Raw genomic sequence first — 138,326 nt, 5'->3', positions numbered from 1 at the left:
TTTCTTTCTTTCTTTCTTTTTTTTTTTTTAAAGACTTTATTCATGAGAGGCAGAGGGAGAAGTAGGCTCCACACAGGGAGCCCGATGTGGGACTCGATTCTGGGACCTCCAGGATCATATCCTGGGCCAAAGGCAGGTGCTCCATCACTGAGCCACCCAGGGATCCCTAGCCTGACCTTTCTTTTTTTTTTTAATTTTTTATTTATTTATGATAGTCACAGAGAGAGAGAGAGAGGCAGAGACACAGGCTGAGGGAGAAGCAGGCTCCATGCACCGGGAGCCCGATGTGGGATTCGATCCCGGGTCTCCAGGATCGCGCCCTGGGCCAAAGGCAGGCGCCAAACCGCTGCGCCACCCAGGGATCCCTAGCCTGACCTTTCTTAATAAGAAACCCCCTGCAGGTGATTGAACCTAGGTTACATTTGCAAAATCTGCAGTTGCCGGCAGGTCGCAAAGTCTTCTGTATATGGAACTGATCTCTGAGGAGCTCAGACTGCTCCAAAGGCATTCATTTATCAAGTACCCTGGCAAACCAGGTACTACTATCACAATTTCACAAAAAGAGGACACTCTGGGGGATCCCTGGGTGGCTCGGTGGTTGGGCGCCTGCCTTTGGCCCAGGGCACAATCCTGGAGTCCCAGGATCAAGTTCCGCATCAGGCTCCCGGCATGGAGCCTGCTTCTCCCTCTGCCTGTGTCTCTGACTCTCTCTCTCTGTCTATCATGAATAAATAAATAAATCTTAAAAAAAAAAAAAAAAGAGGACACTCTGGACTCTAATCAAACCACTTGCCCAGACCCATCCAACCAGTTATAACTACCCTGGAATTGATTCACAGATATTAATGAGGAGAATGGAATAATTTGACCTATGCTGAGTTTAATAGTCTCGGCTTACAGTTATATTTTGAAATAGAGGGACAGACCTGTTTTTGAGGGAGAGTGGAGATGGTGAGTGAGGGAATGGGATGATATCTGTAGACAGTAGAGCTGAGACTAGCCTTTGATCTTTCCCATTAGTGAGAATGACATTAGGAGCAGTGTTAAGGGATCCCTGGGTGGCCCAGTGGTTTAGCGCCGGTCTTTGGCCCAGGGCGCGATCCTGGAGACTCGGGATCGAATCCCACGTCAGGCTCCCGGTGCATGGAGCCTGCTTCTCCCTCTGCCTGTGTCTCTGCCTCTCTCTCTCTCTGTGACTGTCATAAATAAATAAAAAAAAAAAAAAATTTAAAAAAAAAAGAGCAGTGTTAAGATTCTTTCCTTTTTTTTTTTTTTAATTCTTTCCATTCTAATCTGTTGTTCACCTTCACAGTTCTTAATGACCTACGTTGTGAACTTTATCAATTGAATGGACCAGTGTTTGTGGTTTAGCTCTATTTTCGTCTAGCGCCTTGTCACTCCATAGTTTGCCAGAATCATAAAGGCCTCTGCTGGCCGGGTGCCTCAAGTGTCTCTCCCCTTCCCCTCCATCCACTCTGCGTTCTCCCAGAAGAGCACTTCTGCACACCTACTGCCGCCTCTTTGTGGCTCCTTGGTAGTCTTGCTTTGCTCAGTCAGCTGTTCTTGTCCCACCAGCACACACTGCTCTCCCTCCCTGGAAGCCCTGTTCCCCTTTGCTCAACTAAATGCTTTAAAACCCATCTCAGGGATCCCTGGGTGGCGCAGCGGTTTGGCGCCTGCCTTTGGCCCAGGGCGCGATCCTGGAGACCCGGGATCGAATCCCACGTCGGGCTCCCGGTGCATGGAGCCTGCTTCTCCCTCTGTCTGTGTCTCTGCCCCCCCCCTCTCTGTGACTATCATAAATAAATAAAAATTAAAAAAAAAGAATTATTAAAACCCATCTCAGGTTCTCCTTGCCCATGGACTCTTGATTCAGCCTTCCCTGAAGTCCTATCATTGTCTCAATCAGTCTATAACAAATACCTGCTATATGAGGTATTATGAAAATTAAGTTCAAGCTGTCTTTGCCTTCAGTTTGATAAAGGTGATGCTGGAGTGGATAAAGCATTCTTTTTTTTTTTTTTAAAGATTTTATTAATTTATTCATGAGAGACAGAGAGAGAGGCAGAGACACAGGCAAGGGAGAAGTAGACTCCCCACAGGGAGCCTGATATGGGACTGGATCCTGGGACCAGGCTCACTCCCTGAGCCAAAGGCATACGCTCAACTGCTGAGCCACCCAGGCATCCCTGGATAAAGCATTCTTAAAAAGATACAGGTACAGGGCAAGAGCTGTAAATGCTAAAATGCAGACAGTTTCTTTAGGAAATTGGGGATAAGTGGAATGGAAAGATGATTCTCTCAGTGAGGAAGTGGCATTCGAGCCAGGCCTTGAAGACTGAGGAAAATTGGCTAAGAAAACACTAGACAGCGATGTAAATAGAGCAAACCATGTTTGGGGCATATAGAACAGGTGTTTGGCTTGTTTAGGCTGGGAGTTCCTGTAGGAGTGTGATGGGAGAGAAAGCTGGGAAGTTAGATCCAAATTCTGGAAAAGCTTGAATTCCAGCCCAAGAAGTTTAAATTTCAACAGTTATCAGATCCCCATTCTTTTTTTTTTTTTCTTCTTCTTTGAGGTTTATTTATTCATGAGAGAAAGAAGCAGGCTCCTGGGTTCACACCCTGAGCCAAAGACAGACGCTCAACCTCTGAGCCACCTAGGCTTCCCATCAGGTCCCCCTACTTACCTTATCTGGTGAAATCAGTGTTTTAGGAGGATCAGTTTAGGGGTTTTATATAGGATAGCAAGTAACAGAAGTTTTGGAAGCAGGTGAAGAAATGAGGAGGTGGGGTGGGGGCAGGGGTAAGAAAGGGAGGGATTTATTTATTTTTTTGTACACCCAACATCACCAAATAATTTATTTGGAACCAAAATTAAAAGAACATTTGACAGTTCTCTGAACATTTGACAGTTGTGAAACATGTTTATTCTGATCCAGTTGTACAACTAATCTAGGACAAATTGCCAAATAAATTTTACATTATTTCTTCAGGACTGGGGTTTGTCCAAGACTTCAAATTTGGGATCTTCAAATTTGAAGTCAGGGAACGTATTCATGTCTGCTTTACCATACATTTGCTTAAGCTTAAAAATCTTCTTCTCCAGGTCTTGCTGGTACTCTGGGCCAGTATTAACAGGTCCTCCAGATGCCTGGCGCTTAGTTCTATATTCTCTAATCTTGTCCACAAAGAGTTTCTGTACAGGATCAAGTTCCTCGTTAAATGCTACTGCTGTAACACCAATGTTTCTCCTCAAATGGACTGAGACTGTAGATCGAATGAGAGAGGAGAACCTGAGAGCCTCTGAAGAATCATGGTGATTTCTGTTATTTGCACTCAGTCCCAAGCTGCCAGAGAGAAAGGGAGGGATTTAAAAGGATGTTGAGAAGAAAGGGACCCTGGGTTGCTGAAAGTGGGTGAAAGGGAAGGAGTCCACAATGGGGGTTCAAAGCTGGATGCCTGGGTGTAGAGGCAAAAGGAGCCTTGAATGATGGCATCATTTATAGAAATGAGGAAGTCAGGAAGGAGAAGTAATGAGTTTGTTTTTAAACTCATTTTTGTACCAAATTATATAATTATACTCTGCTTTGGTTATTTCGCACGTGTGGCACCCAAAGAGCATAACCTCCCCAAGAGTGGTCTCCTAAGTGCGGACTTTTTCTGTAGTCTCTCCCTGGCCTCTCTGGTACTTCGTTTTCTTTGTTACATTATTGATTGATTGAATAGTGTCTTACAGTGTAGTTGATCCCTGTACTTAATTTTCTATGAGTGCTTAACAAAGACTGGTGACTATGTTTCTCTTGATTCAAGACCCCAGCACCGAAGGCTGACTCTTGATTTCTCTTCCATCCTGTGTCTTGCCTCTGCTAATCTCTAAGTCATGTGTTACATAGAATCTGTCGGCTGTGAAATGTCTGAGCCATGCTGGGATTGGGTAGCTAGTGCTGCCCCTTACTGGAACCATCTTTCCTTGACCTTTTGAGGCCCTGCCACCGTCAAGGCTAGGGCTAGAACTAAGCTGAAAATGAGAGCAGGAGATCTAGAGGCACAGACATGCAAGAGAATAAGGCTTGCAAGGGAGACCTGAAAATAGAAACCTTAAGTCAGAATAGAGCCCAGGGCCAATTCTAGAAGGTGGGGTTTACAGGGGAGACTGTGGTCACCTCTGTGCCAGGAGCATGTTGAGTGGGTGGAAAGTCGTGTACATCTGCGGGAGGGAGACTGGTCAAATGCAGAGATTGAGTTACCCAGAATTACCCCAACTTCCTCCAGTTCCTAAGGGTGCTTGTGGTCTGCTTTCCAAGGGAGAGTTGGAGGAGATCCTCAGACCCAGGCCTCGCCATTGCTGAAACCAAGGTTTTGCGAGCCCATAGGTAGGCAGAGAGCTCCCTGCAGATTTGCAATAGGAAGGTCTATCAAGGTGAAAGAAAGTGGGACTCTAGAGAAGTTGAGCACAAATGAGAAGGAAGTGGGCATATTCCTGGAACAGAGGTGCTATGGGAGTTACAAGAGGCCTGGGAAGAACATGCTCGATGAGGCCCCACTGCTCACGTGTGTGTGGGCAGGAGCATCCATGATGTACTCTAGAGCCATGCTTTTCCAGTGTGAACAGCGCAAAAGTTATACCATGTTATACCATGAGGGATGTGACTCTTCTCAAAATAATAATAGCAGCAATGGGAGGGGTATGGCCCCGCAGTTGGTCTTATTTTTTGTCTCCTTCAGGCTCTTATTGTCAAGTGAGAACTTTAAGCATCTCAAACGATAGATTAGTAACAAAGCCATGCCAACACCTGAGAAGGTATCAGACAACTGATGGGAGAAACATGGGGCTTCTGGAAGGCGACAACTTGTAGATCACTGTGGCAACAAATAGCCACTCTTGAATTAGTCTTGCTTCTCTTCTAGCTTGACATTTTAGATGGTCTGCTAATGGTCTTTTCAAGATTGAGGACATTTTCCTTTTCCTCCAAATATGAACCTAAACCATCAGAGTCTTCCTACAGTTGGAGCAGAGGCCTTCTTCCCTCTGCCTCAGGGTGGTGTCTGCTGACTTCTTGGGCCTCAGAGCCCTGGGAGGGTGGGGGATGTGGGAGCCCTTGTTAGGATTTGTTCATGGAGCTAGTGAATTTTAATGTTAGGAAAAAGGAAGTTAAAACAGTCACGAGAAGTCAGAATTCAGGAACTTCTGACGACACCCCTTGGTTCTGTTGCTCTGCTTTTGGCGTGGGGGTGTGGAGGGGGGATTTGCAAGAGCATGGGTATTTAAATAGGATATACGCCTTCAGCCTTCCATTTGTCTTCCGAACCTGAAGCCCTAAATTTAGCAAACAGCTTGAGAGTGCTTTCTGGAAGAAGCAGACTCCCAAGGTCTGAATCAGAGATGGGAATACATTTAACCACCCTCAGTGGGGGCTAGCCTCTTTAGCACAGGTCTGGGGATAACCGGGGAAATAACACAGTAACACCAAATAATAGGAGACTTGACATTTAGCACCTGGGTTTTAAGCCCTCGATAATCCTCTGAGAACGCTCCAACACTTGCCCTTGTCCTTAATCATAGGAGACTATTTAAACTTGAGGGTACTGGGACACCTGTATGTGTCTGTGTCTCTCATGGATAAATAAACTCTTAAATAAATAAACTTGAGGGTACTGAGTGCTCAAGGGCAGATTCTGTTTCTGCAATCCCATAGACAGTACAATGATTGGTGCTTAGTAGGGACTCAGTAAATATGAGCTTAAAATATACAATAGAAAAAACATTGAAAGCAGGGGGTGCCTGGGTGGCTCAGTTGGTTAAGCGACTACTCTTGATTATGGCTTGTGGTCTTGGGATTGTGGGATCGAGCCCTGTCTCGGGCTCTGCAGTGGCCATGGAACCTGCTTGGGATTCTCTTGCTCCCTCTCCTCCTCCTCACTCCCTCCTCTAAAAATTAAGTAACATTTAAAGCATTAAGAAAATTAGGTCTTGGGCAGGCCCGGTTTAGCGCTGCCTGCAGCCCGGGGTGTGATCCTGGAGACCCAGGATCGAGTCCCATGTCGGGCTTCCTGCAGGGAGCCTGCTTCTCCCTCTGCCTGTGTCTCTGCCTCTCTCTCGCTCTCTCTGAATAAACAAATAAATAAAATCTTTTAAAAAAAAAAAGAAAAAGAAAAAGAAAATTAGGTCTTGTAAAAGGTTTTGAAGCGTATGTAGGAAATACTTTTTTTTATGATTTTATTTATTCATAGAGACACGCAGAGAGAGAGAGGCAGAGACACAGGCAGAGGGAGAAGCAGGCTCCATGCAGGGAGCCTGATGTGGGACTCGATCCCAGGTCTCCAGGATCAGGCCCTGGGCTGAAGGCGGCACTAAACTGCTGAGCCACCCGGGCTGCCCGGAAATAATTTTTCTAAGTATGTATATTCCTTATCAAATATTACCTGGCTTCAGTTTTTCCGGGAAATGCTTCTTGATCATCCCTACTTGCTTAATTGCTTATTTTGGTATAACTAGAGTTATTTATATTTATTGATTATATTAAAAATTTTATGGTTATCTTGGAAGGTTTTTATCATTTGTGTTTATAATTGTCTTATTGATCATGGTCTACTCTAAGCTTCACAAGGCTGAGAATTTGTTTTCCCTTCATTTGTGACTTTCAAAATACTGAACTGACCTGTTGAAGGTTCTCTATCAGAAAAGAAATTTGGAAACAGACTTAGCTTCACAGTAGTGTCTAAAAATTGTTGGGAAACCTTCCATTATGTCCTCCTTGCTCTTTATAACAATGGTCTTCCACTTTGCTCTGTCCCAAGATAAGGCCACCAATCCTTCCAACCGCCAGGAGGACTGGGAATACATAATTGGCTTCTGTGATCAGATCAACAAAGAGCTTGAAGGGTGAGTCTCAAAGCCATTGGCGGGGGCAAGTGGGAGAGAGCTGACTGCAGAAGTCAAAACTGGCCAAGGAGGGCCAGCCAGGTAGCCCCAGGGTTAGTGCCTGAAAGCGTGGTCTCTTGTCTCCCAGGCCACAGATCGCTGTCCGACTGCTAGCCCATAAGATCCAGTCTCCGCAGGAATGGGAGGCGGTTCAGGCCCTGACGGTAGGTTGTTTCATTCTGACGGTGGATTTTAATGAGCACAGGCCTTTTGCCCACTGGGTTTTCTGAGGTTTTCAGGGCTCACATCCTAAGGTAACTGAAATCCTCGATACAAGATCCATCTGGAACACATTCCATAAACTGCCCCGTGATTACGTGTGCCCTTGTGCCAGGCGCCGAGGCTGCAGAGAGGCCTGAAGTGCAGTCTCTGCCAGTGAGGCCACAGGTCGAGTGGGAGAAGCCAAGTGACAAAGGGTGGGAGCCAGAGGCAGGGGCCCCGAGCACAGGGTGGAGTTCAGAGGCAGGTTCTTGGAGAGATGCTGATCTTGCCAGTCACCGGAGTTGGCCAACTAAAGGAAAGTGCGGCGAGTATAATTTGCTCTGTAGCTAAAAGTAACACTACTTCCTACTAAAGGCAGCTTACTTGCAAGTTCTTTCTCTGGGTGCAGAGTCGCTGTGCTCTGTGGACAGGGTCCTGGCTGAGCGCCAGCTCCCACCCAGAAACTACCCCCCACCCCCGGCACTGAGTGCCTCCCCCTCATGTGGCTGCAGGTGCTGGAGGCGTGCATGAAGAACTGTGGGAGGAGATTTCATAATGAAGTGGGAAAGTTCCGGTTTTTGAATGAGTTAATCAAAGTCGTCTCTCCAAAGGTCAGTCAGCAGCAGTCTCCTCATTTCTAGGAACTCCGTTTGTGGTTCCCCCCCCCCCATCTTAACTGGCTTCACGGTACAAACATCTCTACAGAACTGTCTTTAGAGAGCTGTCCATGTCCTGTCCTTAGAGAGCTAGGCCCTGAGGGGAACCCTCTAACGGACTCCTGGGCTGAATGTGAGGTGATGTGGCAGCAGGTGGGCGGGGGGGGGGGGAGGCGCTAGGGACAGCGGTCACTTTGGTCTGTCTTGCGTGGATCCAAGAGGTTAGTCTTCTCATCACTCAGCCACTCAGCTCCTGGGGCATGCTGGTGTTGCTCTTAAGCTCCGGGCGCCACTTAAAGCATAGAGAGCTGTTTCTCATACTTAAGCCATTCTCATTCATTCCCTTGAGGTAAAATGTCACTTTCTGGGAGATGATGCATGGAAACCAGGTGGCGGGTTCCCCGCTTCCTGCCTGACCACAGACCGTACCCTGAGAGAGCGAGCGTTGCCACCGGCAGTTTCCTTGGCTCCCCGTGCCATGTCACAGATACCTTCTGGCTTTGGGGTGGGCCTGGAGGCTGGAACCAACTCGCAGCCTTTCATTGCTGAAGAGCTTTCCCACGGTCTCTGCCTCCAGGTGGCAGTTATGAGCTTTTCCCATTTCCTTTTGCCTCTTAGTACCTGGGGGACAGGGTGTCTGAGAAAGTGAAGACCAAGGTTATCGAGCTGCTTTATAGCTGGACGTTGGCCCTGCCAGAAGAAACCAAGATCAAGGATGCTTACCACATGTTGAAGAGGCAGGGTATGTGCTTACCTTCCCTCAGCCTCCAAGCAGCCCCAGAGGCTGGCTAAGGCCAGGGAGGGGGGTGCTGTCTGCCGTCCCTTCCTTCCTCCTCAGGACAACGGGAAGGGCTCAGCTGCACTTTGAGGGGCAGAGGTGTGTACTGCCCTCTCACCCTCTGCAGGCCCTCGTCACAGGGATGTACCCCTCTTTGCCGTGTGAGGAAGGGGTCAGGGGGACCCCGGCCTGAGCCAACGCTCTGCCCCCTTGTGTTCCTGTCAGGCATAGTGCAGTCTGACCCGCTGATCCCTATGGACAGGACACTGATTCCCTCTCCACCACCTCGTCCCAAAAATCCTGTTTTTGACGATGAGGAGAAATCCAAGGTAAAGTGCGCCCCCGCAGATGGCGTCCTCAGATGAGGCGTGGGCTCAGTGCTGCGGGAGCTCCAGCCCGTCTGCGGTCTCCCCAGGTAGGTTGCTGCCTTTCCCTTTACCTTTGGTACCTCCTCTTCCAGCTTTTAGCCAAGTTGCTGAAAAGCAAAAACCCGGATGACCTACAAGAGGCCAACAAGCTCATCAAGTCCATGGTGAAGGAAGTGAGTGGGCCTCGGGCTTGGGGTGGAGGAACAGATGACCACAGACCAAGAGTCCCTTCCTCCGCTGTGAGGCCTGTTGCTCATCCCTGCCCCCCCGCCATCACGAGAGGCCATTGGGGCTTCTGGGGAAGAATGGATTAGAGGAGCAAGCATACACGGGGCCGGTTTAGGGGTGGGGACGGGCCGTTATATAAAAGAAAAACTAAATACGGACTGAGGCTTGTGGTTCCCAAGAACTGTGCATTAAAAGGAGTTTCCACCGGGACTAGCCTCTGCTTACGTTCTCTGGTGCGATCCTTGGCTATCCCTTGGCGGGGGGGGGGGGGGGCTGGGGAGCCAGGGAGAGGAGTCTGGTTGAGATTTTTCTCCTTGTCTTTGATGTAGGATGAGGCGCGGATCCAGAAGGTGACCAAGCGTCTGCACACTTTAGAGGAGGTTAACAACAACGTAAAGCTGCTCAATGAGATGCTGCTTCATTACAGTAAAGAGGATTCTTCAGAGGCAGATAAAGAGCTCATGAAGGTAGGCGATCCCGAGAGCCAGGCTCCAGGGAAGGGAGCCAGCCTGCTCAGCCCTGCTGTTCCTTATTAATCAGCACGGTGGCCGCCCTCGTTTTACACAGACTATGGCTAACGCACATGGCAGGGGAGCTGTGTGTACCCCCGAGTCCGTGTGATTCCGCAGACCCACCTCAGGGCTCACTGCTCTCTGCCTGGCATCCTTGCCTCAGGAGCAATAGGGCAGAGCCACCCACCGTGTGCCCCTGGTGCTGCACCTTAGTCCTTCGTCACGTAGATATTCTGAATTCTGAGGCACGTGCTGGCCTTGGGGACAGGAAGGGAAACGTTTCCCCTGGTCCTAAGCAGACATCTTAGGTGACACAGCGCGGTGGAAGCCGGCAGCAGGCATAGGGGGCCCAGTTCTGCCAGGTACCGACTGGGGCAGTAGAGAAGCCTTCTGTCTTTCTGGACGTGGACACTGAATTAGATCACTTCCAAGGGACTTTGTAGCTCTCACCTTTAGGTTTGGGACTCTTTCAGGAGCTGTTTGATCGGTGTGAGAATAAGAGGCGAACATTATTCAAACTAGCCAGTGAGACAGAGGACAATGACAATAGTTTGGGTGAGTCAAAGAGTAGTTGACAAGGATGACCCAGGAATTTGGATTTGGCCAGGGAGGGTGAGGGTGGGAGTAGTGTCATGGCTGGGAGTGAGAAGTACCTTTTTCTGCTCTAGGGGACATCCTTCAGGCCAGTGACAACCTCTCCCGGGTCATCAACTCTTACAAAACAGTCGTTGAAGGGCAGGTTATCAATGGTGAGGTAGCCACCTCAGCCATGCCAGACTCGGAAGGTAAAATGTTCTTCTCCCTTTGGATCCATCCAGACCAGCCCCAGCCCTACCACCAAGCGGGGAGTGCTTGACCTGCATGTCACCCCACAGGGCCCAAGGGGATTCTAAGCCCTTCCAAATGCTCCTCCAGCTTCTGAGAGGCCAGAGGCTATGGATAGGGTTTTCTTTGTTTGCTTGCCTTTGTCCAGTGTTAGGCTAGAGGCTGTACTTAGGGTTCTGCTTCCTCTGTGCAGCCACTAGCATGGCCCCTACTCACCCCTGTTCCCTTCCATTCGCCCATCTAGGAAACCACTCCAGGAACCAAGGCACTCTCATCGACCTTGCTGAGTTGGACACACCAGGCAGCTCATCCTCAGTGTTGGCACCAGCCCCACCATCCTCCGGCATCCCTATCCTCCCTCCACCCCCTCAGACCTCAGGACCTGGGCGCAACCACTCTTCCAGCCAGGCTGAGGCCACTCCAACACCCAACAGCACAAGCAACGCCCTCTGCCTGCTGGACGAGGAGCTGCTCTGCTTGGGTGTGTCCCGGGGGGAGGCTGTGAAGAGCTTCTGGTGGGGCCAACAGGGCAGAAAGGCCTGTGAATTGGGAAAAGGACCCAGGGCTGCCCCTGTACTTAGCAGGAATGGGGAAAGGAGGCTTCAGGTATAGGGAAAGTCAAGTTCAATGCCTTCAGGCTCCCAGGGTGGTCTGCATACAAGCTCCAGAATGGACATGGTGGACTGAGTGTCTTGCTCAGTCCAGAGGCTAACCCCCCTCAATGTAAGGACTAAAGAGGATTTATTTCCCTCTGGAGGCTGCCTGGAAAAATACCTAGTCCCCACTTGTCAGCGACTTTTGTCATGTGACCCTTCTAGGGTAAATGGGGCTGCCCAAGGCCAGAGCCCCTTCTCATCACCATCATCTTCTCTAACAGGCCTTACTGATCCAGCACCCACTGCTCCTTCCAAAGACTCCGCTGGAAACAGCCAGTGGCCCCTGTTCCAGGTAGAAGCATCACTAAAAAGCTCAACCAGTTCCACAGACTTCCTCTTTCATGACTCCTCAGCCACAGTTGGCTGCAGCCCTGGCTGTCCATACTCCCTGCCCTGGGTGGGCTTGGGAACACTGATCACAGCCACGGGGCTGCCTGTTGGGCCCCCAGGGTGGGGCCCAGAGCTGGAGACCCAAAAGCCACCAACTGCAACAGCTCCTCCATGCTTATGGTTCACCCACACTTTCCACTCCTGACAGAATGAGCAGTCGGACCTGGAATTCTGCGGCCCCAAGCCTGGGAGTGCTGCCTGTAGCCCGTCAGATGGCCCTCTTGTCCCACCCTCAGCACCCTCTGCAGGCAGCTCCCAGGCTCCACTGCCTTCTCCCTTCTCTGCTCCTGTGGTCCCAGCCACTGGGCCTACCCCCAAAGCAGGCTCCTTCTTGTTTCCGACTGGACTGGCCCCAGCCTCGGCCCCAAAGGCTGAGTCCACAGCCCTCGGGTACCATGGCTCAGCTTTGGGCGATAGCACCCTGCACCAACTGGATGCCCTTGATCATCTTCTCGAAGATACCAGAGCGTAATGAGTGGGAAAGGTGGGGGTGGGGAGAGTTGGACTTGGGCTCGGTAGAACAGGAGGCAGTTCTGGAGGGCCTGGGGATGTTTGTTTTCGGTCTGCTGAAGCTGGCCTCTGGAAACACGGGGGAGAGGAGGAAGGGGTGGTAAGAACCAGCTGTTCCCTGGAAGACATGTGAGGGGTTGGCCCAGCGGCTTCCCCTGGTCTCTGACTTGCCTTGTGCTCCTTCCTGCTTCTCAGGACCTCCGGCCTGGTGAAACCTGTCTCTTCCATCTTCTTCCCTGGGGCCACCACCTCCCCTCTGATCCCCACCAGCACCACTGCTCGGCCTCTCCTCCCCTTTTCCCCAGGGCCTGGCAGCCCTCTTTTCCAGCCACCTGCCTTCCAGTCCCAAGGCAGCCCCATGAAGGGGCCAGAGCTTTCCCTGGCCAGTGTCCACGTCCCCCTGGAATCTATCAAGCCTAGTAGGTGTTGAAAGCATGGTGGGGGGGGGGGAGCCCACAGCTTGCGTGTTCTGGGGAGTGAGAGGGGTGGGCACTGGCTCTCTGCCCAAGTCCCTTAAAGCCAAACGTGACCTGCTGTCTTGGCCTTTTGTTGCCACTGCGTAATCTTGGGTAGTTCTGACAGCTTCTTTCCCAGATGCTTTTGGGGTGCCTGCTGGCCACAGGGTTGCCTCACCCTCCCTAAAGGGGTGTGGCAGACACCCTCAGGGCTCTGTGGGGTTTCTCCTTCCACACCCATGTGACCTCTTCTTACAGGCAGCGCTCTTCCTGTGACAGCCTATGATAAAAATGGCTTCCGCATCCTCTTCCACTTTGCCAAGGAGTGTCCGCCTGGACGGCCGGACGTGCTGGTCGTGGTGGTGTCCATGCTGAATACAGCTCCCCTGCCTATCAAAAGCATTGTGTTGCAGGCCGCAGTGCCAAAGGTACCCCTGGTTCCCTGGGGCCTCAAGAGGTACAGGTTACCTTCCCTTGAACCCCACTGTGTTGAGGGACCCTGAGGCCAACAGGCAGCAGCGTGTGTCCATCGTGACTAGTGGGCTCCTGCCATTTCTCCTTAAAGGAGCTTCTCTTTCTCTTCAGTCAATGAAGGTGAAGTTACAGCCACCCTCTGGGACAGAGTTATCTCCATTTAGCCCCATCCAGCCACCTGCAGCCATCACCCAGGTCATGCTGTTGGCCAACCCACTGAAGGTGAGCTAGAACTGGGGTCCAGCCTGTAGCTCTCACTGCCCCATATCAGAACCTCCACCTCCATGCCTGAAGTACCATGATACTGCAGTGTTCACTGTGTCCCTGGCCTGTTTTGGTGGCTGAGTGAGGATGGGGTGGTGGGAATGGCATGGTAAGGGGCCCTAGGCCACATGTTACATGCTGTCCCTCTGTCACAGGAGAAGGCGAGGCTTCGGTATAGGCTGACCTTTGCCCTGGGAGAGCAACTGAGCACAGAGGTGGGCGAGGTGGATGAGTTCCCTCCTGTGGAACAGTGGGGTAACCTATGACCCCAGAGGACTCCGTGTCACCTCCACATTGAAGCCCAGGCAAGCTGCCTTGAGACAGGAGGGCTCTCTGGTCCAGTCATCCTCCACGTCCTGCCTGCAGTGCCTGGAGCTGGGATATGGAGCAGAGGCCCTGGGCATCGCTGCTAGGAGCCGAGCTGCTGCTGTGATGCTCTCTCCCTTGGCCCCCTAAAAGGACCTGATTTTTATCTACCTGTGTGACTTGAAGTGGCCCTGTACTGTCAGGGGTGGGGAGTGGCTTGACTCTTTATTGCCCTGGGAACATGGACCCAAGGCAGGGAGGAGGCTTTTTCCCTCGTGTTGGTATCCTGACGCCGCAGAGGAGTCGTCTCTAAAGAGACTTAAGAGAATCCCAAGGACCACATCCTCACACCCTAGAGGCCTCAGCCCCCATCACTACTCTGTGCTTCCCCTGCTGGCAGGCTCCTGCTCCCACCTCCGGAGAGGTAGGCAAAGCCGAGTGGTTCTGAGCCACCCTGGGCAGAGTGAGGTGATGTACTGCTGAATCTCCAACTCTGCCTTCCGTGGGCAGCATCATCCTGGAACAGCCACCGGGTTACCAGTTGTATGCTTGTCTCTGGCGGTGGCAGGCTGTGTCCTATGGACATCTCGGCAGGCTGTGGAACTCAGCCTGTTAGGAACAGAACTCGGCCTTGTGGCAGCCAAAACTAGGGGTATGAAAGAATGAAGAGAACCAGTATTCCCCTTCTCTGGAAGCAGGTACTCAAAGCTTTCTGGGGAAAGTGTGCCTCCTGCCTTGAGAACAGGCCATCCTATTCACTACCTCTTGCTTGGCATGAAATAAACTGCTCTTCTGCCCTTCAAGCCTCTGAAGGGAAGAACAACTCCCATCACCCTCTGCGTCCTCCTGCTTGGGCCTCCCCCTCTTCCCATCAGATGGCCTGTGGTGTGGCATGTGATTGGGAATAGGAGGCCTCAGGGTCAGGCACATTGCACTAGACTTCTATCCTTACCTGTTGCCCAGGGACCTTGACTATCCCCAGCTGCTGAGGGGCACAGTCACCGTGATATGGGGTCTGGAGGTGGTGAGATCAGGAACCATGCTTGAATCGAGTCACCAGACCCTGTTGCTTTGACAGTGCTCAGCTCCAGAAAGCTTGTGCCAGTTGCTCCATCTACCAGATGCAACTGGGCCAGGGAGTCTAGGCCTCATGGGGCAACAGGAAAATTGCTTCCACCAGCTGAGGAAAGAGCACACAGCTCACCTGAGCTCAGCTGGATGGCGCAGAGCCATCTTTGGGGAAAGGTGGCACAAACCACACTCCCTGATTCCTCCCTGCACTTTGCCAGGTTTCCTTACTATATTCCTTCCCTTCCATCTTGAGCAAGCAGGTTTCACTGCTTCATTAGGACAAGTCAAAAGTGAATCAGTTTCACTACTTATAAATTTAAGAGCTTTCCAGAGACTGGCTGCTTGCAGCCCTGGGAAGATTTGTGGGATTACTATATGGAAAATACACCTTTATAATAAGCTTTAGACATTAAAACTATCTGAGTGTTACTACTGAGGTCACTGCTTTGTGACAAATGGCTGTGTACAATATACTGACTCTGCTGCCCTTGTTTTGCTGCATGTCAAATAAAATCATTTTTGCCCTACGTGGAATCCTAATACAGATGACCATTCAATCACTCTCCTGTGGACAAAGCACCACTTAGGAATTCCAGACATATACAGGCAGATATGCTGGCATCACCTGAGATTTTTGTTGGTCAAAGTACAGGTTCCTGGACCTTTTCCTTTTCTAAAGTAAAAACCAGGTAAAGGTTCCAAGTGATTGTAAAGGCTAAATTTCAGAAGCGTAAGTAAACCACTGACCACTCTTGTTTAAGCTAATAGGGAAGGAGGGAACTGCACTCACCGTCATGACTTGTAGGAGTGGCTTTTTTTTCTCTTGGGAGACAGGGAGACCAGTTCCATCCAAGGAAAACATAACAAGCACTTTCTTAATTACCACCAACTTCAGGTTCACAGTAGAGGGGAAACTCCCTAGGCTGGACTCCAAGAATTTGCCTTCTATTTGGGGGAAGAAAAATTTATTCTTTCAGAAATCTATATACATTGCCATATGAAAATGCCACATTGAAGCAGCTCTTGGCTGACCTCAGGATCCTTCCAGTGAGCCTTCTTTTATAATGGCCCGGCCAAGATTTCGTGCAAGAGCAAGTCTCAGCATTTCCAACTTTGTGTTCTCCACGTCCTCCTAAAAGCAAAGAGAGCCAGCGTGAGGTACAGCAGAAGTGTTCCTTCTTTAAAGCTCTGCAAGGCTCTATCTGACCCAAAGGCAGACCAAGGGCATTTAGCATTTAGTACTAGCTACCAGCAAGTTGACAAAACCACATGCAAAGGCCACTGTGACCGCCAGAAGAAAAGAACAGAACACTAGAACCACCCTACTTTCTACTAAAGAGTTGGGTGTGTCAATAACAGGTTAAAAGGTAACTCAAGAAGCACAAGTTTGTAAGGAGCCAGTGTTTCTGGAGGAAAGTAGGGAAGTCTAAGATGGAAGGAGCCTTTTCTCATCACCATTATGGAATCAACAATCCAAAAGCTAAAATAACCTGGAGTCGCTGAACACCAGGCTCTCTCCACACTGGCCTTCTTGAGGCGAAGTCCTCTAGACATCTCATCAGCTCATATGTTTGCTCTGCTGAAAAAACCACCTAGGAGAGAGAGGAGTGGCTGCTTTACTTAGTTGCTCCCCAGGCAAGGGCTGCACTGGTCTGGGCATGCACCTGGGTTCAGAGATGGCCTTCTGTGCAAACCCTTGGGAGGAGTGAGCTCTGTATATGCAGCTCTGGGAGGACACAGCCCTTATGCTCACTCCCAGCCCTTCCTGTCAGGGCCCTGGGCGGAGTACTGTCAGTAGACTGCTGCTTCATTTCAAATTAAGTAGCTTTTCTTAGGTAGATACCAGATTTTCAGAGTGGGCATTACAGGGGAATGCACACATACATGCAGGGCCCTACTTGGGAGATGATGTGTGGATGTGCACCCACAACAGCTACAGAATGAAGCACGATCAAGGACTACAAAACACAGAGAAGAAAATCATTCTGAATTCAAACTGTACCTCTTTCTCTTCCAAAAGGGGCAAGGCATCTATTAATAGTATTACCCAGAAAGACCGTGGGGCTATCTGGGAAGTCATCAATGACAGGAGAAGAGAAGCTGCATCAGCAAGACGCTTCTCCCCATAAAATCGGTGGAACTCGCGGTACTTTCCTATTGAGAAAACAGAGCACTGAGTCACCTCTGGCCCTAAACAAGATGAGAGAGCCCAGACCAGCCGCTCCAAAGCAGGGAGACTCTTCCAGAACTGTCTCCAAACTCATGTACCAACAGAATTGAAAACACACACACATATTTTGAAGGAGCTCCAAAGAGCCAACCTCCCAGAATGTAACCACCAAACCAAACCAGAGATGTGGATTGCAACAGATTGAAGAACCCGTAGGTCTCAATCTGATCATGAGGAAACCTGACATAAATCCAAAATAAGGGCATAAGAAAGCAAAACAGACTCTTCAAAAATGTCAAGGTGGGATCCCTGGATGGCTCAGCGGTTTAGCGCCTGCCTTTGGCCCAGGGCGTGACCCTGGAGTCCCGGGATCGAGTCCCACACATCAGGCTCCCTGCATTGAGCCTGCTTCTCCCTCTGCCTCTCTCTCTTGCATGAATAAATAAATAAAAATCTTAAAAAAAAAAAAAAAAGTCAAGGTGAAGAAGTGCAGAAGCACTAAGAAATGCAGAACCACTACAGAGACAGGAAAACTGAATTTGTGAATGTGGACGTGACAAAAGCCATCGCTGGGAGAGCTGATATAACCAGAACATGGACTAGAGATTTTATGAGAGCAGTACATTCGGATAGCTAGTTCTAGAGGAGGATGTGCTTCTCTTAGGAAACACGTGCTCAAGTATTTATGAAGAAAGGGGAACTCTCCAACTTTCAGATTACTCCCCAAAACCTGAGAGAATAATAAATGAGGCAAAATAAAAATGGTGAATTTCGAGAAAGCGTACATGGGAGCTCCTTACTTCTTATACTACTCTTGTACCTTTTTCTCAAGTTTGACACTACTAGGAAATGTTTCCAGAAAATATGCTTTGTACAGTCTGGCATACATAGTTCAAGGAATTTGGGCTCAACAGGAAGGAAACACTGGAAAAGCCTAAATAAGTCCCTCCCATCTTCACAACCCATCACTGTGCTGAAGGTCCGAGGGACAGAGCCCAGAGACTCACCCAAGAAGGTCAGTCGATCACTGAGCATCATGGCTGGCCCCAGGTTGTCAATGAGATCCAGATCAGAAAAGCAGCCTCGCTCACAGTAATCCTTGAGGAACCTGCCAGGCCCGGCCCAGAGGTCTGAGTGGCGGTCCCAGGCCACCTTCCTCAGCCTCCCGACTTCCCAGACAGTCCCCAGAAAGCCAAGGTGAGGTTGAGCCCACCTGTCTGACACCAGCGTGGCAAAGGCAGCATCTTTGGCTCGGATGCTCCAAGATAGGGCAGAGCCCAGGCGATTGTTGCGGACAGCTTTCATGGCTAAGATCTTACAAATGCTGCGGACTTTGTAAGGAAAAAGAAAGAAGGTGAACTTTTCACCCTGCAGATCAGGCCGTTCTTGAACCTTGCCAGATAGGAGTAGGCTTCTCTCTCCTCTGAGCTTTCTGCAGCCTCTTCACAGGTTCCAAATACAACTTGTTGCCAACACTGGGGACTCTGGGGCTTATAAATTGCCTCCTGGCTCTATTAACACTATGACCCATCCTGGCAGGAATGGCCTTGTGAGTGGGTTTGATTTTAGGGGTACAAAAAGATTTTTATTGCTCCCCACAGGTCAGCTAGTAGGGCATCTGTCCAGGTGCCACAAACATCCTTTGGGTTTTGAATGCCATCCATACGTTTTCAGAGATGGTCATAAACAAACAGATGCCTCTAGAAAGAACTTGGGTTTTTATCCCTCAACAGTGAAAGGAGAGGGCGAAATAGAACAGCTTTCTTTTTGTGCTCTTCCTGAGCTGCGACTGATCCTGCTTCCCCACTGAGACAGTCTTAGCTAGCAACAGCAACCCATCTGGGAGAAGTAAATTCCAAGCTGATCTCAGTCCTGACCTTCTTAGAGTAAGCAGGAGAGAGGAAGTGGGTCAGGATCTTTTTAAAAGGCCGTGTGCTCCACTGCTTCTAAGTCCTGACACCTCCCTAGCCATTTGTCCTTCCTCAATAATTTTCCTGTTTTGGCTTATCTCTTGGCACCCACTGCCCAGCCTTTCTCCAGTCTGGCCAGAGCAGCATAAGCAGCAAGCATGCAGGAGGAGGGTGGGCTCACCTTGCTCAGTCATCTGCCGCTGCTCACAAATCCGCAGTACTTTGAGAGCTTTCTGCTCAGTGCTCAGGGGGATCCGCTCAATGTGCAGCTCCAAGGAAACTCGGCCCAACTCAGGGCAGTAGTCAAAGTAGTCCACTCCCAGCTGCCACAGGCTGCAAACATCCAAAGACAGACAGGAGCGACTGATGAGCCCATGTGCTGCCCTGGAGCTTGGGGACTGGCACCAAGATGGCTCCTCCCCTGGACCCGTTGCCTTCAGGGAACCAGACAGGGGAGAACACAATCCAAGACCCAGTGGTACATCCATGCTGAAAAGCACCTCATATCCTTGGGGCTTTCCTACCTGTGATGAGCAAACAGTCCTGAGGCGTATTCCAGCAGGAGGAACTCTCTCATGTTAGATCCAAAGCTGAAAGAAAACATAACAGGAGACCCAAATCCCTGGCCTGCTCCATTCAGGGCCCTCCCACAGCCCAACCCAAGGGCAGGCATGGCTGCCACACACTTACTACAGGTTGTGCGACTGGAGGAGCTTGCAGTGATCCAGCAGGTCTGTCAGATGGGCCACAAACCACCAGTTGCTCAGAGCAATGCTACAGATTCAAACACCAGGGCAAGAAGGAGAGTCAGGGTGACTATATGGCCCATGTGAGCCTGCATATCCTTTGCATAAAAGGATGGGAGGGACAATGACAAGTGAAAATATGTCTGGAAGCACACAGCGAAAAGTTTCTCTGTGCTATGTGGGGATGGACAGTGGATACTCAGAAGGATGGTAAGCCCTCAAAGTGGTAGCCAACAATCTAGATCTCTGGAAAATGTCACAGTGAAAATAAAATTCAGGGATCCAATCACATGCAGAGAATGTGGCTACAAAATAATGTGTAAAAAAAAAAAAAAAAAGAAAAGAAACAGACTTAATAAACACAGAGAACAAACTGGTGGTTATCAGACAGAGGGAGGTAGGGGACCGGAGAACTACGTGAAAAGGTACAAACTTCCAGTTATGAGTGATTTATGCAAATGAAAAGTATAGCTATGCTAACTTTATGTGGTAACGCATGGTAACTGCACTTCTGGTGGTGAACATTTTGTGATGTACAGAATTGTCAAATGTTGTAAACCTGAAACTAACACATCAAAAATACAGAAAACAAAAGACTAAGAGACTGGTAGTTTTTGATGCTTGAGGAAACATGGACTTCAAAGGAATATATTTGCAGCTGGCTTCACTATTAATGCTTCTCATGGGATCCCTGGGTGGCGCAGCGGTTTGGCGCCTGCCTTTGGCCCAGGGCGCGATCCTGGAGACCTGGGATCGAGTCCCACGTCGGGCTCCCGGTGCCCGAAAAATTTAAAAAAATTTTTTTTAAAATAAAAATAAAAGTATTGTGTATATATATATATAGTCATATTCATAAAGTATATTAATCAAAAGCTGTACAATGAGAAGCATTATTTTTTTAAAATTTTTATTTATTTATGATAGTCACAGAGAGAGAGAGAGAGGCAGAGACATAGGCAGAGGGAGAAGCAGGCTCCATGCACCGGGAGCCTGACGTGGGACTCGATCCCGGGTCTCCAGGATTGCGCCCTGGGCCAAAGGCAGGCGCCAAACCGCTGCACCACCCAGGGATCCCTATACATGATACTTTTAAAAACCATCTTTTGTTTAGGTTTCTATTAGTACTTTGTATAAAGAAATTTTGTTCAATTACAAGATTTATAATTTTATCGTATATGTACTCTGGCCACAATGAAGGTGAAGTCCGCCCCCAAACCACACTTTTAATCAAAACCTAGAAGTTCCTGGGGCCCTTGTTAAAAGTGAAGGTTTCTAGGGCCCTCTAAAGGTCTGATTAAGTAAATGCCTTGGAAATCACTGTTTTACATCATCAGTTGTTTGAAAACACCCTGCATCATGCTGTCTAGAGTATTCCAATGCACTTACTGTATGTACATACATCATTTCTGGTTATATTACTCATTTGTTACTTGGCATAGGCCTTTCTCTTTGTATATAATGCTTGACTGTTTTTTTTTTTTTTAAGTTTTTATTTGAGAGAGAGAGAGTAGTAGAGAGCATGAGTGAGGAGGAGAGGGAGAAGCAGCAGGCTCCTCACCAAGCAGAAGATCTTATTTATTGGGACTCCTATCTAAAAAGAACAAGGTCAGAAAGGAACACAGAATTACAAAATTAGGAAAGCCATAGCTAAAGGAGAACTTGGATCAAGGAAGTACTCTTTGAAAACTTGAGCATGACAGGACTTTGTGTAGCACATAATTTATAGAACTCTTAGTATTGAAGGATGATTATGGAAATATAAAAAAATACAAGAAAAGGTGTTTTTGAAAATTGCCAAAAACGGGATCCCTGAGTGGCTCTGCGGTTTAGCGTCTGCCTTTGGCCCAGGGTGTAATCTTGAAGACCCAGGATTGAGTCCCATTCGGGCTCCCTGCATGGAGCCTGCTTCTCCCTTTGCCTGTGTCTGCCTCTCTCGTTCTCTCTGTCTCTCTCATGAATAAATAAAGTCTTTAAAAAAAAAAAAGAATATTGGAAAATATACTTTTTTTTTAAAGATTTTATTTTAGGGTGCAAGTGCACGTGAAGGTGGAGAGGGACAGAATCTCAAGCAGACTCCTCACTCAGCACAGAGCCCAATGCAGGGCTTGATCCCATGACCCTGAAATCATGACCTGAGTTGAAACCAAGAAACAAGAGCATTCCCTAATGGTGGAATCCTGGAACAGATGGAATATTTGAGGATCCATAGCCCTAAGAACAAGGCGTAAGTTTTGAACATTTGTCCAGTAATTCAGTGTAAACCAATTTCTATTCTTTTTAGATCATGAAAGCAGAAGTTTTTACCTTAATGCATGATTATACCTTGAAACTATCTACCTTGATAGTCTGCTTCCACTTTACTTACATTTGATTTTGTTATAGAAAGCAATCATTAAAACTCCACTTTCCTAAGAGTAAAAGACAAACACTGGGGCACCTGGGTGCCCCAGTTAAGCATCCCAGTCATGATTTTAGCTCATCATGATCTCATGGACTGAGCCCTGCATCAGGCTCCATGCTCTGTGGGGAGTCTGCTTTAGATTCTTTCCCTCTCCCCCCTTGTGCACCCCCTCAAAATGCACACACAGTCCTCTCTTGTTCTCTAAAATAAATCTTTAAAAAAGTAACCAAGGGGCACCTGGGTGGCTCAGTCGGTTAAGCATCTTCCTTTGGCTCAGGTCATGATCCCGGGGTCCTGGGATCCAGCCCCACATGTAGTTCCGTACTCAGTGAGGTGTCTGCTTCCCCTTCTCCTCTTTACTCATGCTCTCTGCTGCTGGCTCTCTCTCAAATAAATAAAATTCCCCCAACTTGTGCTCCCCTTCACATGTTCTCTCAGATAAATTCTTAAAAAAAAAAAAAAAAAAAAAAGATTCCATGGGGATCTTGGGTGGCTCAGCAGTTTAGCGCGCCTGCCTTCGGCCCAGGGCGTGATCCTGGAGTCCTGGGATCAAGTCCCGCATCGGGCTCCCTGCATGGAGCTGCTTCTCCCTTTGCCTGTGTCTCTGCCTCTCTCTCTCTCAATCTCTGTGTCTCTCATGAATAAATAAATAAAATCTTAAAAAAGATTCCTTTGACTAGTGCTCTATAAATATAAAAATCAGCAAATCTGAAATTGAGGTTAACACATAACTAATCCCTACTAAACTGCTTCCTGACCACCATGGATATGCTTTATCCACACTGCAAATTGGTTCAAATCCAGTCCTGCTACTAAGTGACTGGCTAGTTATTCTTTTAACTTTAGCTTGAATGCCAAAGTGGAGGAATTATGATGGTCAGTACAGTGCTTTGAGACACTGAAGCTGGGGATCCCTAGGCGGCGCAGCGGTTTGGCGCCTGCCTTTGGCCCGGGGCGCGATCCTGGAGACCCGGGATCGAATCCCACATCGGGCTCCCGGTGCATGGAGCCTGCTTCTCCCTCTGCCTATGTCTCTGCCTCTCTCTCTTTCTCTCTCTGTGACTATCATAAATAAATAAAAATTAAAAAAAAAAAAAGAAAAAAAAAAGAGACACTGAAGCTATCTTTAGAAACTGAAGTTATGAAAAATTCAAAAGTAACAGCTGAAATCAAGAGTAGCTGGTCCCATGGAATACCTGGGTGGCTCAGTTAAGCATCCCACTCCTGATTTGGGCTCAAGTCATATCTCAGGGTTGTGGGATCAAGCCCCTATCAGGCTCCAAGCTCAGCAAGGAGTCTGCTTGAGATTCTTCTTCTTCCTCCCTTACTTCTGCTCTAACGCACTCGCATTCTTTCTCTAAATTAATAAAAACTAAAAAAAAAAAAAAAAAAAAGAAGGCTGGTCCTAAGGTAGAATATTAAATAAGGTGAATAAACCTACAAAATATAAATACAAGATATCTCCCCACATACACAACTACATGCACAGTCCACCCCTCTAGAATAAGCTACATATAGAAAATGAATCGAGAAGAATAGTTATTTAAACAGAGGGCTGGAGGAGGCAGGGAGCCTGCCACAGGAAAACAAGGAAAAGGAGCCTTCCTGAAATAGGGGCAATAGTCAGTGTAAAGGCTCTGGAGTAGAAAGTCTTGTTTTTACTTCAAAATGAAGCCCATGTGATTCAAACTTCGAGGTAAGCAGAGGCCAGCTCACTTAGGACCTTGTGATGGGAAGCCACTGGGTCAGAAAGCAGGAAAACCTGGTTTAACACTGAGAAGACTGGCAAATCAAAACCACAATGAAGTATCAGCTCACACCTGTCACAATGGCTAAAATCAACACAAGAAACAATAGATCAGTTGGCAAGGATGTAGAGAAAGGGGAGCCCTGTGCGCAGTTGGTGGAAATACAAACTGGTGGAAAACAGTATGGATGTTTCTCAAAAACTTAAAAGTATGGATGCCTGAGTGGCTCAGCAGTTAAGCGTCTGCTTTCAGCTCAGGGCGTAATCCTGGGATCAAGTCCCACATCTGGCTCCTTGCATGGAGCCTGCTTCTCCCTCTGTCTCGCTCTCTGTCTCTCATGAATAAATAAAATCTTAAAAAAAAACCTTAAAGGTAGAGGGGGTGTCTGGCTCCGTCAGTAGACTGTGTGACTCTTGATCTTGGGGTCACAAGTTCAAGCCACACATGGGTATAGAGCTTACTTTTTTTTTTTTTTATTTATGATAGTCACAGAGAGAGAGAGAGAGAGAGAGGCAGAGACATAGGCAGAGGGAGAAGCAGGCTCCATGCACCGGGAGCCCGACGTGGGATTCGATCCCGGGTCTCCAGGATCGCGCCCTGGGCCAAAGGCAGGCGCCAAATCGCTGCGCCACCCAGGGATCCCTAGAGCTTACTTTTTAAAAAAGTTAAAAATACAACTATTCCATGACCCAGCAATTGCACTACTAGGTATTTACCCAAAAGATACAAAAATACTAATTCAAAGGGGTACGTGTACTCCAATGTTTATTGCAGAATTATCTACAATAGCCAAAAGATGGCAAGTGCCCAAATGTCCATCGACTGATGAATGGATAAAGATGTGGTACATATATACAATGGAATAAGAGCCACAAAAAAGAATGAAATCTTTCCATTTGTAACAAGGATGGAGCTAAACAGTACTGTGCTAAGTGAAATAAATCAACCAGAGAAAGTGAAATACCATTTGATTTCACTCATGTGTAATTTATTTATTTATTTATTTATTTATTTATTTATTTATTTATTTATTTTTAAATATTTTATTTATTTATTCATAGACACAGACAGAGACAGAGAGGCAGAGACACAGGCAGAGGGAGAAGCAGGCTCCACCCAGGGAGCCCGAAGCAGGACTCGATCCCAGGTCTCCAGGATCACACCCCAGGCTGCAGGCAGCGCCAAACCGCTGTGCCACCAAGGCTTCCCCCCCCCACCCCGCTTAAAGATTTTATTTATTACTCGTGTGTAATTTAAAAAAAACGGGTGCCTGGGTGGCTCAGCGGTTGAGCATCTGCCTTTGGCTCAGGTTGTAATCCCAGGGGTCCTGGGAACAGGTCCTGCATCAGGGTCCTTGCGGGGAGCCTGCTTCTTCCTCTGCCTGTGTCTCTGCCTCCCTCTTTTCTGTGTCTCTAATGAATAAATTAAAAATCTTTAAAAAAATAATAAAAGATAAAAAAATAAAAAACAAACCAAGGCACCTGGCTGGCTCAATTGGTAGAGCTTGAGACTCTTGATCTCAGTTTTGAGTGAGGGGCCCCACAATGGGTATAGAGATTACTTCAAAATAAAATCTTAAATAAAACAAATGAGCAAAGGGGGTGAAAAAAGGAGTGAAAGAGACAAACCAAGAAAGAGACTCTTAATGATAGTGAATAAGCTGCTAGTTACCAGAGAGGAGGTGGATGGGGAGGTGGGAGAAGTAAGTGATGAAGATTTCTTTTTTAAGACTTTATTTATTCTTGAGAGACAGAGGGAGGTAGAGAACCGGCAGAGAGAAGCAGGCTCGATCCCAGGACTCTGGGATCATGACCTGAGCCAAAGGCAAACGCTCAAACACTGAGCCACCGAGCTGTCCTTAAGTGATGAGGATTAAGGAGGGCATTGTTGGGCAGCCCAGGTGGCTCAGTGGTTTAGCGCTGCCTTCAGCCCAAGGACCTGATCCTGAAGACCAGAGATCGAGTCCCATATCAGATTCCCTTGCATGGAGCCTGCTTCTCCCTCTGCCTGTGTCTCTGCCTCTCTTGCGCTCTCTCTCCGTGTCTCTCATGAATAAATAAATAAAATCCCTAAAAAAAAAAAAAAAAAAAAAAAAAGGCACTTGTGATGAGCAATGGGTGATGTATGGAAGTGTTTAATCACTATACTGCACACCTGAAACTAATATTACATTGTATGTTAACTAACTGGAATTTATTTTATTTTTTTAAAGATTTTATTTATTCATAGAGACAGAGAGAAAGAGGGGCAGAGACACAGGCAGAGGGAGAAGCGGACTCCATACAGGAAGCCTGACATGGGACCCGATCCAGGGTCTCCAGGATCACACCCCAAGGCTGCAGACAGCGCTAAACTGCTGCGCCACTGGGGCTACCCAACTAACTGGAATTTAAATAAAAACTTAAACCAAAAACGTGGGATGCCTGGTGGCTCAGTATAAGTGTCTGCCTTTGGCTCGGGTCATGATTCCAGGATCCCGGGATTGAGTCCCACATCGGGTTCCCCACAGGGAGACTGCTTCTCCCTCTGCCTATGTCTCTGCCTCTCTCTGGGATTCTCTTATGAATAAAGAAAATCTAAAGAAAACAAGGAGTGCCTAGGTGTCTCATTCAGTGGAGCATCTGACTCTAGATTTTAGCTGAGATCCTGATTTCAGGGTCATGGGATTAAACACATGATTGGGCTCCATGCTCAGCGCAGTCTGCTTGTCCCTCTCCCCCTGCTCCCCAACTTATCTCTCTTAAACAAAACCTTGAGGGCAGCCCCATGGTGCAGCAGTTTAGCACCGCCTGCAGCCCAGAGCGTGATCCTGGAGACCCGGGATTGAGTCCCACATCAGGCTCCCTTCATGGAGTCTGCTTCTCCCCTCTGCCTGTGTCTCTGCCTCTCTCTCTCTCTCTCTCCCCTCCTCTGTGTCTTCATGAATAAATAAATGAAATCTTAAGAAAAAAAACAAAAAACGAAAACCTTGGAAAAAAAAAAGACTAAAAAGAATGCTCAAACAGTTCTGTGCAAACAATGTAGAGATATGGTTAGTGACAAAGCCAATCATGGGTTACTTGCAATAATAGTCTGGGCTATTAATAATGGTGGCTGGGCTAGGGTGGCAGCTGAGGAGGGAATGAGAAGAAGCTGGCTGGGAGATAATTTTGAAGTTGAGCTAATATAGGACTTCTTGATAGCCTATTAATGCTTAAGAGCTCAGCAAACAGTATGGACTTTAGCAAATAACTTTGGATCCAAATAACCACAGTGCCTTTGAGAACTAACAATGTGACTTTACCAGCAATCACTGCTCTCATTTGTAAAATAGGCATGAAAAAACAGCACCTACCTCAAAAGTCTGTTCCAAGATACACTGAGATAATCCGTAAAAGTTCTTAGTCTAATAAATGTTAACTAGTATCACCATTACTGTAATTATTATTTTTAAATTTTATTTATTTATTTATTTATTTATTTATTTATTTATTCATTCATTCATTCATTTATTCATTCATTCATTCATGAGAGAGAGACACAGAGACACAGGGAGAGGCAGGCTCCATGCAGGGAGCCTGACATGGGACTTGATCCGGGGTCTCCAGAATCATGCCCTGGTCTGAAGGCAGGCGCTAAACCGCTGAGCCACCCGGGCTGCCCACCATTACTGTAATTATTAACCATTTTCTACATGGGTGATTTTTATTAGTCTTAGGACTAGTCTCCCAGCTACCGCCCTGCTGCTCTCCATACTCTTCAGATTGCTCCTTCTCAAATACAAATTTCACAGCATTAACCTACTCAAAATCCTCAGGGGTTCCCCATTTGGATTTAATCAAAACTACTGAGTACAGTGTATCTATTTGGTTCTTGATAATCTGACTCCTTTCTGATTTTTGTCACTTCAACCCCTTACTTAGTCTTTGGTTCTAAGAGATGTGTGCAGATGTGTGCAGTTCCTTCAGCAGTTTACAGGCTTTCTTTCCTGCCTGGGTCTTTTCCCATGCTTTTCCTTCTGCCTAAAATGACCTTTTCTGTTCTTTGCTGAGCTTTCTAGGACTCAACTTAAGTGAAGCCTCCTTCAAGAATTCTTTCCTCACCTTCCAATCTGATATAAAGTCCTCTCTTAAGGGGTTCCACACATCTAGCCTAGGTTATAAATTCAAGAATACAAGGAAAACTGCTATAATCTCAAAGCTTGGCATGGTGTGGGGTATAAAGAATGGGTATGGGGAAATGACAGCTCAGCCCTTGTGAACAGCTGCTGTTACCCAGACTGATGCTCATGGTTCTGGTGAGACAGCCAGCCAGTGGGCCACAGCATGCCTCAGTCTGGCAGCCCTCCAGCATCTTTCCAAGGGGATACAGCAGCTTCCAAGGCTGCAAGACAGTGACCACTGAAGGCAGAGCGCTAATGACACAGTTTGAGTGACCAAGACTGGACAGAGTGCTTAACAAGGTTGCCACATCCTCCCTGTAGAGCTAAATAAGTCTCAACAACAGATCTGGGAGCTTTATACACGTTTAACAGAGAATCCCAAAAAGCAATCTCCTGGCCTTATCTCCTCCGTACAGGCCAGGAAAACAGCCTCCTCATTCAAAGATGTTTGAGGAAGGCTTAATTAACAGCTCTGGGGTGGCCTCTGCTAAAAAAGAACTCTGGAGCTGGGGGGAGACAGCCAGGATAAGGTCCTACCCAAAGGATACTAGTTTTCCCGTGGACTGTCTGCCCTGTACTGGAGCCACTGCTGTCCCCTTGCCTCAACGCCTCTCGTTTTGGTGGCTCTGCAGCAACCACTGCCTACCTGAGCTCAGGCAGTTGTGGACCTTCTTCTGCAAATGGTGCGTGAGGGTCTGTCTACACGCAGCCAATATTATGAGCCTGGCCAAAGGTCCAGCAAGAAGATTCTAGATTAGACAAACATTAAACTGGACTTCTTAGTTTTTGAAGAAGACTGGTTTCCTTCTCGTTCAATATTTGGGAGAACTTTAAGGGCACCAGAAAGCTGACATCTTGCCCAGCTCCTGGTGAATTCTATGCCAGCTCCCTATTTCCTGTTGCCAGATAGCAAAGAACTGGCTTTTAGAGGACACTATAAAGCAGGGGGAGAAATGAACACTCAGATTCCAGACTTCTCCTTTCAGCTGTGGGGATAATAGGCAAACATGTGGCCCTACAGAAGAGGCTAATGAAGTAGGCCTATGCTCTACTTCAGAACCCTTCATTCCCCTTCCTGCCCCAGAGGTCTGGCAGAGTTAACATGGGGATCATCAGGTACCCATTTAGAAATCTCCCTTCTGGCCTCTTTAAAAGGATTCCCCTGGGGACACCTGGGTGGCTCAGTGGTTAAGCATCTGCCTTCAACTCAGGACCCAGAATCCTGGGATCAAATCCCGAATCCAGCTCCCCATGGGGAGCCTGCTTCTCCCTCTGCCTATGTCTCTGCCTCTCTTTGTGTGTCTTTCATGAATAAGTCAAATCTTAAAAAAAAAAAAAAAAAAAAAAAAAAAAAAAGATTCCCCTCATTCCCCTTTACAGGCTAGTCATGAACACAGTTGACATCACACCCAAATAAATCAGTAAGACTTCCCTACATCACCAGCCCACTGGCCCAACCCCAGACTTTCCCTGTTTTTCCAGGAACTTTGGGTCTATTATAACTCAAGAAAACTCAAGTGCTCACAGGACCCCAAACCCAATCCTTCCCCATCCAGGACAGCACATTTCTAAAATTCTGGTAATCTGAAGATACTTCAGCCTGTCCTCTAATTCTTGAGATAAGATCCTAGGACTTACAGTATGATACCTCTTTCAGAATAGAGTAGGAAGTACCTTACTGATCAGAAAAACCCAAGCTCCAAAATTTACTGGAAACAGAAATACTTTAGACCCCTTCCTGCTCACCAGGCTAGACACAGGCCCAGACTAAGGGGCCGAGAGACTGATCCTTCCTTATGTGTGACTGGCAGGAGGGTGATGCCATTTTCTGTGGCATTCATCAAAGCCCCGCCTCTTCACTGGCACCCTCTCTTTCTTCTACTGTCACTGCAGAGAACAGGGTGCTTTCTCTTTTCATTGTCCTTCCTTCCGGTTCTGCTCAAATCTGATTTGTTCCCAAAAATTCAAATGTGGCTTAGGAAGGAAGTCCTGGTAGAAATAACCCACTGCTGTAACAGACTAAGTATATTTAGGAATTCCCATTACTTTGAATAATAGGCAGAGACAATGACAAAGCCAAATAATGACATGTGTGTGCACCTTTGTAAGTTATTCTCCCTAACTGCTCTGTGCAGATGCACCCCCCTCCCCACCCTGCAATCAGCCGGATTCTGGAAGTCATCTTTCAGCTCCAGCTACATGTCTGTGAAAAGAATATGAATACAAAACCCAGTTTTCTTTCTCCAAATCTAGCTCTATTTTCTGGAAATCTTGGCTTTTTTCTGGCTCAAACAAGAGGAGCATCGCAGGAAGGGACCCCTTCCCCACTGCCCAGATCTGCTGAGTAAGATCCAGTTGAGGTCAATGAATTCAATACTGAGCAAGGTCGTCTGCTGTAGTTCCCAAAGGTCTCCCTTCTGGGAGTCTTCAAGGCAGTAGCCACTTGACCAGGCTGCATAAGAAGGGATGCCAAACTGTCTCACTTACTATACATGGAAATTTCTGACACCTTGTACCTTCGATTCATTCTGTCTGACACTCCCATTCCCACCTTGCTAAAGGTCCAATGCACTGATAAGATACCTACCTGCTTGAGGAGAGGGGTGGTGTGGAACCCCTGCGCTAAACAGACTCAGCTAGAGTGTGACAGCCCACAGGTCACCAGAAAGGGAGACCTGAAAGGGAGACTATTGAGAAGCGCTCTCTCTTAAGATGGTTTGAATACCCATCAGGTTCCAAGAAATAGGCTTGCTGGGTTTTTCTTGGTTTTAAATATCAAAGTAACCTACTGCAATGTTGTTCAAGTAAACAACCCTGAAACGAAAACTATTATAAACCCCAGGAAGGTCCCCAAGCTTGTCCAGAGAGCAGCCATTATCTACCTGCATGTGGCTCAGGAGTGAAGCAGGTCAGTGGAAAGAAAGTTAAGACACCAGTAAGAAGGAATGAGACATTCTAAGAAAGGATGACGGTGATGTTGCAGAACGCCGAGTATACTTAGTGTCCCAAACTGTACCCCTAAAGACAGCCAAGGGTGGTGGCATAGCAGGTCCTACCTGCACTCCTTGATCACTTGGTGGATGTCAAACTCAAAGGCGGCCAATAAGATGTTGTCCAGGGGTTCTGGGCTGCTCTCACCTCCCAGAAACAGGTCAAGGCTGGACTGTGGAAAGGTGGTGACAGAACTGGAACTCAATTCCCAGATGGAAAGAGAGACTCAAGGGGGCAGGCAGGGCTGCTGTGTAGGGAACCCTGGAGAAGGGCAATGGGGTCCTTCAAAAATGGGGCACCTGGCTGGCTCAGTTGGAAGAATGTGCAACTCTTGATCTCTAGGGTCATGAGTCTGAGCCCCATGTTGGGGGTAGAGGTTACTATAAAAATAAAAGATGGGGGGAGCAAAGGAAAGACCGTTCCTGTTCTTCAGGGAGGTTCAACTCAAAAGAGGTCGCACGCTGAAAATGACCTAGCCCCCAGGATTCCTATTACCCACCACCATCCCTTGGAGTTCAGGCTCACCTGGGCATAAAGGTGCAGGTCAATGGGTTTTACTGTGGGATGAGAATACAGGAGCCGGGTCACTAGGAAATGATACCAGTTATTCAGAAGCTCCTTCTGCTCCAACAAGGCAGCTTCATCTCCTAGCAAGATCTAAGGAAAGAGACATCTTCTCTCAGTTCCAGAGCCAACTTCTCTGTTAACTCTCTTGACCTTGGACACTAGGTGGCTCAGTTGGTTAAGTGCCTGTCTTTGGCTCAGGTCATGATCCTGGGGTCCTGGGATTGACCCCTACATTGGGCTCTCTGCTCAGCAAGGAGCCTGCTTCTCCCTCTCTCTGGCTCATTATCTCTCTCTCTCTCAACTAAATAAAATTAAAAGAAACCAGAAACACCCCCCCTGATCTCAATAAGAACACCTGGGCTGAAAGCTCTCTCCTTCCTGGCAGAGCTGATGGACAGCCTGTCCAAAGAGGACTGTGTTCCTGCTGTTGTTGTGTTGGATGTCACAGTTCCAACCTGGACCCCAACGTGGACTTCCTTCCCACTGACCTTGCAGAGAGACTCCAGGTGAGGGCTGGCCGCAAATGTGCTGTCCTGGAGGTGACGCTCACATTCCTCATGCCAATGCTGCCACTTCAGCTCCAGCTCCGTCAGTGTCTGGGTGTTACCAGGCTAAGGGGAGAGACACAGTGAGATGCTGTCACTACAGTAACCCCCTGTGCTTAATCCCTCTCATGTGACCCAGCAAAGCAGGGCTGCTCCCACATACACTGAGAACGGGCATTGTCCTCATCAGGTCCCCCAGGATTCGGCACATGCCTGCAGAGGAGGGGTTGGCATCAGCTTCCTTGGAGAGCATCTGCCGAGCCTCATCCAGCCGGCCCTGTAGCACCAAGATGGTCACCTGGGAGGACACACAAAAACATGAATATTGCATGGAGGCCAGAAGCCAGTCTCCTCAATCCACACTTTGGTTTCCCAGGCTTGTGGACATATGATAGTTTCTTCTCTCCAGCAGTAGTCTAGCTCATCCAGTCTAATGGTTTTAAACTAGACCATGCTTTTCAAACTGCATGTTATAACCCAATCTGATTGGGTTGCAACAGATTGCAACCAAATTTTTAAAAATAAATGAAATGCGGACACCTGGCTAGATCAGTCGAGTAGAGCATGCAACTCTTAATCTTGGGATCATGAGTTCAAGCCCCACACTGGATGCAGAATTTACTTAATAAATGAATGAATGAAACAGAAAACGGCATAGTACATGAAATAAAGATTGGTTCATAAAAGTTTTAGTTCAAATAAAAAATATGTACACACGCATACAATATAGTCAATCAATATAGTCAATCCTCTTTATTCAGAGATTTCATATTTGTGAATTTGCCTATTTGTTAACATTTATTTGTAACCCCAAAAATCAGTATATGTGAGGTACTTTCACCATTACTTTTGGAGATGCACAGAGTGGCAAAAAATTTGAGTCACTGCACATTCCCAGCTGAAGTTGAACCAGGTGGCACTCTACCTTCCTGTATCAACTCTCAAACTAAACAAGTGTCTTTTTCAGGATCTATCTAGGGGATCCCTGGGTGGCTCAGCGATTTAGTGCCTGCCTTCGACCCAGGGTGTGATCCTGGGGTCCCAAGATCGAGACCCACATCAGGCTCCCTGCATGGGTCCTGCTTCTCCCTCTGCCTGTGTCTCTGCCTCTCTCTCTTTCATGAATAAATAAAATCTTAAAAAAAAAAAAAAAGGATCTATCTAGTATCTTTTTTTTTTTGTATTTTTGTGCTTTTTGTTGAGCCTCCAAGCATAGTGCTAAGTGCTACACAGTGTTTCTAAGTGCTAAGAATGGATGATGGTCCATAAGTAGAAAATGTATGTTAGATAAGCTTCATTCAGGCATGCAATACACTGTTGTTGGCTAGAAGTTCAATGTTAATGAGTCAATAATGTATATCAAATAAGGTGTCTTTAAATAAAAACATACATAAAACAAGGTTATACACTGATCAGGTGACAAAAACAAGATCAGAGGCTCAAAGAACCTTGCATTGGTTATCATTAATACATGTTCCAGGCAATTTTATAGACCCTGTCATGACTAATGACAACCAACAGTATATACACACAATATGTAAAACATACAAAGTAACATTTTCCTGTACTGTCATGCTCAAAAAGCCAAATATATACATGCTGACAAATACCCAATTTCTCTCTAGTCTGTACTTCCTTTTCTGGATTCCAGACTTGTATACCATACTGCCTGGACAGTGTCTCCACTTGGATCTCACAGGCATCTTAAATGTAGCATGTCTGAAAGTAAACACCTGGCTGCCTCCAATTTACCAACCTGATTTTCCCACATTCTCCTATTTCTTACACATGCACGTCCAATCTATTAGCAAATCCCATCAATAGTACCTGTAAACTGCATCCAGAATTTAATGACTTCTCACCACCTCCTCTGCTCAGCTCCCATCCTTGTCCAGGTCACCACCATCTTTGCCTGGTTTAGTACCATCTAGACTGGTCTCTGCTTCTCCCTTGCTCTATCCTCAGTAGGGCAGCCAGAGAGCCTTGAGAACCTATGTCAGATCATGACATGACTGCTCAACTCTCCAATGCTCCTAACCCCATCTGACTCAGGGGTTGGGTCTATCAACTAGTTTATGCATGTTTATGTCCTTTAACCATAACAATCTTTTTCACGATTTTTTATTATTGGAGGGGCACCTCAGTGGCTCTGTTGGTTAAGCATCTGCCTTCAGCTCAGGTCATGATTCCAGGGTCCTGGGATCGAGTCCCAAATCAGGCTCCCTGCTCAGTGGGGGCCTGCTTTCTCTCTCTCTCTCTCTCTGCCTGCCACTCCCTCTGCCTATGCTCTGTCAAATAAATTTTAAAAATCTTAAAAAAAAAAAAAAAGATTTTACTTATTTGAGAGCACATATGCACAAGTGGGGGAAGGGGCAGAAAGAAAGGAACAAGCAGACTCCCCGCTAAGTGGGGAGCCCCACACAACTTGATCCCTAGACCCTAAGATCATGATCTGAGCTGAAGTCAGATGCTTAAATAAATGAGCCACCCAGGCACCCTAATCATAAATAAAATAATCTTAAATATAATCTTATTATCATCTGCATTATGCAGAAAAAACTAACAGCTGTTAAGTAACTCATTTAAGACCCCACAGCTAGTAAGAGGCAGAGCCAGGATGCTAACACAGGCAGTCTGGCACCACAGACCATGTTCTCACCACCCTGCTCTCCTACCTCTCTCAAAGTTAAAGTCCTTATGACAGTCTAGGGGACTCTACGATCTGACCCTGTGACTCTCTGCCCTTATGTCCCCAACTCATGCTCTCGTTCACACTGCACCACATCTCATTGTGCCTTCAGGTCGGAGTGCCTACAGGTCTGTCTGCAACATTCTCTCCCCTTCTTTGGCCCAGCATCGCTCCTCCCACATCATCTCATGAGGAAGGCCTTTCTGGATTCCCTGGCTCTACCATTGCCAATTCCCCACCTTGGCTTTACGGCTCTCCACACCACAATGCTTCACTGTGAGGCATGCTGCATATTTTGTTTCTGTATTTATTTCCTGTCTCCCCACCAGGATAGGATGTAAACTTCATAAGGGCAGTAATTTTTGCCCAGTTTGGTCATGGTTGTTTCCTCAGTGCCTTGCAAATAGGAACAATCAATAAATACTCTGAATAAATCAGAGACTCGAAATCTGGGCCCAATATATCCTGAGCAAGCTCTCCCTCCACTTACACAGATCTCCCAGCAACAAAAGGCCCAGAAATAGCATCACAGGTAACAATTCTTTACCGGAATTTCAGATTTTAAGTTTAATCAACTTTCCATTATTCAGGTCAACTAGCAACCTTTTCCCCAGTCCCTCCCAACTAGGTCACAGGTCAATAGGCACAGCATACATACATACATACATACACACATAGCCCCAATATATGTACTGATTTCCAAATTGAAAATTCAAAATGACTCCAGGATCATCGAGCTTTTTGTTTTTAATAGCTATATGGACCTATAATTTTCACACTATGAACATTCACCTACATATATAGCAAGTTTACAGAGTTGCGTACCATCACTATAATCTAGTTTTAGAACATTTATATCACCTCAAAACCAGTCCTGCTCATTTACATTAACCTCCCACTCCTCCACCAGCCTCTATCAATCAGTTTTGTCACTTCTTCTCTTTCTTAGATTCACAAAGAAATTAAGTTTCCCTGCTTACTGGAAAGTTTATAAAGCATTACTTCTCTTACACGACAACTTAGTGCTAAACTCTCCTATGGCGCAGAGAAGAAAAGATCTAAGAGCATCTCCATAAATCACAGACCCAAAGAGCCAGTCTGAGTGTAAACAAGGCTCAGAAGGCAATCCTCAGGACCACCAACAAGCACTGGGAAAAACAGAATACAAGGTGGAAGTCAGGAGGGTCAGACTGCAAGAGATGCTTACCAAGTTCCAAAAGCTCTCATGTTTGCTTGGATTCTCACTGCCCAGGACACCTGCCAATAAATTGTCCACTTCACACACATGCAGTCGGACCCAGTCAAGGAGGTGAAGAAGGAGAGGGCCAGCTGGAAGGAAAGACTCTCATTACACATAAAAACCTCAGCTTCATCTGCAGCAAATTCCACCTCCCAAGCACAGACAGAAAATGTACAGCAAATGACTATGTAGGAAGTGGCTGATCTCGCTTAGGTAGGCACCCCTTTGGTCCTGAATAAAGGACTGGGCTACGAAATGGACCTTTACAAATACTTCCTCTGAGCCAGGAAGTTCCACCTTTCATGACTCTTTGAAAAGGCTGAATCTGGGACACCCGGGTGGCTCAGCAGCTGAGCAGACATCTGCCTTCGGCTTAGGGAGTGATCCCGGGGTTTGGGGATCAACTCCTGCATTGGGCTACCTGTGGGGAGCCTGCTTCTCCCTCTGCCTAGGTCTCTGCCCTCTCCCTGTGTCTCTCATGAGCAAATAAATAAAATCTTAAAAAAAAAAAAAAGGGGGGCTGAATTTCACCACCCCCTCCATTCCGAATTCATCACTACTATGCAATACTTAATGGCTATGTAAGAAATGACCAGTTAGGGATTGGATTGGTACTGATTAGGTGCTAAGTATGCAACAACGATAGAAATATAGCTACAGCCCTCAAAATATACTGGACGAGGTAAATACTAAACAACTAATTTTTAGTTTCACATTGCTCAGGGCTTTAGTGGGAGTAAGAGTAAAAAGCTATGATTGCACAGAGATTATTTATAAACACTCATTTGTGGACAACAGCAAACATAAACCATCAAGAGAATGCAAAAAAGCCTGCCGCACCTCAACAGACAGCCCACTCAAGCCATGATACCATACCGACCACAATTTAGTTCAAGAGCATGGAATAATTCGGAGTGAACAGTTCACCTGTAGGACTGCCCCTGCCCCAATCACTGGGGACAGAATTCTCCTCTCACCATTTAATCCCTCCTCACATCCCTAAAACTCTTTTCCTTTTTTAATTTTTTTTTATTTTAAACAACCAATCTTTATTGCTTCACATTTCTGGAGGCCAGAAGTCTGAGATCAAGGAGTGGACAGAGTTCGTTCTTTCCAAGGCTGGAAGGGAGAACCCATTCCACACCTCTCCCCTGATTCTCCTAGAACTTTTTTAAGCTTGACCAGTCCATCATATAAATCCTGACCACCCCTGTCACCACCATTGTTCAGTATGTTTTTGTTTTTGTTTTGTTTTTTGAGGGGTCATCTGTCCAACATTTTAGGTTTTTAGAAGGCATTCTGACTTTTTGTACTAACTGACAAAACAGCAGGCAGGCTCCTTTGGGTGTTATATACAGCTTTCTGCTGGTTACGCTGATGAAGAACGATGAAAAGAGCATTCGTGGCAATAAAACTCATCAGCTATGCAGGAAAAGACAGATAGGAAAGGGCAAGGGAACACTTTTGATGATGTGAAGGGGTGATTCCATGCTCACCTGGGGCTACTTCAATAAAAAGAATCTCACAAAGGTTCCAAATGAGCTCCATTGCTGACAAAATGGAGACCTAAGGAAGAAATGGAGATAAAGTTTTAACTGAAAACATTCCTGAGATTTCTTAGAGCAAAGGAATGAAGCAAGGCTTGAATCATATGACGGTCATTTATTATTAACTCAATAATTACTGAATATTCACTATGGGAAACCCGTGAGAGAACTTAAGAACTTTTTATTTTAATGGTTCTTGTTTTAATTTTATTCTCTTATACTGTACATTAAACTATCTCATCACACCCATGGTCCTCACGAATACTATGATTTAGAAAGAGGCTCTGAGTAAAATGGAAGATGATTTTTAGGAAAATATTCAGTAAATAATATTAAGAATTCTACAGATACAGCAAAAATTGTGAAGTTGGTACTCAAGGGACTAAAGTTTTAAAAAATCTGTTAAAAGGCAAATCCAATAAAAGACCCAAAAATAAATCAGGTCTTGACCATGCCTTCAGGAATATGCAGTCTCCTCTCCCCCACCATCCTTTCATACACAAAGACTACCTTATTCATAAGGGGAAATGCTTTGCTGACTGTGCACTAGAGCACACTAGAAGATAGTGCACTAATCCGTATTTATTGAGTTTGAACATTATCAAGATTCTACCAAAGAAAGAGAATTCTTTCAGTCATCTTCCAGTGCCGACTAAAGTAAACAGCTCAGTAAAAATATGGGTTCATGAACTGAGTACAGTTTATAATAATAAATGGTGGTTCCAAATGCTCAGCTATCTCAGGTGACAAAATGTTAGGACTGACATTTCCCAGAAGAACTGGAAACTCAGGACACCTGGGTGGCTCAGCTGGTTGGGTGTCTGCCTGCAGTTCAGGTCATGATCTCAGGGTCATGGGATCAAGCCCTGCATTGGGATTCCTGCTCAGCAGAGTCTGCTTCTCTCTCTCCCTCTGCCTCCCCCAAGTTGTGTTCTCTCTCTTGCACTCTCTCTCAAATAAAATCTTTAAAAAAAATTTTTTTTTTAAACCTGGAAACTCATTTCCCATAAGAATTGGATCAAGCCCTGCATCCAGCTCCTGCATCCAGCTTGTATGGCTCACCACTCAGTGGAGAGTCTGTTGGAGATTCACTCTCCCCCTTTGCCCTTCCCCCTGCTCACAGACACACACGCTTTCAAATAAATAAATCTTTAAAACACAGACAACAACAAAAAATGATTGCAAAGTCACCCCAGGTGGGTGCTGAAGACACAGGACACAGAAGGACATAATGGTGCCAGCAGAACAACAAAGGTGGTCCTCCCCTTACCTGGCTGCTGAACTGGCGACCACTGGCTGGATCTTTAGCAGCAACTAACAAACACAAAACATTATAAGTGAACAATAAAATTTTATTCTCATAGTTATAGCTTCACATACCAGGTTCTTTGGCTTGTACCTTTGTTTCCTCTAGTGATCACCCATTTTCATTTTTTTTTTAGATTTTATTTATTCATGACAGATACAGAGAGAGAGAGAGAGAGAGGCAGAGACACAGGCAGAGGGAGAAGCAGGCTCCATGCAGGGAGCCCGACGTGGGACTCGATCCCAGGTCCCCAGGATCACACCCTGGGCTGAAGGCGGAGCCACCCGGGCTGCCACCCATTTTCACTACAGATCTTTTTTTTTTTTTTTTGAGAGCGCATAGGGGTGGGGGAGGGAGCAGAGGAACAGAGAATCTTAAGCAGACTCCACATTCAGTGCAAGCTGATATAAAGCTCCATCTCAGGACCCTAAGATCATGACCTGAGAAGAATCCAAGAGTCAAGCACTTAACTGACTGAGACACTGAGGAGCACCTTCACTACAGATTTTTAAAAAATGCTTCCTATCTCTTTGTTGCAGATCAGTGATTCACAAACTCAATGCCCTCAAGTTACAAGCAACACTTTCAACTGCAAACAGCAAACAAGAGACCATCAGGTTATAAAAGACTCTACTGGGGTGGGGGGGGGACGCTTGGGTGGCTCAGTGGTTGAGTGCCTTAGACTCACAGGATCCAGGATCAAGTCCCACATCAGGCTACCTGTAGGAGGACTGCTTCTCCCTCTGCCTATGTCTCTGCCTCTCTCATGAATAAATAAATAAATCTTAAAAAAAAAAAAAAAAAGGGCAGCCCAGATGGCTCAGCAGTTTAGCGCCGCCTTCAGCCCAGGGCATGATCCTGGGGACCCAGGATCAAGTCCCACGGCGGGCTCCCTGCGTGGAGTCTGCTTCTCCCTCTGCCTGTGTCTCTGCCTCTTTCTCTGTGAGTCTCTCATGAATAAATACAATCTTTAAAAAAAAAAAAAAAAAAAAAGACTACTCAGCATCCAGGCGTGGCTCTCATGGTCATGGTGACTTTAAATCACAAAGGGTGGGGCACCAGGGTGGTTCAGTGTCAGTTAAACGAACAACTCTTGGTTTCTGCTCAGTTCCTGATCTCAGCATCTTGAGATCAGGCCCTCAATTAGACTGTATGATCAGCAGAATCTGTTTAAGGGACTCCTGGGTGGCTCAATGGTTGAGCACCTGCCTCTGGCTCAGGGCATGATCCTGGAGTACTGAAATTGAGTCCCACATCAGGCTTCCTGCATGGAGCCTGCTTCTCCCTCTGCCTGTGTCTCTGCCTCTGCCTCTGTCTCTCATGAATAAATAAAATCTTTAAAAAAAAAACAAAAAGCTCTCTCCGTCTGCCCTTCCAACACTCACACTTTCTCTCTCAAAATAAATCTTTTAAAAATAAATAAATAAATCACCAAAGTTAAAGAACCAGGAATGTGATTTTCAAAGACTGTTAATTTGGCTGCTAGTCTCACACCTGTCGACTCAGTATGTTTTGTTTTTAAAGATTTTATTTATTTATTCAAGAGAGACACAGAGAGAGGCAGAGACACAGGCAGAGGGAGAAGCAGGCTCCATGCAGGGAGCCCGACATGGGACTTGATCCCTAGTCTCCAGGGTCAGGCCCTGGGCTGAAGGTGGCGCTAAACTACTGAGTCACCCGGGCTGCATGACTCAGTATGTTCTAACTTGAAAAATGTGCTTATTAAGAGGGCTGCCTGAGTGGCTCAGTGGGTTGAGCATCTGCCCTTGGCTCAGGTCATCTCACGGTCCTGGGATCCAGTCCCACATCGAGCTCCCTGCTTAGCAGGGAGCCTGCTTCTCTCTCTGCCCCTACCCCTCATGTTCTCATGCTCTCTCTATCAAATAAATAAATAAAATATTTTTAAAAATGTACTTAAGATAACTGCCAAAAAATTATGGATTATATAGGAAAGTTAAGAGTTTTAAACTGTAAAGTCAAATACATTTTGCGGTATTTATAACCAAACGTTTCAATTACTCTCACATGTACACACATAAAATCCTTACTTGCAACCTGGTGCATTTCCTCCATACATGCTCTTATGACTGAGCGGTAGTTCTTACTCACTCGAACCAATCTACAAAAAAGGAAATGACACACAAGATGAGCCTGGAGCATCTTGTGGTGACAAAAAGGAAGGAAGTTCTCAATAGAAGATAGGAGCTTGCTCAAAGACAGGAACCAACCTGAAGGAGTTTCTAACAGCCAAAGCTTTAACAACTTGAGCATCAAAATGAGTAACACATGAGATAACCCATACAATAAAATAAATATCCATGAATTCATATTAATTGTTGGGGGAATCCCTGGGTGGCTCAGAGGTTTGGCACCTGCCTTCAGCCCAGAGTGTGGTCTGGAGACTCGGGACCAAGTCCCACATCAGGCTCCCCACAGGGAGCCTGCTTCTCCCTCTGCCTGTGTCTCTGCCTCTCTCTTGGTGTCTCTCATGAATAAATAAAATATTTAAAAAAAAAAAAGATGATATCCACTGATGGACACTAGTGGAACTAGTGGTCCAAAAAAAAATTTTTTTTCTCTGTCTCTCACAGAGAGAGAGAGAGAGAGAGAGAGAGAGAGAGAGGCAGAGACACAGGCAGAGGGAGAAGCAGACTCCATGCAGGGAGACCGACGTGGGACTCGATCCCGGGTCTCCAGGATCACACCCTGAGCTGAAGGTGGCGCTAAACCACAGAGCCACGGGGGCTGCCCAAAGAGAAATACAATTTGCATAATCTCAAAATTTCTTCTCCAAATACTTACTAGTTACAAAGGGAAGGATGGTAACTTCATAGTGGAGAAACCCAGTAGAAACCACTGAAGTAATCAAGGTCCACAAAACCAGTATAAGACATCAACATCATGAACCCCATGATATGATATACTGAAGACACATACCAGTTCTGTGGTATTCTTACTAAAAATGCACCACCTTTGTCCAATCATGAGAAAACACTGGAGAAACCCAAATGGAGGGAAAGTCACCAAAATAACTGGTCGATAGTTTTCAAAAGTGTCAAGGTCATGAAAGAGACTAAGGGATAAAAACCAAATGCAACCTGAGATGCAGAAAAGAAAAAAGGGCATTAGTGAAATAACTGGTGAAATTCAAATGAAGGAGCACCTGGGTGGCTCAGTGGTTGAGTGTCTGCCTTGGCTCAGGTCATGATCCCGGGGTCCTAAGATCAAGTACTGCATCAGGCTCCCCATAGGGAGCCTGCTTCTCCCTCTGCCTATGCGTCTGCCTTTCTATCTCATGAATAAATAAAATCTTAAAAAAAAAAAAGGGAAATTCAAATGAAGTCTTTAATCATAACGCACTGATGTGTAATTTTCCTAGTTCAAGTAACAATAATATGGCTATGTAGATATTAAGGTTAGAAAACTGGGTGAGAGATACACAGGAATCTATTATTTTTGTTACCTTTTCTGTAAGTCCAAAATTAGTTCAAAATAAGGTCTTTAAAAAAGAAAATGAGGGACGCCTGGGTGGCTCAGCAGTTGGGCGCCTGCCTTTGGCTCAGGTCGTGATCCTGGGATCCAGGATCAAGTCCCACATCGGGCTCCCTGCGAGGAGCCTGCTTCTCCCTCTGGCTGTCTCTGCCTCTCTGTCTTTGTCTCTCATGAATAAATAAATAAACCTTTAAAAAAAAAGGAAAAAGACAATGACAAAACTAAAACATTCACAAGAAAGTAACTGGTTTAGTTATCAAGATGTAATCTTTAGGGATGCCTGGGTGGCTCAGCAGTTGGGTATCTGCCTTCAGCTCAGGGTGTGATCCCAGGGTCTGGGATCAAGTCCCACTCCTTGCGGGGAGCCTGCTTCTCCCTCTGCCTGTGTCTCTCATGAATGAATGAATGAATGAATGATTTAATTAATTAATTAATTAAAAAATAAAAAAGCTCCAGGGGCACCTGGGTGGCTCAGCTGGCTAAGCGGCTACCTTCAAGACAGGTCAGGGTCCCAGGGTCTTGAAATCGAGCCCTGCCACATTGCCTTGGGCTCCCTGCTCAAGGGAGAGCGCTTTTCCCTTTCCTTCTGCACCCTCTCCCCACCGTGTACTTGCTCTTTCTCGAAAGAAAGAAAGAAAGAAAGAAAGAAAGAAAGAAAGAAAGAAAGAAAGAAAGAAAGAAAGAAAAGACATTTCATTTGACTTTCACAATTTAGTTTTGGACTTCAACACCCATTAGCAGCCTACTTACTGTGCTTTTCTGGATTTTCCAGTCAATTCTTCTTCAATTCTCTGGAGGCCCACAAAGATTCCATGGGATTCATTGAAAAGTTTTCTCAAGATCTGAGAGTAAACATCTATATCCTTTCGAATGATATAGATAAAGGGGCAGCCTGGTTCGGTCTCTGATTTTTCTGAAACAGGAAAATTTTAGTATCAATCATTATAACCCTCATACAAGAACTCACTTTCAATTTTTAAATGAGTTATCTAATTACAAAAGCTTCAGCTTCTTTGCTGTTGATTTCATTTTTAAAGTATAAATTGGGGTGTCTGGGTAGATCAGTCAGTTAAGCAATTAACTCTTGACTTTGGCTCAGGTCATGATCTGAGGGTTGTGAGACTGAGCCCTACATTGGCCTCTATGCTGAGTATGGAGCCTAAGATTCTCTTCCTTCTCCCTCTGCTCCCCACACTCCACTCACACTCCCGCCTCTATCCCCCCAAAAAGTATGAATTATCATTTATCAATTATTTACATGTAAATTGCTTAAATATAAATGTTTACTCTCAGACTTTTACTCCTCAACTCACTGGCTTATGTATTTTACTGTTTTTTTTTTAATTAATTTACTTTTTCTTTCATTTTTTTTAAATTTTTATTTATTTATGATAGTCAGAGAGAGAGAGAGAGGAGAGAGAGAGAGAGAGGCAGAGACACAGGCAGAGGGAGAAGCAGGCTCCATGCACCGGGAGCCCGACGTGGGATTCGATCCTGGAAAGGCAGGCGCCAAACCGCTGCGCCACCCAGGGATCCCTCTTTCATTTTTTTAAAGCAAGCTCTGGCTGGCTCAGTGGGTAGGAGAGTGTCCAACTCTTTATCTTGGGGTTGTGAGTCTGAGCTGCACACTGGGTATAGAGATTACTTAAAAATAAAATCTTTAAAAAAAATAAAATAAGGGGTGCCTGGTAGGTCAGCCAGTTAAACATCTGCTTTCAGCTCAGGTCAAGATTCCAGAACCCTGGGATTGACCCCTACATCAAGCTCCCTGCTCAGCAGGGGCCTGGTGCTCCCTCTCTCTCTGACGTTCCACCTGCTTGTGCTCACTCTGTACGAATGAATGAATGAATGAATGAACAAATAAATAAATAAATGCAACCTGTAGGCCCAACATGGGAGTTGAACTTATTTTGGAACTTTTTCCCTCCATCAATTGACATATATTGAAAAAAATTAAAGTCACTTAATATTAGCTATGTATAACTCAATAAATAAGATAAACCTACAGCCAAGGGGTGCCTGGGAGGCTCAGTCAGTTAAGCATCTGCCTTCAGCTCAGGTCATGATTCTAGAGTCCTGGGATGGAACACTGGGTTGGGCTCCCTGCTCTGCAGGGAGTCTGCTTCTTCAGCTCCCTAGGCCCCTCCTCCTTGCATGAGCAGGCTTCAGTGCTCTCTCTCTCAAACAAATAGCCTAAAAAAAGATAAACTTAGAGCTGAAATTTTATATAATCTCAAATTCAAATAACTATTATTTCTATATTATTTTGTACTGCCATTACTCCTAAAACAAAGAATCAAGAGTTGACTAAAATATTTTGCAACAGTGATAAAAAGGCTCTATAATGATAAATTATAAACCACCAACTTGTGGAAATTCCTTATATAACAGCTTCTTGAACATGCTGTGATGATATTCAATGGCTTGTCTCTAATGAGATTTCAACAGACATAAACAGAAAACCTCATGTTTCCAACAATCGAGGACAAACTAAAAATGCTGATAAGCTCCCATTAAGTATGAAAAGAGACCAGACATATTCAAAGAAGGTTCTATTCTAAGCAATTGTCCCTTTGGCAGCTTCTACAGTTCTGCCAAGCTTGAGATCTTTAATACCAAAATATCCCATAAACATTGGCAACATCAGGGACAACGGTCAACAATAAAATCAAGGAAAACCACGTCGAAAAAATTTTTTTTAACTACAGCACTTCAAAATTGCATGAACTGCACACCCCATGATTTGCCAAAATTATAAGACTTTCATTAGATCAATCTCCTCCTTATAAAAGAGGAAAATCTCCACATTTGGATAAAGAACATGTCGAAGATTTGCAAAAAAAAATCTCTTCAACATTTCCAGAGACTTCTCTTGAAAAGGAGAAAGCAAAATCAAATGTCAAAATGTAACCTTATCTTGCTACTAGAGGAGTCTGTCACAGAAAGAAAAGATCCATGTCCAAAACCTGAAGGAGAACAAGGAAGAGCCATTTCACTCTCCAGATCTTTTGTGCTTTGTATCAATAGCCATAAGAATTCATCAAATTCACAATAATACAAAGGTAAGGGCTAGGAGAACTAAGGTTTCACCGTATGGGAGCTACTGTGAAGGGAATTTAGTCATTCTGGTCAAGAAGGGGAAAAAACTTGAAATTTTTAAATATAAAGGCACACCACAAAAATTATTAATTTTTTTCCCTTAGAGTCAACATCTGCCACATCTCATAAATGAATCAAAATCTTAAACAACTTGGGCAGCCAGGTAGCTCAGCGGTTTAGCGCCACCTTCAGCCCAAGGGCCTGATACTGTAGTCCTGGGATCAAATCCCGCGTCGGGCTCCCTGCATGGAGTCTGCTTCTCCCTCTGCCTGTGTCTCTGCCTCTCTGTCTCTCTGTGTGTTTCTCATGAATAAATAAATAAAATCTTTAGAAAAAAAAATCTTAACTAAGGTTCCAAAAATGAAAATGGTACAAAGTTTGTTCAACTGCCTCAGTTAGTTAAATCTGAGAGAATAAGGGGAAAAAACCTACCATTTTTGTTGAAGGAGGTTTCACACACCAGCATCTCCCCTGGACCCCAGTCAAAACACATTTGCTTCTTCTTGGAATTCACTCCTGGAATCAACTAGTAAAATAAAGGTACAGACACTGTTATTTTAATTAGAGCCTTTGCTTTCAATTGATTTGCAAGTATAACCCTAGAAATAAATGGTTATGAAAGTTAAGAGCTGATCTATGTATATACAGCTGAGTGTGGTTGAGATCAGCTAGTGTGTTAAACCCTGAATAAGCAAGTGAGCTTTGCCAGGCACCTCAACCCAGCCTGTCACTTTGCAAGTGTTGATATAAAGGAAAGCTGCCCTTAATCAATTACTATATATAATTTAGTAATCTGTAGTTTAGAAAAAGAGGATTTTTAAAAAATAAAAAGGATGGGACACCTGGGTAACTCAGTGGTTGGGCATCTGCCTTTGGCTCAGGGCATGATCCTGGAGTCCCAGGATCGAGTTCCACATTGGGCTCCCTGCATGGAGCCTGCTTCTCCCTCTGCCTCTCTGCCTCTCTGCCTCTCTCTCTCTCTCTCTCTCTGTGACTATCAAAAATAAATAAATTTTTAAAAAAATTTAAAAATAAAAAATAAACTCAACTGTTTACTTACTAAAAGGAGCCCTCCAATACCATGTCTTCTGTGCCATCTCTTTAATGAAGACTTTTTCTCCCCAACTCAGATCAACCCCTTTGGGCCTCAGCCTTATATACTCAACTACCTAATTCACACCTTTATAGATTACCTAACCTCTAGAGCTATATCCGTAACAACAGAACCAAAAAGGATTCTTGGTGCTCATGTCCAAGTCTCTCCCACCAGGACAAAGCCTTTCCCAAACTGTTAGGAGCAATCTTCGATTCTTCTCTTTTCCTTACGACCTTTGTCTAACCAGTAAATCCCGTTCTATTCTTAAATAAGCCTGAATCCAACCACTTACCATGTCTAGCAGTCTAACCCAAGTCACCATCAACTCTCATGGGACTACAACAGCATTTCTTCGGTGCCTGAAATGACTCTCCTACATGGTTATCTGTCCTATAAATAGATAAAAGCTCGCAAGGGGAGGGGATTCCAGGATTCTCGTTCACTGTCTAGAAGAGACCCTGGCACAAAGCTGGCACTCCATAAACAGTTTTGGCAGAGAATAAATTTGGCTGGCAATATTCTGGTCTCAAGACAAGTGCAGTCAGTTCTCAGAAAGGGCTAATGCAGTCATCCAACAACTAAGCAATGTCTAGTAAGCCTTTTTCTGTGCTGTGCTCTAGAAACACAACAATGTTAGAATATAGTTTCTGCCCTCCAAAAGCTAGTAGTCTACTGAGAAGTCCAATAAACAGGCAGTAAGAAAAGTGGAGAAATGCTAAGACAGAGATAAACACAAAAGAGGATTTTTTAGCAGACTCTTAATGGATGAATAGGCCAGGCAAGGGGGAAGTATTACACACAGTGGTGCTGAAGGAAATGAGTATCTGTATGCAAAAAATAAACCTCACACCATAGACAAAACACAAATTAGACACATACAGGAAATCTGTAAAATTGGAAAAGCACAGTAGAAAATCTTTTTGATCTTAAAGAAAAGATAAGACACAAAAAAGCACAAACTACAGAACTTATAAATCGGGACATCAAAATTAAACTTTTGCTGTTAAAAAGATAGAATTAAGAAAATGAAAAGGGAAGCCACAGACTGGGAGAAAACATGTATTTGATATCTAGAATATAAAAAGAACTCTTACAATTCATTATTTTTAAAAATATGGTACGTGTGATGCCTAGGTGGTTCAATGGTTGGGCGTCTGCCTTCAGCCCAGGTCATGATCCTGGAGTCCCGCGATGGAGTCCCGCATCGGGCTCCCCACAGGGAGCCTGCTTCTCCCTCTGCCTGGGTCTCTGCCTCTCTCTCTGTGTCTCTCATGAATAAATAATATCTTTAAAAAATAATAAATAGGGCAGACCGGGTGGCTCAGCAGTTTAGTGCCACCTTCCGCCCAGGCCTGTTTCCTATCTGGTCTCCTTAACACCAGTGTGGATCTGAGCTATCACAAGTCCATCATCACTACTGGTGTTAAAAAATAAATTTAGATTGGGGCACCTGAGTGGCTCAGTCCATTAACTGTCTGCTTTTGGCTCAGGTCATGATTTCAGGATCCTAAGATCAAGCCCTGTGTCAGGTTCCCTGCTCTGTGGGGAGCTTGCTTCTCTCTCTCTGCTCCTTTACCTGCTTGTGCTCTCTGAAATAAAATCTTTTGCTTTTAAATGAATAAAATCTTTTTTTTTAATTTTTATTTTTATTTATGATAGTCAGAGAGAGAGAGAGAGGCAGAGACACAGGCAGAGGGAGAAGGAGGCTCCATGCACCGGCACCAGGAGCCCGACGTGGGATTCGATCCTGGGTCTCCAGGATCGTGCCCTTGGCCAAAGGCAGGCGCCAAACCGCTGCGCCACCCAGGGATCCCTGAATAAAATCTTTAAAAAAAAAAGTTTAGATCATCTTCATTTAATTTGTAAAGCATAGCTAATTACCATGGCTCAATATTAACGTAGTGGCTCCCAGGGTTGTGCAGGTTACTGGGAAAGTGCCCCCATCCAAAGATTCTGACATAAGTGGAGGAGGGAAAGGCAAGATGACAAATAGTCTGAAAACGTTCCAGTGATTTTTTTTTAATTTTTTATTTTTTTATTTATTTATGATAGTCACACACAGAGAGAGAGAGGCAGAGACACAGGCAGAGGGAGAAGCAGGCTCCATGCACCGGGAGCCCGACGTGGGATTCGATCCCAGGTCTCCAGGATCGCGCCCTGGGCCAAAGGCAGGCGCCAAACCGCTGCGCCACCCAGGGATCCCTCCAGTGATTCTGATATTCTGATTTTTCTTCCAACTGACACTGACATAGCCCTTGATATGTAATAAAGTACTTTATATAGGTCTTAAAAATTTAACACTTCGAGCAGTAAGTTTTATAGAGTAACAACAACCCAAGTTAACTGCTATTTATGATCTCGTGTCTCCTTTTGTCCAGTTAGCTTTGAAACGACTCCCACCTTTAATCTTTGGTTTTTGTCAGACACCCCTTTGCCACCTGATGGCTTTAGCTGAAAACTGCAGGCAACTCAACCTTCTAAAAAGCAAAGATACAAGATCAGGCAACCTGCAATTTAGTGAGGCTTATAACTGACCAAGAGTTAAGAGGTGCAGAACAAGTCAATAACGGACAAAAATATTTGACCTAGTCGGGGAGGTAAGGGGAAGGCTTTCTTGAGAAAGAGGGTGCTGGTTCTTGCATCTGAAAAATGAGGAGATAAACCTGAGAGAAAAAGAAAGTGTGTTCCAGGCAGGAAGAATGGTAGGTATCTCCTATCGAAAAAGCCAGTAATCTCTTTTCAAACATTATAAATTAGGGATCCCTGGGTGGCTCAGTGGTTTAGCTCCTGCCTTCAGCCCAGGGTGTAGTCCTGGGGTCCTGGGATCGAATCCCTCATGGGGCTCCCTGCACGGAGCCTGCTTCTCCCTCTGCCTGGGTCTCTGCCTCTCTTTGCCTCTCATGAATAAATAAAATGTTTTTAAAAAAATCACAGATCCTTCACATTTGACACTCTTCTTAAAGTCCAGACAGAACTAAAAGCGAACAGAGCAATAAGAACAAGAAGTCTTCCGAAGTGAATAAAAACTTTTAGCAGGGGATCCCTGGGTGGCGCAGCGGTTTGGCGCCTGCCTTTGGCCCAGGGCGCGATCCTGGAGACCCGGGATCGAATCCCACATCGGGCTCCCAGTGCATGGAGCCTGCTTCTCCCTCTGCCTGTGTCTCTGTCTCTCTCTCTCTCTCTCTCATAAATAAATAAATAAATAAATAAAAAACCTTTTAGCAAAGCTTGGCCAGCACGGCACAAGAGGCAGAAGCCAAGCTCACGGTATTGAGATGCGAAGCTTAGTTCTGCGGGAGAAAAAAAGCCCCAGTTCCTCTGCTCGGTCGAGCTAGAGCTCTAGTCCAATAGGAAAAGCGAGGGAAGTGGGATGGGAAAGTCAGGAAGACACGAAAGGGTGAGGAAGCGAGGCCTCCGAGCCAGGCATTTCTGAGGAAACGAAAAAGTGGGGAAACAGCGACCACTGCGACCCAAACACGAGCGCCTAGCTAATGGGACCTCCGAACTGTGGCAACGAAGCTGAGGGAGGAGGCCGGGAGCCTCGCGGGAGGTGGAAGCAGACACAACCCTCACACCGCGAAGACAAGGCCGGTGCGGGGCGCCCTTACCGTGACGGTAGGCTCGCCGTCGAGTTCCTCCATTGCGCCTCGCCTCAGCCGCCTGGAACGGGCTCGGCCGCCGAAGCTCCCGGCTCAGGCCTCCCGCTCACAGCCGGCTGCGAGAGAGGACCCCCTCCCGGGCGCCTCCCGCACTGCCTGCAGGCCCAAACCCCCGGCGCGGCAGGGGCCCCGCCTCTCGGCCACGATCCTCCCTCCGCGACACTCTACACGTGCCCCTCCTTCATGGCCGGCGACAACACGACAGGGAAAACAGCGCCGGGGTAGCCTGTCCTCACAGTAACCTTCGGCCAGGTCAGGCGCCGCCGCGGGCAGCCCGGCACTGGCCGGGGTAAAGGCCCCCGGAGACGGCGGGAGCCGCGGAGCGACTGCGCCTGCGCGGGCTGAGTCGGCTGCTCTGGGGCGGGAGGCGAGTGCAGGGCCTGGCTCCCGAGTGAGCGAGCCGGTGGCGTCGCCTGACTCTAGCTCTTCTCGTTCCTGTTTGGTCTGCAAGTTCGGCGCAGCTGCTTCTCTGAACAGTATCCTTGCCCAATCCCCGTCGGCCCACTGGGCTTGTGCATCCAGGCGGTCGCCGCCACTCCCGCCCTAGAACGCTCGAAAGCACGCGTACAAAATTGATGCGGCCGAAACAACTGTGAAATCGAGACAGCTGGCCTTAATGAAATACAAATACTGGTTTGTTATCTCACCAAAGCAAAGGAGAAAAGGACACTCAAACCACGGAATCCCAGACCTTGTTATGGGAAACTCAGAAGTGTCCCGGTTGTTTAAAGGAGTAATTGATTTTGTGAATACCGTATTAGCAAATACATACACAGGGAAGAAAATAGGACTGGTTCTAAATTCCCAAATAAGCGACTTTTTGATCGAATTGAAGATAAATCCAAATTTAAAGGTAAGTCTTAGGAAAAACTGCCTGAAGATGTGGCAGCTGCTTTTACTTAGAAATTTGATCTGAAAACAAGACATAATTCTAAAACGCTCCCTTCCCGGAGGTTTTCTAAGCGGCCTATTTGAATTGGAAGAAAAAGATGACGGAGTGGTTGGGAAAACACTGTCACCCCGATAGTTTATTATATTGAGGTACAGATTAAGCAAAGGAAAAAAAAAATCCTCGTCTCTGAAGACAGCTATCCATAGGATGAAATTTAATGTAGTTTTGCACAAAATTCCACAGTTCTACCGACTATGTCTTGATGCATTTTCCAAATGTTTCACGGAGTTACACTGATTTGAGTGTTTCTAACATCAGTGCTGTGGGTATGATGTCTGAGAAAAGCGTTCATGTCCATTTCCCGGGAGTAAAAAAAGGCCTAATATTTTCTGAAAAGTAAAATGAACATTCAAGGGGGTGCCTGGCTGACTCTGTCAGTAAAGCCTGCAGCTCTTTTTTTTTTTTTTTTTAACATGTGACTCTTGATCACACTGGGTGTCGAGATTACTTAAAAATCAAATATTGAGGCCCCTGGACAGCAGAGTGTCAGACTCTTGATTTTGGTCAGGTCATGATTTCAGGATCGTAAGATCAAGCCCTACGTTGGGCTCTGCACTTAGCATGAAGCCTGCTTAAGATTCTCTCTCCCTCTTCCTCTGCCTCCCCTACCATGCTCAGTCTCTCCGTCTCTCTCTCCCCCCAAAAAAATAAAAATTAAAAATAACAATTAAATATTTTTTTAAATGAAAAGTAAACATTCAATAGCAAATCAGTTTTAAAAACTGAGGGCAGGCAGCCCCAGTGGCTCAGCGGTTTGGCGCCGCCTTCAGCCCAGGGTGGGATCCTGGAGACCAGGGATCAAGTCCCACATCGGGCTCCCTGCATGGAGCCTGCTTCTCCCTCTGCCTGTGTCTCTGCCTCTCTCTATGTCTCTCATGAATGAATAAATAAAATCTTAAAAAAAAAAAAAAACCTGGTTACCGTATCTGCTCTGGCTATTCAAAATTCTCCCAGCAGCAGAAGTTAAAAGTCAGACTTAATAAGACATTGATAGAAATCATGCCTAATTTCCTTCAGAAAAAATTATTCTAGGGAGTAGGATGAGGAGAAAGAAAAAATAATAGGATAAAAGACCAAAAAGAAAGACACCTTTCTCAAAGACCTGAGGGGGGGAAAAAACTATTTGACAAAAGACCTTGGAGAATTTAGTACTACAGTTTCTTCATATTTTAAGATTGCCATTTGAAAGGGTGCTTGGCTGGCTCCATCGGTAGAGCATATGACTCTTGATCTTGAGGTTGTGAGTTCACCCTCATGTTGAGTATAGAGATTACTTAAAGATTAAAAAAACAAGTAAAAGTCAACCCTTATTTGAAAATAACAAGCACTGAAATTGTCTGACCTAGAGCTAGATAATACTGGGGGAAAGTATTGGAAACATTTTAGCCTAAGAGCAAAAAGTTATTCTATCTATGGATCTTTTTCTTCCTCCTAGCCCCTCTCAATGTACTTCCAAGAATGAGGTTTAATTACATAGTTTACATATTCTCTTTTTCTTACATATAATCATAAATGAATACTTTTGGAAAAACAATCAATATACAAATCTTTGTCTTCATCCTTCTCAGGCTCCTCCTTTCCTTATATTCCTTGGTTTAACTCCTGAATTCCTGTATCTAGATTGAAGAGTCTCATTTATGCAAGAGAAACTTCAACCTGAGATATATCAGAACCCAAGGAAGACAATAAAATATTTCTGGAATCAAATAAAATCTCCTAAAACAAAACATACTTATTGTACAAAAGTCAAACTAAAAATCATCTTCAGTCACTCCAAAGTCAAACTAAGAATCATTCTCAGGAACGCCTGGGTGGCGCAGCGGTTTGGCGCCTGCCTTTGGCCCAGGGCGCGATCCTGGAGACCCAGGATCAAATCCCACGTCGGGCATCCCAGTGCATGGAGCCTGCTTCTCCCTCTGCCTGTGTCTCTGCCTCTCTCTCTCTCTCTGTGACTATCATAAATAAAAAATAAAAAAGCTTGGGGATCCCTGGGCGGCTCAGCGGTTTAGCACCCGCCTTGGGCCTAGGGCGTGATCCTGGAGTCCCAGGATCCAGTCCTGCATCGGGCTGGGCTCCCTGCATGGAGCCTGCTTCTCCCTCTACCTATGTCTCTGCCTCTCTCTCTGTGTGTCTCTCATGAATAAATAAATAAAATCTTTTTAAAAATAAATAAATAAAAGCTTTTATTTAAGAAATCTCTACACCCAATGTGGGGCTCGAACTCACAACTCCTGAGATCAAGAGTTGCATGCTCTGCTGACTGAGCCAGCCAGGCACCCAGTAAAATCTCAAAAAAAAAAAAAAATCAACCTCCACACTATTGGCATTTTGGACCATAAAATTCTATGTTGTGAGGGCTGTCCTATGCGCTGCAAGAAGTTGAGCAAAATTCCTGGCTTCTACCCATTAGATGCTAATGATACCTCTCAACAATTGTGACAACTGCAAATGTCTCTAGATATTCCCAATGTTCCCTAGCGGACAAAATCACGGCTGCTAAGAATTGCTGGTATAGATCTTCAACCCTAGAGGAACAACTAAGTAAATATAATAGCTATGAGATGTTCAGCTATTTGGAAGAACTGTGAACAACATGGAAAAGTCTAAAGTTGGCAGCCCGGGGCATGATCCTGGAGTCCTGGGATCGAGTCCCACATCGGGCTCCCTGCATGGGGCCTGCTTCTCCCTCTGCCTGTGTCTCTGCCTCTCTCTCTCTCTCTCTCTGTGTCATGAATAAATAAATAAAATCTTTTTTTAAAAAAAGTCTAAAGATATTTTAAAATGTTCACCTTTTTTGTCCCCATAATTGTACTTCTAGGAAATATTCAAGGACATTTTGAATAATGACCAAAAAATAAAAAAAAAAGGAAGTAGTCTAAATGTCTCACAGTTACAAAAGGCTTATGAATTCATTAAAAGGTAATTGTAATTGTAGCAAAATTTTATAAAGATAAAAGTAAAATTGTGTAAAAAATAAAAGGTATCTATCAATATTTATGTAGAACAAAAGACTAGCAGAGAAGGGCGCCTGGTAGGCTCAGTGGGTAGAGCATAGGACTCTTGGTCTCAGGGTCATGAGTATGAGCCCCACATTGTTTGTAGGAATTACTTAAAAATAAAATATTTTTTAAAAGATTGTATTTATTTGAGAGAATAAAAGAGAATGAGCACGGGGGAGGAGGCAGAGGAAAATGGGAGAATCAGGCTCCATCAGGCTGAGCAGGGACCCTGACATGTGTCTCAATCCTGAGGCCCTGGGATCATAACCTGAGCCAAAGGTAGACACTTAACTGACTGACTCACTCAGGCACCCAAAAACAAAATCTTAAAAAAAAAAGCTAGTGGAGTATTATTAACTAATCATCGAAAAAAAAATCATCTCTTATAGGGAACTGTTGAATTACTATATTGTACACCTGAATCTAATATAACACCTTATGTTAACTACCTGGAATTAAAATTTAAAAAAAAGAAAAAGTCATCATTTAGCATGTTTACCAGATGATTTTAAATTCCAAAGTAGACCAAAAATTTTTCTACAATTAATATTTCTACAATCATGAAGATATTTACATGTGGATAAAGACCAAATTAAAATTGAGATAAGGAGCACCTGAGAGGCAAGTCAGTTAAGCACTAGACTCTTGATTTCGGTTCAGGTCATGATCTCTGAGTCCTGAGATAGGCCTTGTGGAGGGCTTGAACCCACAACCCCAAGATCATGAGTTCCATGCTCTACCAACTGAGCCAGCCCCTAAATTTTTGCTCTTTAATTTTTATTTTATTTTTTTTATTTATGATAGTCACACACACACACAGAGAGAGAGAGAGGCAGAGACACAGGCAGAGGGAGAAGCAGGCTCCATGCACCGGGAGCCCGACGTGGGACTCGATCCCGGGTCTCCAGGATCGCGCCCTGGGCCAAAGGCAGGCGCTAAACTGCTGCGCCACCCAGGGATCCCAATTTTTGCTCTTTAAAGATAATTCCCAGGGGCAGCTCGGTGGCTCAGCAGTTTAGCACTGCCTTCAGCCCAGGGCGTGATCCTGACCAGGTATCCAGTCCCACATCGGGCACCCTGCATGGAGCCTGCTTCTCACTCTGCCTGTGTCTCTGCCTTTTTCTTTCTGTTTTTCACGAATAAATAAATCCTTAAAAATAAATAAAAATAGGGATCCCTGGGTGGCTCAGCGGTTTGGCGCCTGCCTTTGGCCCAGAGTGCGATCCTGGAGTCCGGGGATCAAGTCCCGCGTCGGGCTCCCAGCATGGAGCCTGCTTCTCCCTCTGCCTTTGTCTCTGCCTCTCTCTCTCTATGTCTATCATGAATAAATAAATAGAATCTTTATTTAAAAAATTTAATAAATAAGTAAAAATAAAAATAATTCTCTGGGGCACCTGGGTGACTGTCAGTTGAGCATCTGACTCTTGACTTCAGCCCTGGTCTTGAGCTCAAGTTTCTAAATTCAAGCCCCTCATTTGGCTCCACCCTGGGCGTGGACCCTACTTAAAAAAAAAAATTAAGTAAAAAAATAAAAATAAAAATTAGGGATCCCTGGGTGGCTCAGCAGTTTAGCACCTGCCTTCAACCCAGGGCGTGATCCTGGAATCCTGGGATTGAGTCCCACATCAGGCTCCCTGCATGGAGCCTGCTTCTCACTCTGCCTCTCTCTGTGTGTCTCTCATGAATAAATACTTTTTTTTTTTAAGGGAGCTTGAAGAGTATAGGTATCACCTATATCTGGCACGACTACAAAATACAAGCCTTGCTCGATTTGTTTCTGTTCATTTTATGAAACAGTCTCCAGTCACTGGGCCCTACTTGAATTCAGTAATGGACAGAGAAGGACTGGAATGTTAATGGAATTAGAAGAAATTGTCATTCCAGTGTAAAAATTGCATTCAGGAAACCCAATGTAGGCATTTTTGGTATTCTCGTGACAAATACTGTTACCATGACTATGTCAATAACCATGTATCGATCACTGGTTCTCAGGACTTTGTTACTTGCTGAGACTACAAAAGTGAATAGCAATGACAACTACCCTCAAAAAACTTACAGGGCCATCCTCTGAGTTATGTGTGTGCAATATGTATATTACTAGACAGTGATATATGATATTGTGAAGTGGGACAATATTTCCCTACAGTTATACCCCAGCTGACACATTTAAAGTGCAATATAGCAGGTTCTTGGCTTTGACTGTTGGCACTATCTTGAGTCCCATCTTTGCCGTGACGCAAAGATAGAAAGTTGGAAGTTTTCTATAATATCACCATTCTGCCTCCAGATTTCCTGTAGTATTTAGGCATTCAGTATTCAGTGTTCCTGCAGTGTTCACAGAGATAGCTCAAGTACTCAACTAACCTTTGTTAGAATGTGAAGGAAATTTGATGTTATAAACTACACGTTTTAATTGTCAGTGCTATAAATTCAGTTATGTGTTTCTTAGGGTTTTTGGCAAAGACTTAAAGCTCTAAACAAGACTCTGTGATTCTTGTTTTCTTACCCCTTGTAGGAATATTGTTTTATCTTTGGCAGCTGGCCCTGCGGAGTACCTTCTGGCAGGTCCACCCTACCCTTACTTACCCTCTTATACCAATTATTGATATTTAATTAGATTTCTTTTTTTTAAGATTTTATTTATTTATTCATAGAGACACACAGAGAGAGAGAGAGAGGCAGAGACACAGGCAGAGGGAGAAGCAGGCTCCATGCTGAGAGCCCGATGTGGGACTCGCTCCTGGGTGTCCAGGATCACGCCCCGGGCTGCAGGCGGCGCTAAACCCCTGCGCCACCGGGGCTGCCCTTAATTAGATTTCTAGAGGAATGAGGCCTTTCTTGTCCAAGTTCCTACTTAACTTTTTTTTTTTAAGATTTTATTTATTTTTGTGAGAGAGAGAGAATGAGCATGGGGAGAAAAGGAGGGGGCGGGAAAGAAGCAGACTCCCCACTGAGCAGGGGGTCAGACACGGGGCTTCATCCCAGGGCGGGTGGGGGTGGCTCCATCCCAGGACCTGAGCCAAAAGCAGATGCTTAACCAGCTGAGCCACCCAGGCACCCCCTACTCAACTCATAATGGTAAAAATGCTCACCACAGGATTCCCTCCTCACCACTTCTCTCATCCTTCAGGATCCAGGAAGGGTCCAAGGTGTTGTGGATAAAACTGCAAATGAGACAGACAGGTCTCTGCTTTCATGGAACTTTCATTCTGGTGAGAGACAGTCAAGCAAAAATTTAAGTCAAAACAACTGGTGCTCCTGGCACTATTCTACGATTTTTTTTCTGCTTGTTTTCTCTCTTCCTTCCATAGGGATCTATATGCAGTCCTACAGTAACTAAGCATTGGGTTCTGAGTTGCAAAGCCCAAGTTTGGGCTGCCTGGGTGGCTCAGTGGTTGAGCGTCTGCCTTTGACTCAGGGTGTGATTCCAGAGTTCTGGGGTGGAGTCCCACATCAGGATCTCTGCAAGGAGCCTGCCTATGTCTCTACCTTCTCTCTGTGTCTCTCATGAATGAATAAATAAAATCTTAAAAAAAAAAAAAAAAAAAGGAAAGCCTGAATTCAACAGGATTCTGGCTCTTACTTTTTTTTTTTTTTTTAAGATTTTATTTATTTATGAGAGACAGAGAGGTAGAGACACAGGCAGAGGGAGAAGCAGGCTCCATGCAGGGAGCCTGATGTAGGACTCATCCAGGGTCTCCAGGATCACGCCCTGGGCCAAAGGTGGCACTAAACTGCTGAGCCACCCAGGCTGCCCTTGCCCAACTTTTCTATGTATTATTCTTATTTTCTTCATCTGTAAAATAGGGACAATAATAGAGGTTTTGTGAGGGTCAAGGACTTAGCACTGAATCCCCAGGTAATAATCACTCAATGAACATCGACCATTGTTCCTTTCTGTATCTACTACCCCTTTTATTTTCTCAATCTAAAGCACTCTTTTCCAGAGCACAGCCACCCTCTTTCCCACCTCTATAAAAGTGATGGAGGGAGAAACTTTATGTTGGAAAGTTTCTATCTTCTCATATTTCCCCCTGCTGGAAATTGGAAAGAGATTCTCACTATACAACTTTAGTAGATTCCCTAGGTTCAGTTCACAGAATTCCACTCTGCCATTGGAATATATATTGCTCACACATTTGAATATGCTTAACTACTTTTTAATAGGATCTCCTCCTTTGCCTGGAGGTGATTTTGCAATTTAGCATAACTTTGGAGAGAAAGGATATTGTAAGACACACCTGTCACCCAAATACTAATGACTAAACAACCATTTGATTTTTGGAGGCCCTCCTATATTAATAAGGGTAAGTTTAACATGATGTATTCCATTTTGATGGTTTTCCCATCTTATTAGGCTAGGAGGATATGTAATGGCAACAGAAGACATAGGCTCAGGAGAGCAAGGATACCATTTTTTTTTCTCTATGTACCTGGCACAGCTGTTCATTCCCTGGCATACAGAAGTTCAATCAACACTACTTGCCAGCTGTGTGGTATTGGGCAAGTTACTTAACTCCTTTGGCCTTCGGTAGCAAATAAATACTACACTTACTTGGAAGGGTTTGTGTAAGGAGAAAATGAGCTAATATTAATAAATCCCCACTCAGCGACTGCCGCCTGGCAGTTGGTTCTCTTCCCCTTTCACTTCTTGTGTATTTCCTACCCACCCCAACCTGATTATGTTATTTGAGTCCAGGGACTTTGCCCAATGCTTAGCATAGGACCTTACACATAGTGATAACTTCAGTTTACCCATTCATTGAATCTTTGAGTCCTACAGTGGACAAAAGCTTAGAGTTGATGGAGAGCAGGCACATTCAGGAACCCCAAGTAATTGAATATGACTGAAGCAGAGACTTCCAGGAGGAAATGATGAGAAAGTGCTAGAATAGTTATTAGCCTGGATTAGCTCTCAAAGAGCTCTGTAGGTCTATTTAGAATTTTGGACTTTACCCTTTAAGGCAGAGGATTGCCACTGAACCTAGGGGTGGTAGAAACTTTTTCTTTTGTTTTTACTTTAGAATGGTTTGTGGTTCTCAGACCAGGGTGCAGCAGAATCACCAGGGAAGCTTGTTAAAAACGGGGGATTCCAGAGCCACACTGCCCAAGAATATGCATTTATTTTATTTTAATTTTGAGGAATATGCATTTAAACTGGTACCCTAGGGGTGTCCATCTGGCTCAGTTGGTAGAGTATGCAACTCTTCATCTCAAGGAGTTGAATTCAAGCCCCATGTTGGGAGTAGAGGTTGCTTAAAACAAAACAAACAAAAAAATGGTACCCCAGATGATTCTGATCCACTCAAATATACAGGCACAAGAGAGACATACCTTACAAAAACACCAACAAAACAGAAGGCTATTGCAGTAGACTTGGGGTAAGCTGACTTGAATTCAGGCTTCCCCCAATCAATCTGCCTTTGTTGGCTTGTCTTACATCTAGGTTCTTAAGCCTCCTCTTCCCCATGAAGGATCATCTGGAAGCCCAGCAAATGCAGACTAGCCCAGAAACCAGAGGCTGAAGAGAAGTAGCTAGATTTGGTAGGCATTTAGAAGGTGGAAGAGACAAGACTCGGGCAGCCCGGGTGGCTCAGCAGTTTAGCGCCGCCTTCAGCCCAGGGCATGATCCTGGAGACCTGGAATCAAGTCCCGCGAAGGGCTCCGTGCAGGCTCCGAGCCTGCTTTTCCCTCTGCCTGTGTCTCTGCCTCTCTCTCTCTCTCTCTCTGATGAATAAATAACATATTTTAAAAAAGAAGAGACAAGACTCAGAGATCCATTCCATGTGGAGGGGCAAGGATGAAGAATAGGGAGTCAGGATGTCCGCTGACTCTCTGGCTTGGAGGAGCAACAGTTGTAATGGTGTGCCATTGGGTGAACCAAGAACTCAAAGGAGAAGGGCATGTCCCGGAGGGTGAAGTGAGGAATTCTGGTTGGGATATGCTGAGTTTGAGGTGCCTCTGGGACATCCAAGTGGAGGTGTTCACAGGTCAGTTGGATTTGTGGGTTGGAGGCTACCGCAAGATCTAGTTCATAAATACAGATTTGAGAATCATTAGCTAATAGGTGTAGTAGAACGTGGGTAAAATCCTCCCAAGAGAGGATAAGAGAAAAGGATCTAAAGCAAAATGCAAGGAATATTTAAGGGAAAGACAGAGGAGGAAAAGAATTGCAAAGGGATCAAGGACACGCCCAAGTCAACAGCCCAAAGTCACAGGGAGGGAGTTGAGAGAAGACGGGGAAGCACAATGGATTCAGCCCAGAAATCTGTGGTGACCTTGCAGAGAGCAGTTTTAGTGGAGCTCCGGGGACAGCACCAGATTGCAGTGGATTGAGGAGTGAGTGGGAGGTGAGGGAGTGGAGGCAGCTGGCATGGACAGTCTTTCAAGATGTTTGGCCAAGAATGGAGCGAGATATGGTGGTAACTTAAGAAGGAAATAGAATCGAGAGAGAGTCTTTTTCTCTGCTAAGGAGGAATTAAAGAAAGTGTAGGGACGGAGGAAATAATAAAACCTACCTAGAGGAGCGGGAGGAATCCACTGCACCGAAGTCAGGATTGTTCCTAAGACAGGAGGGACCTACTTCTATTTTTTTAACCCGACCGATTGGTTTGGAGCTCGACATTGGGTGGTTCTCTCTGACGGATCCTGTTTCCTCCTGGAGGTTGGGAGCCAGGCCATGAGTAAGGAGTTTGTAGGATGAACATTTTTTCCTCAGCTAGCAAAGTACGGGTTTACTAGCAAGACGCAAGTAGGGACCGCACTGAGGCAAGAGCCCGGTGGGAAGCGGGTTGAGGCTGGAGCTTTAAAATTCCAAGGATGAGAGGCTGAGTGAGTGTGATGTTCCTCCAACCGTGTGGAAAGCTGCATTTGGGCCACCAAACAAGAGGGGTTTTTCCCAGAACCTCATGCAGGGGCCTTGACTGAGGCCCCCCCCTTCCTCCCCTAATCAATCTGCCTTCCCCGGCCGGAGTCTCACGTCTAGGCCTCAAGCCTCCTCGTCCCCACCTAGGACCAGCTGGAAGCCATTTTGATTAAGCTCCACCACAGAAGGAGGACAATACAGCCCCGCCCAGAGCCAGGCGCGCCCCCGCGGCGGGCCGGGTGCGCGTGTCCGCGCCTCTTCCCGCCGGCCTGGCGGGCGCCTGGCCCAGGCCGGGGCGGTGCGAGGCGGGGGGTGGGGGTGGTTATGTAAGCGTTGCGCGCTCCCGCGAGGCGGCAACCAATGGGAAGCCCCGGCGGCTCGTGCTCGCGCACGCAGGGTGGGGGGAGGGAGCGCACGACGTGCGCGCGCCCTCTCCCTCCTCCACCGCTGCCGCCTCCTTCTTCTGCCGCTCCTGGTGCTGCTTGTGTGCTCGTTCGGTGCGGACCTGGTACCTCTTTTGTGAAGCGGCAGCTGAGGAGACTCCGGCACTCGCCATGGCCGACGAAAAGCCCAAGGTGAGCTCGGCGCCGGCCTCCTCGGCTCGCCGCGCGGTCGGGGTCACGGCGCGGGCCGGGGTCCGGCCCGAGCCCGCCGCGGGCTCCCCGCGCCTTCCTGGGCCCCCCACGGGGCCGGCCGCGGCTCAGGCCCGGGCGCTCCGCGCCATTTTCCTCCCTCCCCTCTTCCTCCCTCCCGCGCCGGAGGAGGCCCCGCCGCCCTCCCCCGCCCCCGGCCGCCTCGGAGTGCGCGCCGGGCGCGAGTTGGGCGGGCGGATCGCGGACGCCCGCGGGCCCACCGGCCGCGAGCGGAGCTCCTCGGGCTCGGCCGGCCGGGCGCGCGTGCGGAGGGGCGTTAGGGCGCGCGGTGTCCCCACCCTCCGCGGACCCCGCGCGGGGCCGCGGCGGGTGTTGCCGCCTCCGCGGTGGCGGGGAGTTCCCTCCGCCCTGGGCTTCCCCCTCAGGGGTGGGGGCTGCGGGCATCTGGGGACCCCTGCCCCGGGCCGCGCTGGCCTGGCGAGGGCTCGGAGCGAATCAATGGGCTGCCGATGGGCTTCCCATTGGGCCATCGTGAGGGGCCGGGGGCTCGGGGCTTCCTGGGAGGTATTTCCCACTTTCACAGCCTGGGGGTCCCCAGGGGGCTGGGCAGGGGCTTTCCCCTGGGTGCCAGGTCACCCCTAACCTGAGGAGACCATGCGGTTTCGAGAAGTTGGAGGCAGAGGTGCGAGCCGAAAGACTTCCTAGGGCTGAACTTTTTAACGCGGGTTTTGAGGCACCGGGAGGCTCTTCCCGTGAGGACTAGGGCTCACACTTCTTCCTGGCACACGGGACTTAAGTGGGGTTTGTTCTGTGACACCCCCTCCCCCTTCCTTTCTGAAGTGACTTGCGGGGGCTACAGCATTCCATCCACCCTTGATTTTGGTGAACTGCAGGTTGGGTGGAAATCTACAGAGAAGACTTGGAAGAAAACTGCATTTGACCCATGACAACAAAGGGGAGGGGAGAATAAGAGCTCTTAACTGAAAATAAACAAAAGTGAGGCTGCTGATACAGGCGAACATGAATAGTGGTTCTAAGGTACTACGGCTGCTTCAGAGAGAATCGAAGGTTATTCCTCAATGTGTTCTGTGTGTGTGTGTGTTTTTTTTTTTTTTTAACGTAGTTGAGATTTAAGTTCTTGAGCTGAGTTTGGTAACTTTTTAACGAAATAGTTGTAATGAGTTTTCAATGGCAGGTTCTACGTTTTTTATCTTTGCATTCTGTACTTAAAGCGCTTTATAAAGAGAAAGGATGCTTATTTTTAATCTTTTTAGGGGAAATGACATTTTGAGGGATAAAATATGCCATTTTAGAAAATTGAGATGCAGGAGTGCCTTTAAGTGAATTGAGTGGGACCCATCTTTAAAAATCGATGGTTATTGCTGATGGGGTGGCATGTAGGCTCCTTTTCGGTTTCTGTGACAGCTTTTTAATATTGTTGCTCCAGGATTTTCATCTTTCAGATTGATTTCAGCGGCTGAAAACAGCTGTATACTCTTTTATCATACAGAATGAGAAACCTGTTGATTTCTGAAGCAAGTTGGGCTGCTGCTACTTAAAAAGGTGTTTGTTTTTCACATTTTCCAAATTATACTTTTATTTTTCTTTCAACAGGAAGGAGTGAAGACTGAGAACAACGATCATATTAATTTGAAGGTGGCGGGGCAGGATGGTTCTGTGGTGCAGTTTAAGATTAAGAGGCATACACCACTTAGTAAACTAATGAAAGCCTATTGTGAACGACAGGTGAGGAACTGACATATGCACTTCCAATAAAATTTATGAAAAATAAAACTTTATTTTTTTGAGGATAGAAACTAAGCAGGCATATTATCTTTGGTTGAATGAACACACCTACTTGACATTTCAATTTTAGCATGCACTTGGTATGTTAATGCTTCATGAAAACCTTTAGGGTGGTTTGGTTAATACTCTGTAAGATTCTAGTCCTATGCCAGAATACATCAAATTATAGTCACAACATGCAATTTGTCCCTGAGGGGATGTGATTTTACTTTTATAAGAAAATAAGAATGAACCTGATGAAAATTTCTTGTCAGGCTTTTTTTTTTTTTCTCTCCTCCTTCATCCCTTCTTTAATCCATTTAAAATTTGTGTCATGTCAATGTCAAAAGAACTTATTTTCTGCATTTAAACCAATTTGGAAATAAAATTGTGAGTTTAACAACATTGCAATATTCCTGAAACTTGTAAAATTGCAAAATTTTCTCAACTGATGGTATAGGTCAAGAAATTTAACTTCCTGAGTCTAGCAAAAACACTCCTATGTTATAACATTTACATTATACTCAGAAATTAGTAAATGGACAGCAAGAAGAGGAAGTAGAGGTGAATAGATAGATGCTGGGAGGTGAATGCAGAGTTTAAGACAAAGAGGCTTCCTTTTATGAGATTGAGTCTGTAACAATACGGAGGCAACTTTGAAGATGACTCTTGCAAGTATAACAAAAACTGATACCTATATCACTTAATTCAACAATAACCTAGCAGAAGCTTTTTTTTTTTTTTTTTAATTCAACCCTGAATGTAAACATGAAAGTTGGGAAAGTCATTCTTTTAGACTAACAAGTTGTCTGCATTGCAAATTGTCCTAAAAGTAGGCTCAAAATAGAGACTATCGAAGTTGGGAGATTGAGCTGATAGTTGGAATTTCTCCATGAGCTCTAAGGGTGTTTGGAAGAAACAGAGATAAATTTATTTTTGAGATTAAGGGTTTATTTTATGCCTAATTTACTTAGAATAATGAGTTTAGGATTCTTATTTTCATATGTAAACTAATCTTACAATTCCTTAAAAGATAAAATTTTCAGTGTACTCTTACTTGAAGAATTTTGGTGAAATCCCTTTAAACAACTGGTAAATATATGTACTTCCTAGTTGTGCTAATAGCATCTTCCATATTTGAACACTAGTGCCCCTTCAGGTTACAGGGGAATTTTAAAAGGTAACCCTCTTGTAGAACTTTTGCATAGCACACCTTTTACAAAGTAAAAACTCATGGTTAGATTTAATGGTTTTCAACAAAGTTCTCTGCATATCTTTTCTCATTACTAAATTTTAGATTTTAAATGATTTTATATATATATATATATATATATATATATATATTTTAAGATTTTTTAAAATTTATTTATGAGAGGCAGAGACAGAGGGAAAAGCAGGCTCCCTGTAGGGAGCCTGATGGGGGACTCGATCCTGGACCCTGGATCACTCCTGAACCCCCGATCACGCCGTGGTCTGAAGGCAGCCTCTTAACTGCTGAGCCACCCAGGCACCCTGGTCATGTATTTTTTAAAAGGTCCTATTTTTCAAAACTTAATATGGAAATCAAATGTAGAACAAAATTTTAAAAAATATTACATTGAATACCCATGTGCTTATTACCACCTAGTTTGTTTTTGTTTATTTATTTAACTATCTAGTTTAACCATTAACATTTTATTATACATATCTATCGATAACCTCTACTAATTCTAAGATGTTCATATATAAAACTTCTGTATTTCCTGTAGGGACCCCAAGGGAACTTTTTACTTACCTGATGTTTACCAGATGCCTACCATGTGCATTACACTGTGCCAGAAAAACCAAAGACATACATCTCATATTGCAGATTGTCCTTATAAGAGATTGTTCTATAAGATTGAGTTTAGTGGGTCAATCAAGAATTTGGGGGTTTTCCTAGTATGTTAAAATTTAGTGTATTACGTAAAGTTTCTCTTTAATTTTTTCAGTTAAGTTGACTAAATTTGAGGCCACTCTTGATTTGGAATAGGGGAAAAAGAAGCATTGGTAATCCATAAAAAAAATAATTCTGCTGCATGTCACTTGGAATGCAAATATGATTTGAAGACCAGATTCAGGAAAAATTTGGAAAGATTAATTCCCATTTTCTTTTTAAATTGGGAATAACCTCAGTTCTGATTGAAGCAAGGTCCCTGTTTACTTTTCAAATGTTTGCTTCTCTCTAAGGAAAAGGGAGTTAAAGTGTTACCTAATTGGGCTGATCCTGCTTTTTAAGTGAGGGTATAGCTTTTCAGAAGTCAAAAACATTTATCCAGTCTAACTTGCATAGATAAAAGGGTTTTGTTTTGTTTTGTTTTTTGACATTAAGGATTCTTGACGAAGGATTTCCTATCAAGATTAATTGAATGATCATATTTACTTTCTAATGAACTCACTTGGTATTGGATCTTTGGAGGAGTTCCAGTAGATATATAATAGGCATCTCAAACAACATGCAAAAAAGATTCAATTCTACTAGAAATCTTTTTCTCTGGTGTCCTCACTCCATAAATAGTAGTATGTTACATCTAGTTGGGAGGTCAGAACATTAGGATCATCCTTGATGATGCTTCAGAACTGTATAATCTATCAACAAAATCTGTCCTCTACTTAATCCAATGCTGTTTAAAACAGTAGCCATGGGATGCCTGGTTGGCTCAGCAGTTGAGCGTCTGAGTTGAGGGTCTGACTTTGGCTCAGGCCATGATCCCCAGATCCAGGATTGGGTCCCACATCGGGCTCCCTTTGAGAAGCCTACTTCTCCCTCTACCTGTGTCTCTGCCTCTCTCTCTTCGGTGTCTTGTGAATAAATAAATACAATCTTAAAAAAAATAAAACAGTAGCCATATATGACTTTACCTCCTGAAACATGGCTAGTTCAAAGTAATACGTACTATAAAGAGTACAATATATGCTAGATTTTGAAAATTCATAGTGGGAAAAGGGGCAGCCCAGGTGGTTTAGCAGTTTAGCGCCGCCCTTGGCCCAGGGTGTGATCCTGGATACCTGGGATAGAGTCCCACGTCCAGCTCCCTGCATGGAGCCTGCTTCTCCCTCTGCCTATATCTCTGCCTCTCTCTCCCTGTGTCTCTTATGAATAAATAAAATCTTTAAAAAAAAATTCATAGTGGGAAAAGTAAAATGTCTCAATTTTTCAAACGTCATTTTTTAAAACAATAGGATTTTGATTATATTGATTTAAAACATTAAAATTTTACCTGCTTTAAAAAAATTTTTTTTAAGGATTTTACTTATACATGAGAAACAGAAAAGCAGAGACACAGGCAGAGGGAAAAGCAAGCTCCCCATGGGGAGCCCAATGTGGGTCTTAATCCCAGGACCCCGGGATCACGACCTGACGAGAAGGCAGATGCTCAGCCACTGAGCCACCCAGGCGTACCTTTAACCTGCTTTTAATGTGGCAGTGAGAAAATACATGTGTGGCTCACATATTTCTTTTTTTTTTTTTTTTTACATATTTCTTTTGGATAGTGCTAAGCCATCAATGATTTGATTCCATTCTTGCTCAGTTACTAACTTTAGAGACTTTTCTGATTAATTCAGAGTCCCTCTGCTCCCATCACTCAGTCCTCTCACTTTTTTTTTGTATTGCTCACTATCTCCACGAGCATAGGGCCTATTTTTGTAGAGCGTAGACCAGTATGTGACATACATAGGATGTTTCAGTAAATGCTTATAAAGTGATAGAGAACATTCAAACTGCCTTCAGAGGTTGGTTTGTAAGGTTTCTATTCGTGTGTAGAATTGAGTTTACCCACTTTGTCAGCCATATGAAGGCATATGATTCAGTTTTATTTATTTTTTATTTTTTTTATTTTATTTATGACAGGCACACAGTGAGAGAGAGAGAGGCAGAGACACAGGCAGAGGGAGAAGCAGGCTCCATGCACCGGGAGCCCGATGTGGGATCTGGGATTCGATCCCGGGTCTCCAGTTTCGCGCCCCGGGCCAAAGGCAGGCGCCAAACCGCTGCGCCACCCAGGGATCCCCATATGATTCCATTTTAGTGTACATTTACTATAAGATTATTTCATGGAATGTTAGGTGGCTTCAGAGAGCACAGATTGATTCATTGGTTTAGTCCACTTCATTTTTGTGAAATGAAGAAATGGGAATCCAAAGAGCAAACCTCGCACAGCTCTTTTGTGGCACAGCTCAAGCTAAAGATTTAGAGATTTACTCAGAAGTGGAACCTAATACCGGTTTAATGTAGATTCATTGTTTGAATTTACATGATTTATGGAATCTGAGAGGCAAGTTTCCTAAATTTTAGACTTTTGATCTGTAGCAAAAGAAATGCTTTTATTGCCAAGGAAAAGCCTGTAAACAGATAGTAATAAAAGAATAAGATACTTGTTTTTGGTCCTGTGTTTTTTTCCCCTTTTGAATGACCATGCCATTGACCTTAGGACCTTACTAGGGGGCATAGTAGAGAAAGAGCCCAGCCTATGGCTTAGTATTTTGTTAAAGCAATGAGTCTTAATGGAGTGTTAGTAAATATGTAATTAGTAGCTAATGGCTTGGCATTTAATTCTTGGTTGCTTTGCATAATCACAAATTTGGATGTCATGAGGAATGGATTGAGATTGTGGATGTCCCCTATCTGGTCTGAGAATTGCTTGTATTCCTCAAGACAAGGCTAGTCTGAAAGTGGTATGTGTCACAGACTAGAGTTTTAAAGGGACGTAATATGATCTTCATGTTAGAGATAGTTTTAAAGACAGACTTAATGAATCCTTGTTAAATAATGGAATACAGGTGTCATAGAACTGTTTATTGAGCACATTTTCTATATTCTAGTCCTAGAAACTGAGTTTAATTTTAAGTTTAAGCAGGGATTTGTGTAACAATAATTATAGTTTGTGATTGGTACAGGAGTGACTTTTTTTTTTTGGTAGGATGCTTCTTAAAATGCTGTTTTTCCAGTTAATATATTCACAGCATGTCTCCAAAGATACTTTATTTTCCTATCTTGTCTTCATTTGGCTGTAGTTAACAGCTTTGCTGCATTGCTCCTTTCCCTTTCTCCCCACCCCTGTGTCAGGTAGGTAATGATTAGTAAAACTGGAATCTGGCTTTTTAAAAACGTATTAAAAGATTTTATTTGGGGCAGTAGAGCACAGAGGGAGAGGGAGAAGCAGACTTCACTGAGCAGAGAGCTCAATGTGGGGCTGGACCCCAAGACCCTGAGATCATGATGGATGAGGCAGACACTTGACTGACGGAGCCACCTAGGTGCCCCTGGAATTTGTTTTGCAGAAGGGGCATGATTAGGCTCATTTATCTCCTTAAATGCATATAAAAATTTCTAGAGGCTAAACTCCATAATGTAATTTTAAAATTACCTTTTTTGTAATAAAGCTGCTCCTCAACTTAGTAGCTTTAGATTTATTTTTTTTAAATGAAACATAAGTTACATACTGCTTTTCTTGTATTTTATTCCATTAGTGACATCCATGAGTGCCAACTGTGTGCAAGGATTGCAGTATAACCAAGACAGTCTTAGTTTCTTGTCCCTCCTGGAGCCTACTTTTTTAGTGAGAGGTTGACATATAATCATTGCTGATCAGGGTACATACTAAGAAGAAATATAAATAAAAAAGCAGGTGGTTCTTTTGAGGTATTCCACAGTTTCAAGCTTATGTACTTATGAGTGGGTTTTAGGATGGTTATGGTGGAAATGTTGACTGCCTGGGGGAAAAAAGGAAATGTTGACTGCCCAAGAGTAAGAACTTGTTGAATTCCTGTGGTGTGCCTAGCATTTTGCTGGGTTGAGACATAGGTTATTCTTGCTTGGTGATAGGAATTGTTTGAGTATAAATGAAGGTTAAGTAGCTTTAAGGTAAAATTTATTATTAAGGATTTTATTTACTCATGAGAGACGCAGAGGCAGAGAGAGAAGCAGGCTCCATGCAGGGAGCCCGATGTGGGACTCTGGACTCCAGGATCACGCCCTGGGCTGAATGCAGATACTTAACCACTGAGCCACCCAGGCGTCCCAAGGCAAAATTTTTAAGCATTACGTTTACTTAGGTGACTTCAGTTTGCATTATTAAGGGCGGGGTTTTTTTCCCCCTTTTGGAGAGTTCTTAATATGCATGGAAGAATATTGTGCATATCTGTTACTTTAAATTTCAGTGTCTTTCTAACTCCTTTAAAGGCAGTTTGACTCTAGGTATGGTCTGTTTAAGCTTGAAGTAGCTGTGGTTTCAAAGCAATACAGCTGTTTTAAAAACTTTTTTTTAAAAGATTTGTTTGAGAGAGAGTGCGAGTTAGGGGAAGGGCAAAGGGAGGGGGAGAGAATCCTAAGCAGGCTACATGCCCAGCACAGAACCTGACATAGGGCTTGATCTCAGGACCCTGAAATCATGACTTGAGCCAAAATCAAGAGTTGGCCGCTTAACCAGCTGAGCCACCTGGACAGCCGTAAAAAATACTTTTTTTTTTTTAAATAAAAGATTTTTCCAAAGAAGATCAAACCTAGATTGAAGAAAGTGAAAATCATCCTAAATCTTTTTATCCACATAGCATTGTTAACAAGTTGATGATCGTTTATTTAGATTTCTCTTAACATATTTGTGGCTAAACATATAATTTTTGTTCTTACTGTTTCATTGCATTCTTACTGCTTTTAAACTCTCTTGTAGGGTTTGTCAATGAGGCAGATCAGATTCCGATTTGATGGGCAGCCAATCAATGAAACAGACACACCTGCACAGGTAAAAATCTCTATATGCTAACTAGAAGAGTCAGTGTTTTTTTTAATTTGTTCAACAGCCTTGTTAATTTGTGGACTTTCAGACATTGGAATATAGTTTTTTGTTTTTATCAGAGTTCAGAACTCAAAGAAAATGAGTTGTATTTCTTCAGGAAATGTCCAACAATTTTAAATATCCAGTTATCATTTTGTGAATCTGACAGGTCACTTGGTTAATTTAATCAATTCTTATTACCAGCATTATTTGGGGAAAATAATTGAGAATGCTGTTTTTGTCACCGCAGCTCCTGATCATACTCCAGGTTCCCCCACAGGTGATCGGCTGTTGATCCTCACCAATTTGATTTCCCATGCTGAATTCTCTTACCTGTCTTTGTGAACCAAAGGAATCTTGGGGCTCTGATGGGAAGTCTCTTGATTGTTTAGCTTGATTAGTAGTAGGGTTCTTGATAATAAGTGGCTTTTCATTTTTTTTTTTTTAAGATTTTATTTATTTACTCATGAGAGACACAGGCAGGGGGAAGAGAAGCAGGCTTCATGCAGGAGCCCGACGTGGGACTCGATCCCGGAACTCTGGGATCACGTCCCGAGCCGAAGGCAGACACTCAACCGCTGAGCCACCCAGGCATCCCATAAGTGGCTTCTTAAAGTCTTCTGCCAAAGATGACGCTGATCCCTTAACCTCTTTACACATCACTTTAGTTCTGTCACTTTGTGAGGGATCAGCTAGACAGTCTTCTATGGCAGAAGCTCTTTGTTTCTTTTTACCCTCTCAGGTTGCACTTAAGACTTCTAGTTGGGGGAAAAATATTTTGATAGAAATGTCAATTGTAGTAGCCCTTCTACTTTTGAATTTGTTTTTTTTTTTTTTTTTTCAGTCCGTAAAAACTAGAAAGTGATAAATATGAGTAAAGCAGCCCATCCTGTTTGGGGTTTTGTTGATAATCTCAAAAATTTGAAATATCTGAGTTGTACTTCAGGAAAGAATATTTTGAAGTAATTTGTGGTGAGTTTCTAAGAAGCAGTTATCGTAGGTAGCCACAAGGAGGAGCTGAATTCTCTTGGTGAAAAACTCCTGTCCTTTGAAGGCATTTCAAGTTTCACTATAAAATGTAACATCCCGGGGGTTTTATTTTAGTAGATAGGCTGAAGACATGTTTTGATGGTTTAAAAAAGAATAAAAACGTATTATGCTAAACTTGGATGTTTAGAATGTATTTTCTGTCTTTTGATACTCTCACCCACCACCAAAACCAGGTTCTTGTCTCTACAAAGCTGGCTGCAAATATTAAACTATAGGTTTGTTCAGAACTGCATTATAAAATCTTCATATTGAATGTGGAATTGAACTCCTTTTAGCATTTGAAATTGAATTCACTGTAGAATGAAATTGATTCATTTTAGAATTCTTCTCACAGTATTTATTAAATAGCAGAATAATGATAAATTAGAACATCTTAATGACCACTTTTAATAGTAATATGATTATGTGCCCACCATTCCGTTAAATACTCTCTTCAACTCATTTAATTCTCATAACTGAATGCTATTTCATTTTACAAAAGAGGGAATTGAGACTTAGTCATTAACATTTTATTATTTTTTTTTTTATAAATTAATTTTTATTGGTGTTCAATTTACCAACATACAGAATAACACCCAGTGCTCATCCCGTCAAGTGTCCCCCTCCGTGCCCGTCACCCATTCACCCCCACCCCCCGCCCTCCTCCCCTTCCACCACCCCTAGTTCATTTCCCAGAGTTAGAAGTCTTTATGTTCTGTGTCCCTTTCTGACATCTCCCACACATTTCTTCTCCCTTCCCTTATATTCCCCTTCACTATTATTCATATTCCCCAAATAAGTGAGAACATACACTGTTTGTCCTTCTCCGATTGACTTACTTCACTCAGCATAATACCCTCCAGTTCCATCCACGTTGAAGCAAATGGTGGGTATTTGTTGTTTCTAATGGCTGAGTAATATTCCATTGTATACATAAACCACATCTTCTTTATCCATTCATCTTTCGATGGGCACCGAGGCTCCTTCCACAGTTTGGCTATTGTGGACATGGCTGCTAGAAACATCGGTGTGCAGGTGCCCCGAGTCATTAACATTTTAATGCCACAGTCCTACTTTTAGTGTATTTGAACTTTGTTAGAAATGATTCCCTTTCTTGTCTTTAGGTATCCAGGGTTCTTGTTTCTTCCCCCCCCCCACAAATTACCAGTTTTGGAACATATTTTTTCGAGACTAATTACCAGCATAACAAACCGTTACAAAGGTTATTTATTAAAAAAAAAAAAAGGTTATTTATTTGACATTGCTGCTGTATATACCAAGATCTTTCTACTCTGGTAGAAAGAATAGTTGTTTTTTGTATAATGTGTAGGGAGTGAGCCTTACAAACTTAGTTTGTGAATAGCAGTTTAAAATTGAAAGTAGGGGGCGCCTGGGTGGCTCAGCAGTTGAGCATCTGCCTTCATCCCAGGGCGTGATCCTGGGGTCCCAGGATCAAGTCCCACATCGGGCTCCCTGCATGGAGCCTGCTTCTCCCTCTGCCTGTGTCTCTGCCTCTCTCTCTCCGTGTCTCTCATGAATAAATAAATAAAATCTTTAAAAATAATAATAAATAAAAATAAAATCGAAAGTAGTTTTTAGGAGGTCTTTCCTTGCGCATACCCCTTCCCTTCCTGCACAGAGCTAACTGCTATGCTTTGTGCCCATGCCAGGATGCATTCATGCTATGTGTGTGCATGCACACACTTTTAAAAACACAAACATAGTCCTACTATAACCACTTTTGCTGTCTAAGTGGGGTGTTTTGTTTTTAGGGGTTTTTTTTAGATTTTATTTATTTATTTAGAGAGCATGAGGGAAGGGAAGAGGAGGAGAACGAGGAGAGAGCATCCTAAGCAGATTCTGTGCTGAGCTGGGACCCTGACTCTGGGCTGGAGATTGTGACCTGAGCCAAAATCAAGTCAAATGCCCAACTAACTGAGCCACCCAGGTGCCCCACTACCTAGTTTTGTTTTTAGCCTAATATATCTTAGGGATGGTTCCGTTTCTGCACATATAAATGTGTGTGGTATTTCCTATAAGAGTGTACCACATTTCTTTGAGTTTTTATTATTTAGGTTATTTCCAGTATTTTGGTCATCTAAACAACACTGCAGTCAATCCTTAACACATATCATTCTTATTCCCATTTACTTACTTTTTTACTTACGTTTTTATTTTATATCATTTATTTTTGTCATGGTATATTTTATTTAATATTTTTGTTTTCAATAATTAAAAGTGAGGTGATGTAACTCACGTACATATTCAGGTTTTTCACTTAAAAACTAAGTTTTTTACGGATGCCTGGGTGGCTCTGTGGTTAAACGTCTGCCTTCTGGCTCAGGGTGTGATCCTGGAGTCCCGGGATCAAGTCCCACTTTGGGCTCCCTGCATGGAACCTGCTTGTCCTTCTGTGTCTCTGCCTCTGTGTCTCTCATGAATAAATAAACAAAAATCTTAAAAAGAAAAAAGGAAAAAGAAAAACTAAGTTTTTTATAGTCAAGACCAAGTGAAAAGTTAATTTAAACCTAAGACTGGGGCAGCTTGGGTGGCTTGGCAGTTTAGTGCCGCCTTTGGCCTAGTGCCTGATCCTGGTGACCTGGGATCGGGTCCTGCATCGGGCTCCCTGCATGGAGCCTGCTTCTCTCTCTCTCTCTCTGTCTTTCATGAATGAATAAATAAAACCTTTTAAAAATAAAAATTAAATTAAATAAACCTAAGACTGATGCTACATTAAGCTATAGGATGTCTACAACAACCAACACTGGAATTGGGTGGAACTTGTGCAGTTTCAGGGTACTTAAAGTCGAAGAGTTACAAATCTTCAGAGCTGATAATCAGTGTCCTTCCATTTGTTTTTCTTCTCTTGTATGCTAGTTGGAAATGGAGGATGAAGATACAATTGATGTGTTCCAGCAGCAGACAGGAGGTGTCTACTAAAAAGGGAACCTGCTACTTTACTCCAGAACTCTGTTCCTCCAGACCAAGAAGACATTCTCAAATAGAAAGCCGTAATTTGGTTCCACCACATCCTGACTACTACAGTATAGTTTTCTCTATTCTTTCATTTTCCCCTTCCCCATTCCTTTATTGTACATAAAGTAACTGTGTATGTGCACAAGCATATTGCATTTTTTTTTTTAACTAAATGGCCAATGGTATGTTTTGATCGACATCAAATGGAGATGGGATGGGGGAAAATACTGCTTCTGTGAAAATACCCCCTCTCTCCATTAGTGGCATGCTCAGTCAGCTCTTATCTTTATATTCCAGTAAGTTATTTTGCTCTCACTGTTTAACAAAAAAAAAGAACAACATAAAAATCCTTGCATACCTTGTTCGATTGGAGAATTTTAATGTTTTTCATTTATCATTGTAAAACCAAGGACAATTTTATAACTTTTTTGTACGTAGCTGTTACATGTAGGGCAATCTGTCTTTAAGTAGGGATAAATTACTCTAAAAGAAATGAATCCTAGATAGTTTTCCCTTCAAGTCAAGCGTCTTGTTGTTTAAATAAACTTCTTGTTTAAAATGAGCTGTTTTCTTTATTCTGAAGAATATTGAGGAGAAAGTTGAAGCTTAGGAAAAAACCATGAATTGAGTAGGCCTGTTAGAAGTAACATTTCAAGGAAAAAGTAAAGCTACACTGCATTCCTGACAGACTGATGCAAAACAAAGAATAACAAAGTTTATAAATGACTAGCAACTAATGTTTCAGCCTCTTTGTTTAAAAAGCTTAGGCAGTTCAAGATAATGCAACCTTACTAGCAAAAAAAAAAAAAAATTGGGTCATAATGTTGTGGATTTATTCCCAAATAATTTCTGTAACCAGTACCTGGCTGGTTGGATTACTACATGCAGCTAGGAGAAAGTTCTGAGTTTGCTAACTGCTGATAAATCACTTACATCTATCCATGCTTATCAGCCTTAAATATGCAGGGCATCACAGTTTTTAAATACAGTTGTATGGGGAAGGGTAACAGCCATAGAACGAGTAAACAGAATAATAGAGCTGGAGAGATTTAGATTTCCTAATTCTAACCCCTGTTTTAAAGATAAGGAAGCTGAGTTCCAGAGTGTTGTTACTTGTCACACAGCTAGACAATTATGAAACTGGGACTGAAAAAAAAAAAAAAAACTGGGACTGGAGAATAGGTCTGATGCCTGTTAATTCAGTTTTTCCATATTTACTCAAGAAACAGTTTCCACCCTTCGTATTCACCAGTGTGGCCTTTTGGCATCAGGTCCCCAAGTCCTGTAATGGCTTGTCAATTAATTCACTCTACCACTGTTGCAACATAGGTTTTCTTTACATCCCCCATTTTTATGGTGAGAGTTTCCCCAGGCAGCAGGTGATACGTAGGGTGGGCTTTTTTTTTTTTTTTTTAAATGTGGGGCTTGGACTTATGAGCCCAAGATAGAGTTGCATGCTTTTCTGACAGTCAACCAGGCACCCCTGTTCCATAGTTTTTTCATTCTGTATATATGAGTTAATCTTGAGCCAACAACTTTTATTTTCCTGTGTGTAAAATGTTACCAACCTACTTTTACAATTTATATTGTGCATCTGTGTGGGAACCCTGCCCCCAAGAATTCTTAGGTAAGTGCCTGTCTCTTGATTTGTTGTACTAGGTACTGTTAAGTGGTAGAATTTGGTGGTGCCCTAAAAATTAAAAATTAGGATTATAATTCAAGCCAGAGAACTTTATTATGTAAAGGGTCTTGAAGTGGGCCTTATTTAACTAGGAATTTACTAACATGTCATGTCTGAGTTTTTGCCATGTTGGGAGGAATGTCTAAACAGTAGAAACCTGATACAATTTCTTTTAAGATTTTAGATACTCATTTGAGAGACAGAGTGAGCAAAAGAGTACAGGAGCAGGGGAAGAGGGAAAGGGAGAAGCAGTTTCCCCACTGAGCAGGGAGCCCGATGAGGTGGCTCGATCCCAGGACCCCTGGGATCCCAGGACCTGAGCTGAAGGCAGATGTTTAACCGACTGAGCCACCAGGTGCCCTGAAAGACAAATTTTCTATGCAAAATTTATAGAATTTTTTTTTAAATTTCTAATCTCTATATATACAATATGGGGCTTGAACTCATGACCCCAATATTGAGTTGCCCCCTCTCCCTAGGGAGCCAGCCAGGCATTCCTAAGGAGCACTTTTTTTTTTTTAAATTTTTATTTATTTACGATAGTCACAGAGAGAGAGAGAGGCAGAGAGGCAGAGACATAGGCAGAGGGAGAAGCAGGCTCCATGCACTGGGAGCCCGACGGGTTCGATCCCGGGTCGCCAGGATCGCGCCCTGGGCCAAAGGCAGGCACTAAACCGCTGCGCCACCCAGGGATCCCCTCCTAAGGAGCACTTTTTAAGTAACACTTTGAAAATAATTATTGAAAATAATGTAATCTTTGCATTTTAATTTTTTTGCCTTCAGAGGAGAGGTTCAAATGATGGGACTTAATACTGCCATTTTGATTAATTAGGACAATTTAGCTCCACTCTTTCTGGCTGCGCTTACATTAATACCCCACATGTTAGCTCAGCAGTTAAGCGTCTGCCTTCGGCCCAGGGCATGATCCTGGAGTCCCGGGATCAAGTCCCACATGGAGCCTGCTTCTCCCTCTGCCTGTGTCTCTGCCTCTCTTTCTGTGTGTCTCATGAATAAATTTAAAACAAATAATACCCCATGTTCATATCCTTAAAGTGGCAAACAATATCTAAGTGAACCCAGTTCTGTACAGGGAAATGAGAAAGTTTTTACTCCCAAGCACCCCTCCTGTTCATACACACTGCTTGAGGCCAAGGCAAAAGGTATTAGCAACTTTTCAAAAATAGTATCAAGGGATCCCTGGGTGGCGCAGCGGTTTGGCGCCTGCCTTTGGCCCAGGGCACGATCCTGGAGACCCGGGATCAAATCCCACGTCAGGCTCCTGGTGCATGGAGCCTGCTTCTCCCTCTGCCTGTGTCTCTGCCTCTCTCTCTCTCTCTCTCTCTCTGTATGACTATCAGAAATAAAAATATATATATTAAAAAAATAGTATCAAGCTGTTTGGTTCATTTTTTTGCTTGTTCATGATTTTGTGGAAATTAATCTGATGATCAGATTATATTCTCCCTAAAGGTGAAGATGTGGAATGGAAGATGGGGAGTAGTAACCTAGTTTGAGGAGAAATGGGAGACTCTGGTCAGAGTGTGTAGTTCTATGTAGGAGATTGGGACTGCAGGAGGTCAGTAGAAAGTGGGATCCCTGGATATAAGGGAAGTTTGTTGGAGAATTTTGCCAAGGTCCTTGTGGGAGTTACAGTGTATTGGAGAGATCCAACTGTCCTGAGGTTTATTTTTAAGTTAAGATACTGCCGCTTTTAAATATGACTACACTGATACTGGATTGTGGTTTTGCATTAGAATCTCCTGGTAAGCTTTTAAAAACATACCTGTGCCTGGGTCCTACCTTAGAAATGTATTTTCAAAGCAGTATAGAATTGAGAAGCAATTCTGGGAAGCATCATCACAACTCTTAAGAGTTAATTAAGCACCTTGTGGATGGTGGATTACATGAGATAATAAACGTTTTAGCTGCCTAGCACAATGCCTCCCACGTACTGAACTCTTTAAATAAAAGTTATTATTTTCAGCACGCAGTAAGGGCTCTGCCATAGGATGCTGAGGTTTCAACAGAATTCCATAATCTGTGCTGATGCCTTGCACTTAATGTAGATGAAAAACAGCAAGAATTCTCTAGTCTCTTTTAAAACCATACAATCTTTGTCTCATCAGTTATTTTTTTCATAAATACTTAATGCTAAATTGTGTCCTGATGAGTCTTTAAGGGGATCCCTGGGTGGCTCAGCGGTTTTGCGCCTGCCTTTGGCCCAGGGCGCGATCCTGGAGTCCCGGGATTGAGTCCTGCGTCGGGCTCCTGGCATGGAGCCTGCATCTCCCTCTGCCTGTGTCTCTGCCTCTCTCTCTCTCTCTCTCTCTCTCTGTGTATCATAAATAAATAAAAATAAATCTTTAAAAAAAATAATGAGTCTTTAAGGAGAAACTGACCTCAGAATATTAATGATTCTCCAATATCCTAAGAACCAAAGACCTGTCCACTACATGCTTCAACATTCTGATTGTGTAGGTGGTGATTTGAAGGGTGGTCCTCCATGTAGTAGGATACACATGTACTTTATAGTGAGATTTTAGTCTGTATAGTGGTTAGCTAATGAAAAGAGTTCCTCAGAGTGGAACATAATTAGAATAGAGCATATAAACAGGTTAGGAATTTAATCTATTTGGAATGTGGAGTGTTATTTCCCTGTAAGCAGTAACATGTGACTATGAGATCATTTTAGGATTTCCTATACCCCTGGGGCCCTTATGAAACTGTTTGAAGTCTCAGAATTGTCATGTAATGTTTGTTTTTTTTGCAACTCATGTTTTTAAGGCATATTATATGGCTAACTTTGCCACAAGTTTACAGAATTCAGAATATTAAGGGAAGAATTTTCTCACATTTTTCAGGGCATGCTGTTTTTTAAAAATTATTGGTTGTTTGTAATTTTAGCAATTGTTTTTGCAAAGAAGGCCAGATTCATCTCTAGGAGAGCAGGACAGATGGCTTAGAGGAGTTTTTTGCTTGTTTATTAAATATAGAAATAGTAGCATGGGATTGGGGAAAGCGAACAAAATCCACATCATTTTATTCAGCTCAGTCTAGAGAAGGGGAAAAGAGTGGGGAAATAGGAATCACGCTCTCCCTCCACAATTCAGTGATTAAAAAGGACGTGAGAGTGGCATGTCAGACCAGTAGAGGATATGTGCCATTTTGTTTACCTTTGACAAAGTAGGCGAAATGTGACCGCCATTTTCCATATCTCAGGTGGTTTGTTTATATTATGGCAAATGAGTTTCAAGAGAAAACAAACGCCTTCAGTTGTCCCTGTGCCATTGATATGCCTTTGTGTGTGAGGATATAGCTAAGAAAAGAATGGACAGATGCATACTAAATTTGGCTGTAAGAGTGATGGATACAGAATGTATGTGTAAATATGTGTGGTTAAGTCACACAGAAGTGACATGGGGCACCCTGCAATCCTGGTGTTTCTAACCCTTGTTAGAAATACTTGTCAAAAAAAAAAAAAAAAAGAAATACTTGTCAATGAGTGATTCATTAATTCAGTTATTTAGTGAAATTCAAAAGCACATGAGTAGCATTTTAATAATGGAATAGAAAATATAAGAAAATGTATTGGGGTGCCTGGCTGGCTCAGTCTGTGGAACATGCAACTCTCGATCTCAGGGTTATTGGGCATAGAGTATTTAAGAAAACAAAAAAAAAATATTAATGTTCGATCATAGTTTACTGTTCTTGTAGGTTAGAAATAGTCAACTGCAATTTCATTTGAGTTCAGCTTATAACATGTTCTGGATCACAGTGAGAGAAAATAATCTAAGAAGTTGATTCAAACCCAATTGCATAAACTAGGTGGAGTAAATCCCAATAATAAGGCCCTCTAGATTGCCCATTTCCCCTGGCATTCTGGAATAAATTGGGGCAGGTTGGTATTATGAGGGGTCAGAACAAAGTGGGTAGTATTTGAGGCAAAAAACATGCTTGAGAGCCAAGAGATGCTATTTTAGTGCATATTTTTGTGTTTCATTTAAATTTAGTTATTACCTTAGTAGGCATCAAGTGGCGAAGAACAACTTCTAGATTGTTCTATTTTGAGTAAATTGTACATTGCATTCTTGAATAAAACTCTCCACATACCCAGCAACAAATTTAAAAGCCAACAAGATTTATGTCCATGTTAAAGGAAAATTATTAGAGCTTTAGATATTTCTTGACATCTTTTAAATAGTAATTTCTTGCCACCTGCTTCGGAACAATAGATTTGAGTTCTGAGAAAAGTCTGAGAACACTGGGTTTATAAAAACTTACTGGGAACGCTGATTACTAGGCTTTCTAAATTGAAGTAGAAATGAACATTAGTACTGGGATATAGTAGGGAAGTGGCAACATGAAACTAAGTGAAGTCAGAGGGCACTTGCTGCTTAGTAGATAACTGCTCATTCTCCCCTTCACTGTATTTAAAAAGCAGGTGAAAATGGAACATACATATAGGGCAGTGGTTTTGAAATTGCATGGAACCATGGGGTTCTGCCAAAAAAGGATAGTGGATAGAAAGGCCAGCTAGGGATGGAGAAGCAGAAGGGGCCAGGATTTCGTAACCTCTGCTCAGTTTAAATCACAGCTGCTTTATTCATCTATATATTTGGATTCTGCTTCATAAATGTTTGAAAAACATTGTTATAGTAATGAAATAGCTGTTAGGGAAAAAAAAAAAAAAAAAAAAAGTAGGGCAGCCCGGGTGGCTCAGCAGTTAAGCACTGCCTTCAGTCCAGGGTGTGATCCTAGAGACCCCGGATCGAGTCCCATGTTGGGCTCCCTGCATGGAGCCTGCTTCTCCCTCTGCCTGTGTCTCTGCCTCTCTCTCTCATGAATAAATAAATAAAATCTTAAAAAAAAAAAAAAAAAGAAAAAGAAAGAAATAGCTGTTAGACCATTCCTTGTCATAAGGTTTCATCTGTCTTAAATATTTCATTAGTTTTTTTTTAGGTGAACCGAAGGGTTTAGAGCAAATTTTGTTTGTATTGATATACAGTCTTCCATATGTATTTTAAAATTTAATGATGGACCTTCATGGTTTTATTTTATGTTTTAAAATATTTATTTATTCATGAGACACAGAGAGAGAGAGAGAGGCAGAGACACAGGCAGAGGGAGAAACAGGCCCCATGCAAGGAGCCCAACACGTGATCGATCCCAGGTCTCCAGGATCATGACCTGGGCTGAAGGCAGCGCTAAACCGCTGAGCCACCCGGCCTACCCGACCTTCATGATTTTAAAAGCAACCATCCTTTTGTAACTTTTCATCCTGATCTGATCTGTGTTGATCTTTTTTTTTTTTTTTTTATGATAGTCACAGAGAGAGAGAGAGAGAGGCAGAGACATAGGCAGAGGGAGAAGCAGGCTCCATGCAACGGGAGCCCGACGTGGGACTCAATCCCGGGTCTCCAAGATCGTGCCCTGGGCCAAAGGCAGGCGCTAAACCGGTGCGCCACCCAGGGATCCCTGTGTTGATCTTTTGAATTGACTATAATTTTATTAATGTCCCATTTTCAATTGGGTTGGTCATCTGGAGCAAAGGTCATTATAGCTAGAGCTATGTATCATGTTTTACCACAAATCTCCATCTTGTAGCAGAAAGTGGAGTATAGAGATTTTAGTCAAAACTATTATATGAAAAAAAAAACTATTATATGACATGAGCAAGTAAATAGGAAGGCTTGTCATTCTGGAAATTTCTGACAATTTTACATTATTTAAGGCAGATTCTTTTTTATTATTTTTTAAAATTTTATTTGAGAGAGCATGAGTGGGAGGGGTGTGGGGGGCAAAGGGAGAAGGACAAGCAGACTAGACTCCCACTGAGCATGGAGCTGGATGCAGGGCTTGATCCTAGGATACTGGTATGATGACCTGAACCTAAGGCAGATGCCCAACCAACTAAGCCACCCAGGTGCCCCTATTTTATTTTATTTTAATTTATTATTTTTTAAAATATTTATTTATTTATTTTATTTTATTTTAGACATAGAGAGAGAGAGAGGCAGAGACACAGGAGGAGGGAGAAGCAGGCTCCATGCAGGGAGCCTGACGTAGGACTCGATCCTGGGACTCCAGGATTGCGCCCTGGGCCAAAGGGAGGCGCTAAACCGCTGAGCCACCCAGGGATCCCCCATTTTATTTTTAAGGAAGCTCTGTGTGGAGCTTGAACTCATGACCCTGAAATCCAGAGTCACATGCTTTACAGATTGAGCCAGGCAGACATCCCTGAAATTCTTTTTTAAAACACAATGCACCAAAAAAAATAAAATAAATAAATAAAATACAATACAATGCACCAAACAGGCCTGCCTGAAATAGCCTTAATCAGATGTGTATTTTACATAATTTATTCTTCTTTACAAATTATTAGATTAAAAGATGGATCCCTTGCGTTTGAAGCAAACCCAAGCCAGTGTGAGAGTTATCTGTTTAACTTCTTAAAGATATCTGTGGTCAGACTCTACCTGCCCCTCCCCAACCAAAATTCGAATTCAGTAGATCTCAGATGGGGCTGGCATTCATTTGTATTCGTTAAAAGCTCATAGGTTATTCCGATGTGCAGCCAGGATGGGGCAGCTGCAATAGAAAGCTTTAGTTTACCAACTACATTTTTTTTTAAAGATTTTATTTTTTTAAAGTAATCTCCATACCCATTGTGTGGCTCAAACTCACAGCCCTGAGATCAAGAGTGGCATGCTATACCGACTCAGCCAGCCAGATGCCCCTACCAAGTACAACATTCTTAAAATTACCTCGTTTTGGATCCCTGGTTGGCGCAGTGGTTTGGCGCCTGCCTTTGGCCCAGGGCGCGATCCTGGAGACCAGGGATCGATTCCCACATCGGGCTCCCGGTGCATGGAACCTGCTTCTCCCTCTGCCTATGTCTCTGCCTCTCTCTCTCTCTATCATAAATAAATAAAAATTAAAAAAAAATAAAATTACCTCGTTTCAACCTTCACAACAACTTAAAATAGGTGCCCTTAACCCCATTTTTACAGATGAGGAAACTGGGTTCAAGAGCATAAATGACTCAGAAGTGTCTTTTTAAGGGAGCAGGACCAGAACCTAGGCTTTCCCATTTCCAGTCCAGTGCCATATTGCCACATGAACCTGTCTTTTCTACTACAGGGGAGGGAGGTAATAGGGCAAGTCTAGAGTGAACTCAAAAGTTTAGGCCAAAAGGGACCCACCCAGCCTGGCATGCCTGGCTGGCTCAATCTGTAGGGTATGTGACTCTTGATCTCTAGGTCTTGAGTTCAAGCCCCATGTTGGGCATGGAGCCTAGTTTAAAAAAAAAAAAAAAAGGGACCCACCTGAAGATTCATCCAAACCTTTCATTTAAGACATAAATACAACTTCAGACTATTAAAAAGTTTGTGATTACCTTCCAAGTGTGTCTGGAAATAAGCATAGCTATCACTTTAATGATGGCTTACATGTTGAGCCAAGCACTTTCATCCATTACTTCATTCAGTCCTCACAACTCTGTGGAATTGAAATACTATTTTGTCCTTACTTTACAAGTAGGACAACTAGTGCTCAGAAGAGGTAAGAGTCTGGATTCAAGCTCTGATTTCTCCTGTGGGAGTCTACAATAGCAACCACCCATAATCTGCTTACCTCCTAGTTGATTATATGACTTAAACAAGGAGAGCATGTGTGCTCACTGGCTAGCTTGGTCTGAAGGTGTGTGTGTGTTTTAAAAGTTTTAGGAAACAAATGATTAAAAGTAATAAAAGTTTTGGAAATTTAGGCCCACCGTTTAAGAATGGGAAGATTTTATTTAAAGATTTTATTAGAGACACAGAGAGGGAGGCAAAGACAGGCAGAGGGAGAAGCAGGCTCCCCTCAGGGAGCCCGATGTGGGACTCGATCCCGGGACCCCAGGATCACACCCTGAGAGGAAAGTAAGGCTTAACCACTGAGCCAGGTAGGCATCCCAAGAATGGGAAGATTTTATTTTATTTTATTTATTTATTTATTTATTTATTTATTTATTTATTTATTTATTTTTGAATGGGAAGATTTTAATTCAAACAAACGGTTAGCACATAAATATATAATCCATGCCTCCTAGAAAAGAAATTCTCTCTGGCTGTTCATGAAAACCCAGGAGACTGGTTAAGAATACAAACTTCCAACTTCCAGGAAAGAGGAGGCCACATAAATAGGAATGTTCGATTTTTTTATGGAAATATTGAAAAAGGTCTGCCTTGAGGAAACATGCATAACATGGGAAGGCCTCCACTCTGATTTGCTCAAAACTTTCCTACTAGAATCTTGTAAACAGCCATTCTTGAGCACTCCAAGTGTTGTCTGCATTTGTTGCAGGGATAGATTTACCCAGACAGGTGGAAGAGTCATGACTTAAGGATTATAAACAGCTGCAGAGGCCAGGGCTGCTCCATCGGCTTGGTAGCGAGGGATGTGACTGTTCTCCACCGCCGCGCATTAACTAGCCTTAGAACAGGCCCTCAAATCGGAACGACTGTAATTTTGGTCTAGTACATGCACCACCCATTTACAGCTAAATAGTAACATTAAAATGCGAAGAATTTCCAGTCGTTTTAAAAGGGATCATCTTGGCTTGCTTTCTGCTGCTGACTCATAGTGCTGCTGTTTTGAGACTGTCGTATTTCCAAAGGGGACACACAGTAGGTATTCAATGAATGTCAGTTTGTAGCAGACATTTCCGTCCCTTAAGGAGCATGCCCTTGCTGTCTCTCCATGAGTAAGGCGAGTAAGTGGGTGGTAAAGACAAATCCGTCCTCGGCTTGTGGGTTCCAGCTCGCCAGGCGAGCTTCCCTGCAGGTAACTTTCTTCGCTGACAGCCAGCACCACTTGTGCCCAGCGCGGGGCAGGTTTGTCCTTTGTCCAATCATCACCGAGAATTGGGGGGGTGGGGGAGGGGGAACTTCCAAAGACCTACCCCGACCAGGAAGGGGGCGGGTTTAGGCTGAGCAGGGGCCGCCGCAGCCCGTCGAGGAGAAGCACGATGCTTGGCACTCCAGGGAACCAATAGGAACGAAAAAGGCTGTTTGAATTGGCCAATAGCGGCAGGGTGGGGGCGGGCTTCCCCGAGCCGTATAAAGGCTGCGGCCGGGGAGGCAGGCGGCGGCGGAGGCTCCTGCAGCGGTCGCAGGCGGTGGGGAGGGGAGCTGCTCGGCGGCCCGCGGACCCGACCCTTTCAGCGCTCTGCTCGCGCGCCTGCCTACCTCGCTCCTCGGCACCATGACCACCACCACCACCTTCAAGGGAGTCGATCCCAACAGCAGGAATAGCTCTCGGTGAGGCTGCGGGGCCGCGCCCGCCCCGCGCGGAGCTCGAGGGGGTGGGAGGGCCGGTCCCCGGCGGTGCCTCGGGGGCCGGGCGGCCGGTCGTTGGCAGTAACGTGCCCGGGGCGCAGCGCTCGTGCGGGGCCGGGCGGCGGGGCTCGGCCGTCGGCTGCGTCTTTGTGCGGTCCCGCAAGCCCGGCGCGCCGGCCCCGCCCGATTGCCGCTCATCTCCCATTCATTCCTCCCCCGGAGCGAGGGGTCTGCCGAGCCGAGCCGGGCCGGGCCGGGCCGGGCCGGGCCGGGGCCGCTCGCCCTCTCATCACTGCCGGCTTTCGGTAGTCGGGCCACGCGGAGAGCGTTTGCTTCCTTTCCTTGGCGGCGCGGCCGGCCCGGCCCCAGGGCGGTGGTCTCGGCCCCCAGGTGCCCGGGCAGGTCCCCCCATTGTCCCACCCCTGGGCACTCGCTCGCCGCGTCCCTGGCCCGGGGCAGGTGGCGGCCCCCGCCCGGCGCGACAGCCCCTCCTGCGGCCGCAGCGATCGAATCTTGCGGGCTCCTACCCACCGGGGCCCGCCCGGCAGGTGGCATTTGTGGTCGGGCGGGGCAGGTGATCGCGACCCCCACGCCCGCCCAGGACCCCACCGCCAGCCCCCTGCGAAGTGCTTCCCCTCCGCTAACAAAGGAAAGACCCTGCTCCTTCCCCTCCCGCGCCCACCTCGGAACGCGACAGGGGGGTGAACCAGTCGGAGCGGGTTTTCCGCGCTCACACCTTCGGACCTCGGTCTTTGCATCCCACCTCCCCCTCCCCCCCCCCCCCCCGCCCCTTCCTCCTTTGACGTTTGCCGAATGAGTTCTTCGCTGGCCCGGGTTCCCGAGCTGGAGGAGGCTTCCAGTTCTTGGGCGGGGCCGGAGACATCCATTGTCTCTTCCGTACTGTCGTCTCCACCTGGGGAGCCGGGGCCTTTCTGGCCAGTGTTGGCTACAGCATTTGGGGGAAGACGCCACTGGGCGTTTGGACTGGAACCCTCCCTTCCCAAGCCCTTGCCTGACCTGATGGAAGGGTTTGTGACCGGTGCAAGGTGTCCACATTGTCTGGGCTAATTGGCACCCTGTTCCTTTTGAGGTAGGATACAGGCATTTCTGGGATCCTGCTCAAGGCTTGTGGGAAGCTTAGGTTCCACTTTTTCTGGGCACCTATTCTTCACTGATCACGACCTGCATTCGTGTGCGGCCAGCCTTGGGGTCCTGGGCAAGTGGCACAAAGGGAGCCATTTTGTGGGGCTAAGAAGACGGCTGTGAAATATGCCTCACAGGGGTTGGAGAACTTGGGAACAAAAAGCTGGCCTCAGCACCGAGTCTTGGGTTGGACGTGCCCCTCCTTTTCAACTCATCCCTTTATCTTACACAATGTAGAAAAGAGTAGGGAAGATTTAAAAAAAAATTTTTTTGGTGGGTCCTTGCAGGTTGGGGACCTTGAGTAGGAAGAGACGTTTGAAAATACTGGTCACTCCCTCTTCTGTTGTCATCCTTGCAATGAGATCATTTTTTTTTTTTTTTTCCAGAGGACACTGGAACACACTGCACCTTGGTTTTTCTTTTTGTGCCATGCGGTCAACTTTCTGCTGGTCAGACTGTAGTGGCTGGAATGTGAAAACTGACACATTGTTATAAATCAGGTTTTATCTTTTGGGGTTAAGTGCTGTTTGGTGCTTCATAAAGAATTTCAGTAACCGAGTCAAATGGATCCCCATGCTATTTTTTTGATATGTGTATTGGAGATGTGAGATGGGAATGGTTTTTGGTTCTGCAGAATAAATGTTTTCATTCACCTTTTGTCATCAACTTCCCTCCAATATTGTGATCTCTGGACGGGAGCTTTGTCCTTACATTTACTTCTTATCTTTCCTTCCTCTGTAATCTCATCGGATTCTTCACTTGTTTCTGAAGTAACATTCTTCAGGCTCCATAAGCAACATTATCGGTTTAGTCTGGTAGGGGATGATCTGCAAAGATCACATGTGAACTCTGGGATTTAAAGAAAGAAGAAAGAAAATGAGTAATTTTTTTAAAAAATTGCTATCCATAGCACACGTGCACATTTTTGTTGAGTCTCAAATATGTAATCTTGGTTTAGATCAGAAAGAATGAGGGGATCTTAAAAAAATAAAACTGAAATAATTTCTGTCTTATGATCCAAATCCTTTGTTTGGGGATGTCTCACTGTTAACAAATGGGCTCTACAACACTGACGTCATTGGAGTAGATATTACCTGCTATTGCGGGGGGAACACAGACCTTTAAAAAGTTAAGTGCTCAGAGCTTTGACTTTCTTTTTAAGCTGATGTTTGGGTGCTAGTGTCTTTTTTTTTTTTTAAGCCAAAAAATACTTCCCAAGCCACCAGGGTTTTGGAGATTTTCATCTTGCTAAAATAACTCATGAAGGTTTAATTATGATGAGAAGAAAAAAAAAATCATTCTAATCCCTAGGGAGTGGAGGGGATGACAATGAAGCAAGTTAATTCTGATTTTATTTCAGGTGTCTTTGTTGATTTGGGGAACAAGGGATAAAAACCTGGTTGCTTCAGAACTTTAGCATGAGAGAGAAAGCCTATGAAGAATTTATAACCCACCTTTAATTATGATTTAACAGGTTTAATTAAGCAAACCTACAATTACCATCTTTATAAAACATATTTGTGGACACACTTTTTTTTTTTAACATTTATTTGAGAGAGAGAGCAAGTGAATGGAGGGGAGGGGCAGACAGGGAGAGAGAGAGAATCTCAAACCCACTTCCTGCTGAGCACAGCCAGATGTGGGGCTCAATCCCACCACCCATGAGATTGTGACCTGAGCCAAAATCAAGAGTCAGACGCTACCCAGGCGCCCCTGAACACACTTATCTTAATCCATATAATTAATTTAAACTAAGTGGATATTTAATGTCTGAAACTTTTTAAAAATAGAGTTTTAATTTTAACATGTTACAAAAACCATAATGGGTCTCCTCTCACCCCCTGCCCTAGGGGTTAAATAATGTCATTTTTATTTAGTGTAAATTGCATATTGAATATTACTGTGGTCAAACACAAATATGGGGTTCATGGGAGGACGCTAGAAGACCAGAAGAAGTATAAGACAGTCTAAGGTTGGAAAACACGGAAGCTAATCAGGACCAGCTACATAGGTTTGTATGAAAATGAAAGAGAAAATAGCCTCGTATGCTCCCTGTGTTTCAGCACCCTGAGCTCTTCTTACGTGCCTGCCAGGGACTTGAGGACTTGGATTTTGGTCCTCATCTTTGTCAGTTTAGTAATATTGGACAGTTTCTTCAGAGGTTCTCAAAGGCTTCACTTTGCTCTCAAAAAGTGAGGCTGTTGAACTAGATGGAACAGAGCCCAGCAAACTATTGCCCTTGAAATGCTGTGGACACCTGATTTTTATATTCACAAATGATTGTTAAAAAAATATTGATTTCTTGTGCAAATTACATGATGATCAAATGCAGTGTCTGTAAATAAAGTTTTATTTGAACAGAGCTGCACTTACTCGTTTTCATGTTGACTATAGTTGCCTTTGTGCTAATAGAGCCAAATAGTTGATAAAGACTGCGCGACGCACAGGCCAAAAACATTTACTTTCAGGCACTTTTAACACCAAAAGGAGAGGATCTGCCATCTTTTCCTCCATGTGCTACCTTATACTCTTTGAGCCTTTGGAAGGTTCTACTCATCAGCTTTATGGAGGAGGTGGAGGTTTAAGAGGTTAAGGCTGGGTTTTGAAGAGCCCTTGAGGCAAGGGTGGAGAGCGCTCTAGGCAGGAGTAAAGATGGGAGCAAATACCCAAAGTGGGGATAAGCCCACTGTTCAGGGAAGTGGCTCAGCTGGATTGGTGAAGGAGGTAAGAACTGGATAAAGTGGAGAGGCCCTGTTGATAGTTGGTCACATTTCCTTCATTGCTGTCAGGGCTTCACCAAGGCTTGCGTCTGCTGGCTTGTGGATAGCAGGGACAAGGTAGGAAGGGGACCCCCGGCCTCGGTGTCAGCTACACCTGAGGGAGCAGAGGAACTGGGATTTCTGTTGAAAGATGCAAGTAACGTGCCGTCCTGCGTGGATGTAGGTGTCCACAAATGATCACATGCAGTGGTCAGTGGGAAAACTAGTATTGTCAAAAGAAAGGTTTTCAGGGAATTCTGGAACCCAGAAGCAACCTTCAAAAGAATTTTAGATTGGGGCACCTGGCTGGCTCAGTTGGTGGAGCAGGGGAGTCTTGATCTCAGGGTTGTGAGTTCAAGCCCCACATTGGGTGTGGAGATTGCTTAAAACACACACACACACACACACACACACACACACTTAAAAAAATTTTAGATTATGGCAAGACAGAAAAATATGATGTATAAAAAAAGGACATTGAGATTCACCTGAAATCCCATCTGAGAGCACAAACCCTGGAGAACATTGTGGTGTATGTACTTTCAGGCATTTATGTCTATTTATGATGATAGTAGCTAGGAACACATGATGGCTATGTTCCAGGTTCCGTTCTAAGCACAGTCTATAGGATATCCTTAGAATAGTCTTACGAGGCAGCTACTACAAACCTCTTTTTTATAGAAGAGAAAGCCAAAGCATTAAGGGGTTAAGCAGTTTTCCCAAGGTCAGACAGCTAGATAAGTGTATCCATACATATACACATTTGTTTTATGTAACATGTAATTGGCCTTATGTTTCTTTTCCAACGTTTTTCATTCACTGTGTTTTAGATAACTTCACATCTGCTAACGAAGGTAACTCTGATCCTACTATATACAGCTTTCTGTTGTATGGACATGTCTTGATAACTAAGACCCTACTAATGGCCAGTTAGGGTATTCCCAATTTTATTTACAGATTAACATTTTTACAGGAGTCTCCTTGTACATATATCTGATTATCTAATTAGAACAACATCTGGGGCAGCCTGGGTGGCTCAGCGGTTAGTGCCGCCTTCAGCCCCAGGTATGATCCTGGAGTCCCGGGATCCGGCTCCCACGTCAGGCTCCCTGTAGGGAGCCTGCTTCTCCCTCTGCCTGTGTTTCTGCCTCTTTCTCTCTCTCTCTCTCTTTCTCTCTGGATCTCTCATAAATAAATAAATAAATAAACAAACAAACAAACAAATAAATAAATGTCTTAAAAAAAAAAAACACCAATTTCTGGAAGTAGAAATGCCCGTTCAGATAAAAAGCAAACAGTTGACACGTATTATCAAAATATCCTTTAGAAAGTTAGTATAGGGACGCCTGGGTGGCTCAGTGTTTGAGGGTCTGCCTCTGGCTCAGGGTGTGATCCTGGAGTCCCAGGATCGAGTCCCATGTCAGGGTCCCTGCATGGAGCCTGCTTCTCCCTTGCCTGTGTCTCTGCCTCTCTCCCTCTCTATCTCTCATGAATAGATAAAATCTTTAAAAACAAACAACAAAAAAAAGGGACACCTGGGTGGCTCAGTGGTTGGGCGCCTGCCTTCGGCTCAGGTCAGGATATGGGGATCCGAGATCGGGTCCGCATCGGGCAAGTAATCTCTACACCCAGTAGGGGGCTTGAACTCACGACCCCGAGATTGACAGTTGCAGGATCTGACTGAACCAGCCAGGCACGCCTCTTCTACTTTTTTAAAAAAATATTTATTTATTATTATTTTTTAAGATTTTGTTTATCCATGAGAGATACAGAGAGAGAGGCAGAGATACAGGCAGAGGGAGAAGCAGGCTCCATGCAGGGAGCCTGACGTGGGACTCGATCCCGGGTCTCCAGGATCACGCCCTGGGCTGAAGGCAGCCCTAAACCACTGAGCCACCTGGGCTGCCCCTAAAGATTTATTTTAGAGAGAGAGAAAGAGCATGTGTGCCAGATGGAGGAGGAGGAGAGGGGGAGAATCCTTAAGCGGACTCCCTGCTGAGCAAGGAGCCTGACACCATGGGGGCTCTGGGCTTGTGGGGTTCCAGCCCACGATCCTGAGATCATGGCCTGAGCTGAAATCAAGGGTCCCACACTTAACCATCTGAGCTGCCCAAGTGCCCCAGTGGCAATCTTTTTGAGAGAGAACTGTTATCTTGACAGAATTCTGAGAAGAAACTGACAAACTCTTCATTGTAATAGTAATTGTTAATAGATTCTCTCATTAAGTGTTGAACATACCTAAAAATCAGTAGATTTGGGCAGCCCCGGTGGCGCAGCGGTTTAGCGCCGCCTGCAGCCTGGGGCGTGATCCTGGGGTCCTGGGATCGAGTCCCGTGTCAGGCTCCCTGTATGGAGCCTGCTTCTCCCTCTGCCTGTGTCTCTGCCCCTCTCTGTGTGTGTCTCTATGAATAAATAAAAATCTTAAAAAAAAAAAATCAGTAGATTTGAACAACTCACAGCAGCTTGACCCTAATAGAGCTATAGAACACTGGCAAAACACATTCTTTTCAAGCATATATAGATTTATTAAATTGACCACATATTAGGCCTTAAAGCACATCTCAAATTTCAAAGGATTCATGTCACACAGGCTGTTGTCTGTGTTATAATTAAAAGTTAGAAATTGAGGGCAGCCCGGGTGGCTCAGCGGTTTAGTGCCACCTTCAGCCTATGGCGTGATGCTGGGGACCCGGGATCTCCCTGCATGGGGCCTGCTTCTCCCTCTGCCTGTGTCTCTGCCTGTGTGTGTGTGTGTGATGAATAAATAAATAAATAATCTTAAAAAAAAGTTATAAATTAATAAACCAGAAAGACCCCTATGTTTGGAAACTTAGAGATATATTTTTAAATAAATGATGTTTGGGCCAAAGAAGAAAATAATGGACGTGACAAAACTTTTAGAATGCAACAGTAGTTTTTAAAAATAATCAAGACTTGGGATACCTGGGGGGCTCAGTGCTTCAGTGTCTGTCTGCTTTTGGCTCAGGGCATGATTCCGGGATCCTGGGATTGAGTTCCACATTGGGCTCCTTCCTAATGTCTCTGCCTCTCCCTCTCTCTCTCTCTCTCTTTCTCTGTGTCTCTCGTGAATAAATGAACTCTTTAAACAAAAAATGAAGGCTTGGAACACCCTTAGAGGGACACTTAGAAGGGTTTGCACTGCAAGTGTTTAATTTCTCCATTCTTTTCTAATGTAAGGACCTGCATTTGCAAATGACAACTTATGTATTTGGAAACTTGGATGAAATGTACGTCCTTCTAGAAAAATATTTCTCAAACTGATTTAGGAAGAAGTAGGAGACCAGACTACTCCTGTCTCCAATAATGGAACAGAATCAGTAGTTAGAAAACCTTCCCGTAAGAGCATGTCCATTTTCTCTTTTGCGCAGTGACAGGACAAGTTAAATTGAGTTTTTCCAGGGAGGGAACACATTGATCAAGCCGAGGCACGGAGCTCTGCCAACATGCACGTGCTAGGTTTCCTTGCTGAACCAAACGCTATAGATGGTGTCCGACAGTGCCTGGTTATCGAACATGCCTGGAGCCTCCCACCAGTGTCTCCTAGGGACCTCCTCCTGTGGCTAGTCCCTCGTGTTTGCTAGGAAGAACGCTGTGTTGGTACGAGTGTATAACCAGGGCTCGCCTGGTGATGCCGAGAGAGGAGGAGACTGTCCTAAGCTTTCCTTGGGCTTCTAAATTGGTCAGCTTAACTTTTACATGTATATTTCTGTATATACAAGCGTATATGTATATACATATACGCTTGTATATACATATTCAGAAATGCATTCTGAATACGTAAATAACAAGATGCGCTTCTACACTTCTCTGCAAATATATCCAGCTTAGCTCATTAGGTGAGGTCTGTTAGGTCTTCTGCTGTCTCCTAAAAGGGAACATGAGACAGGCTGTTTTAGCTGCCTTGTGTGTCGGACAACCTTACACAAATATTATAAAACAGCATTTTGTATCTTAACATCCAGTGTTGAATTTTTTTATTTTATTTTATTTATTCATGAGAGACCCAGGGAGGCAGAGACATAGGCAGAGGGAGGAGCAGGCTCCCTGCAGGGAGCTTGATGTGGGACTCATCCCAGGACCCCCGGATCATGACCTGAGCTGGAGGCAGACGCTTAACCACGGAGCCACCCAGGTGTCCCCCTAGTGTTGAATTTTTTAAAACTTTTACGTTTTTTTCTTTTTTTTTATTCATACACACACAGGCAGAGACATAGGCAGAGGGAGAAGCAGGCCCCATGCAGGGAGCCTGATGTGGCATATAGTATGTGACAATTCTATACATTATAAAATGCCCATCACGATAAGTGTAGTCACCATATGGATTTATTACAGTATTATTCAGTATGTTCCCTATGCTGTACTTTTCAGCCATGTGACTTATTTTATAATGGGAAATTGGTACCTCTTAATCCCCTTCACCTGGTTCCCCCCCATCATCCTCCTCCCCAGTAGCAACCACCAGTTCTGTTTGTGAATCTATTTCTAATTTTTTGTTTGTTCTTTTGGTTTGTTTTTTAGATTCCACATAGAAGTGAAATCATGTAGTGTTTTTCTGTCAGACTTACTTCATTTAGCATCATACCCCTACATCTATCCATTTTGTCTCAAATGACAAGGTTTCATTCTTTTTTATGGCTAATATCTCATTGTTTGTATACACTCACACACACACACACACACACACACCCCTCATACCCCACATCCTCTTTATTCATCTATCAGTGGACACTTGGGCTGCTTCCATATCTTGCCTATTGTAAATAATGCTGCAATAACCTTAGAGGTGTATGTATCTTTTCAGATTAGTGGGGTTTTTTTTGTTTTGTTTTTTTTTTTTTTTTGGTATCCAGCTATCCAGAGAGGAATTACTGGATCAGGACCCTCCATACTGTTCTGCACAGTGGCTGCACCAATTTACATTCTAACCAACAAGTGCATGAGGGTTCTTTTCTCTCCACATCCTTGTCAACACTTGTTATTTCTTGTCTGTCTGCTACTTAGCCATTTTGATGGGGTATGATCTTGTGTTGAATTAATACCATGATGAATCAAGTCCTTTTTCCCATTGGTAGCTCTCACTTTGAGAAGGGTAGGGGGAGGAGGGATGAATGAAAGGAGTTTGAAAGTATTTGTGCTGAGAAATGTTTTGGTATGATCTGAAGTGGATGTTTTGCAATTATTCCAAGGGTTTTGCGGCCTCCGGGCGGTGGATCCAATTTTTCATTAGGCTTTGATGAACCAACAGAACAACCTGTGAGGAGGAACAAAATGGCATCCAGCATCTTTGGGACACCTGAGGAAAATCCTCCTTCATGGGCCAAGTCAGCAGGTACTGCTTATATCTGTGATCACCAAAGGGACAGACCCAGCATGAATAACTACCGTTGGTTCTGCGCTAGTGAGCCAAATCTAGTTCAACCATAATAAGATCAACTACAGTTAAAGCTTGTCAGTGGAGAAAAGATGGGGACCAAGAAGTGGGAACCACTGAGTCTCGAGGGGTCAGAATAAGGACTGAGATCAGATTGGGTTATTTGGTCCCTCTGTAGAATTCTCAAGCCCTCAGTTAATGTTCCTAACACTTAGCTCATTTTGTAATAGGAGACTAACATGACCATCACTCACAAAATAAATGTTTTGCTTTAGTTCTTTCTGTCTGTCGTGTTCTTCAAGGAAGTATGTTTTAATTCAGGTGCCAAGTCTAGTGGTGGCATAGAGGATTCTGAGTCATCTGGACCCCAGAGAAGGAACTCTTCTGAAGGGAACTCTGGAGACTTCTTAGATCTGAAGGTCAGTGTGACAAACTGGGGGGTAAGGGTACTTTGTGGTTAATACAGTTTAGAAATTCAGTTCTCTCCTTTTGTACTAAGAGCTTCAGTTCTGCCACTGGAGCCTTACATATGTAGAGATAATTAGGAAAGGGACTGAGGCCACATTGGTAATGGAAGATGGATAAAAAATAGTCAGAAGAGTGAGGTGACATGATCTGGGTGTACAGAGATCTCTTCTACCAGTAGGATTAGTCTCTCCTCCACTCTGGATTTTGGGAACTTCTGGATCACACTTACGTCCCACGTAACTCAGAGTAATATTTGTGAGTTCAAAGACTGTTATCGTTGTTGGCAAACATTGTTCAGTTGTTCTAAGCTGAACTCCAGGAGACTGCAGACTGGGCATTACCCTCAGTTGTCTGCAAAGGAGCATGGTCCCAGTGCCCCCAGGCGCAGGTCTGGAACCCTGGCAGGGTGGCCTCCTAAGCAGGGACCTCTGAGCACAGAGGCATCATGCATGCAAGTGTAGAGAGACCTGTGTGGGGTTTTGGAATTGATAGATGCTCTTCAACAGCTAGATAAGGAGAAAGGAGAGGGAGAAAGGAAAGATAAATTTCCCATTTCCCATTGATAAAAGATCCTCTGAAATGCTAATTGGTGTTAGACCATTGGCGTAAATGTTAATTTTTTTTTTTTTTTTTTTTTTTTTTTTTGGTGTGTTCGGTATTGCTGGCCCTGGGGAAACTTGTCATGCAGCATTTTCCCAAAGTAAAGGTTGTAATGTAATTGTGTTGCTCCCTGCCCCTGAACTTGACTGCATCAAGATGAAATTTCACATCTGTCAGTGGAGGACAGATAGATAGTAGCCTCTTAGAACTGTGACTGCTTTGTTTGTTATAAAATTAAAATCCGAAGTAAATTTTTAGGGGCACCTGGCTAGCTCAATCAGAAGGACATGTGACTCAATCTCAGGGTCATGAGTTTGAGCCCCACGTTGAGTGTAGAAATTACTAAAAAAATTAACTTTAAAAAATAAATAAAACTGAAGTAAATTTTTAATTTCTTTTCTTTTTTTCTTTTTTTTTTCAGGGAGAAGGCAACATTCATGGTGAGTCCTTCAGAAGCCTAAATTTCTGGTTCTGTACATTTTTTTTTGTTTGTTTTTAAGATTTTATTTATTCATGAGAGACAGAGAGAGAGGGAGAGAGAGAGAGGCAGAGACACAGGCAGAGGGAGAAGCAGGCTCCATACAGGGAGCCTGACACGGGACTCGATCCCAGGACCCCAGGATCACGCCCTGGGCTGAAGGCGGCGCTAAACCGCTGAGCCACCCGGGCTGCCCCTGTAAATGGTTTTAGAATAAGTCAGAATTTTTACTGAAATTGTGTCTTGGGGAAAGAGACTGGGGAGTGAAACCTGGCTTTGCCCCAAGTGCCAGCACACACTGGGTGGGGAAGAGAGAAAAATTAAACTGGGAAGTTGCAAACATGGTCACATTTGTATCTGCCGGAGTGAGAGCAGTGTCAGAAATGCAGAAGGAAGGAAAAATGGAGAGTCTTTCACAAATACGTACGGTAGTCAGGCTGCTGTCTGTTATTCTTAATGAGAGCTTTTTAGTAATAAGACTCCTGGCATTTCAAGCTTGGCGCACAACATGTAATTTGCCAAGTTTGTTTGATTTTACACTGAGGCGCCTATTTCAGCAAGACATGTTCCTCTGTGATCTTGTGGATGATGATTTAGGGGGCAGATGTAAATTTTTAGCATCCATGTTACCAATTATATGTGGCAATGAGCTATAATCATTTATTTAATGATTTTCAATCTTTGAAGTATTTATTGGCACTTCCTTAACAAGTGCCAGGGAATTAATTCTGCATGTAATGAAAGGCTTATGTGTGTCAGGCAGTAGGAATCATGTGAAAGTTGACTCAGTGAAATGCAGCCGTCAGAAGGCCAAATGGTCCAGAAGAAGGAAGAGGCTGCTTCCTCAGGGCCTCTTCCTACCATTACATGTGGCAGTCATCCCGTGAAACAGGTGTTTTAAGAACCAGATCCCTTTTCTGCCCTCTCCGTGTTTCTTTTCTTTTCTTTTCTTTTCTTTTCTTTTCTTTCTTTCTTTCTTTCTTTCTTTCTTTCTTTCTTTCTTTCTTTCTTTCTTTCTTTCTTTCTTTCTTTCTTTCTCTTTCCTTCCTTCATTTTTTAAATTTCTTCCTTTCTTCTTTTTAAAGATTTATTTAGGGGATCCCTGGGTGGCGCAGCGGTTTGGCACCTGCCTTTGGCCCAGGGCGCGATCCTGGAGACCCAGGATCGAGTCCCACATCGGGCTCCCGGTGCATGGAGTCTGCTTCTCCCTCTGCGTATGTCTCTGCGCCTCTCTGTCTCTCTATCATAAATAAATAAAAATTTAAAAAAAAAATAAAGATTTATTTATTAGAGAGAGTGTGCATGAGCAAGAGAGAGCACAAGCAGGGGAGAGGGGCAGAGGGAGAAGCAGACTCTATGCTGAGCAGGGAGCTGGATATGGGGCTCGATCCCAGGACCCCAGAATCATGACCTGAGCCAAAGGAGATGCTTCACCAAGTGAGGCACCCAGGGGCCCCTCAGATAGTGTTTATTGAAAAGGGAGAAAAATCCCTTGAACCTGTGAGCGTTACCTGGGTTCTTCCTCAGTGCACAAATCACTTTCTCACCGGACTGAAGGTGTATTGGTTATTGTTTGTGTCCAATGTGTTCTGTTTGCAAAGAGTCTTCTGGAGGTAAAGAAGTCTTCAGGGCTTTTCAGTTTCGCTGCTTTTCATATTCTGAAATACTTCCACACTCAGCCTTACTTATTAGCTAACCCTTAGTCACTACTTTTGTCTAATGGATATAGTTTGAAATTCGGGGAACCTGAAGAAGTATGTGAGAGCCCTGATGGAGCTATGAAAAAAATTTGTCATTATTCCTCCTAATCATAAATTCTCCCCCTGAGACGCCTGGGTGGCTCAGTGGTTGAGCACCTGCCTCCAGCCCAGGGTGTGATCCCAGGGGTCCCTGCATGGAGCCTGCTACTCCCTCTGCCTGTGTCTCTGCCTCTCTCTCTCTCTGTGTCTCTCATGAATAAATAAAATCTTAAAAATATATAAATAAATTCTCCCCCAGTTCAGTTGGTTACAGTTGCTTTAGGTAAACAACATATTGATTTGCATAGCGTGACAAGCCTTTACTTTTAGTTCATTTGTCATGAAATGACAAGGGGCATAATAATTCAAGATTCATCTGGTGGCATAGAGGTCAACCCTAAAGCCCAGCTACTCTACTCAGTTTATGTTTTTGTTTTTCTTCTTTTTTTTTTTTTCCTTCTTCCTACTCAATTTATACAAGACAGATTTTGTTTGGATAGAAGGAAAATTGCCTTCTTCTTTAGGGGAATTAAACATAGGAGTGGCCAAAGGGAATGTGTCGGAAATCTGTAGCGGAGGGAGACAGTCCACAGGGTTTAGGTCGAAGTCTTTCCTGCCTTCAGGCAAGTTAATCTGACGCATTTCTTGGTGTTCCCAGTTCTTCCTTTTTTTTTTTTTTTTTTTTTTAATTTATTTATTCATGAGAGACGCAGAGAAGCAGAGACACAGGCAGAGGGAGAAGCAGGCTCCCTTCAGAGAGCCTGATGTGGGGCTCAATCCCAGGACCCTGGGATCACAACCTGAGCCATCCAGGTACCCCCAGCTCTTTCATCCTTATAATAAACCACTTTATTGTTTATTATGATGGAAGTGTCTGTTCAGTTACCTTGTTGAAATACCAAGAAAGACAAGTCAGGAGTATAAAGATTGGTATTATAGTAGAGTGTGTCTAAAATCCCATTTTTCAGTTATTTGATTGAACAAACAATAGCTTTCTCTTCAGGCCCTGTGTAAGTCTCTAAAGCCTTACTTTCAGTTCCTATACTTGCCTCATTATAGACTAAAGGGATGGCGTAACAGACTAGCCTCCATTCTTTCTGGCTGGAGTATTTCTGACTAGACAAAGAAACATTTAAATTAAGGCCTGCTGTTGTTTATTCTCCATATGTGCTTTTTTTTTCTTTCTTTCTTTCTTTTTTGGCATGTTACCTAGTTGTGAAAGACAATACCACCCCCTTAATAATGAAAGACAAATGTAAGATTGATGGGTATGAGCTTGATTTGTGGAAGGGTGCCTGACTGGCTCAGTCAGTAGAGCATGCAACTCCTGATCTTGAGGTCCTGAGTTCGAGCCCCATATTGGGCATAGAAACTACTCAAATTAAAAAAAAAAAAAGAATCATTTTATGGAAGGGTGCCTGGCTGGCTCAGTCTGTAGAGCATGGAACTCTTGATCTCAGGGCTGTGAGTTCAAGCCCCACGTTGGGTGTAGAGATTACTTAAAAAAAAAAAAAAAACTAAACTAAAAAAAAAAAAATCTGGGGGCACCCCCGGTGGTGCAGCAGTTTAGCACTGCCTGCAGCCTAGGGTGTGATCCTGGAGATCCAGGATCAAGTCCCACGTCGGGTTCCCTACAGGGAGCCTGCTTCTCCCTCTGCCTGTGTCTCTGCCTCTCTCTCTCTCTCTCTCTCTCTCTCTCTCTCTGTGTGTGTGTGTGTGTGTGTGTGTGTCTCATGAATAAATAAATAAAATCTTTTAAAAAAAATGTAGTACAAGTGGTTTTAGGGACATGAACTTTTAATAGTCTTTGAGGGACTTAAAGTACATTTTTTTTTAATCAAAACTTTTCATTGGTATCCAAGTCCATGTGAAGTTCTTACACCTAAAGGTGTCTTTGTGTGTGGTGCGTGTGTGAGAGATTTTATTTTAGAGCAGGTATCAGACTATGCGACTGAATTGAATTTGATGGTGTAACGTGGAAATGAGATGAGACATTTTGCAGTCACTTTTGACATGGAACAAAGACTTTTCCAAGTTTGGAAACTGCCTCATTAAAAATATATGTTTGTTGGGGATTTCACAGATTAGTGGATGGATCATCAAGCAATGTCTAGAATGTTGGGTAATAATAGGCTAATTTTCAAGACTTTGACATGGAAAGTACCCAGTTAATATAAATGGGAATGACCTGATTAATGGAGATATTACAAGTCAGTAGGGGAAAGGTAATCTCTTTAATAAATGATGTCAGTTTAATGAGTTATCTTTGTGGTTGGAAAAAGAAATCTAGGGGATCCCTGGGTGGCTCAGCAGTTTAGTGCCTGCCTTTGGCCCAGGGCGCGATCCTGGAGTCCCAGGATTGAGTCCCACGTCCAGCTCCTGGCATGGAGCCTGCTTCTCCCTCTGCCTGTGTCTCTGTCCCCCTCCCCCATGTCTATCATGAATAAATAAATAAAATCTTAAAAAAGAAAAAGAAATCTAAAGGGGCACCTCAGTGTTAAGTGTCCAAAGCTTTTTTTTTTTTTTAAGGTTTAATTTATTTATTCATGAGAAACAGAGAGAGAGAGAGAGAGAGAGAGAGAGCCAGAGACACAGGCAAGGGAGAAGCAGGCTCTATGCAGGGAGCCCGAAGTGGAATTCAATTCTAGGTCTCCAGGATCACGCCCTGGGCCAAAGGCTGTGCTAAACCGCTGAGCCACCCAGGCTGCCTTGCAAAGCTTTTTTTTTTGAGAGAGCGAGCGAGCACACACGTGCTCATCATAAGCAAATGACTCTTGATCTCAGCCCATACACATTGGGCTCTGCCCTGGGTATGGAGCCTACTTGAAAAGAAAAGGAAATCAAGTTCACCTAGTAATCGTGGAAATGTAACATCAACCAGGAATGAACTAATATTTCACCTATCAGTTTGGCAAATTTTAAAGTGAGGTGGTTATCAAATGGTGGGTACGTAAAGGTATATGGACGGTGGACTCATGCAAGATGTGGGTAGAGCACGGCACAGCCTCTTCAGGATGATGCGTAGTATCTGTTCATTTTGAAGACAGGAGCCCTGGTATCCCTGTGGGTACCTATTCCAGTCTGTCTACATTATAGCTTTGGGTTTGGAATGATTGGGATGGTTCTAAGAGTGTAAAAGAAGGATGTTTGTATCATGTCAAATACAACAAAAAAAACAGTATGTATTATCTGTTAGGAATAAAATATAAATATGCATTAAGGGATTAGACACAACTCCTAGTTGGCCCTTTGGAAATAGGGAGAAGAGACCCACATGGAAGTGGATTGGGGGTCAGGGGCCTATAGCTTGTCTGTAAAGTTCTTTTATTTTAAAGAGAGTGCAGTGGGGAGGGGGAGAGGGAGAGGGAGAGAGAATCTCAAGCAGACTCCCTGTGGAGCCTGGAGCCTCATGACCCTGAGATCATGAGATGAGCTGAAACTGAGTCAGACACTTAACCTACTGAGCCACCCAGGTGTCCCGCTTATCTGTAAATCTTTAAAAATACCTACATCTTCTGGGCTTCTAGATGGCTCAGTTGGTTAAATGGCCAACTGGATTTTGACTCAGGTCATGATCTTGGGGTCTTGAGACTGAGCCCTGAGTCAGGCTCTGTGCCTCAGGAGGGAGCCTGTTTGAGGATTTTCTCTCTCCCTCTGCCTCTCCCCCTGCTCTCTCTGTCTCAAATAAATAAATAAATATTTAAAAATAAATGAGCAAACAAATAGATAAAATACTTAAAATCTTCATATATGTGTAAAATTTAGAAAAGAGCATACTGGGCAGCCCGGGTGGCTCAGCGGTTTAGTGCCACCTTAGGTCCAGGGCGTGATCCCGGGGACCCGGGATCGAGTCCCATGTTAGGCTCCCTGCGTGGGGCCTGCTTCTGTCTCTGCCTCTGTCTCTGCCTCTCTCCCTCTCTCCCTCTCTCTCTCTCTCTCTCTCTCTGTCTCTATGAATAAATAAATAGAATCTTTAGAAAAAAGAAAGAAAGAAAAGAACACACACAGACAAAAGCCTGAGGACAAATATGGCAAAAGACTAACAGTCGTTAGTTTGGGGGACATGGTTGAATGATTGTTGCCTTCTTCTCTAGGTATGATTTGAACCATCCCCCCCTCCAAATCTTAGACTCTTCATCTTACCTGGAAATAGTTTTTAGCTTTAACTTCCTTCTGTTTTCCTAGAAAACGTGGACACAGACTTGCAGGCCAGCCTGGGGCAGAGTGAGGAGAAGCCCGTGCCCGCTGCCCCTGTGCCCAGCCCGGTGGCACCGGCCCCAGTGCCATCCCGAAGAAACCCCCCTGGCGGCAAGTCCAGCCTTGTCCTGGGTTAGCTCTGATTCTCTTGAACTCTGTCGTTTTGTTTGTTTGTTTTCTCCATGCTTGTGAACTGCACAACTTGAGCCTGACTGTACATCTTTTGGATTTGTTTCATTAAAAAAGAAGCACTTTATGTACTGCTGTCTTTTTTTTTTATTATTATTATTTTTAATTTTTTTAAGAACAGGTTTCTCTATCTGTCCTGATTCCTCTGGGTCTGTAGGCCATGGCATGAGTGTTTTCTAGTAGTAGATTGGAGGGAAAGTTTTGTGACACTTAGTACAGTGTTTTTAAGAACAATTTGGTTCCAAATGTGTTAGAGGATCTTTTGTACTGAGGTTTTTAAAACCCTTTCTTTGTCAGCTTTACTTGGGTTTACCAAGCCTTGTTTGGACAGACCAGTAAACAGTCCGCAGGCATCTTCAGGCCCCCAAACACAGGGTTGTCTTTATGCCAAAACCTATTAGTGAGTACCCTTTGCTAAAAGCATCTTCCTGTGCCATACAGAACAATAGAGGCCTGCGCCTCATGCCTTGCTGCCTGCAAAGAAAAAAAAAAAAAAACTGCCTTTTTAATTTTTGAACCTTAAAAAATAAGCCAGATACTAACTCAACTAGCCGCTGAGCTAAGCCTGCCGCTGTCACTCAGAGGAAGGCTTAGACGTACGCTCAAACTGACAAATTCCAAGTGGTAAGCAAGCAAGGGCGGTGACCACACAGAAGTGGGTCTTCGTCGTGAACAGACCCCCAGGGGGCAGTGCTCTTCTTAGATAACTTGAAGCTGTGTGCATGATGCTGGTGCTTGACCATGAACTGAAGTCTCATCTTTAAAATGTGTGTTGTACTTCACAATCCTGGACTGTTGCTTAAAGTAAACAATGTACAAATTTTGAAACATGGTGTCTTGTGTCATCTTTTTGAGACTGTTTCAATGTTCTACCTGTTGAGTTACTGTTTTTCTTTGTTACTATCAATCCTGTTGTGCAAGGATTGATGAGTCATTAGAGTTGAAACAGACTAATGAAGTCCCAGAGAAGTTGGGCTTCTCTCAATAAAGAACATTCTCTAAAGAAAACAGGTTTAAAGGCACAGCAGGAATTCAAAATGATATCCGTGGTAGTAAAAATACACGAGTTATACGTGATAAATGATAAAATTATTATTAGCCAATATCCTTTAGGTTATCCACCTACCCTTTGTGCTGGGTAGTAAGACATAGGATTTTAAGTCCTCTCACCTTGCAAGGGGCCTCTCAGTGGTGAGAGATTACAACAGGACTCCAATGGAAGGAAGATGAGGATCTGAGGAGACAGAAGCTCTTTGGGTTCTAGGCAGAAAGTCCTAGATTAACATGATGTATTAAATGTCCAAATTGGGCATTAAGACTTGGCTTTTAGGGTCTAGCTATGCTACTAAACTGTTCTTTTGGCTTAGTCATTTAGGGACCAATTTCCCCATCTTAAAAAGTGAGACCTTTGAGATGATCATAACCAGTGGCTCATTTGAAATACTGGATATTTCTTTGGGAAGAATAGGGTGTTTATAGGTTCTGGGGATGTAATGTCTTTCTTCCTCATGATGGAAAGCATTTGCAAAATGGAGAGCAACAGCTTTGTTACAGGATCTGTCCAATTTCAGCCAAACAGGTTAGCCCTACAAATACTAGCCTGAGTTACAGTTTCTATTAGGACTCTTAGGGATCCTGGATCCCACTCTTCTAATGGGGATCCTGGAAAAGAGATAGATGTCCTGATTTCTGTCACAACTTGTAAGTAAGGTCAGTGTTTTTTGTTTTTTGTTTTTAATTTTTTGAAGATAAGAGCTTGAATCAAAATTCAAGTGAGGGAAGGGACAGTTCTGGCAGCCAGAACAGATTTTAGGAAATTCTATGTAAACACGTTTGCTAAGAGTGTTATATTTTCCACTTAGCTTAGGGTCTGGTAAGTGGAGCTGCATGATCTTAGGATGATGACGGCAGAACAATCAGTGTATTTCGTTGACCGTTTGGACTCCACACTGGTTGTGTGATGTGGGTGGGAAGTTGGGGAAATAGTGGAGGACTCCGTAGTGCCAATGCTGACTCTACCTATTAAAGGCTTTTTAATCTGATCACTTTATTTTTCAGATTAAAGATTTTATTTATTTATGAGGGAGAGAGAGAGGGGCAGAGGGAGAAGCAGGCCGCAAGCAGGGAGCCCGAGGTGGGACTCGATCCCGGGTCTCCAGGATCAGGCTCTGGGCTGAGGCAGCGCTAACCCGCCGAGCCACCCGGATGCCCTAACTTGATCCCTTTAGAACAAGACACTGTTCTCTTTGTAATGCCTCAGTTAACACGGGTTCGGAGGTGCTGGGTGCTCGGAAGGGGAACTACAGGAAGCCGTCGCTTAAGTCTGAGTGTATAGTTGGTGGGTAAGGGCGTGGGTGTCAGGACCGCGTAAAATCCACAAAGGAGCATCCACAGGCCTCCGCGGCGCGGCGCGTTCTCTGGACGGGGCTGTGACCGCCGACGCCGGAGCCGAGGGCCGTTCCCCATCCTCGACCCCCGCGCTCGGAGGAAATGGGGCTCCTCCGGGGGGACTGGACGTTCAGGGCGGGCGCTCCCGCCAGCCAGGGGGCTTCAGCCTTTGCCTTCGAAGTTACTGAGCGCCCCCGGGATTAGGGCCCGGGTCCCGCGTGTTCCCGCGCCCCGCCCCACGGGCCGGGAGGGCGGGGAGGGCGGGGGGGGCGGGGACCCCGGGCCTCGAGGTCGGCAGCCCGGGGCCGGCTCAGCCCTGGGGGCGGCGCGGGAGGTCCCGTCCCCTCCCGGCCCGTGCGCGGCGAGCGGGCGCGCCCCCGAGGACGGCGCCTGGAGGCCGCGCGCTCCCGCCGGCCCGGGCCCGGGCGCCGCATGCAAATGAGCCCCGGGTCGCCCGCCCGCCCCGCCCCGCCCCGCCCCGCCCGCGCCGGCGGCAGCCGCGGGCCCCGCCCCCCCAGCCTCCCCGGCGCGGGCCCCGGCGATGGCGGCGGCGAGGGCGCGGCGCGCGCGGCCGGTGCGGGTGCTGGTGGACATGGACGGCGTGCTGGCCGACTTCGAGGCGGGCCTCCTGCGGGGCTTCCGCCGCCGCTTCCCCGGGGAGCCGCACGTGGCCCTGGAAGAGCGCCGCGGCTTCCTCGCCCGCGAGCAGTACCGAGCCCTGCGACCCGACCTGGCGGTAGAAGGGAGGGAGACGGCGGGAGCGGGCGGGCATGGCGGGAGCGGGCGGGAGCCCCGACCCCACAGTGTCCCCGGGAGCGGGAGCCCCGACCCCACACCGTCCCTGAGAACCGGGCCAGGGAGAGGCCAGGTGCCCTGACCACACAACGTCTTCAGGAGCGGGAGCCCCGACCCCACCCCACCCCCACAGGGCGCCTAGGAAGGGGCGCCCTCCCCGTGGGCAGCACCGCCTCTGCTCCATTTCCAGAGACACCCCCCTCCTATTTAACAAAACCCTCACTTCAGAGTCCATTTTTCACCCTGGACAAGAAAGTCTGGAAAAATGCTGTCCCATAAACAAAATCCTCTCCTAGAGCTCTGATCTGGGGACCAGAGCCCCTCAGGAATCTTATTTTGAGGGTCCTCCCCGAGGCTAGATCTGCTGGAGGCAGAAGCTGAGATAAGAACATGGTATCTTTCAGGACAAAGTGGCCAGTGTGTATGAAGCCCCAGGCTTTTTCCTAGACTTGGAGCCTATCCCTGGAGCCTTGGAAGCCCTGCAGGAGATGAACAACATGCAGGAGTGAGGAAGGGCAGAGAGGGAGGGGTGGTGGAATGAGGGAGGTGCCACCCTAACCCTAACCTGTGCCCCTTCCACGCAGCACCGAGGTCTTCATCTGCACCAGCCCCCTGATGAAGTATGAGCACTGTGTGGGTGAGAAGGTGCCGTTACCCCAGCACTTCAGAGCCAACAGCTTCCTATGTTCTGATGTTTAAAATAAACCAGAATTGAAACACAGGAAGTTGGGGGGGGGCGGGGAGGGTGAGGAGAGCAGCATCTCTCAAGGGCTGGAGACCCCACTCCCACCTGTTTACCCACTGGCCCCACTGATAGACCTGTATCCTCCCCACAGTACCGCTGGGTGGAGAATCACCTGGGCCCCCAGTTTGTGGAGCGCATTATCCTGACAAGGGACAAGACGATGGTCTTGGGGGACCTGCTCATTGATGACAAGGACACCATTCGAGGTTAGACCTGTTTTCCTGGCAACCTTCCAGGCATCTGGCCTGCTGGGATTAGGGAGAGGGAGTAAAAATAACCAGATTACAGACTGCATCTCACCGCCTCTCTCCCATGTCCTATCCCAGGCCAAGAGGAGACCCCAAGGTGGGAGCACATCTTGTTCACCTGCTGCCACAACCAGCACCTAGCCCTACCCCCAACAAGGAGACGGCTGCTCTCCTGGAGTGACAACTGGAGGGAGATCATAGACAGCAAGCGGGGGGCCGAAATAGTGGATAGTTGCTGAAGGAAGGGAAGGCGGGCCAGAGGGAACCCCAGTACAGCTGGATGACAGGGAAGTGTCCTGGCGGTGGCCCCCAGCACCGCAGAGCAGGGAGACACGGTAACCTCCGTGCTCACAAGCCAGCCACCTGGAACAGAACAGGATGGCTGGCAAGGAAACAGGGTGGAAAAATCACCCAAGAACCTTTTTAATAAAACACTTTGGCTCACCACTCTTCAAAGGCCCTTTATTTGGGGGGAGAGTAAAGGGACAAGAGCCCTGGGGGAGTAGCTGAATACAGGCTGATAGGAGGCTTTCTCCTCCCGTCCTTAGTGGCTCCAGAACCTGCCCATGTCCACAACCACCTGGACGCCATGGTAGAGGTCAACCTTGAGGCAGTGCAGAAGGGAGGCCAGGAAGCTCCCCACTGCTCCTGAACCCCAACTTTCAATGGGGGCCCCACACCATTCCCCTGTGCTGACCAATGTACACTGTGGACTCCAAACCACATGCTTCTGTTGGTATCTGGTCCTCTGTCTCCTTTGAGCACCACTGGCATTCTTGAAGCCCTTCTGAGTCTGAGACTCCTTTCCAGGGGCAGGGACTCCCCCTCACTAACCCAATCCTGATGGCAGAGGAGGGGGACCAGGACTTTCAGGCTGGGGCCATGGGGTGGTGAGGGAAGCATACATACATGACCTCATCCTCATGGTGGTGGTCTTAATGCCTGAGGCCTACCTTCACTATCAATGGGCTGCATCCCTAGAGTAGGGGCGCCAGGGTAGCTCAGTTCGTTGGGCATCTGACTCTTGGTTTTGGCTCAGGTGGTTTTCTCAGGGTCATAGGATAGGGCCCCATGTCAGGCTCTGCCCTGGGTGTGGAGTCTGATTGTCCCTCTCCCTCTGCTCCTCCTCCCACTTTCACTTAAAAACAAAACAAAACAAAAAAGAGTAAGGACCACATCTTCATCTTTGAAACCCATGGTGCCTGACAGGCCTCTGTGGATAAACACTTTGATCCCAGGCCAGAGTTCTCTAGGCTGGTGTCAACCATACCCAGTGCCCAGCCTGCACAGCCCTGGAGTGGCCATGGCACCTTCCCAGAGCCCTGAGCTGGCATCTCATTTCTATTCCTCAAGATTACTTCAGATATTCCTATTATAGGAGAATTCCTGTTTCCTCAAGCACAAGCAATTCTGATCCCAGGCCCAGCTCCTCATGAGAAGGCCTTTCTGCAAGCCTCTGAATCTAGAGTCCCAGATGCTTCTCACATGAAGTTGAGAGCCTGGCAGTGGGGCACCAGGACGGAGCTGAGGGGCGGGAGGCAGGACCTTGACCTCCAGCTGGATGAGAGTGCCAGCCTATGGAAACGGCATTGCCTTTGCTCTCCTGCACATCTCCAAGTCTGGCTTCCTCTTTCATCAGTGCCTCTCACCACAGTGTAAATATCTGCCGTGCTGAGAAAACTCACCTTTAAAATAGCCAAAAGAGGAGCAGCCCCGGTGGCACAGTGGTTTAGCGCTGCCTTTAGCCCAGGGCCTGATCCTGGAGACCTGGGATCGAGTCCCACGTCAGGCTCCCTGAATGGAGCCTGCCCCTCTCTGTCTTTCATGAATAAATAAATAAAATCTTAAAAAAAAAAAAAATAGCCAAAAGGGCACCATTTGGAGAGAACGTGCTCAGTGGGAGCCAGGCTGCTCCTGCTTCCTGAGCCTCCACTAGGATTGTGGTCTCCTCTCTAAGCAGTCAGGGGGTCATGACTATGAGGTCCCCCTGGATCAGGGCTGCTGTGGGGCCTCAGTTCTTGGCAGTGGGATACCCAAGGCAGAGTGAGCCCGCCAGGTGCGGGCTTCTGCCACTTGGCTTGGGGAACAGAAGTCTTCCAGGAAGATCTGGGCCAGGTTCCGGAGCCTTGTGTTGGCCGAGAGAGAGAAGCGCAGCATGCACTGGACGACGGGCATAGCAGTCAGGTCAGGGTGGGAGCCAGAGCCTGGCGAGCTCAGATACATGATCGTGGTGACAGCGGATAACACAGTCTCCTCATTGGGGCTGGACAGGCAGTTGATGATGAGTGGGATGCCCCCTGTCTGCAGGATGTGCTCCTTGTTGGCACTGTCTGGGCACAGGTTGCAAAGGCCTCCTGGGGACAAACAAGGGGAGACTAGATGCCTCAGGCCTGCACAACCCTGCACCTCCCCTCCCAGCTTATCTCTACCCACTTTGTCCCAGGGACAAGGGATCCAAAGTCCATTCTGGGGGTGTCTGGGTAGCTCAGTTGGTTAAGCATCTGCCTTTGGCTCAGGTCATGATCCCAGGGTTCTGGGATCAAGCCCCACATTGGACTCCATGCTTCTCCCTCTGCCTCTGCCTGCTGATCCCCCTGCTTGTGTGTGCACTCTCTGTCAAGTACATAAATAAAATCTTTAAAACAAAAATAAAGTCCATTCCGGTATCCATCCCTTCCTTTCAAGGCTCCTGAAGGCCGGCCTGCCTGCCACAGCCTCACCTTCAGGAAGTGGATACCAATTCCTTTGCCCCTTGGTTCAGCCAGTTCAATGGTGGATAGACTTTTTTTTTTTTTTTTAAGCAAAAAAAAATAAAAAAATAAAAAAAATAAAATCCATAATATTATCACTTTACAGAATTAAAAAACAGGTTACGTGATGATTTCACAGGTGTGTGTGTGTGTGTGTGTGTGTGTGTGTCAAAACTTATCAAATTGTGTCCTTTAGAGATGTACAGCTTATATATCAATTATCGCAATAAAGTTGTTAAAAACAGAAGCTGAATTATAACCCATCTTAATCCTACCATCCAACATTTGCTTTTCATTTCTCAACTTCAAAATATGTGAATACATATAAACATTTAATAAAAATGTGATAGTTTCCTGTTTTGTAAGCCAGCTTTTCTCATTCAACAATGTACTGTGAATATCTTTCCATGCCAATATATCTACAACCATGGCATCATTTAGTGGCTGTGCAGTGTGCCAGGTTATGGATGCAGTATAATTTATTTATTAAGAGGCTAGAACAGGGGAGGACAGGGGAGGGCTAGTGGCTGGCAGGGACACACCTCTTCCAGACACAGGAGTCTGCCCAGGTTTGACATTGCTATCCCCTCCCTCATAGTACCTGGGACAGTTTTGAGTCCTGCTATAGGGAAAGGTCTTTAAAAGTTTTATCCATTCAGCCTCTAGGGAACCCTCCCTGCATTCAGAATAAAATCAAAATCACACTTTGAGGTCTTCACGGCCCTGTGCCATCTGGTCTGGTCCTTCTCTCCCTGTCACACAGAGCTTCAGGTCATCCTTGGGACCTTCTGGCCCCAGATTTTCACATGCTGCCTCCCTTTTGCTGGTACCCAACACTTCTCAGCTCCCTCACCAGGAAGGCTCCCTGGAATACCCCACTCACCACTCTCTACATCCTGGGCACTCCCCTCAGCCCCACATGCCATTTTCTTCATATACTTGGAACCCTGAGAAGCTACCTTGGCAGGTTTGTTTTCTTGCTAACTGCCAAGCCCCACTAGAAGGTATGTCCCTTAAGATCAGGACCATGGCCGTCTTATTCCCACCAGCTCCTTGGTGCCTGATGCAGAAGACATTCCGTGAATACTTCCTGAAAGGGTTGTAGAGCAGCTGGGGAAAGGGGGAGACCTGCAGAGGGCTGGGGTCTGGACAGTTGGCTCACTGAGATATCACCTACCATGAACTTCTGCAGTTCTGGGATCTGAGGTGTGGCTCAAGAGCACCTCTGAGGCAAGGAAGGAGCTGAGAGGCACTCCTGGAGTCATGAGGCGAGGGAGACAAGTAACTCTGATGGAGGTCCCTCCCTGTGGGACACCCAGAGGCCTGCCTGACCCGCTGATGATACCTCAGCACACATTCACCCCAGTGGAGCCCTCAGTATGTCCTGGGATCATCGTGTTGACTACATTCCTTACTTGCTGTCTGTCTCTCACTAGACAACATAAGAGGCTCTGCTCTCCGATTTACCTCTATATTCCAGGGACCTGCAACTGTGAGTGTCCACAGTTGCAGGTGCCTGGAATACGACACTCACTAGACACATGTAGGGAATGCAACTGAACCCCGTGAAGTGTTAACATCACCCCTATTTTGGTGGAAGCTGAGGTTGTTGAGTATACTGCCTAAAGTCCCAGAAGATGGGACGTCCTATGCCACTTTGATGGGACAAGTGGCAATGCTCTGGCAGGCCTCTGGCTTCCCAGACATACCTACACTATCTCTTCTGAACCACCAATGGTGAAACAGTCTTCTACCCAAATTGTAGACTGACTGGGGGTAGGGGGTGGGATTTATCTCTGCTGTAAAGTATGATAAGATGAAATCTGAGTCACCCTTGGCTAGTGAGTCAACATCACACAGAGATATACCTGGGTGGGGCCACTGCCACCCAGGCTAGGGGATAATCAGATGGCATGTGCTGGAGGGTGAAGGTGGAAGGAGGCCTCAGAATGGCTGGCCCCACCTGCTGCCCATGTAAGGGAGAAGTCTCCAAGGATGGATCCTGTGCCTCCCAAAGCTTGCCATTGCCTGGAACCCAACCACAGGGCATTCTTGAAGCCCCTCTGCCTTGCTAGTAGCAATCATCAGAGCAGAAAAGAAGAGTGAGTGCCTGGAAAGTGAGGGGTTCAGAGGACAAGGAGTCTGAATGGAGCCAGGGGCCCCATGAGAAGCCAAGGCCACAGGTGCTTTGAGCTCTCCCTCCTGAGTCCACCTCTGTAAACCTGCCCTGAAGAATGAAGGAGGCCTATAGGAAAAGAGGAACATGAAACCTGGAAGCTTCCTAAGTAATGGCCAGCAAGAGCAACCTGGGTGGATCCAGTTCAGTATGTCAATATGATGGGAAATTCTACAATTCTTAAAAAAAATCATGTTTTATTTTTTCTTTTTAAAGATTCTATTTATCTATTCATGAGAAACACAGAAAGAGAGAGAGGCAGAGTCACAGGCAGAGGGAGAAGCAGGCTCCATGCAGGGAGCCTGACGCGGGACTCGATCCCAGGCCTGGATCACGCCCTGAGCTCAAGGCGGCGCTAAACCACTGAGCCACCCAGGCTGCCCAAAAATCATGTTTTCAAAGAGTATTTAACATAGGAAAATGCTTGTGACATGAGATTAAGGAGAGAAAAACATTATTACATTGTATATATGATAAAACTGCAATGAACAAGTACAGCAAGATGTCACCTCTTCTGGGAGCCCCTGTCCCCAGAGCCCTCCCGTCATTTCCTTTGTGACTCCCCGTCATGCCTAAGTTACTTGTCATGTTTACTGAAGGTTACCCCCACTAAGCTACAACTCCCATGAAAGGGGGAATTTGTCTTGTCTCATTTGGCCACCTCAGCCTGGCATATAGCAGATACTCAATAAATGGACAGTCACATTAACAAAAGACAGGCTGGAGGGGCACTAGGGGGGGCTCAAAGCAGGAAAGCGTCTGCCTTGGGTTCAAGTCATGATCGCAGGGTCCTGGGATGGAGCCCCACATTGGGATCTCTGCTCAGTGGGGAGTCTACTTCTCCCTCTGCCCCTCCCCTGCTCCTTCTCTGTCTCTCAAATAAATAAATAAAATCTAAAAACAAAACAAAAGACAAACTGGAATCCCAGCAAAAAGCCAACAATGCTTATCTCTGTGCAGCAGGATTAGGAGTCATTTTTATTTCCTTTATTTTCTAAGATTTCCTCCATGAAAATGTTCTGTTTGTTTTTTGTTTTCTGTGGGGAGGAAACAAGGTAGAAAATATTATTTTTATAAGCAGGAAAAAGCTTTTTTTATTTTTTATTTATTTTAAAATATTTTATTTATTTATTCATGAGAGACATAGAGAGAGAGAGAGGCAGAGACACAGGCAAAGGGAGAAGCAGGTTCCATGTGGGGAGCCCGATGTGGGACTCGATCCCAGGACTCCAGGATCACGCCCTGGTCTGATGGCGCTAAACCACTGAGCCACCCAGGCTGTCCCCAAATAAGTGAGAGGGGAGTGGAGGGGTGGGGAGGGGAGGGAGGGGAGGGATGGGGAGGGGAGGGGAGGGGAGGGAAATAAATAAGGAAAGTAAAATTCAAAGGGAAGAGAAGAGAAATAAATAAGGAAAGTAAAATTCAACAAATGACACCATCTTAAAAAAGTAAAAAAGGGGGCAGCCTGGGTGGCTCAGTGGTTTAGCGCCACCTTCGGTCAGGGCCTGACCCTGGAGACCCGAGGTAGAGTCCCACATCGGGGTCCCTGCGTGGAGTGTGCTTCTCTCTCTGCCTCTCTCTGTCTCATGAATAAATGAATAAAATCTTTTAAAAAATAAATAAAAAATAAAAATAAAGAAGTAAAAAGGCAAAAGGAGAAAATATTAATAGACTATATCTGAAAGAAGATTCTTCCCAGAATATACAGAGAATACTTATTACTGCCTATCAAGAAAAGATGAACACGGGGCACAGGAGGGGGCTGGTGGTGGCTGGGGGCTTAAGTGTTTGCCTTCGGATCAGGTCATGATCTTAGGGTGTTGGGTCCGAGCCCCACGTCTGGCTCCCTGCTCAGTGTGGAGCCTGCTTCTCCCTCTCCTTTTGCCACTCCCTGCTTGTGCTTTCTCTCTGTCATATAAATAAAATCTTTAAAAAAAAAAGATGGGGATGCCTCAGTGGCTCAGCGGCTGAGCATCTGCCTTCTGCTCAGGACATGATCCTGGGGTCCCAGGATCAAGTCCCACATCGGGCTCCCTGCATGGAGCCTGCTTCTCCGTCTGCCTGTGTCTCTGTCTCTCATGAATAAATAAATAAAATCTTTAATAAAAAATAAATTAAATTTAAAAAAATTTTAAAAAGATGAATACGATGTAAAAAAATGAGCCGAGATGAATAAACTCTGTACAATAGGACCAGTCTAGGAGTGTGCTCGTCACAGTTTCTCAGAGAAATGAAAATTCAAACCAGGATCAGATGCCTCCACATGCTGAATGTAATGGCTAAGACAAAACAGATTGTTAATACTAAGGGCTGGTGGGAGGTGGGGCTGCTGGAATGCTCCTGCTGGTGGCCAGGAGTCTCACACACCATCAGGATTGTAAAAGTATGTGGCAGCTTCTACTCAAGTTAAACATACGCCCACCCTATGACTCAGCAATTCCACTTCTACCTGAATCTGAGAGAAAGGAGTACCTAAGTACACAGATTTTCTTGTGTACAAAGGGCAGCCCTGGTGGCGCAGCGGTTTAGCGCCGCCTGCAGCCTGGGGTGTGATCCTGGAGACCAGGGATTGAGATCCAGAATCCGGTCCTGCATCAGGCTCCCTGCATGGAGCCTGCTTCTCCCTCTGCCTGTGTCTCTGCCTCTCTCTGTGTCTCTATGAATGAATAAATAAAATCTTTTTTTTAAAAAAAGGGATCCCTGGGTGGTGCAGCAGTTTGGCGCCTGCCTTTGGCCCAGGGCGCGATCCTGGAGACCCGGGATCGAGTCCCACGTCAGGCTCCCGGTGCATGGAGCCTGCTTCTCTCTCTGCCTGTGTCTCTGCCTCTCTCTCTCTCTCTCTGTGACTATCATAAATAAATAAAAATCTAAAAAAAAATCTGTGTACAAAAGGCTCTAAACTAGAAACAAATCTCCATCCACAGGTGAGCCGGATGAACAAATTGTGGCATATTCCTTCAAAGGTGAGCTGATGACACTAACAATCTGGACGAATCTCAAATACACTGAGTGAAGGAAACCAGACACAGGAGTACATCCCGTGTGACTCTACTTAGATGAAGCACAAGACCAGGCAAAACAGGAGCACCTGGTTGGCCGAGTTGGTAGAGCAAGCAAATCTTGATCTCAGTGTCATGAGTTCAAGCCCCACATTGGGGTGGAGATTACTTTAAAAAAAATTTTTTTTTGAGAGCAAGCAAGCAAGAGCATGCAGGGGGATGGGGGCAGAGAGGCAGAGAGAATCTTAAGCAGGTTCCATGCTCCATTCACCAAAATAAAATCTTAAAACAACAACAACAACAACACAGGTAAATCCATGGATTAGAACAGTGGTAACCTGGGGGTGGAAAACACTACCTGGGAGATGGTATGAGGGACTTTTCTGGGGGAGATGGAAACATTGTGTAACTTGATTTTAGATGTACAGACACCTTAATGAGTTTAAAAGTCCATCAAACTGCACTAGGTGTTGTATGGAAGTGTTGAATCACTATATCCTACACTTGACACTAATATTACCCTGTATGTTAACTGGAATTTTATTTTTTTTATTAATTTATTTATTCATGAGAGACACAAAGAGAGAGAGAGGCAGAGACACAGGCAGAGGAAGAAGCAGGCTCCATGCAAGGAGCCCAATATGGGACTCGATCACGGGACCCCAGGATCACGCCCTGGGCTAAAGGCAGGCACTAAACTGCTGAGCCACCCAGGGATCCCCTACTAACTGGAATTTAAATGAAAACTTACAAAGAGGAAAAAAAAAGAAAAAGGTCAAGGAAAAAAAACAAACGTCAAACTGACACAAGATATGTGCACTTCATTGTGTGCTGATCATGCAGCATCTTAAACCACAGTTACCAAACAGAAAGGAGAGCAAGTTCTGACTGGCTGATGAACATGTTTTGGGTGGACCAGACAAGACAGAAGGAGAACAAGAGGCAAAAGCAGGGCCCTTCCAGGAACAGGGAACCAGAGAAATCCCCAAGGGAGGCAAAAGAGAAAACCGCAAGTACAACCAAGGAAAAGAAAGCTGGAGACTCAGAGAGGTCAGGTAGGTGACCTCAGGGCACACAGTGAGTAGGGCACTGCTGCTGGGATAGGAGGGTCTAAGGATTGTTCTGGGGATTAAAGAGGTCACGGCCATAAGTACTTAGCTAGCGGCTAGGGGCCAGGCAAGCCCGAGGAGAGCGCAGGAGAGAGCTGCCCAAGACTTTATACTCCATTTGATGACTCAGCCACTCCAGGGTGATGGGCTGGTTGTGGCCCATCCCAGGTAAAAATCTTCATTTGGGACTATCTGTTCTTGGGTTTTACTTTAGCATCTTGAAAATGGTTCTTTCTGAAATTTAAACAGATAGAGGCACCTGGGGGGGCTCAGTGGGTTAAGTGTCTGCCTCTGATCGCATGGTCAGAGGATCCAGCCCTAACCCCATGTGGTCAGGCTTCCTGCTCAGCGGAGAGTCTGCTCCTCTCTCTCCCTCTGCCTGCAGCTCCCCCTGCTTGTGTTCTCTCTGTCAAACAAACTAACTGAATGAATGAATGAATGAATGAATGAATGAATAAATAAATAAATAAATAAATAAATAAATGTTGAGGGATTGAACAGTATATGAAGTTACCACTATGTGTAAAAAGGAGGGGAACAGGGTGAAAGGAAATAGGAATGGAAGTGAGACTTCTCTCAAAACACCTTATATACAGTTCTGATTTAAACTCATGAATGTTGGGCAGCCCAGGTGGCTCAGCGGTTTAGCGCTACCTTCGGTCCCAGGTGTGATCCTGGAGACCTGCGATCAAGTCCCATGTGGGGCTCCCTGCATGGAGCCTGCTTCTCCCTCTGCCTGTGTCTCTGCCTCTCTCTTTCTTTGTGTCTCTCCTGAATAAATAAATAAAAAATAAACTCATGAATGTTTCCCATCATAACAAACATCAAATTAAATCAAAAGAAGAGAAAACATGGCTTTTCATTCTTCTGACCTAGATTTCACTACTAGAAATTCATGCTACCGGTATACCCCTACAGGGGAGAAATGGCCTACAAATAAGGTTATCCACTGCAGTACTGCTTGTGAGAACAGACTGGAAGCAATGTAAATGTCCACCCCTAAGGCAGGGAGCTAAACACTGGTCCCTCGGTCCCTCGGTGCCAGGGAATGGCACACAGCATTTACAAAGAATGAAGCAACTCTGCGCACCAAGGCATGATGCTACGTTAAAAAATAAAAATAAAAAGCAGAATATCTATCTACTACTGCACATGTAGAACCTGCAAAAAGGTATATAGGTGAATATAAACATATTTATTTGTAAATACTGAAAATAACTCTGGGAGGATATAAAAGAAACTAGTAACAATGGTTACTTCCAGAAAAGGCTACAGAGGGAGTTACTGTTTGCTACATACCCTTCTGAATTCTGCAGCTTATGAACCAATAATGTATTCACATAAATTACACACACAACCTTCCTCCTGCCCAGAACTCAGAGGAAGGAGAATTGGTCTCTGCAAGTCTGAGAGGAGTGGCAGAGGCTGCCCTGCTCCAGCTAGCGTGGAAGGGAGCAGTGGGGTAAGAACACTGACATCACCTCCTTTCTATAAGGGGAATCCTGCCACAGATGGATAGCTGAGGAATTCCTCTTCTTTTTCTTTTATTTTTTTTTTAATTTTTATTTATTTATGATAGGCACACAGTGAGAGAGAGAGAGAGGCAGAGACACAGGCAGAGGGAGAAGCAGGCTCCATGCACCGGGAGCCCGACGTGGGACTCGATCCCGGGCCTCCAGGATCGCGTCCTGGGCCAAAGGCAGACGCCAAACCGCTGCGCCACCCAGGGATCCCCTCTTTTCTTTTTTTTTTTTTTTTTTTTTTCTTTTTTTTTTTTAATTTTTTTTTAATTTTTATTTATTTATGATAGTCACAGAGAGAGAGAGAGGCAGAGACACAGGCAGAGGGAGAAGCAGGCTCCATGCACCAGGAGCCCGATGTGGGATTCGATCCCGGGTCTCCAGGATCGCGCCCTGGGCCAAAGGCAGGCGCCAAACCACTGCGCCACCCAGGGATCCCCCCTCTTTTCTTTTAAAGTAAACTCTTAGGACGCCTGGGTGGCTCAGCAGTTGAGCATCTGCCTTTGGCTCAGGGCATGATCCTGGAGTCCTGGGATTGAGTCCTACATCGGGCTCCCTGCATGGAGCCTGCTTCTCCCTCTGCCTATGTCTCTCCCTCTCTGTCTCTCTCATAAATAAATATATAAAATATTAAAAAAAAAGAAAAGAAAAGAAACTCTCTATCCAATTGGGGCTTGAGCTCATTACCTGGAGATCAAGAGTTACATGTTCTACCGACTGAGCCAGTCAGGTGCCCCAAGGAATTCTTTTTTTTTTTTTTTAAGTTTTATTTATTTAAGTGATGTCTACACCCAACATGGAGCTTGAACTCATGACCCCAAGATAAAAAGTCAGATGCTTTATCAACTGAGCCAGGCTTGTGCTTCCTGAGGAATTGTTTTTTAAGCAGAAAGATGTCTAAGCCCAGGAGCCTAACTCATCAGTGAGAGAAGGAGGCATAGGGAAACCCAGAGCATAGAGGATGAAGCAAGGGCTCTGTGGTGGGCAGATCTAGTTAGAATCCTAGTACTGCCACTAAAGACCTAGGGGACTAGAGCAAGCAACTCAGAATCTCCATCAGTAAAATGAGGAGAGATAATTAACGTGATTAAGCACACAGTAAATATGGACTAACCATGCACTTGTTTATAGCCCCAGAGGTTGGCGCAAGGCCCATACCTGCAACCCACAGGTAGAGAAGAGGGCTGACACATACAAGTAGAATGCAAATACCCAGGTGAGCAGTACCAAGATCAAGAAGTAAAATACCATCAACAATCCAAAAGCCTATGTGTGTCCTTTCCTGATCCAATTCTCTTTCCCTTTCAGGGGTGAACACCTTCCTGATTTGTTTAACCTTCTCCCTTTGCTTCTCCCCCCATTCACCTGCTCTCTCTCAAATAAATAAATAAAATCTTAAAAAAAATTTTTTACTACATATACATCCCTACTACACGGTACGTATTATGTTATCTAGCATGATTTGCTTAAGGTTACTGTTAGGAAGATTACTGCATGTAGCTATAGACTGTTCCTTTACCTTGCTAAATAAGTAGTACGAACATCCCACAATGTCAGTATCCATTCTTACTGTTTCAAGTTTGGGACTATCACAGATAATGCTGATACTAACATTTTTGCACTTATGTCTGGATGGCATGTGCCCGAACCCTATGTAACTGTTAGGTCATGGGGCGTGCTTATTTTCAACTGTGTTAAGTTCTGTTTGCCAGAGACCACTGAAGATTGATCTCCCAGCCTTTTTCTGACCAACACCACCATCTGGTGGCAACTACATGTATTGCAGGAAATAAAACACAAAAACAACTTCAGGTGAATTCTGGGAGGCCACCTACTTGGACCCTGTTGAGTAACAAAACTGCCAAGTATTCTGTGACATACTAGGACTCAATCAATTGTCATAGAGGTAGAAAATTTTCTCCTGGTTCCGTTATACTTCCATACTGCCTCTAGGATGGTGCAGGTGTATATAGGCTGCATACAGAATGCCTAAGACTCAACCCATAGTACTTTGGGCAAATACTCCCAAATTAATGCCAAAGGTTGTCAGAGTTCTTATTTGGAGCAAGAACCCCAAATTCTTTCACTCATTTGGGTATTTACTGAGATCCTGGCTCTATATCTGGTTCTCCATAATTCTCACACTCCTGTCCCCCACCCCAAACAAGGGCAGTTCTGACGTAACCAGTGCTGTCTCCCAGTGGTAGTTTCTAAGTGTCACCCGGACTGTAAGCACAACCAGTAGTGGCAAGGATGACTTCCCACCAGAACCACCTCAAGGGCAGTGTGGAAGTGGCAAGGTGTGGTGGAAACAAAGAACAAGGAGAGGCAACATTCTGGAGTCTGAGCCTTGGCTCTGCCAGCTGGACCCCCTGGGCACAGAATTTGGATCCAGGGAGAATCCGTAAGTTCCTCACAGAGGAGTTGTGAATTGTTTCCCCATATGTGAAGACAGCTTAGTACTGCTGGCCTTGTAGCTGGTGACACATTCAGAGACCCTGGAGGCGGTGCTGATACAAGGTGGGCAAGTGCCAGCGAGCAGTGGGCACACAATGGGCATATATGGTAGGCATCCAGAAAGGCAGCTTTTATCATAACAGCTCACAAGCCAGAGCTCTTGACCCTGACGGGAGAAAAAGCAGTCAGGGCTATAACCAAAAGGTAAGTAAAACAGTTCTACAATAGTTCTAAATGGGCAATACACAGAAGAAAAGACCGAGAAAGGGGAAGGTACAGACTCAAAAAGCCCTGTGCTACTCACAAGCACTGTAATCAGATTCTTCTCAAAGGGTGCAGTTATCCCAGAATGTCAACGGTCAAGAACACCAGCCCGCCATGGTGAGGGACTGCTGTGGCTTTCAGCCCCCAGAGCAAGAGAGCCACTCGACAGGGCAGGCCTTACCTCAGAGCTGATACATCAGCCAGCACCACTCAGGATGCCTGCCACCGTGCTTGGCTGCAAGGATGGATGGAAGGAAGCCTGCATCCTAACCTGGCCTGCCACTAACCATCTGGGCCCAGGGGTGGGGGTGGGGGAGCCTCTGCTTCCATTTCTTCCTCATTGGTGAAATGAAGGTTCAGAGTGTCTTTTGAGTTTTCACAGTCCCCAATCCTAGGAACTGGAAACTCCTCTGCTCTCTTCTAGAATCTGACAGCCTTGGGTTTCCGTCCCAGGCAGGCATTCTTTAAACCTCCAGCCAACCCACTGATTCTTCCTAAGCCTCTGACTCCTTATGGAAAATAGAGGTTCTGAGAATACCTACTTTTAGTGTATCTCAGGGTCAAAGGTGACAAAGCACAGAAGCCAGTGCCTGGCACACAGAGGGTGCTCCATATGTGCTATTAGTACAAGTCCTTCTAAGTCTGAGAGCACCAGCTCTGTAACTAGGGGTGCAGCGCCTGTGCATGGATTAGAGCCAGGCTCCCTTCACCTAATGCTGCCCAGAGACTTGCTGGGAGGTTAACAATGGCCTTTCATACCTTTTCCTATCAATGATGTTTTTCCAGAAGGAAAGAATCCCTGAAGCATACACGTGGTTCTCTTGAAGGACAGTATGCCATCCCTCCTCACCTCTTTGGGAGATGAGGGAACTGTTTATTCTCAAGATGGCCCGGACATCAGGCTCTTGAGTGGAGGCCTAGGGGATCCTGCAGCTGCAGACACTTTCTCTTTTAATTCTCTCAACAATGCTATGAGGCAGGTACTCATGCTGTCCCATCTGATAGATGATGGGAGAGGGAAATCACATGCCCAGAGTTAAGTGGGAGAGTGAGGACATGAACCCAGACCTGCTTGACCCTAAAGCCCCGCTCTTACCAAACTCACTGTTGCCAACCAACAGTCACTGGTTTGGGTTCTGTAAGCCATAGGTGATCTAAGCCAGCTCTCCTATCTGCCAGTTATTCCAGGACCAACCCCACTCAGGGTTACAGCACCAAGTCATGGCCAGTACTCTGTGCTTCCTGGGCCCTTCCCTCACCTACCTCAGAGGTAAGCAGAGCTGGGCGCTGCCCTCATGGAAATCACAATCTCAGGCCTGTCACTAGAGGTGAGAGAGTCAAAACTACAAAGCACAGCACAGAGTCTGTTAGCAGAGTAAGCACCTGGCAGTGCTTCTCATTCAGGGCCGGCGATGTGAAAAGAAATAACAGCAGTAACAAAATATGCACCTAAGTATGAGGGGACTCTCCTGGTAAGTCATACACAACAAATACGAGAGAAATCTACTCTGCAAACAATGCCATGGAGGGATTCGATGCTGAGAAAGCTAGTACTCTGGGGACTAGGGACCCTGTGCTGGTGGAAGGAGAGGAAGAGAACATAAGGAAAAGTGGCAGGGAAAGGAAAACTGGTGTAAGGATACTAAGAAAATAACCAGCCAGAAGAAGTACCTTCATGGAGACACACCCACCCACTTCTGTTTCCCACAACAGTCCTGCGACATAGGGCCAGGCCAGTGCAGGTGAGAAATGAGTCTGAGAAGGGACAGATGGATCTCATCCACAAGAATCAGCTAGGAAGTAGAGAAGCTGGACCGTGGACTCCAGGTCCTGGGCTGGTCACCTGCCCTGGAAGCTGCCCAGGAAAACAAGAACCCAGGCCAGGCCCAAGTCTCCCAGCTCGGCAGACCAGGGTCTTAAGAGCACTCCAAAAAAAAAAAAAAAAGCACTCCTGCCCTGGACAAGTTACTTCCTGAACCCACAAAAACTTTCTGTGGTGGACTAGTCCTTTTATACAAGTTTTCTCCAGTCAGAAGCTTGAGTTGGAGGAGCCCTGTCACTCCTGGGTGGAAGCTATGCTTCACAGACGCCACTGTCACCATTCAGATGGCAGAAGCTGTGGGGCAGAGGGAGGGGATGGAGGACTTATACAGAAGAAAATCTCAAAGCCACTGATTTGTTTAGAGTATTTATTTAGCATAATAATCTTCCAGAGGGCCTCACTATGGCCCCCTCCCAAAATTCCGGGGAGCCCACACAGAGCCCATCCTCCTTTCTCCTATACCTGGAGCTCCAGGACCTAAACCTACTCCCACAGCTGCATGGGCCTCTTTCCTGGATCCTGACTCCCAGGGGTGGACTCTGCTGTTGGTGTGTGCAACCCCACTGCTGTGTGTACACTCCTAAGTTCAAGGAGGGGCCACAGGACAGGAACAAACACAGCCAGGATATCCACACACATGGGTATGAGACCTATTGTGGTGAGAAGACAAGGGATCACCCCCATTTGTACTCCAGTTCCAGGTACCCCAAACAGTAGGGGCCGGCCTGGATGGTCTTTCAAATTTTTATATCACACCCATCTGTATTCAGTGTGTGTGGGGGAGTGTTAGTTGATTCTATCAAGGCCTTCAATCTAACTTCTGGGTTCCAGGAAATAAAGGGGAAAGAGGAAAAACTAAATGACACCAGAAAGAGGCAACTAGACAGTTAGGAAGGTGCAAAATTCTGTGGAACTGGCCTGGGTCCTTCAATAATCCTACTGGTGATTAAAAGAGATCATTTATGGAGCACCTTCCTTCCAAAGAACACAATATGGAAAGGGGAGGATGAAAGAATAACTGTACAGTGGAGAAACCAGACCAGTACCACCTCAGCTGGCTAATCAAGGCCATCATCAGCCATGCTGACAGCATGGCTCCATGACATGTTGTGATGAAAACTTAACTTCTGTGGCTGTCCTCCCCCTAAAACCCACAATCCCGTCTAATCAAGAGAAAAACATCAAACAAATCCCAGTTAAGAGACTGTCTACAGGGGTGCCTGGGTGACTCAGTTGGTTAAGCATCTGCCTTCGGCTCAGATCATGATCTTGAGGTCCTGGGATCGAGCTCCGCATTGGGCTCCTTGCTCAGCAGGGAGCCTGCTTCTCCCTCTCCCTCTGAGTCTCCCGGCTACTCATGCTCTTTCAAATAAATAAATAAAATCTCAAGAGAGAGAGAGAGAGAGAGAGAGAGAGACTGACTACAAAATACCTGACCAGCGTTACTTGAATCCATCACTGTCATCCAAAAAAAAAAAAGTAAGTCTAAAAAAAAAAAAAAAAAGTCCAAGAAACTGGCACAGACCAGAGGAGCCTAAGATATGATAACTAAAAGTAACACAGTATCCTGTATGAAATCCTGGAACAGTAAGAGAATACTAAGAAAAACTAAGGAAATAGGGATCCCTGGGTGGCTCAGCGGTTTAGCGCCTGCCTTTGGCCCAGGGCACGATCCTGGAGTCCCGGGATCGAGTCCCACGTCGGGCTCCCTGTGTGGAGCCTGCTTCTCCCTCTGCCTGTGTCTCTGCCTCTCTCTCTATGTCTATCATGAATGAATGAATAAATAAATAAAATCTTTTTTAAAAAAAGAAAAACTAAAGAAATGAATCAAGTATGGACAGTAGTTAATAATAATGTAATCAATATAGGGCTTATTAAGTGTAGCAAATGTACCATATTACCACATTAATGTAAGTGGTTAATAACAGAGAAACTGGGGACACCTGGGTGGCTCAGCCATTAAAAGTCTGCCTTTGGCTCAGGGTGTGATCCTGGGGGGGTTTCGGGATCGAATCCCACGTTGGGCTCCCTGCATGGGAGAGCTGCTCCCTCTGCCTGTGTGTCTGTCTCTCTCTGTGTCTCTCATAAATAAATAAAATCTTTTTTTTTTTTTAGATTTCATTTTTTTATATTTATTTATTTATGAGAGACAGAGAGAGAGGCAGAGACATAGGCAGAAGGAGAAGCAGTCTCCATGCAGTGAGTCCGACATGGGACTCAATCCCGGATCTCCAGGACCATGCTCCAGAGCGTGAAGGCAGAGTTAAACCACTGAGCCACCCGGGCTGCCCAATAAATAAAATCTTAAAAAAAAAAAAAAAAAAAAAAAAAACAATAGAGAGACTGGGTGTGACATATGTAGGAACCTCTGTATTATCTTTACAATTTTTCTAAAACTGTTCTAAAATACAGAAAATATTTTATATAAACTTTGTATAAAATACAAAGTTCACGGGGTGCCTGGCTGGCTCAGTTGGTAGAGCATGCAACTTTTTTTTAAGAGAGAGCATGTGTGCACATGCAAGCAAGCGTGAAAGGGGTGTCAAGAATCTCAAGCAGGCTCCACGCTCAGTGCAGAGCCTGACATGCAGAGCCTGACACACAGAGCCTGAAATGGGCCTCCATCTTACAACCCTGAGATTATAACCTAAGACGAAATCAAGAGTCGGACACTTGAATGACTGAGTCATGCAGGCGCCCAGAGCATACAACTCTTGATCTCATGGTTGTGAGTTCCAGCCCCACATTGAGCATAGAGCTTACTTTAAAAAAGAAAGAAAGAAAGAAAGAGGAAGGAAGGAAGGAAGGAAGGAAGGAAGGAAGGAAGGAAGGAAGGAAAGAAAAGGGAAAGGAAAAGGAAAAGGAAAGGAATACAAAGTTCACTTAAAGAGAGAAAGAGGGGGCAGCCCGGGTGGCTCAGCGGTTTAGCGCCGCCTGCAGCCCAGGGTGTGATCCTGGAGACCTGGGATCGAGTCCCACATTGGGCTCCTTGCATGGAGCCTGCTTCTCCCTCTGCCTGTGTGTGTCTCTGCCTCTCTCTCTCTGTGTATCTCTCATGAATAAATAAATAAAATCTTAAAAAAAAAAAAAAAAGAGAGAGAGAGAAAGAGGAATGACTGGGTGGCTCCATGGTTGAGCATCTGCCTTTGGCTCAGGTTGTGATCCCGGGGTCCTGCGATCGAGTCCCGCATCAGGCTTCTTGCTCAGTGGTGAGCCTGCTTCACCCTCTCCTCCCCGCTCGTGCTATCTGTCTCTCTCTCAAATAAATAAATAAAATCTTAAAAAAAAAAAAATTGTTTGTCCTCAGAATAAATTCCAAACTCTTTCCCATAGTCTAGAGCTAAGGTCATGTGAACTCTGGTGCTGTCCACCTCTCTAACCTCATTTTGCAGCACTCTGTTCCACTCCTCATAGCCTGCCACATCAGCCTTCCTTCTGGCTCCTCCTGCTTTAGGGTCTTTGGCCATGCTGTGCCTCTTCCTAGAATGCCTTCCCATGATGGCAGAAATGAAGTAGCCCCCACCTCTACACTCTGCTCTATCTCATCACCCTGTTTACTTCCTTGAGAGCCTCAGCTTTTTTGTTTGCTCGTTATGTGTCTCTCCCTCTCCTCCACTTGTTCACCATCTCTCCAGCATTCAGAACAGTACCTTAGTCACAGTACATCCCAGTAAGTATCTGTCCACTGAATAATTCAACAGATCTTAAACCATAACAGCTATAGGAGCTATAAGCCACCCCTATTTCTCTTGATATTAACACATTAAAATAAAGATGTTTAGGGATCCCTGGGTGGCGCAGCGGTTTGGCGCCTGCCTTTGGTCCAGGGCGAGATCCTGGGGACCCGGGATCGAGTCCCGCGTCGGGCTCCCGGTGCATGGAGCCTGCTTCTCCCTCTGCCTGTGTCTCTGCCTCTCTGCCTCTCTCTCTCTGTGACTATCATAAATAAATAAATAAAAATTTAAAAAAAAATAAAATAATAAAATAAAATAAAGATGTTTAAAAACAGCATTCTGCGGGTGCCTGGGTGGCTCAGTTGGTTCCTCGTCTGACTTGGGCTCAGGCCATGATCTCAGGGTCCTGGGATCCAGCCCTGAGATGGGCTCTGCACTCAGCAGGGAGTGTGTTTCTCCCTTTCCCTCTGGTACTCCCCCCTGCTCGTGCACGCACGCTTCCTCAAATAAAATCTTTTTCTGAAAATTAAAAAAAAAAAAAGATAAAATAACAACAGCATTTTTAAAACTTTTTCCAAGTGGTTTCGATCCATTCCCTCATTTACGATCTCATCTCTAAGTAGGAGGGGAGGGAAGGCAGACATGCAGAGGGACTCCAGGCATTAGTTCCGGACCTGACTCAAGATAGCTGCGACCTGGAACAATGTGTGAACAGACATCGAGAAGATGTGCCTTCTCAGCAGAGGTATCACCTAAAAGAGTCCTTCCCCAGGGACTGACTTTTAACTCGCTTACCTCACCAAGTCAAGTCAGGCATCTGGGAGACCCGCCCCATCCTTACCAATAGCAAACTCCACCAGGGTTTCATTCTCCTCCGACAGCGAATCGAGGAATAAATCGAGGACCTGCAGCTGCCGCAGATACTCGTAGTTACCGGGATCGTAGGCGAAGTTGGCGAGGTTGGCCAGCACTTGCTCCTTGGCGTCTGCGGCGGAAGAGTTGGCGCTGGGCCCAGGTCCGCGGCGGCCGTGACGGCCCCCCCCCCGCCCCGCCCGGCCCCCACCCTGCCACTCTCACCTTGGCTCTCCGTCTCCTGGAATTCCGTGACCAGCGCCTGCAGGTAACCCAGGCGACCGACGTGGGGGTCCACCTTCGGCTTCTGGGCCATGGTCAGGGCGGTGGAGGGGGCCCGGGGAAGGGGGGGAGGAAACAGGTTCTGCAGTAATTCGCTGCCGGAATTGGAATGCGGAGAGTCGGCGTGGGGCTCTCAGGGCCTCGCGAGAGTTGCGCGTGAAAACCTAAACTTGGGCCCCGGAGACGAGAAGGAGCGCGCGGCACAGCCCACCGCAAAACTTCAAAGCTTGACTTTTCCAGGGTTCCGGCGGAAGCCGAGCTTAGCCCCGCCCCGGAGGGCGGAAGGGGCGGGCCGAGGCAAAGCAAGAGGCGGGGCTGTCTCTGAGCTCCGTGCGCGTGCGCGGCGCGCTTAGCGCCTGGAGGTTCAGGCTGGAAGGGATCCGCCCTCGGAAGGGTGGTGCGGGGTTGAGGTCGAGTGACTCTATGGCGCTTGGGCACCCACAGGAGCCAGAGGGCGCCCACGTGGGGAGGTGTCAAGGCAGAAGAACCTCCACACCCCCTTGCGCTTGACGGGGGGGCGCAGCCCAGCCTGTTCGACGAAGGGACTCCCCTTCTGGAACGCGAGCATCAGTTCCCTGCACCCCAACATGGGTCCTTTGATAACTGTCTTCTGGTTGGCTTTTCCAAAAAGCCGGGTGAGCCTGGCACCGTCTGCTCCCCAGCCCTGAGCTGGCCACCTCTGGCTAAAAATTTCAGGGTAATGTCCTAAGGCTTTTTGCCAGCTAGGTGGATGGGGGGGCACTAGGGGCATTGACCAGCCCCAGGTCCTCCGTTCACCCAAATGTACCACTTTGGTGGCTCTGGGTTGTGGAGTCCTGGATGCTGAAGCCCTTTGGCCTGTTTCTTTCTCAGGAAGGTGATGTGTGACCTAGACCTTGTGGGCATAGGGGATAGAGCACCATACAGGGAAGTGGCCCTGCTGCACTCTCATTGTGCTTGAAAATGTGAGGCTAGGGGGTCCCCGGGTGACGCAGTGGTTTAGCGCCTGCCTTTGGCCCAGGGCGCGATCCTGGAGACCCGGGATCGAATCCCACGTAGGGCTCCCGGTGCATGGAGCCTGCTTCTCCTTCTGCCTGTGTCTCTGCCTCTCTCTCTGTGTGTGACTATCATTAAAAAAAAAAAAAAAGTGAGGCCACTTTTCTGTGACTGTGAACTTCTTGAGGCTAAGGACCACATATCTTTGGCCCTGGGCCTGGCATGAGAGCAATGGCTGCCACACTCCAGCCTGCCACAGCCTCATTGACAGCCCTCATTGACAGCAAGCCCCATGTGGTCAGCCCCTGCCCTGTGCACACCCCTTGGAACAGGAGTTATGACTATAATCGGGGTGCTTCAGTACCCTGACAGCTTCACGTAGGACAGTGGCCCCAGACCCCTTCATCAGGCCCTTCAGCTTCTGTAAATAGCTGATACAACCAGAGGAAGTACATCTCATCCCAAGGTGGACCAGGGCTTGTCTGCTTCAGATCCTCTCTCCCTCCCAGGCTATCCCATCCACCCTCATGTATCCCTTCTGAAAGGCTCAGGGGCCTTTCCCCTTGGGGAATATTTCTCAGCCCTTGGTTTTGTGATGAGGGTACCACCAGGTGTCCAGTAGATGCTCAGTAATACTCGTTGAAGGAAATCTGCCCAGAGGTTAACTGCCACTCTTGGCTGGGGGCAGATGAGGTCAGGGATCCCTGTGTGGAATTTTCCTTAAAAGAAATCTGTTTTCAGGAAGTGGGCCTAATAGGAGTTGCACATTTCAAAGCCTGGTAGCTATTAGTGCCCAAAGTGTCCACCTTCCCACCAGTCCCCTCTTTCCTTTACCACTCAGTCAAGATGGAGGAGACAGGACCTGGTTAAAAATGCATCCAAGCAGGGGATCCCTGGGTGGCTCAGCAGTTTAGCACCTGCCTTCTGCCCAGGGCCTGATCCTGGAGACCCGGATTGAGTCCCGCGTCTGGCTCCCTGCATGGGGCCTGCTTCTCCCTCTGCCTGTGTCTCTGCCTCTCTCTCTCTGTATCTCTCATGAATAAATCAATAAAATCTTTACAAAAAAAAAAAAAAAACGCATCCAAGCATTCCCCTTTCAATGTACAGGCTGTGGATGGTGGCCAAGCACAGGCCTGGGTGAGGAGCAGGAAGCAAATGGGGGTCTTCAGGATCAGAATTTTCAAGCAAGAAGAGACTCTATTGTCTCCAGATCCTCCCAGAGGTGGTGAACAATTGCCCAAAGCCACATGGCAAATTGTGGCAGAGCCAATCATGAACTCACGTCTATGCTACCTCAGTCCTCTGCTTATGCACTACTCTCTTTGGCCATAAGGGGGCACTCGTGGCAGGGTCCTGGGGAAGACAGTACTTCCCCAAGGATGCTTACTTACTCATGCCAGCTAGGCTCAGGAGAAGGAAGGCTGGAGTTAGGTCATGAAAATAAAATTTATTTTCCTGATAAGGCTTTCTTGTTGGAGCCTGGTTGAGCCTGAATCAACAAACAAGGCCTTGGGTCGGAACAGCCCCCGCTGAGCAGGGAGAATGGAAGGGGGAGGGTAGGCACTTACTCAAGGCCTGTTTTCCAGCTTCATTAGTTCACGGGGTTTATAACCTACTCCAGGAAGGTTTTTGTATGTAATTCAAACAAACTGTTTTTCCGAAGCCTTTGTCGGTATCCCACTGGAACGAGCTTGGCCTGACAGCCAGCCCCCAAGTGATGACCTCAGAAAACAGTTCCAGCAAAAAGTGTATGTGGGGGGGGGGCACTGACCTCCACGCCACAGGCACAGGCCAACGGGGAGCAGAGGTGGGCTGGCAGCTGGCCCAGCCAGGTACTTACCCCAGGGAGGACACCTCTGACACAGTAGGGAGTGGAGGGCAGGCCAGGGAGTAAGAGGCTTCTGTTACAAAAGCAGCTCCATTTTCCCAGAGGCCTCGGGCCCTGCCTAGCAATCCTTCCCCTCCCCTGCTCACAGGTCTCCCGGCCTCCCAGCACTCATGCTGAGTGCAGGGGACCCCTCAGACTTCACTGATTCTAGGACCCAAGCCAAGGGCTCCTCCCCACTAGTTCTTTGCTCAGACGCCAGGATGGGTCCTCTCTGCCCAACCTTTCATCTGTCTGTATCCTGTGTCCAAGCCAACCCCTCAGCCTGGCCCACTGGGGATCACAACTCAACCTTTCATGAGGTTCTTCTTCCCAAGGTTCCAGTCAGCAGGAGGCCCAGCAACCTATGCTGGGGGCAGCCCTAAGGGCGAGGGCTGGGCCCTTTAGCAGAGAGGGAGTGGAGGGCCCTGGAGGAGGGGTGAGTTCTTTGGAACTGTCTGGAGGCCAGAGAAGGACAAAGAGATTCCATCAGAGACATCCAGGCTAGACTGGAGGGTCCAGTGTATTGAGTTGCAGCAGCAGTACTGGGCAGCCAGCTGAGGTGAGCCGGCTGTGTGTAGGGTATAGACTCACTTTTCTGGGCTCCAGGTACTCTGGTACCCAAAAGAAAAAGTCAGGAGGACCCGCTCCTGGATTCTGCTGGTTGGGAAGAACCCTGAGTCTTTGGAGACCAGCCTCTAAGGTCCCAGCTCCTGGCTGAGTTCCAGTGTGCAGAGCCTGGACGGCTTTGTGGTTCAGGCTTCCTGGGCCAGTCCCTCACCCTGGCCCCTGGCAGCTGGACATCACACTCCTGGACTGAGGCAGTGGTCCCTCACTGACCTCAGGGCTCAGACACTGGTCACATACATGATCTCGGTATACAGCTGCTTCCTGGACCCACGTGAGTCCTCTACCGTGAGGCCCTGCTCTGAGGCAGCCTCCGTGATGACTCCTTCCGCCTCGGCCTGCTTGCTTTGCCTCTCTTTCTTCTGCAGGGCACAGAAGCTGCCACCCATGAAGAGGGCAGCTGATATGAGGAAGAAGCTTGACATGTAGAAAACATAGCTAAAGTTGTTGTTGGTGGTGTCCAGCAGGAGCCCTGGGGGACAGAGAGCAAGTTAGGCCATTGTCCTGGGGCTCCCAGACCTCCCTCCCACTAACTTGCGTTCTCTGCCGGAGCAGGGATTTTCCTTTGGGCTCTGCTGTTTTCCTAGCACTGGTCACTGTGGCTGGCACCTAAGAGGCACTCAATATGAGATTTGTTGCATGAAAGGAGAAAGAAAACACTAAGCCTGTTCTCCAGGGGGCAGGAAGAGCTCTTGATCCAGAAGAGCACCTCAGGGCAAGTCTCCCTTACCCTTGGTGGCAGGAAGCCTAGCACACTAGGGCCAGTAGTCTGGGATATTTGCTCAGCCACACATGGGCCCTCCCATACCTCCTCCTAGGGAGCTCTCTCCACTTGTTGGCTTGACGAACTCCCCTGGAAACGGGGACTTCCAATGACACACTTGGGAAGCGTCCCCATTGTCATGGTTGTACTGTACTAACTGCTGGCTGCCGTGCACTGGATACTGTCTAGCATCAAGGGCTTCACACACCCTACCTGTTACTTTGAATGTTGTGCTCTTGCCTGTCTGGCAAGTCTGCTCATGGGGTCTCTGGTCCCACATCTGTTTGTTTCCCTCCTGGCACAAATCATTACACTGAGCACAAATGTGTCTCTGCTTTAATTCCTGACTCTCCCATCAGATCAGCACTGAGAGGTGGGGACTAGGCCTCTGTATTCAGCCAGGGACTGGCACAGGCAGGTGTTCTTGTCTGCATTTTGCCGACGACACTGTGGCTCAGAGAAGAAAAATTACCTACCCAGGTTCCACAGGCAGGAAGTGGGACAGCCAGGATGTTAATAACAGCAGACATGTATGTAGCTTTCTGCTACGTGCCAGGTAACTATGATCCTCACAACAAGCCTCCAAGGTAGATTCTACTATGGTCCCCACTTTACTGATAAAGCAGAGGTACTGAGAGGAAGGAAGACGAAGAACTCAGGCAAGTCTGATACAAAAATCCTCGGGATCCCTGGGTGGCGCAGCAGTTTGGCGCCTGCCTTTGGCCCAGGGTGTGATCCTGGAGACCCGGGATTGAATCCCACGTCAGGCTCCCAGTGCATGGAGCCTGCTTCTCCCTCTGCCTGTGTCTCTGCCTCTCTCTCTCTCTCTCTGTGTGACTATCATAAATAATAATAAAAAAAAAAAACAAAACAAAAATCCTTATTTTGGGGATCCCTGGGTGGCTCAGCGGTTGAGCCTCTGCCTTCGGCTCAGGGTGTGATCCCAGGTCCCGGGATTGAGTCCCTGCTTCTCCCTCTGTCTGTGTCTCTGCTTCTCTCTGTCTCTCAGGAAAGAATAAATAAATAAAATCTTTTAAAAGAATCCTTATTTTTAACTGTACCCTAGGTGCCTGCTGGGGAGCAGGCTGCAGCCAATCCCCTAGGGTGCTTGGGAAAATCAGATTCCAAGTCTCTACCCCTGGAGAGGCTGGATGGCACCCAAATCTGTTGACTGTTCCCCTTTGCCCTATCTCCATATCCTGCCCACCCAGGCCACAGCCGCATACACCTGGCCGCCCTCCCTCCTGGGGCCTCACCAGCCAGTGGCGGGGAGATGAGGATGGAGATGCTCTCCAGGATGGTGAAGAGGCCCAGGGCGCTAGAGAACCGATCCATGGGAACAATGTCCATGAGGACCTGGAAGAGGAGGGCACCGATGCCACTCATAGACACGCTGTACACCAGGCAGTAGCCCACCAACACCCGGAAGTCGGCCGACACTGCGCACACCAGGTTGGTGAGGCCATTGAGCAGGGCTGCCAGGCTGAACAGGTACTTCCGGTGGCCAGCAAAGTCCCGCCGGCCTGCCACCAGCCCAGCCATCGGCCGCAGGAAGATATTGCTGAAGCCGATGATGGAGATGAGCAGGGCTGCCTTGTGTTCATCCACCCCATTCCGCATGGCGTATGGCACCAGGAAGACATGTGGCAGCGGGAAGCCGAGGATCATCCACATAACACCCAGCGTGAACACTCGGTAGCCTGCGTTGTGCCGCAAGATGTCAAAGGCCAGATGGCGCTGGATGGCCTGACCACATGCTGCCAGGCAGCCCGGTGCAGGTGTCTTGGAAGGAGGAGGGGGGCCTTCTATGGTCTCAGGGGCCATACTGGTGGCCACAGGCCTCAGGATGGCCCCACAGACGCAGCAGTGGAGAAAAACTCCACCGAAGACAAGGAAGGTGCCCCTCCAGCCCAGGTCCTCCAGGAGGTAGCGGGAGAGCAGTGGCCAGAGCGTGATGCCCAGGGAGACGCCCACTGAAGCCAGTGCATTGGCCAGTGCCCGATGGCGGGAGAAGTAGAAGCCTAGCACGGTGATGCTCGACTGGAAGCTGAAGCACATGCCCAGGCCTGGGGAGAGAGGAGCCCAGCTCAAGGGTGTTCTGAGCCTCCCACCCATACCCAGAGAGGGGTCGCAGGATCATGTTCCATGTCTGCCCCCTTCTGTTCTAGCTCAGACCACCCCCTTCCAGATCCCAAGGATTTAAGATGGAAACAGCCTGCATTGTTACCTCCTTAGAAGCATCAAATCTGTCTTCCTGAGGCTGCCAGGGACACACCTGTTCCCTCTGGCACAGCACCGGGGTGATCTTTAAAAACCTGAATTGGGGGGTGCCTGGGTGGTTCAGTCAGTTAAGCATCTGCCTTTGGCTCAGGTCATGATCTCAGGGTCCTGGGATGGAGCCCTGTGTGTGTCGGGCTCCCTGCTCCTGTAGGGAGTCTGTTTCTCCCTCTCCTTGTCCCTCTGCCCCTCCCCCACCCCCCCACCTCGTGCTTGCTCTTTCAAATAAATAAATAAAATATTTAAAAAATAAATAAATAAAGCAAAATAAAAACCTAAATTGGGGTAAGTGTCTTTCCTGCTTAACACCTTCCAAAGACTTCCCATTACACCTAGAAAAAATGCCACAGTGTTTACTATGCCCTAGAAGGCTCTACACTGTTTGGCCCCTGGTCATCTCTTGGGTGTCATCTCAGGCCATTTTCCCTGTCACTTACTATGACTGAGCTACATCAGCTTCTTTCTCTTCCTCTGGACACCAAACTGCGCCCCCCCCCCCCGCCACTGCGGGACATCTACAGTTGCTGTTCCCACTACGCAGAATATGCTTCCCCTAGACTTTTCTCTTCTGGCTAAGCTCAGATGCCACATCCCCACCCACTCCATGCCTGCCCTGCTCAGCCACACCATGACCACAAGCCTCAGGCGGGCCCTTGGGTCACCTGTGTGACACCACCATCAGTTTACTCCCCCGCCCTCCTGGATGACCATCAGCCCTTCTCTATGCTTCTCCACCCCTCCCCCCTCCTCACTCCCAGCTGACCACCTGCCTTCCGTCTGTGACATTGGTCTGTGCTGCCAGCCAAGGCCAACCTACTTATGCCCTATATCTTGTCTACTCAAAGGCATATCCTCCAGCAATTTCTTTCTCCTCCACCATCCACTTTCTCCTCTTTCCCAGAACATTCTCCTTCATATTATTTCTCCCATTAAAAACAAAACAAGGGGGGCAGCCCCAGTGGCTCAGTGGTTAAGCGCTGCCTTCAGCCCAGAGCATGATCCTGGAGACCCAGGATTGAGTCCCACATCAGGCTCTCTCCATGGAGCCTGCTTCTCCCTCTGCCTCTTTCTCTTTGTGTCTCTCATGAATAAATAAATAAAATCTTAAAAAAAAAAAAAAAAAAACAAGGGGAGTGCCTGGGTGGCACAGTCAGTTAAGTGTCTGCCTTCGGCTCAATTCTTGATCCCAGGGTCCTGGGATCGAGTCCCACATCAGGCTCCCCACAGGAAACCTGCTTCTCCCTCTGCCTATGTCTCTCTTCGGTGCCTCTCATTAATAAATAAATCTTTATGGGGAAAATAAAAAACAAGGGGGGGCGGTGCCTGGGTGGCTCAGTTGGTTAAGTGTCTGCCTTTGGCTCAGGTCATGATGCTGGGGTCCTGGGAGAGAGCTTCATGTGGGGCTCCCTGCTCAGTGGGGTTTCTGCTTCTCCCTCTCCCTCTGCATCTCCCCCACTGTTCTTGCTCTGTCTCTGGCTTTCTCTCCTAAATAAATAAATAAAATCTTTAAAAAATAAAAAAAACAGAGACCCTGTCATGGCTCCCGCCACCTTCTCAGTATCTGTTCCTGGTGGCCCTGAGAGCCTGCAGGCCAGGGGCGGCCAGAAGAGTAGGAGGGAGAGGAGGAGCAGGTGTGTAGGTGGAAGTGTTGCTGTAGCTCATTCTCCCTCGGGAGGAGGAGGAGACTACAGGGGTAGGCCCAGGAGCAATGGCATCCAAAGAAGAACAAGGAGTACAAAATCTCAGCATGGAAGATGCCAACGGGAAAATGCAGGAAAGCATGAAAGGGAGCAAGTTGCTAATGATGGAGAGCCCTTGGCCCTCCCCTTTGGAAGCTGGTGAATGTCATCTGCCTCGATAGGGGGTTCCATCCTGCAGAACAGGTGGGAGACGCATCAGAGGCTTGGAGAGCCATAGGCAAGGGTGAGAGGACGTAGCAGTGGAGGGAAGGGCAATGCCATCGTGGTCCACAGGCAGTTAGCCCTGACCCTCCTCACCCTGACCATCATAAGGAGTTTGGCCTTATGCCTTGAGTCTTGATGTTTCCCCCAAGTTCATAGGAAGACGTACCTGCTTTCTAAGCTCACATGTTTACAATGTTCCCTTCAGTGTTTCATATTTCTTGTGGGTCTCTTGTTACCAGCTCCTAACTGAATGTGGGGAGGGGTTGTGTGTTTGTTTTAAGGAGGCTCTTTGCCCCACGTGGGGCTTGAATTCATGACCGTGAGATCAAGAGTCACACGCTCTACCGACTGAGCCAGCCAGGCACCCCTTGAACGTTGTGTTTGACTCAGTCTGTCAGATTGTCAGCAGGGGAGGTTTACCCTACTGCCTAGAATGGTGCTCATTACATTTTTTGAAGTTAATAAAAGTTTAAAAAAGAAAAAAAATACCCCCAAAACCCCCTCTCTTGACCCCATGGCCTCTTCTGGGTACCAGCCCGTTTCTCTGCTCTCCTTCTTCATAACAATTTTCTGGAAACACTGTCTCCAGTGTCTCCAATTCCTTTCACCCTCTTTGCTCTTAAACCAGTTTCAATCAGACTTTTGCCCTCACCTTGGATCCAGAATCTCTCCTATCACAGTCAGCAACCTCTATGCTGCCAAATCCAAAGGTCGAGGCTGGTCCCCCTCCATCTGATCCACCAGCAGCCTGACGGGGCTCTCACTCCCTCCTCCCACTGTACTTTCTATGCTCACTTTCTCAAGAAACCCCACTCTCCTGGGTCTCCCCCTGCCTGTGTCTCTTCTTCCCACCTGGACTGCTGGACACCTACCTCGGGGCCTGGTCCTCAGACCTCCTCAGCCACCCACCCTTGTCCCCTCAGGGACAGCAGGGATGATACCTCCTCTCAATAGCAGAATGCTGGGCAGCCCGGGTGGCTCAGCGGTTTAGCACCACCTTCAGCCCAGGGCGTGATCCTGGAGACCTGGGATCGAGTCCCACGTCAGGCTCTCTGCATGGAGCCTGCTTCTGCCTCTGCCTGTGTCTCTGCCTCTCTCTCTGTGTTTTTCATGAATAAGTAAATAAAATCTTTAAAAATATATACATCAGAATGCCAGCCATGTCATGATCCACAGCTGCCCTCTGTAGCCCACGGCCTGTGCCTGAACGTCAGACTGGATGTTTCCACACCTGAGCTTCCCAACCACCCACAAATGTGTTTTTCCTCTAGGCTCCCCGTTGTAATTAAAGGCTTCTCCATCCTTCCAGTGGTTTGGGGCAAAAATCTTGGTGTCACCCTTCTTGGCTCCTGGAACCTTGGGCCATCTTTGCCTCTTTCTCTCTGTACCCCACACACAGTCCTGAAACCTGACTGCTCCTCAGCACCTCTATCATACCACTGTAGCTGAAGCGACATCTACCTCCTGCCTGGCTTATGACCATGCCCTTCCCTGGTCTCCTGCTCTAACTTAACCACTGCCCCCAGGGCATATATGTTCAATCCAGTGGCTAAGAGTAATGTTTTATAAATAGTGGTTGAATGACATCACTCACCCCTCTGCCCATATTCCTCAGATCCTATCTCACTACGAAGCCTTTCAGGCACTATTCCCCATCCATTCCCCAGCCTCTATCCCTCTGCCCCCTGGGCCCTTCTGGGCCTTTGCACTTGCTGTTCCTGCTGCCTGCAATGCTCTTTCCCTGAGACCCTAGCAGCAGACTCCCTCACCTCCATTAGCTTTCTGCCCAAATGTCACCTTCTCTGCAAGGCCTTCCCTGGCTGCCCCGTTGGAAGTAGCAGCCTCCTCCACCTTTGCTTTATCTTCTGCATGGGGTGTCCTAGATATTTTACCTCTTTGCTTATTTTCTGCCCATCCCTACCCCCAGCCAGTACCCCATCACATCAGAGGTCCTGTCTTCTCATGTGCTTGTCACAATCAGAAACAATCTTTCTCATTTATGTATTCACTATCCCTCTCCCTCACCTGACTATAAGCAGCCCCAGATTAGGCATCCTGCCTACACTTATGTCTAACACTTTTTAGTAGGCACCCAGAAATTCTCGAAATGGGAAGACGGTCACCTGTGATGAATCCTGCTGTGAGGTAGAGCTGGCTAAGGGTGCGGCAGAAGGAGCTGGCCACCATGCCCAGGCTGGCCAGCGCACCTCCCAGCATCACCGTCACTCTGCAGCCAAAGCGTCCCACCAGGATGCTGCATAGGGGTCCTGTGGGGGGAGACAGCCAGCAGGTGGCAACTGAATGAGGAGGGCTGGAGGAAGGGAGAGAGTGAGTCTGGGAGGGGGTTCCAGCAAGAACTATCTAGGTGGCTTGAAAGGCACAGCCCTGGGGCCTATAGGCCTAGATTTTGATTGCCACCTGGCCACAGGCTGGCTATGGGTTGGGGCAAACCCAGTCCCTCTCTGTGCCTCCCCTACAAGAGGTCACCCTGGATGACATCTGACCAGCTATGAGGAGAAGAGGAGAATTCCTGCAAGTGTTCAATTTCACCCCAACAGGGATCCCCAGAGCAAAAGACTGAGGCCCTTCCCTACACTGACCTGAAGCTGATTCCATCCAGGTAAAATAGGATTGGCTTATGACTTGCATAGATGCCTCTTGCTGGGGGTGATGGTGGGGGTGGGGGTGGTCTGTCTTAGCAGGTGAGGGTCCCAGGGCATCAAAACCATAATGAGCAGCTACAGCCCCTGCCTGCTTCCCATTCTCAAGAGGTCTGGCCACAGCCCTCCTGCTACCCTCCAACCCGTCCAGGGTGGGCAGCCTGGGGCCCTGAGCCACTCTGCACCCCCCTGCATTGGCCTCTGGAGTGCTCAGGAGAAAATTGGGTGGGGTGCTTTCTCCCTTTCTCCATCACTTCCAGCCAACATTGCACCCAGATGTTTGGCTTCTGGTGGAGAAAGGCCTGTTCTCCTCCACCCCTCCCCCACCTTGAGCTGCTTTCTCACCAGCCCAGACCCAGAGCAGAAATGAGCCAGTCCCGGCTGGCTGCTTCTCAACACCTTGCAAGGTCCCAATCACCAGATGCCCTGCCCCCAAGTACACATAATGGAATTTCTACAGAGTTACTTTCCCAGAGTGCAGCGAAAGGGACAGGGAAAGAGAGAGAGAGAAAGAGTGTGTGTGTGTGTGCGCCACAGAGAGAGGATGTGTGGGTGTGAGCCAATACAAGTAGGGGAGTGACAGGAAATAAGCAGCTCATACTCAGAGATAACCAAGCAAAGGGAGAGGGAGAGGCAAGACTTTGCAGTGAATGTGACCACTGCCCCACGTGTCTTCCATCGTCCCCACCCTAAACTTTAACCTGACTTTGGAGAGGTGACACTGGGGAAAGCCCCAAGTCGTGGCGTCAGGGGTGGGGGCTGGGATCTGCGCTAGCCTACCTTAGATAGCTGAGGGCACTGGGAGGCAGGGCATTTCCTCTGCCAGGCGCTGCTTCTGCCCTGAACTCTCTCTGCAACCATGAACAGGCTTTGTACTTTGTGCTTGCTTGGTTCCTTCATTTCTAAGATGTAGGGGGGTGTAAGGGGTGCTTGGGATCATGCATAATTTCGAGTTTAAAATTTCTCTGATACTCTGAATGAGCATGGCCTAAAGAGGTGTATTCCAGACAGGAATCCCAGGCCGACTGAGGTGTTGGCATGCCTGCGAGGGGCTGGTGAATCTACGGAGTTAGGATCTCCACTGCATGCCTGCTTCCTGGGCTCTGGCGCAGACCCCTCTCTGGCTGCACGCAAGGAACCGCCAGAGATATTACTTCTGCCCCAACCCTGCAAGTGAAAAGGTCATGTGGTCTGGGCCAGTCCCGGCCTCTCCCAAGGCCCCAAAACCATGCCCCGGGGTGGCAGGTGCAGGGGTC

General features: G+C 46.0%; 8 protein-coding genes across 14 annotated transcripts in view; 4 read left to right on the top strand and 4 right to left on the bottom strand.

Moving 5' to 3' along the window:
* The window catches only part of GGA3 (golgi associated, gamma adaptin ear containing, ARF binding protein 3), a 17,152-nt gene extending 1,668 nt beyond the window's left edge, over positions 1-15,484 (top strand). For both annotated transcript variants that reach the window (XM_055315834.1, XM_055315826.1), the window contains exons 2-17: positions 6,799-6,883; positions 7,011-7,086; positions 7,636-7,734; positions 8,398-8,521; positions 8,783-8,886; positions 9,018-9,098; positions 9,483-9,620; positions 10,139-10,220; positions 10,334-10,450; positions 10,735-10,971; positions 11,368-11,438; positions 11,685-12,004; positions 12,242-12,465; positions 12,760-12,929; positions 13,087-13,197; positions 13,395-15,484. In XM_055315834.1, the coding sequence (XP_055171809.1) occupies positions 7,651-7,734; positions 8,398-8,521; positions 8,783-8,886; positions 9,018-9,098; positions 9,483-9,620; positions 10,139-10,220; positions 10,334-10,450; positions 10,735-10,971; positions 11,368-11,438; positions 11,685-12,004; positions 12,242-12,465; positions 12,760-12,929; positions 13,087-13,197; positions 13,395-13,505 (1,974 nt within the window). In that variant the 5' untranslated portion in view covers positions 6,799-6,883; positions 7,011-7,086; positions 7,636-7,650 and the 3' untranslated portion in view covers positions 13,506-15,484. The remainder of the gene's footprint in view (positions 1-6,798; positions 6,884-7,010; positions 7,087-7,635; positions 7,735-8,397; positions 8,522-8,782; positions 8,887-9,017; positions 9,099-9,482; positions 9,621-10,138; positions 10,221-10,333; positions 10,451-10,734; positions 10,972-11,367; positions 11,439-11,684; positions 12,005-12,241; positions 12,466-12,759; positions 12,930-13,086; positions 13,198-13,394) is intronic.
* Positions 2,826-3,361, bottom strand: LOC129503669 (ATP synthase-coupling factor 6, mitochondrial-like; the record flags this gene model as incomplete). Its single annotated transcript, XM_055315947.1, has 1 exon — positions 2,826-3,361. A coding segment is annotated over one exon (372 nt), but the record flags the coding sequence as incomplete, so codon positions are not given.
* Positions 15,485-15,545: 61 nt separating the features above from the next.
* NUP85 (nucleoporin 85) lies at positions 15,546-50,066 on the bottom strand. Of its 2 annotated transcripts, XM_055315844.1 has the most exons (19): positions 49,913-50,066; positions 45,641-45,734; positions 42,860-43,022; positions 40,666-40,736; positions 38,582-38,625; positions 37,261-37,330; positions 35,732-35,853; positions 31,999-32,133; positions 31,779-31,901; positions 31,249-31,380; positions 30,789-30,895; positions 19,387-19,470; positions 19,221-19,286; positions 18,878-19,029; positions 18,000-18,117; positions 17,794-17,894; positions 16,619-16,770; positions 16,107-16,208; positions 15,546-15,748 (listed from the first exon to the last, which is right to left on the bottom strand). In XM_055315844.1, exons 1-19 carry the CDS (start codon positions 49,943-49,945, stop codon positions 15,650-15,652), a joined length of 1,968 nt encoding a protein of 655 aa, XP_055171819.1. In that variant the 5' UTR covers positions 49,946-50,066; the 3' UTR covers positions 15,546-15,649. The 2 variants fall into 2 exon arrangements, with proteins under 2 accessions (XP_055171819.1, XP_055171827.1); XM_055315852.1 differs by lacking the exons at positions 40,666-40,736; positions 42,860-43,022.
* An 11,114-nt stretch (positions 50,067-61,180) lies between these two features.
* On the top strand, positions 61,181-74,518 carry SUMO2 (small ubiquitin like modifier 2). 2 transcript variants are annotated; one of them, XM_055334598.1, is made up of 4 exons: positions 61,181-61,354; positions 62,987-63,118; positions 69,847-69,918; positions 73,858-74,518. In XM_055334598.1, exons 1-4 carry the CDS (start codon positions 61,334-61,336, stop codon positions 73,918-73,920), a joined length of 288 nt encoding a protein of 95 aa, XP_055190573.1. In that variant the 5' UTR covers positions 61,181-61,333; the 3' UTR covers positions 73,921-74,518. The 2 variants fall into 2 exon arrangements, with proteins under 2 accessions (XP_055190573.1, XP_055190581.1); XM_055334606.1 differs by lacking the exon at positions 69,847-69,918 and having other exon boundaries at positions 61,182-61,354.
* A 10,254-nt stretch (positions 74,519-84,772) lies between these two features.
* On the top strand, positions 84,773-101,986 carry JPT1 (Jupiter microtubule associated homolog 1). The gene is made up of 5 exons (XM_055335545.1): positions 84,773-84,936; positions 94,064-94,206; positions 94,570-94,667; positions 95,738-95,756; positions 101,719-101,986. The coding sequence occupies exons 1-5, from the start codon at positions 84,881-84,883 to the stop codon at positions 101,865-101,867; spliced, it is 465 nt and encodes a 154-aa protein (XP_055191520.1). The 5' UTR covers positions 84,773-84,880; the 3' UTR covers positions 101,868-101,986.
* A 2,831-nt stretch (positions 101,987-104,817) lies between these two features.
* NT5C (5', 3'-nucleotidase, cytosolic) lies at positions 104,818-106,545 on the top strand. Its single transcript, XM_055320779.1, has 5 exons — positions 104,818-105,043; positions 105,507-105,607; positions 105,687-105,747; positions 105,939-106,053; positions 106,174-106,545. Exons 1-5 carry the CDS (start codon positions 104,849-104,851, stop codon positions 106,332-106,334), a joined length of 633 nt encoding a protein of 210 aa, XP_055176754.1. The 5' UTR covers positions 104,818-104,848; the 3' UTR covers positions 106,335-106,545.
* Positions 106,544-126,252, bottom strand: ARMC7 (armadillo repeat containing 7). The gene is made up of 3 exons (XM_055320791.1): positions 125,944-126,252; positions 125,708-125,851; positions 106,544-108,449 (listed from the first exon to the last, which is right to left on the bottom strand). Exons 1-3 carry the CDS (start codon positions 126,032-126,034, stop codon positions 108,088-108,090), a joined length of 597 nt encoding a protein of 198 aa, XP_055176766.1. The 5' UTR covers positions 126,035-126,252; the 3' UTR covers positions 106,544-108,087.
* Positions 126,253-128,402: 2,150 nt separating this feature from the next.
* Positions 128,403-138,326, bottom strand: part of SLC16A5 (solute carrier family 16 member 5) — a 15,363-nt gene continuing 5,439 nt past the window's right edge. For all 4 annotated transcript variants that reach the window (XM_055320746.1, XM_055320763.1, XM_055320770.1 and 1 more), the window contains exons 4-6: positions 136,534-136,677; positions 131,486-132,295; positions 128,403-129,938 (exon numbers count right to left, since the gene is read on the bottom strand). In XM_055320746.1, the coding sequence (XP_055176721.1) occupies positions 129,688-129,938; positions 131,486-132,295; positions 136,534-136,677 (1,205 nt within the window). In that variant the 3' untranslated portion in view covers positions 128,403-129,687. The remainder of the gene's footprint in view (positions 129,939-131,485; positions 132,296-136,533; positions 136,678-138,326) is intronic.

This window comes from Nyctereutes procyonoides, unplaced genomic scaffold (assembly GCF_905146905.1).
Source record: "Nyctereutes procyonoides isolate TBG_1078 unplaced genomic scaffold, NYPRO_anot_genome, whole genome shotgun sequence".
Lineage (NCBI taxonomy): Eukaryota > Metazoa > Chordata > Mammalia > Carnivora > Canidae > Nyctereutes > Nyctereutes procyonoides.
The sequence above is the reverse complement of the archived record's forward strand: the minus strand, read 5'-3'. Positions and strand labels throughout refer to the sequence as shown.

What these genes read in the sequence shown, in the direction of transcription:
- JPT1 (XM_055335545.1), top strand. Translation starts at nt 84,881, where the DNA reads ATGACCACCACCACCACCTTCAAGGGAGTCGATCCCAACAGCAGGAAT. An exon ending in AACAGCAGGAATAGCTCTCG is followed by an intron (nt 84,937 to 94,063) that starts GTGAGGCTGCGG and finishes AATTATTCCAAG; the next exon opens with GGTTTTGCGGCCTCCGGGCG. An exon ending in TTCATGGGCCAAGTCAGCAG is followed by an intron (nt 94,207 to 94,569) that starts GTACTGCTTATA and finishes GTTTTAATTCAG; the next exon opens with GTGCCAAGTCTAGTGGTGGC.
- ARMC7 (XM_055320791.1), bottom strand. Translation starts at nt 126,034, where the DNA reads ATGGCCCAGAAGCCGAAGGTGGACCCCCACGTCGGTCGCCTGGGTTAC. An exon ending in CCAGGAGACGGAGAGCCAAG is followed by an intron (nt 125,852 to 125,943) that starts GTGAGAGTGGCA and finishes CTTCCGCCGCAG; the next exon opens with ACGCCAAGGAGCAAGTGCTG. An exon ending in CCTGGTGGAGTTTGCTATTG is followed by an intron (nt 108,450 to 125,707) that starts GTAAGGATGGGG and finishes GTTTGTCCCCAG; the next exon opens with GAGGCCTTTGCAACCTGTGC.
- SUMO2 (XM_055334598.1), top strand. Translation starts at nt 61,334, where the DNA reads ATGGCCGACGAAAAGCCCAAG. An exon ending in AAGCCTATTGTGAACGACAG is followed by an intron (nt 63,119 to 69,846) that starts GTGAGGAACTGA and finishes ACTCTCTTGTAG; the next exon opens with GGTTTGTCAATGAGGCAGAT. An exon ending in AAACAGACACACCTGCACAG is followed by an intron (nt 69,919 to 73,857) that starts GTAAAAATCTCT and finishes CTTGTATGCTAG; the next exon opens with TTGGAAATGGAGGATGAAGA.
- NUP85 (XM_055315844.1), bottom strand. Translation starts at nt 49,945, where the DNA reads ATGGAGGAACTCGACGGCGAGCCTACCGTCACG. An exon ending in AACCTCCTTCAACAAAAATG is followed by an intron (nt 43,023 to 45,640) that starts GTAGGTTTTTTC and finishes TTCCTGTTTCAG; the next exon opens with AAAAATCAGAGACCGAACCA. An exon ending in CTGGTGTTCAGCGACTCCAG is followed by an intron (nt 15,749 to 16,106) that starts GTTATTTTAGCT and finishes CTTTGCTTTTAG; the next exon opens with GAGGACGTGGAGAACACAAA.
- NT5C (XM_055320779.1), top strand. Translation starts at nt 104,849, where the DNA reads ATGGCGGCGGCGAGGGCGCGGCGCGCGCGGCCGGTGCGGGTGCTGGTG. An exon ending in CCCTGCGACCCGACCTGGCG is followed by an intron (nt 105,044 to 105,506) that starts GTAGAAGGGAGG and finishes GGTATCTTTCAG; the next exon opens with GACAAAGTGGCCAGTGTGTA. An exon ending in AGCACTGTGTGGGTGAGAAG is followed by an intron (nt 105,748 to 105,938) that starts GTGCCGTTACCC and finishes TCCTCCCCACAG; the next exon opens with TACCGCTGGGTGGAGAATCA.